The sequence below is a fragment of the Bos indicus genome, chromosome 19, assembly GCF_029378745.1.
Source record: "Bos indicus isolate NIAB-ARS_2022 breed Sahiwal x Tharparkar chromosome 19, NIAB-ARS_B.indTharparkar_mat_pri_1.0, whole genome shotgun sequence".
NCBI classification, from domain to species: Eukaryota; Metazoa; Chordata; class Mammalia; order Artiodactyla; family Bovidae; genus Bos; species Bos indicus.
The window spans coordinates 46,262,595-46,384,490 of record NC_091778.1 but is presented as its reverse complement, the minus strand read 5'-3'; the positions used below and the strand labels follow the sequence as shown (position 1 = coordinate 46,384,490).

Sequence of the window (121,896 nt, the reverse complement as noted above, 5' to 3'; positions counted from 1 at the left end):
TTTAGTTGATTGAAGTCCCAAAGTCAGAAAGGTCAACATCATTCCTTATTTTTCCTCCAGGCTGGTAACTAAGCATGCAGTTACCACCCGCCACCTGGTGGGAGGGAGGGTGGGGATGTGGGGGGTGAGGGGGGCAAGGGAGACTTAGTTCCTGTAAGAAAACTCAAAGATGTGTATCAGATTGTTATGTCCAGCCCTTGAGGAGGAACTAGGATTCTTGTTTCATAGCTGAATTATTGTTTCCTGATTGCAATCCTTTGTTCTTTTCAGATCATTAATTACTGAGAACTGTTCAAGGGCAAGCATTGTGGCCAGGCTTAGAGCACAAAACAGCTTAGGCCGAAAATGGCTTCTCTTATGTCAAAAAGCTATATTGAGTTCTTTTCCTCCTAGGACCTCCCCATCCCCCCATCCTATCTGCTTACACTGGGACCTCAACCTTCCCAGAGATATGAGGGACACCTTCCCTGAAGAGGTGGATGGAGCATAAGATTCCAGCAGGGATCAGTGGAGCTTCCTCCCAAGAACTGGTGTGTCCCCCATCCCCCAGTCCTGTGAAGCCACCCCAAAGTCCCACGGCCCTGCATGTAGTGGTACCTCTTCCACACGCAGGCCCTAGTCTCACTAGATCGATACCTGCGCGTGGTAAATGTCTCAAGTATGTCAGGACCCACCCCCCCCACCCCCACTTTTGACCTTTGGTTCTCAATACCCCCCTTTTTTAAAAATATTTGGCTGCGCCAGGTCTTCACTGGGTTGTGGGATCTAGTTCCCTGAGCAGGGATGGAACCTCCTTAATTGGCAGCATGGAGTCTTAACCACTGCACCACCAAGTAAGTCCCTATTCTGATTCCATTTGAAAGAGAAATATCGCTTCTACAACAGAAAGCAAACAACTACAAGGCTACGTGAGAATAACTGCTTGAGCGAGTGTGGCGCAGGCATGATGGTACGTTACTAGATAATGCCCAGGGGACCTCAAGGTGTTTCCTTGATACAAGCTGTGCTTAAAACACACTCTTTTCCTGAGAAACGCCAGGCGGGACAGAACCTCCAAGTTGGGCCTGGGCTCTGCCCATCTGGCTACACTGATGCCCTGGGGGAGGCAAAAATAGGGTAGGCGTTGGTCCCATTTTACAAACGGGGAACCTTCGCTGGAGGCCAAGTGACGGCCCCAGTTCTACGCAGATGAGGTCCGGAACTCAGAAGCCAGGATCTCGTCTGACACAGATCCAGCGGAAGGCGGGCAGTGAGGACGCATTCCGCCGGACGCCGGCGGCCTTGCTTCTCCGCGCCCCGCTAGGGTACGGTGACCATGAGCCTCCCAGACCACGTATCTACCTACACCCGGGCTGGGAATCCTCCGGCACCGGAGAGCGCTGGCCCCGCCCCGAGGCCCCTCCGGGCCCCACGATTGGCTCCACGGGCAGGGGCGGGACCGGACGCAGAGCTGACGTGACGGCGTCAGGCGCCGCGGGAGCCGCTTCCTGTTGTCAGTGGCCGGGAGGCCGCGGCGTCCCATCCGAGGCTTACGGGCTGCAGCGGCTGGCAGTGCCCCCGCCCCCTCGCTTCTCCCTTCGGTGAGTTGAGGATCCGGGGCGAGGCGGGCAGCAGAGGGGCGGCGAGGCCGGGACGCATATGGGCAAGGGGACACCAGCCCTCTCCGTGAGCCCAGACCCCTGGTTGCCTTGAGACTGCCCTGCTTCTGAGCCCTCACCCTTCCCAGCCCAAGCTCCGCGCCCCACTCCGACTGTAGCCTTCGGCCGCACTGCCGCTGCTGGCCTTTCCCCTCCATTTGCCACTCGTGACCTGACCCTAGGGCTTACCACCCCACCCCACCACCACCGGTCTTGCGTAAATGCAGCCTTATCCTTGACCTCACTGTAGCCCAGTTCCACCCCTGACCTTGACCACATGCCTCTGCTTACCCCCAACACATGTCGTCTTTACCTCTCAACCCCTTTGGCGATCCTCATACTGCACACTGGCCTCGATTCTGATTCGGTTCGCCCTTTTCCTGAGCAGCCTTCTTATCCTAATCTTCCACACCCTCTGCTCAGCTCCCCAAGGTATGCCCATCCTGAACACCCCATCTCTGTCCCACTGTCGTTTAAGACCCACCACCAAAGTAGATGCCCTGTTGAGCACACGCTTTTCTTTTTGATAACTCTGATCTCAGCCCTTTCTCAAATTTTACATGCCTCTTGTCTTCACAGACTCAACCCCTCACTTCTTAGCCCACCATAGACTTCCTATCCATCTCCAACCATCAGAGGACACTCCTGTCCCTAAGTCTTTGCTAAACTGCCCCCGACTCTTGGTGCTCAGTTCTTAGCATTCTCACCCAATCTTATTAAAAATGAGGTCTCCTGCTCTCTCACCTCTGCTGTCCCCATCTCAGTTCTACACCCATTTTTCCCTTAACCCAGTCCCCACTCAGTCTGAGAATTAGTGAAGAGTCCCCCCGCCAACCTCACTAGCTGCCCTTCAACAGCCAAATGTCACTGCTTGCCGGGAACCCAGCAGTTAGACACTGAGGGGCTTGATGGGTGCAGGCAGGGCCTCAGGTGGCAGGTAAGTGTGGAGAAGTAGAACTCCCTGCCTTGGGTCAGGGTCAGGGATTTTTTCCCAGATGTCTGGTCCCCTGGACTTGCCCCCTGAAATTGTATGTCTAACATTCATAGTAAATGACTTGTGCTGCCGCTGGAATGGTAGGTGTCACCAGATACCTGGAAGGTGAAGAATGGCCACTCACCTGGCTCCCACATAGCCTGGGGCAGTGGAAGCCATCACTTCCTGTTGGTTGGTTTTCTGGCCGGGAGTAAGCTCAGGGAGCACCACTGTGTGGCAGTGTTCACAGAGCCGTGTCCATGTGTGTGGTCACTTGTTATGCGCCCTCGCCTGGTGCTCCTGCCAGCTAGAGCTGAGAGCAGGCCTGTCCTGACACTGAACACAGGGCACGCAGTGGATGCCAGAGATGATGTAACACGTTGTGAAGAGCGTAGGTGAGAGGGCTCCCAGGAGGCTAAGGCTCAGGCGGGTATAGCGCTGTTGAATCACTTCCTCTTTCTGCAGGTGCTGGATCTTTGAGTTTGGGCCATTTGGTTACCCATGAACATGAGGAGCCCAGATATCTGAGTAGCTGAGGCAGAGGGACATTCCTGAGGCCCCACTTTCATCATTTATCGTTGCCTGGGCTTTGGGGATACACATTCTCTTCCAATTCTGATGACCTAGCTTTAGAGGCCATTTGGTAGCAATTTTAAAGGGTCCCCAGTAGGACCTGTTGTCTTTGTGTGCCATTCATGGTCTCTTTTTTTCATATTTATTTACCTGTTTGGCTGCACTGAGTTCTAGTTGTAGCACGCAAGATCTTTTTAATTGTGGCATGCAGGATCTAGTTCCCTGACCAGGGATCAAACCTAGGTCCCCTGCATTGGGAGCATGGAATGTTAGCCACTGGACCACCAGGGAAGCCCTCTTGCCATTTATAGTCTTGTTCCTTTGAAAAGTTGAATGCTCTTCTCCCTTCAGTGTCTACGCCCCACCCTATTAAGGTGGGATATATTGAAATAGTTTTAGCCAGCTGGCAGGGTGGTTTAATGGAAGGTGTTCCATCCTGGCTGAGAACTGTATACCTCAGCTTCCCTCAGCCTGTGAAATGGAGATTCCTGCCCTGAGCCTTATTTTTGTTTTATTCTTTGGTTCATCCAGTAGATACTTTTTGAGCACGACTGTGTGCTGTGTGTTGCTCTAGGCACCAGAAATGCAATGGTGAATGAGTCAGAGTTCCTGTTATCATTCATTCAGAGTTGGTCCTTGCTGGAATCCTAAGGATGGGACAAGAATATGGGGGAGATGGGTGTTATTGATGGAAGGAAGGAAGGAGGAAAGAAAACTGCTCTGTCTTCACTGACTTCACATTTCTGGCCTTACTCACTAGCCTTTGGTTTGGGAATCACAGGGCTAGAAATTTCTCTCCCTCTAGCTGGCATCTGGTGACTTCAAAGCCTGTTCCACTCCCTTCTCCTGCCTCAAGACACTTGTCCAGAAATTCAGCTGTCTTCAGGTGGAAAGAGGTATACTTTACTCACCCAGCACTCACATGTCTGAAAGATCAGCTGCCCTTCTGAATCAGAAGATAACTTTGTCCTTCTTTTCCAACTGTAAACCATGACTCATCAGTTCATACAGCAGCTGGATGGCTTAAATGCCAGACTGTTCTCAATAGCCCGGTACAGGGTTGGATTCAGGCCGTAGAGAGCAGGCTGTTGGGAATAGCTGAGAAGTCTCTAAGGAGAGGGGGCTGCTGTTTACTGATGGATGGAGTGTTTCAGAACTGAAGAAGCCCAGCAGTTCTTTTCTTCCTTTAGTGTAAGTCTCATCTAAGCCATTCTTTTCTTTTCTTTCTTCCTTGGTCTCTGGAGGAAGTGATATTGGACATACATAGAAGGCCAGGCAGCATAAGAAAGAAAAGCAACCAGAACAATTCCTTCCTGTGTGTTGGAACATTTAAGAAAAGACAACTGTGAAACCTGGGTACCATGGAAAGGACTTGGCCTCAGCTGGTTGGGACTACAGACTTGATGGGTAAGATTGTTTGAGTTTCTGAGTGCAAAGTTAATTATTACTTCGTTCGAAAGTAATAAGTTTTGCCTGAAGCTCTTGAAATCAAAGACCTGAAACACTTTGGTGAAAGACACAAGACTTAGAATGAGGAAACCAAAGAGTTCTATCCCTACTGAGCCTCTGTTTTCTCCTCTGTAAAATGGGGATAATCACCCTTCTCTCACAGGATTGATTTAAGAGTTACATGAGATTAGAGAAGCTTGAAGCGTTGAGTCTGGGTGAATTGATACTTAGCGGGGGACATAGACTTTTCAAGGTTAGGATTTGCCTAAGGGGCAGACAGAAGTCATCTGTTCTGCCAAACTCCACCAGTGGTGTTTGAAGAACCTTTTAGCAGTGTTCCCCACATTATCCCCTTACTCTTTTTAGCCTAGGTCTCTTTGCAGCCCCGCCCCCGCCCTTTGGTTTGGTTTTTGGTGTCAGTGAAGAGTGTTCTGAGGACAGGAAGTGAAACCCGTCCCACGGGAAGGTAGACTGGGGGGGCCTGGAGAATGATGGAGTGCTGACCCAGCAGTCAGGAGACCAAGCCCCATTCTGGTTCCATCAGCAAGTTCTCATGTCATCAACCATCACATTCCTGCCCCTGAGCTGATTCCTGCCTCCCTGAGGCATGCCGGGGCAGACCCACATAGGCGGGGTGCTGTGGCTTCTTGCAGAGAAAGGTGTGCCCTAAAGTGTGGCATGAACCCCATAGCCTCAGTCCTGTTTTGTGAATTGTCAAGTGGCCATTGCCTTCTGAACTCCTCTGCGCTGTCATTCTGTAGCTTTTCTGACAGTTGGTTTTAAAAGCGACAGGTACTTTGTCTGGCCCTGCTCTGACCTCAGCGTCAGTCTACTTGTGAAGAGACCCTTTCTGGCCTGGAGCACCTGCTTACTAACAAGGCTACCAGCCCCCCTCCCCGCCCATGAATATTATTTTCAGTTAATTCATTATGAGGTCTTAATGAACCCAGGCTATTGTTCGGGTTGCTGAGGCCTAAGCCTTTCCTTTCCCAACCTGTGGCTGGTTGAGGGAAGGGCAGCTGTGGGGCTTGAGGCTCCTTCCAGAAGAGGCAGGCCCGAGGGGAGGCCTGTGGCCTGAGGGGAGGCCTGTGGCCGCTGGAATTACTGAAGGGGATTGGAGCCCAGGGTCTTGGAGCCAGAACACCTGGATTTGGCCTCCTGAGCCACACAAGGTGTCCTGGAAGGAACGTTGTCCAGAGGGACTGTCTCTAACACCGGTCCTTCCGCCTGGGGTGCTGGTGGCCGGAGACTGGACGAGGGCCCGAGAATCCCTGTAGGTGGGAGGGGGAGTGAAGTGAGGGTGAGGTAGTAAGACAGTGCCTGAGGTCAAGGGTTGCATCCTGTGGTCCATCACGCCCTGACCAGGGCTGGCTCTGCAGGGGCCACCCTCCAAACACCCCCCTCACTCCGTGTGTCTTTACTGGGGGAGGTCAGCTCTGGGTCCTGTTTACCCTCTGCCAGCTCCAGGGACCAGGGTCTGAATCAGACCATCTCCCACTGTTAAGGCCACACTGCCTCTGTCACTTCCAAGTGTCGCGCTCCTGTCCTCCTGTAAACCTTTGCCACCAGGCTGACCTCAGTGTCCCACTGCAGCCCCTCACCTGGACCCCCAGGTCTCCCTGCCCCCTTGTCCCTCCCTGCCTCAGCCCTTGCCCACACCCACCTCTTCCAGAAGGGAGGTGATCACACTCCATCAGTCTGAGGGTTTCCCTTGAGCAGGGGTGACCCTTGTGCTGGCAGTGGGTGGTAGAGTTGGCCACTTACCCGCCTTGGAATCTTGGGAATTTCCTTGACCCACATCAGCTTCTGTTTCTTATCTGTCAGACTAAGATAATAAAACACTCCCAGGGTGGTTATGAGAAATGAATGAGGCGATAAATGTAAAAGGTACAAAACCCCATTGAGCGTGCCTTGGTTTTAGTAACGTCTTTGGGCCGTGAGTTTCCGTTGATTGTTTTTTTTGGCTGCGCCACAGGCATGTGGGATCTCAGTTTCCCAACCAGGGATTGAACTCACAGCCCCTGCAATGGAAACATGGAGTCTTAACCACTGGATTGCCATGGGACTCCCATGGGCCATGAGTTTTTGAGAGCAGAGACAGCAATAACCCTTTTTTCTTTTCTTTTTTTGGTGTCCCCTCATGCTCAGCTGTGTGGCCACTCGTTTAGATGTGAGTGTGCCTCTCCGGGCCCGGTCTGTACAAATTGCTGTGGTGGGACCAGACAGCAGCCCCCTCAGGTTCAGGCCAAAGTCCCCACCATCCCCCACCATGCCACCCTGGGCCTGGTTGCCTCAGGAGAAAGCCAGCTACCCCAAGAGATGTCTCTGTGTACTGACTTGAGCTGCCGTACATGCTTACTTAGGCAGTGGCATTCTTTGCCTGTAAATTTGGACGGCCACATCCACTAGGGTTAGAGATACCACTTACCCTTGGTAAATATCAGGCCCTGTGCTTGGCGCTATCCACACTCATAGTCTCCATCCGAGAGGTCTGATACATGCCCCAGTGTGCCAAGTTGGTTAGTGGCAAATTAGGACTAGAACCCATGTTGTTACCCTTTAGACATGTGCCTGTGCTGTTCAGGCTGGACCCTCATGGCCCGAAGGAGAAGCAGCAGCGTGGCAGGAGTGCCATTCCTTCTGAAGCCATGTCAGTTGTACTTTTCCCCGCTGAGCTGGCCGAGCCTGGGCTAGAAGAGGAGTCAGGGGACAGTTGCAAGGCCCAGGCCCTGAATGTGAATTGTAAGCTCCTGTTTCTCAGCCCCTGTGGGTTCTTGGCGCCTTCAGCCGCAGCAGTCCCCTTGCACCCTCAGCTCTGTATCAGATCTGCCTTTCGTCCCCTGCCTTTTTGTGCCAATGTTTGGTGTGGCATGAAGGGCCCTTTCTGGGCTTCCCTGGTAGCTCAGCTGGTAAAGAATCCACCTGCAGTACAGGAGACCCCGGTTCGATTCCTGGGTCGGGAAGATCCCCCAGAGAAGGAATAGGCTACCCACTTCAGTATTCTTGGGCTTCGATGGTGCTCAGACAGTAAAGAATCCACCTGCAGTGTGGGAGACCTGGGTTCAGTCCCTGGGTTGGGAAGATCCCCTGGAGGAGTGCAGGGCAACCCACTTCAGTATTCTTGCCTGGAGAATCCCCGTGGACAGAGGAACCTGGCGGGCAACAGTCCATGGGGTCACAAAGAGTCAGACATGACTGAGCAACTAAGCACAAAGGGCCCTCTGTACCCACCTTTTGGGACAGACCCACCCTTGGCACCCAGGGCTCCTCTCCTCACGAGGTCCAATCCATCAGCCTTTTTTTCCTTCCTTATTTCCTTCCTTAAAATCCACGCTCAGTTTTCACGTTTGTGTTCAGTCCTTTCAGTTGCAGTTTGCATAAGATGGGGGTGCGGTGTGGTGAAGAGGCGGGCTGGCGCAACGATTATTCCTATGGCCATGTCTTCTCTGCAGGTGTCATGTGATTCTCCTGGGGAGCTGCTGCTGGAGTGGAAATGCTCTCAGGGGTGGAGAATGGACTGGACCCCCGGGCTGCCATCCCGGTAGGCAACAAGGGAAGATCAGGGTGGGGGAAGGGGTGCCTGGGACAGCCATGTCTTTGTTTTTTCTCACTTTGAAATGAATTAGCACTGTTTAGAAAGAGAAGCCTCGGGTTGAGAAAAAGTTGCGCCCAAAAGATCCTGCCCAAAATCATCTTATTGATGATAAAATGGGGATTTACATAAAACAATGGGGATTGACTATAGGTTACCTGAAGACCAAGGATTTCTCCGAAGAAATGACCAATAAATACATGAAAATAGGCTCAATATCATTAGATGTTAGACAAAGACAAATCAAAACCATAATGAGGAAAAGAGAAGTAAAGTCACTAGTGTAGGAAACAAACTTATGGTTATCGGGGGATAAGGGTTGGGGAGGGATAAACTGGGAGATTGGGACTGATATACACACTGCTGCTGCTGCTACTGCTAAGTCGCTTCAGTCGTGTCCGACTCTGTGTGACCCCACAGACGGCAGCCCACCAGGCTCCCCCGTCCTGGAATTCTCCAGGCAAGAACACCAGAGTGGGTTGCCATTTCCTTCTCCAATGCATGAAAGTGAAAAGTGAAAGTGAAGCCGCTCAGTCGTGTCCGACTCTTAGCGACCCCATGGACTGCAGCCTACCAGGCTCCTCCATCCATGGGATTTTCCAGGCAAGAGTACTGGAGTGGGGTGCCATTGCCGCCTTCTTCTCTTCTCTTCTATATTTATCTATATATATATATAACTGATTCACTTTGCTGTGCCCCTGAAACTAACACAACATTATAAATCAACTATATTCCAACAAAAATTTTTAAAATAAAATAGGAAAAAAAAAGCCATAATGAAGGACTTCCCAGGTGGTCCGGTGGTTAAGACTCTGAGTTTCCACTGCAGGGGGTGTGGGTTAACTCTCTGGTAAGGAAACTAAAATCCCACATGCTGAGCAGTGTGGGGGTGCGGAAAAACCATACTGAGATACTTCTTTATACCTACCAGGATGGCTGTAATGAAAATGGCAGACAACAGTAAGTGTTGGTGAGGTTGTAGAGAAGTTGGGATCCGCATCCCTTGCTGGTGGGAGTGTAAAATGGTATAGCCGTTGTGGAAAACACTTTGATAGTTCCTCAAAAAGTGAAACAGTGTTAAATACAACCCAGCAATTCCATTCCTAGGTGTATACCCAAGAGAACTGAAAACATGTCTACACAAAAACTTGTACGTGAGTGTTCATAGGAACATCGCAGCCAAAAAAGTGGAAACAACCCAAATATCTATTAATTGACGAATGCATAAATAAAATGGATATATCCGTGCGATGAAATATTATTTAGCAATAAAAACGAATGAACTACTGATCTATGCTACAACACTGACAAACTTGAAAACATACTAAAGTGAAAGAAGTCAGACACAAAAGGCTGCATGTTGTATGATTCCATTTATATGAAATGTCCAGAAAATAGGCAAATCCATAGAGACAGAAAGTAGATCAGTGGTTGCCAGAGGTTAGGGGAAGAAGGGAATAGTGAGTGATTGCTAATGGGTACAGGGTTTCTTTTGAGGGCAATGAAATGTTCTAAAATTAGATAGTAGAAATGGTTGCACAGTTCTGTGAATGTACTAAAAACCACCGAGCTGTGTGTTTTAGTGAGCGGATTTTATGATATGTAAATTATGTCTCATTAAAGCTGTTCTAACAGAAGAACATTTAACTTTTCAAAGACCATTAACATGGATTGTGTTCTCTAAAATAAAAACCAGTGAGATATTTGTCCATAATCCTGTCACCTAATAATTCAAACCAGTTTTTCTGTAATCCCTTCCAGTCCTTTTCCAAACCCTTAGGTAATTTTGACATATGTACTTCTATTATGCTAGAACACTCTTAACTCTGTATTTCCAAAGGACTTTATGTATTTTAAAATATAGGCTTTCTCTAGTTGCAGCGTGCGTGGGCTTCTCTAGTCGTGGCTCAGAGGCTCTTTAGTTACAGTGTTCGGGCTTAGTTGCCCCAAGGCATGTGGGATCTTAATTCCCTGACCAGGGATCAAACCCTAGCTTCTTCCCCTGAATCCAAAGGTGGTTTCTTAACCACTGGACCACCAGCGAAGGCTCCTATGTATGTTTTATGATTTACTCATTTAGCAAACATTTACTAGTACACATGCTGAGAACCAGGACCATTGTTGAGGGCACGGAATGAATAAAAAGCTAGTCCTGCCCTCAAAGAGTACTCCCACTCCAGTGCTGTAAATCACAAGGTATTATTTCTGTATAACAGATAGGAAATTGAGGCTCAGAGAGGATAAGTGGAATATCTGAGATGACCCAGCTGGTGACTACCAGAACTGAGACTAAACGCAGGCTCTGACTGCCAGGTCTAGGATCTTTCTTCCTATAAACCACTCTTCTGTTTCTGGGTGTTTTTATTGTTCTAACACAGCGCTTTTTGCCTCTTAACTTATTGACTCTCTGTGGAATGTTGGTCATATGATTAAGATGGAAAAATCTCAGTCCTGCCCTAGATGAATTACTTCAGCTCCCATATCTGTAACTATGGTGGAGTCAGAACTTAAACACAAGTTTTATACGGCTCACTGAAGTTTGGTTTAAAAAACAAGCTAACAGGCAGTTCCCTGGCAGTCCAGTGGTTAGGACCTGGTGCTTTCCCTGCTATGGCCCAGGTTCAATCCCTGATTGGGGAACTAAGATCCTGTAAGCCTCGCAGCATGGCCAATAAATAAATAAATAAATTAAAAAACTGAAAACCAAGCAAGAAACCCCACAAATATCTTTGCAATAATAATAATAACAACAGTTCTCAGTGTGATTTTTTTTCTTTTTCTTCTTTCTCTTTTTTTTCTACCATTAGCCTGTACTAAATTTTTTCTTTTATTTTTAAATTAAAAATTTTTGATTTTCTTTTTAAAAAATTTTTTAAAAGAAAAAAATTTTAATTTATTTATTTGGCTGCACTGGGTCTTTGTTGCTGCATGCAGTATATTTAGTTGGGGCATGTGGGCTCTAGCTCCCTGACCAGGGACCCCTGCATTGAGAGCGCACACTCTTAGCCATTGGACCATCAGGGAAGTCCCGGCCTGTCCTAGTCTTGTTGCATAGATACACGGATTTGTGCTTGCATGGGGACCCACGTGTTTGGCGACAAGCAGAGTGACATTGCAGGGGTCGCCGCAGGAGCCTCTAAAGACCTGTGTTGTGTCTGGCACCACCCAGGTCATCAAGAAGAAGCTAGTGGGCTCCGTGAAGGCGCTGCAGAAGCAGTATGTGTCCTCAGACACGGTGGTCACGAGCGAAGATGGAGATGCCAACACCATGTGCAGCGCCCTGGAGGCCGTCTTCATCCACGGCCTGCACGCCAAGCACATCCGCGCCGAGGCCGGAGGGAAGAGGAAAAAAGGCGCCCACCAGAAGCCTCTGCCTCAGCCCGTCTTCTGGCCTCTCCTGAAAGCTGTCACCCACAAGTGAGAGCCGCTGGGTGGGGGCGGGGTTCACGTCGGGGTGGAGCTTCAGAATGTGGGGCTCCAGGTTCTTCCTTCCAGGGCTTTTCTGTGGAAAGCCACAGGGAGCCCCGTGTCGTGGAGAGGAGATGGCCAGAGGAGGGTGGTGTTAGACCAGGCCTCAGTGGGCCCCTCAGGCAGTGGCCCGGCACAGTGTTGAGCCCCTGGGCTGGGCACCCTGAGTGGAAGCAGGAGCCGGCTTTTTTCCATCCTCTGGCAAATTCTGTAGTTGCAACAGAAGCTGTGTGGTCTGCAAAGCCTAAAATCTTTACTGTCTGCCCCTTTCCAGAAATTTGCTGACCCTGCCTGAGGATGTTTGCGTATTTGTGTGCTAAGTATCATACTTGTAAGGAGGTAGGGCTTTTTTTTTTTTAATTTAAGAAGAGCAGCCTCTGGCCAGAGCATCTGAATGTGTGCCCTGAGACATTTGTCTTGTCTGCCCTGCCCTGAACCGCCTGGACTTTGGAGCAGGCAGCTGGCATGGAGCCTCTCTGGCCTATTAAATGCCCCTGGTGTCTTGTCAGTCCTGCCCCAAGGTGGCATGTCAGTCTCGAATCTTCCTTTTTGTGCCTACTGCCACTGCTCTGTCTCAGGCTCTTACCTTAATTCTGGGTGGAAGTGCCTTTCTAAGTGTCCCCCTTATCTCCTTCTGTCTTTTCTTCGGTCAGTCAGCCAGCCTTTAGTGAGCTTAAGCTGACCAGAGCTCCATCCCTGGGTTCTGCAGAGTATGGTCAGTGCTCCCGTGGAGGAGCCACGCACCGGGGATGGTGCAGTCAGAGGAGGGGCATTTACAGCAGACGGAAACATTTTAGGAGCTGAGTTTGGTACACATGGGGCCCGGATGGAACACCCTACCCTGAAGTCTGCATAGCTGTGGGCGTGTAGCTTTCCTGAGCAAAACCCTGTAGCCATAGGCTGCCATTTGTCAGGCTGGGGTCTGATTCACTTGCCTGGGGCCCCGGAACCTGTATCCTGGTCTCATTCTCTACAGAGTTCTAATGCACAGCCAGGTGTGGGTACCATTGCCCCACTCTGCTTCCCCCATTTGATACTCAAGACTGTGTTATTACCTTGCCTTGCAACCCGATCTTCCACTCCTCCTCCCCAAGCTGTAACCAGAGCACTCCCCACTCCTATTATAGTCTGTTGCTTTTCTCCCCTTTATGCCTTTTTCTCTATCAGTCTCTTATGCCTTGAAAGTTCTCCTTCCATCTTTGCCTCTTGAAATCCCTCAAGGCCCAGCGCAGAGACCCCCTTTCTATGGCATTTTTCTTACTCCAACCCAGAAATGATTGCCTGGCCCCCACCACAGTGCTGCTAACAATAGGGCTTACCTCAGTATGCCCTTGAAAAGTCATTACCTGGACCGAGGGTAGGGACCATGTCTTGACCCCGTGTCTTCACAGCTCCAAAGACCTTGCCCTGGGGGCTCAACAAACGTGTCCCAGATGAGCAGATGTTTTCGGGCCAGACAGATAGTTGTCATGAATGATCCTTCATGATACCAACCTAAGAACATTGGGGGTGATAGCTGAGTCTTTCTGAATTCCCCTTCAAATGCTGTTATCCAAGAATTCTTCATGCCTGTGTATACTTGCAGTCCTTGTTCTCGGCTCTTGCTAGCCAGTGGATAAAATGACATCTCGGTGACTGGCAGTCATTTCTTGAAACGTGTCTGTTCTCTATCTTCCCAGACACATCATCTCGGAGTTGGAGCACCTGATCTTTGTGAGCACGGACGTGGGCCGCTGCCGGGCCTGGCTGCGGCTGGCCCTCAACGACGGCCTGATGGAGTGCTACCTGAAGCTGCTGCTACACGAGAAGGCCCGCCTGTGCGAGTACTACCAGCCCACGGCCCTGCTCCGTGACGCCGAGGAGGGCGAGTTCCTCCTGAGCTTCCTTCAGGGCCTGACGTCCCTATCCTTTGAGCTCTCCTACAAGTCTGCCATCCTCAACGAGTGGACGCTCACCCCGCTGGCCCTCTCGGGGCTCTGCCCGCTCTCAGAGCTCGACCCCCTCACTATCCCTGGAGCTCAACTGCAGCGGAAGGAGTCTCTGGACTCCATCTCCCATTCCTCGGGCTCAGAGGACATCGAGGTCCAGCACTCAGGCCACAAGATCCGACGGAACCGGCAGCTCACCGCCTCCTCCCTCAGCCTGGACACGGCCAGTTCATCCCAGCTCTCCTGCAGCCTCAACTCTGACAGCTGCCTCCTCCAAGAGAATGGCTCCAAGAGTCCAGACCGTTCCGAGGAGCCCATGTCCTATGACTCAGACCTGGGGATGGCCAATGCCGACGACTCGGACATGTCTCTGCAAGAGTGAGTTCCCCTCCCCCACGCCTTCCCCTTCCTTCCTGCTTCTCTTCCTCTTGTCCTCCCGCCCTTCCTGGAGCACGTGATTGCGTCACTGAGCTCAGGACTCTGTTAGGGCAGAAAGACAGACAGAGGTCATAAACTCTCCCTCAGGGAGCAGAGTTCCTGGGAGCTGTACCTGGAGGCAGACTGGGGCTAGTGGGGAGAATGCATAGAATGCATTTTAAAAATATATTTATTTATTTATTTGGCTGTGCCAAGTTAGTTGCAACACTTGAGCTCTTCCATCTTCGTTGTGGTATGGAGGATCTTTAGTTGCGGCATGTCAGATCTAGTTCCCTGATCAGGGATCAAACCCCAGCCCCCTGCATTGGGAGCACGGAGTCTTAGTATGGTCCAGCAGGGAAATCCCTGGGATGCCTTTAGATGGGGCTTAGAGCTGGTTCCAGCCCCAGCTCTGTCCTAGGTGACCTGTGACAAGTTAGTTAGTCTCTCTTTCAGTGTCAGATATCATTGTCATCTTCATCTAGAGAGAAGGAAACCAATAGTTCAGAGCTCTGTGTACAACTTCCAAAAAATACAGTAAAACACAGTGCCCAGCGTGATCTTCTAGGACCTCACAGAAGGTCTTCTGGAGGACATAAAACCTGGGTGATGCCCGCACGGGAGTGGCAAGCAAATGGGGACGAGCAAGTGTGTGGAGGAGGAGGACATGGAGGGACAAACTTGACTGGAGACAGAAGCCTGGGCAGAGCCTTCCTTCCTTCAGGCTTTTTAACATTGATTTTTGATCATCTATTTTTATAGTTAAAAAAAATCTAAAATGTGTACAGTGAAAAATCTCTCCCACCCCTGTAACCATAAATATTAATTTCTTACATATTTTTCCAGTGTCTCTAAATCCAGCTATACCATGTGTGAATATATAGATTTGAACTTTTTCTTTCTTATTTTTTTTTAATCGAAGTATAGATGATTTACAGTGTTGTGTTAGCTTCAGATATATATATATATACACACACATATATATCGTTTTATAGATTCTTATCATCTTATTTCTTTTTTTGGCTACGCTAGTCTTCGTTGCTGCACATGGGCTTTCTCTAGCTGGGACACGCACAGCTTATCTGGTTGTGGCACATGTGGCTCAGGGGCTGTAGAGCGCAGGCTTAGTAGTTGGGGTACGCGGGCTTGGTTACCTCGTGGCATGTGGAATCCTAGGTCCCCAACTAGGGATTAAACCCACGTCCCCTACATTGAAGTCAGATTCTTTACCACTGGACCACAGGAGAAGTCCTTAATCTCTTCTTTCTTATTTTCCCACTTCTTTCCACAAAAGCTAGTACAAATTATAAATATACCATTCTATACCTTACCAGGGCTTCCCTGTGGCTCAGTGGTAAAGAATCTGCCCGCAATGTAGGAGACCCAGGTTCAATCCCTGGGTTGGGAAGATCCCCTGGAGAAGGAAATGGCAACCCACTCCAGTATTCTGGCCTGGAGAATTCCATGGACAGAGGAACCTGGTAGGCTACAGTTCATGGGATTACAAAGAGTCAGACACGACTGAGTGATTAACATACACACACATACCTTATTTGGAAGATCTTGTCATATCGGAGCTTCTTTTTCTATTACATATTTGTCCACTGTATGAATGTACCTTAGTTTATTGAACCATCCCTGAGTTTAATGGACATTGGAGTTCAGGGCTTCTGCAAATAACCTGTGAATGTGGTCCTTTAGCTCTATGCGAGTTCTCTCTGTTCAGTAAATTCCCAGAAGAAAAATTACTGAACCAAGGGGTAGATTAATTAACAGTTTTTATAGACGTTGCCTATCTACACTTCATCAGGGGTATGCCTGTGTCCTCTCAGCCTTGACAACAGAAGGTATCAGCAAACTTTTGGATGTTGGCTCATCTGATAGGTAAAAACGGTAGCTGTTTATGAAGCATTCCCTCCAGGTAGGACTCATTTTTCCATCAACTGTGTTAGGACCTTCTTTCCACAACTGCTGTCCCCACCCTCACCGCCACCTTGGTTCAGGTCTTTCCAGGGCTTGTGGGAATCCCACCAGGACTGGGTGTCTTGGACTGGCCCGGAAGCAGATCCAGTTTCAAGCCAGTTCCACCACTTACAAGCTCAGTGGTGTCCTGCATATTACTAACTCTTTTGGAGGTTCTGTATGTCTTTTTTTTTTTCCCAGAGTATAGCTGATTTATAATGTTGTGTTAGTTTCTGCCGTACAGCAAAGGGATTCAGTTGTACATATACATCCACCCACTCATTTTTATATTCTTTTCCCATATAGGTCATTAGAGTATTGAGTCGATTTTCCTGTGCTATACAGTAGGTCCTTATGGTTACTGTAGTTACTATTTCATTGTTTCTTTATCTTTAAAATGGAAATTCCCTCACAGGGCCGTTTAAAAGTCAAATGAGATGCCCATCAATCAGTTGCACACGTAAGAATGTGTGGTAGTTCCCAGAAACGGCTTCTGAACTTTGAGCACATCAGGTGGAATTTTCATGTGTCCAAATGGAAGGATTAGATATAATGTTCTGAGAAGGAGCAACCCCTGCCCCAGAGATGGCAGGGCCCGAGGCGTGCCTGACCGTCAGCCACCTGTCCTGGCCTTTGGTGCTTCTCCCCCCGCAGACCAGCCAGGCTTCTCTCTGTCATGTGTCTCGCCTTTATCTTTCATGTGTCTTGTGATTGGAAAATTCCAGCTTAAGGTTGTTGAATCAGTGACCGTCCGCCCTCCTTCAGGGGAAGTGTTGTCCTGGGTATTCTGGGGGAACGAAAGGGAAGATGAGGTCAGGAAGTATAGACCCAGGCTGGACAGTGATGTGGGGACCAGACACCGCACGCAGCCAGCACCAGTGTTCTCAGAGCATCCACAGAGACCAGCGTTTCTTGGAGTGTATGTTTTAAGGGAGATTCTCACCAACACTTAAAGAGTTTACTTAATGTGTTACTTAAATGTATGTAACTTAAAATTGGGCATAAACACATTGTGCTTAAACTCTTACAACTATAAAATCAGAACATCTGCAAACTGGGAATTCCCTGGTGGTCCAGCGATTAGACCTCCATGCTTTCACTGCTCTGGGCCCAGGGTTCAAGCCCTGGTAGGGGAACTAAGATCCAGCAAGCTGGGCTGTATAGGAAAAAACAAAACAAAACTACAAATCAGACATGAAACGCAAAGCCCATTTCAAATGAAATTTATTAATGTTTGGCAGAAACCAGTTTACAGTTTACCTTGTGCAGAGAGGATTAACTGGCTCTCACAGATTCTTTTGCATTCGTTAGCTCTGAGTTATAATTATCGCTGAGAAGCGCAGGTAGTCTAGTGGTAAAGAGTGTGGACTCAGGAGCCAGACTGCCTGAGTCCTGCATCAGCCAGCTTTGCCAACTCAGGCAAGTTAGTAAACCTTTCTGACCTTGATGTCCTCATCTGCTAAATGGGGGTGAGAATGCTTCAAAGGAATGCTGGGGCGGTGCAGCGAATAGAGATCTTCAAGCGCTTAGAACAGTGTCTGACTCAGCATGCGTGCTGGCCACATGGTGGTGTCATCTTACTTTGGGTACCTGTGACATCAGCTGTACTTGTCCCCATATCCACTGCTGAAAAACCTTGCTTAGTAATATTTGTCAGAGGTCACTGTCATGAGGCCTTCCCTTGGGAGAGAAATGATTCTTAGTATATGCAGCCCACCTCTGTGCTTTTATTAGTGGCTCTTGACTGCCAAATAGTACCGTGTATCACCACCACAGTTGGCATGTTCAAGAAAACCACAGGCTCAGAATTGCTTATCAGGGGTCCTTTATAAGGTGACCATTCAGATTCTTGAATCTTTTTTTCAGGCCATGCTTTTTATTTACTTTACACGTATAAGTGCTCATAAGACATATATTTTCCCACCAGATTGCTCTCTAAGTGAAAGCACAAAGTTAGAAACTTTTCAAATAGAAAGTTTTGGGTAAACAGGGCCTTGCACCAGACCCCAGTGGAAGGACTGTAGCATTTTCAGTTTCATTTCTTGGTTTTTCTTTTTTTCACTGTTTCATTTCTATGTTGTATTTTATAAATACAAATATAAAACTGTCAAAATGTTTGACAGTTTTCTTTCTTTGCCTTTGCTTCACGGTCTCCTCTCTATCCCTTTATCCCACTTGATGTACATGTCTCTTATTCTCACTGGGTCCTGAAGACTGGTACCAGTTCTGGTGAAGCTCTGTGAACTTCATTTCACCTTGCCTTTAGTTTTGATTTGACAGAACCTCTAATTGATCACACAGGCTTCTTGCCGTTTGGTGGCATTTCTCTAGGCATTAAATCACTAACTTATTCTAACACCCCATCCATTCTTGTCATTAAAATCTTTCTTCTAGATCAGGATTCATGTCTATTTGATAACCATTTTGGCAATGCTAGTGAGTGTTTCAGTAAATCTTCTCCTTTGCTTACATTTTTGCATTTGTGTACAGGGAGGCTAAGCAGCCTTATCAGTGATAATGAGGTTAGTGTTTATTGAGTACTTACTTTGTGCCAAACCCTGTACTAAGCACTTTACCTGTATTATCTCATTTAATCTTTGTCAGAGTCATAAAAGATGGATGCTGTTACCACATCTGTTTTTCAGATAAGGGAATTATGTCCATGAACTTCATGTTCATATTGTGGGGCCCACAGCCACATGCTGACCAAGGCCAGGTGAACTCAGGGGCCCTGCTCTTAATCACTCACCACACCACCTCCTGGGAGCCCACAAGGAGTCGAGACCTCACAGAGGACCTTGTCAAAAATCTGCCTCGCTAGTTCATTTCAGATGAGGTCCCATTCTGTCCCAGCGGTTTGGACACATACAATTGGTTAGCAAATGTTCCTTCTTCCTTTGCTGGTGGAAACTCCCCTCTTCTCTCCAGAACTCATCATTGCCTTCTCCCTACAAGCTGCACTCTTGGATTTCTCATGGGTCCGTTTTTAGAGTGCAGCTTTAGAGCAGGACTGAGCCCCCACCTGCCTCCCCCATAACTCTCCCACAAATACAGCTGTACCTTTCTCTGACAGGTCATCCATTTATTTGCTGTGCTGTGCTTAGTTGCTTAGTCATGTCCGACTCTTTGCGACCCCATGGATTTCTTTGTCCATCAGGATTCTTCTGGCACAAATACTGGAGTGGGTTGCCATGCCGTCCTCCAGAGGATCTTCCCAACCCAGGGATTGAATCCAGGTCTTCCACATTACTTATTGAGACAGAATTCACATAGCTTAAAATTCACCATTTTAAAGTGTAGTTTTCAGTGGTTTTCACTAGAGTCTCAAGGTTGTGAATTCAGCATCTATTCTATCTTTTTTAAAAAATATTTATTTGGCTGCATTAGGTATTAGTTGCGCCACACCGGATCTTGTATCTTTGTTGCAGCCTGTGTGATCTTTAGTTGCAGCATGTAGGATCTAGTTCCCTGACCAAGGACCGAACCCAATCTCCCTGCATTGAGAGCGCAGAGTCTTAGCCACTGGACCACCAGGAGAGTCCCCAGCATCTGCTGCCATCTAATTCAAGAATATTTTCATCCCTTACCCATTGGTTATAATTCCCCTATTCTGGACATTTAATATCAATCAAGTCATGCAATATGTGGCTTTTTGCAACTGTCTCCTTTCACCCAGTACCATGTTTTCAAGGTTCCTCCACGTTATAGCACCTGTCATGGCCAAATACTGTCCATTGTCCATTGTGTGGATACACTACAGTTTTTCTTTATCCATCAGTTAACGGGCATTTGTTTTCTTTCTTTTTAGCTATCATGTTGCTATGTGTGTTCATGTACAAGTGTTCTGTGTGGACATGGTTTTAATTCTCTTGAGTATGTACCTAAGCAGAGAACTGCTGAGTCCAGTAGTAACTCTATGTTTAATATCCTGAGGAACTATCAAATCATTTTCCACAGAAGCTAGACCATTTTACATTTCCAGCAACAACGTGTAAGAGTTCCAATTTCTCTGCATCTTTGCTGATGCTTGTTATTCTCTACCTTTTTTATTATAGCCATCCTACTGGGCATAGAGTAGTATCTCATTGTGGTTTTGATTTGTATTTCACTATTATCTAATGATTTTGAACACTTTTTCTTGTCTTTGTTGGCCATCTGTATGCTTTCTTTGGAGTTATATCTATTCAAACCCTTTGCCTATTTTTTAAGTGGCTTTAAATTGGGTTATTTATTATTAAGTTGTAAGAGCTCCATATTCTGGGTACTAGACCCTTAGATACTCATTGGAAAAGACTCTGATGCTGGGAGGGATTGGGGGCAGGAGGAGAAGGGGACAACAGAGGATGAGATGGGTGGATGGCATCACTGACTCAATGGACGTGAGTCTGAATGAACTCCAGGAGTTGGTGATGGACAGGGAGGCCTGGTGTGCTGCGATTCATGGGGTCGCAAAGAGTCGGACATGACTGAGCGACTGAACTGAACTGAACTGAGACCCTTAGATATATGGTAATATTTGCACATTTTGTATGCAAATATTTCTATTAGATATATTTTTTATTAGTTGCTTATGCATTAGATGTCATATCTAAGAAACCATTGCCTGATCCAAAGATATGAAGCTTTATGCTTGTTTCCTTCTAAGAGTTTTATAGTTTTAGTTCTTACCTTTAGGTCTTTGATCCATTTGGGGTTAAATTTTTCTTTTTTGGCTGTGCCACGCAGCTTGTGGGATCTTAGTTTCCAGACCAGGCATTGAACCCGGGCCAAGGCAACGAAAGGGCCAAATTCTAACCCCTGGATCACCAGGGAATTACCTGGGTTAATTTTTTTTTTTTTTTACTATTCATTCATTTATTTAGCTTCCTCAGGTCTTAGTTGTGGCATGTGGGATCTTCATTGCAACACACAGATTCTCTAGTTGTGGCCCATGGGCTCAGTAGTTGCGGTACACGGACTCTCAAGTTATGGTTTGTGGGCTTAGTTGCTCTGTGACATATGGGATCTTAGTTCCCCAGCCAAGGGTTGAACCCATGTTCCCTGCATTGCAAGGCGGATTCTTTACCACTGGACCAACAGGGAAATCCCCTGGGGTTAATTTTTTTTTTATGTGGTGTGAGATAGGGGTCCAACTTCATTCTTTTGCGTGGAACTATTCACTTATCCCAGCACCATTTGTTGAAAAGACTGTTCTTTCCCCTACTGAAATGTCTCAGCACCTATGCTGAAAATCAGTTGCCCAGAAATGTGTGGGTTGGTCACCTCTTCTTGACTAGAATGCTTTAAAATGTTGTTTGGGGTCATGATGGTATAAATAAGAGCAGAGCTCACCTAGAAGGCAGTCAGATGAAAACTTGAGATCTGAAATCCTTGTTTCCATGAGCCCACACACAGGGGAGCTTAATGTGTCTTCTGCACCCACTCTAAGCCTTTAAGGCAGATGTGTGCGATGTCTTGGGCTCCAGACAGCTCTTTTGACACGAGACCCTGCATTTGTCTATGGCATCCTCACTGGATTCATAAGCAGAGGTGGAGACAGCAAATAGGTTTACTTCAGAAATAGAACTCGAATTCTCTGAAGCCTCACGAGAGGGAGGGAGGGAGGAGCAGCCACTAGCCAGTGCACATTCCAGAAGGTATAGCAGTGTGTGTGTGTGTGTGTGTGTGTGTACACACAAAGGCAGTGACATTGGCCCCCTTGGCCCCAGATGTTGCCACTGAGAGGCAGGAAGCGCCAGTCCCATCAGGCACACCCCCGTGGACGTGGGCACGCATACCACATCGCTTGTGTGCACTGTTCTCCAGCAGCAGCTTCTGAAACTGTGAGGCTTCTCTGGCTCCACGCCCAGCCCATCACCCCAACCCTGCTGCCCAGTTACTGTTCCAGGGACAAAAAAGATCCTCACTTCACCCCACCCCACATCCCAGGGAGTAGAGTGCTGGAGCCCAGCCCGGAGACACCATTCACCAGGGCTCTGCCAAGGTCGGCGAGGGGCGGGACAGGCCACACGGCCATTTGGCTGAGCAGACTCGCCAGACCCACAGTTAGCCTGCTCAGAGGGTAAAAGACAGGCAGTTCCCATTCGCCTCGAGTCCTTTTCTCTGCTTTATGAGCTTTGTCACCTGACACCCTGGGCTGCACAACTCACCTGGCCAGCGAACCTGCCCAAGTCCCAGCTGGAGAAAAACTTTGGTGGGAGGGTCTGTGTGTGGGAGCTGGGAGCAGCGCCATGACTAAGGGGGTTATTTTGTTCAATCACAAAACGGCAGTTTTCCACTTAGCCTTGGGCATTCCAGCTGACAGCCCCATCACACGGGTTTCTTTGTTTAAAAACTTCTAGGGTGTTGTCGGAATTCAGCAAAGCCCAGGTAAACTCTGTGCCAGCCAATGGACCGATCCGAGAAACGGAGGTTCCCACGCTGCAGGCCCTGCTCCCCTTCCCTGGCCTCAACACCAGCACGTCCCTGCACTCAGAGGAAACAGCAGAGCCCCGCCATGCCCAGGCCTCCCCTGGAACTGGAGATGGGGACCACAAGCGGGAGCCGCTTGCCCAGGCGCCCGGCCCCCTGGGCTGGCCGCAGCCGGGCCCTGCCCAAGCTGTCCTTTCGGGGAGTGCTTCAGGCCAGCAGCCTCCTCGTCCCGTGAGAGACGCCACCAGAGCAGCCAGCCAGGAAAGCGGCCAGCAGAAGCCCCCGGAGGATAGCGGACCTCGGCTCAGTCTTGCGGTTCCCTCCCCCACCAGTCCGGTGAGTGGTATAAGCTGAGTCTGGGGGGAAGGGACGGGAGGAGAGGGGGTGTTGGTGCATGTCTCAGAGCCAGTGTAGGGTTCCCCCAGCTAGTGACCCAAGTGGCCTCTGCCTTCTCCGAGCCCCCCTCGCCTTGCATGGTTCGGTATTAACACAACATCGTGGTGATGGAGCTAACGTTCTGTGGGGTTGAGTAGTGGATGGGAGCTGGGCTCTTGGCCCATCACCTCCCACGGGTGTCTCCTATCACCAGCACACCCACGCCATGGAGAAGGTAGTTCTCTCCCGACCACAGGCTCTGCTCTTCACCACGGACACTCACCAGCTTATGCCTCACTGAGCTTTGGTTTCCTCCCTGGTGCTTGTTATTATTGATTTACTTAGCTGCGTCAGGGCTCAGTTGCGGCACACAGGATCTTTTGTTGTGGTGCAGGGATTCTCTAGTTTTGGCTCATGGGCTTACTTGCTCCACAGCATGTGGGATCTTAGTTCCCCAACCAGGGATCAAACCCGAGTTCCCTACATTGCAAGGCAGATTTTTTTTTTTTTTTGCTACCGTGTGTCTTTTTTTTTTTTGAACTTTTTATTTGGTATTGGGGTATAGCTGATTAACAGTGTTGTGATAGTTTCAGGTGAACAGCAGAGGGGTTCAACCATACATATACATGTGTTTATTCTCCCCCTAACTCCCCTCCCATACAGGCTGCCACATAACATTGAGTAGAGTTCCATGCGCTATATGTAGGTCCTTGTTGGTTATCCATTTTAAATATAGCATCCCAAACTCCCTATCTCTTCCCTTCCTCTTGGCAACCATAAGTGTGCTTATTGATCACATTAAAATGAAAGCATTTTAAATACGTATTTTAAATAAAATATAAAGTTCTAATTAACTTTAAAATTAAAGTTATTAAAATTAACTTCACCTTTTTTTTTTAACTTTCTTTAATGTGGGTCCTAGAGCATCTAAGATGACCTCTGTGACTTGCATTGTGTTTCTGTGGGACAACACTGTTCTAGAATAAGCTATTCCAGTGTGTTGATGACCCGAAGAAGCCAGCCCTGGGACTGTCCTGGAAACAGCCCTGAGAGTAGAGGCTGGAACTGGGGGGCCCAGCGAAGCAGTAGTCAAACTGTGAACTCGAGTTCTGGTGCCATTTCACATTTGTTCTTGGGTCATGAAAAGCAGAAGTAGGAACTGGAGTGCACAAAACCCAGAGCTCATCCCAGCTGTGTCTGGGGCTCATGTTGGGCATACAGTCTTACTCTTTCAGCTCCATCCACAAATGTCCCTTCTTTGGCCTGTAGCTTCCAGATTCTATAACTCAGGATGGGCCAGGGCCATGAAATAGACTACAGGAGGCACCCCCACCCCCTCTTTTAACAGCTTTATTGTGATATAATTCACATACCATACTATTCACCTAATTAAGTGTATAATTCAAGTTTTTTTTATTCACAGTTGTACATCCATCACCACAGTCTAAGTTTAAATATTTCCATCTTCCATAAAAGAATCCCCCTATCCATTAGCAATGACTCCTGTCCTTTCCTCCCACTCTCCTGCCTCTCCTCACCTTGCTCAACCCCAAGCAACCACTAATCTACTCTGTCTATGGATTTGCCTGTTCTGGACATGTTACATATATAGAACCGTATAATCACATTTGTGATTGGCTTAGTTTCAATTAGCAAAATGTTTTTAAAGTTCATCCATGTTGTGGCATGTATTAGCACTTTGTCTTTTTTTTTTAATATCCCATTGTAAATTCCGTCATATGGATGTATCACATTTTATTTATCCATTCATGAGTTAATAAACATTGGCATTTTTCCTACTTTTTGACTGTTGTGAATAATGCTACTATGAACATTCATGTATAATTTTTTGCTCGGACATATGTTTTTAACTTTTTTGGGTGCATAGCTTAAAGTACAATTTTGGGATCATATTGCATCTCTATATTTAATCTTTTGAGAAACTGCCAAACTATTTTCCAAAAGCAGTTGTCTTGTTTTATATTTCAACCAGCAGTATATTTCTCTACATCATCACCAACAGTTCTTACTGTTTTATTTTTTTTATTATACAAGTGGTATCTCATTATGGTTTTGATTTACATTTGCCTGATGACTAATGATGTTGAGCATCTTTTCATGTGCTCATTATCATTTGTGTTTTTCTTTGAAGAAATGCCTATTCAAAACATTTGCTCATTCTTGGGAATTCCCTGGTGGTCCAGTGGTTAAGACTCTGTGCTTCTAATGCTGGGGGCACAGGTTCAGCCCCTGGTCAGGGAACTAAGATTTCCATATGCCACATGCCATGGCCAAAAAAGATTGCCTAGACTTAAATAGGGCTATGTAATAAATTACAGTTTTTTTCTGTATTCTAGATGCTAGACCTTTCCTAGATAAATGATTTGCAGATTTTTCTCCCATTCTGTGCATTATCTTTTCACTTTCTTGATGGTATCATTTAAAGCATAAACGTTTTGAATTTTGATATAGTCTCTTTTTTGTTGTTTGTACTTTCGGTTTCATCTCTAAGTACTCCTTTTCTAATCCAAGGTCATGGAAAGTTACTCCCATGTGTTCTAAATGTTATGGTTTCATCTTTTACTTTTAAATCTATGATCCACTTAAGAGTTAATTTTTGTATTTGGTAAAAGAATGGTGCCTGACTTCATTTTTTTACGTGTGCTTATACAGTTATACGAGCACCATTTGTTGGAAAGACTTTTCCCACATTTTTATTTATTTATTGGCTGTGCTGGGTCTTCACTGTGGCTCAAGAGCTTCTCTAGTTGTAGCACACGAGCATGGTTGCCCAGCTGCATGTGGGATCTTGGTGCCCCAACCAGGGCTCAAACCCACATCCCTTGCATTAGGAGGCAGATTCTTTACCACTGGGCCACCAGGGAGGTCCCTGGTGAGATGACTGTTTGCCCGTTGAATTGTCCCACTTTCCCCTTTAAACATTTTTTTGAGGAATGATGTATTTAAAGCACCCAGATCCTCAATGTACACCTCAGTGGATACTTGCATATCACATACACTCTGTAACCACCATCCAGATTGAGATATAGAACATTTCCAGCCACCAGAAGTTTCGCTTCTGCCCTCTTCCACTCACTGCCACCCCCACTCCAAAGGAAACCACAGTTCTGACTTGTATCCCATAAAGTCTTTCCTGTTGTTGAACTTTAGAATCATATAGTATATGCTCTTTTAGTTCTTTCACTGAACGTTATATATGTGAGCCTCATCTACAGCCTGAGATTCTTTTCCATTGTTCTGTAGTACGCCACCATAAGAATACAGATTCTTTACCACTGGTGCCACCTGGGAAGCCCATAGAATATATCACAATGTCCCGTAGAGTCAATTCCTGTAATGTATTCACTGTCCCGTAATAGACGTTTGAGTTATTTTCAGGTTTGGGCTATTTTGAAGAAAGGAGATATGAGCATTCCTATACTTGCCTTTCAGTGAACCCATGTATTCGTTTCTGCTGCTGCTGCTGCTGCTAAGTAGCTTCAGTCGTGTCCGACTCTGTGTGACCCCATAGACAGCAGCCCACCAGGCTCCCCCCGTCCCTGGGATTCTCCAGGCAAGAATACTGGAGTGGGTTGCCATTTCCTTCTCCAGTGCATGAAAGTGAAAAGTGAAAGTGAAGTCGCTCAGTCATGCCTGACTCTTAGCGACCCCATGGACTGCAGCCTACCAGGCTCCTTCGTCCATGGGATTTTCCAGGCAAGAGTACTGGAGTGGGGTGCCATTGCCTTCTCCATTTGTTTCTGGGTGTGCATCTAAGAATGGAATTGCTAGGTCACTGGGTAGCTATGTGGTGAGCTCTAGACAGGGAAGCCTGGCGTGCTGCAGTCCATGGGGTCGCAAAGAGTCGGACGTGACTGAGAGACTGAACTGAACTGGACTGAACTGAGATACTGCCAAACAGTTTTCAAAGGGCTTGTACTAACTTATACTCACATTAGCAATGTGAGCATTTTCATTGTCCTTCGTCATAGTCAGTGGTATTGGCAATCTTTTACATTCTGGCTACTCTGGTAGGTGTATAGTGGGGTCTCGTGTGGTTTTAATTTGCATTTCCCTGATGACTAATGATACTGATGCCTTTTCATCTGCTTTTTGGAAGCATTCTTTAAAGTCATTGTCCCATTCTTGAATTGAGTTGTGTTTTCCTTATTGATTTGTAGCAGCTCTTTATATACTATGGATGTGTCTTTTATTGGAGAAAAAAATACATATATATATAATAGCAAATATGTTCATATAATCTATGGCTGGCCTTTCAGTTCAGTTCAGTTCAGTTGCTCAGTCGTATCCGACTCTTTGCAACCTCTCAATGGTATTATCTTTTTAGTATTAATTATTTAGCTATGCTGGGCTTTGACTGTGGCATGTGGAGTCTTTTTTTTTTTTTTTTTTTTTATAGTTTCAGCATGTGGGGTCTGGTTCCCTGGCCAGGATCAGACCTGGGACCCCCTGCATTGGGAGTGCAGAGTCTCAGCCACTGGGCCACCAGGGAAGTCCTATCAGTCTTTCTGTTTTTCAACCAATGTGTTTTGTGTCTATTTTTAAAATCTCTTTCTACCCCAAGGCTATGAAGGCTGTGGAAATCCCTGTATTTTCTTCTAGAAGCTTTCTTATTTTACCTTTTACAATTAGGTATATGATCCACCTGAGCTTATTTAGATCTGGTATGAGGTCGGTGTTTTCCACATGGATGTCAGGTTGACCTCGTGCCGTTTATTGAATACGACTATAAATCATGGAGCCGTGTATGTGTGGATCAGACTGTCCTTTTTTGCTATCCCAAAGGTGACTTCAAGCCCAGAATGTCACAAGGCCCTGAAGGCTGTGACTATGAAAACAGCAGCACGCACTGAGGTTGAAGAGAAAGGCTCTGTGGCCCCCACTAAAGGAGAGGGATGTCCCCTGGGGTCGGCGGCTGTGGGCCCCAAACAGGGTTCCCCAGAGTGGCCTTGACTGGGGTGCCTTCACTCCTGTCCAGGGCCAGCTTCTGCTTTGCAGGCTCAGACATCCTATCTTGCCAGGGTCCCAAAGCTGGTGGACGGGACAGCTTGTTTTGTCAACAAAAATCTTCCTCTGCTAACCAAGTTTTGACACCTCTCCCGACCCCACCCCAGCCTTCATGCAGCTGCTCACAAACCCAGCACCTTCCAGCCCTGGCTTTTACATTTTTAAAAATAAGGTTACTTATTTATTTTTGACTGTACTAGGTCTTCGTTGCTGTACACAGACTTTCTCTAGTTGCGGTGAGCGGGGGCTACTCTGTTGCAGTGCACGGGCCGCTCGTTGCGGTGGCTTCTCGTCGAACACGGGCCCTAGGCTGTCAGCCTTCAGTAGTTGTGGTTTGCAGGCTTAGTTGCCCTGTGGCATGTGGGATCTTACTTCCTGGACCAGAGATCGAACCTGTGTCCCATGCATTGGCAGGTGGATTCTTAACCAGTGGCCCACCAGGGAAGTCCCCGAAGCTTTTACACTTGCTGTTGCCTCTGTTTGAACTGTTTCCCATCTCGCTGCTTTTCCTCAGTGTCCATTCAGCCTTCCCTGACCACCCTGTTTCAAAAACACCCTCCCCAGTGACTCTCTTTCCTTCTCACCTGCTTCACTGTATGATACTCCTCACTTGGTTAGATTCTGTTATATCTTTGTCTACTTGTTTATTGCCTTATTTCTGTCTAGAATATTATCTGCGTGATACAAAAGACCATGCCTGCTCCCTTAGCTCTGAGCACTGTACCTGAGAGAGAGTAGGTATCAGTGAAGTTCTTCAGTTCTCCAAAGACTCTCAAGATGCCAGCCTGTAAGTTTACATGGAGGAATACTCCACTGGGTGCATGGGGCAGGCAGGCCAGTCCAGCCAGCTCACCCGCTGCCTCCTGGCCAGCCTCAGGGGAGTCTGGTTGCTGGAGGGTTGCTTGGGGAACATGGCATCAGGGCACCAGATGCCGAGCCCAGTGTAAGATGCTGGTCCCTCCTGGGGCCTGTCCCCAGGGGGCAGCTGTGTGCCCATCCATCCCCCTTGCCCAGGAGACAGTCCCTGTGCTGCCCCTGGGATTCGACTCTTGCTATGCTGCTGTCACTGAGTCATTGCTGTTTATCCGAGAGCCATTCAGCCTTGCTTTAAAACTTTGTTTTTAATTAATTTTATTCAGAACCCCAGCTATGGGCCCAGCACTACGCTTGGTAGAGTGATGGAGCAGAACAGAGGCCCTGCTCTCTGGAGACAGACACTGGGTTAGACAAAGGCCATCTGCATCACAGTTACACTTGTGTTAAGTGCTGGGAAGGACTGGAGTGACTCTGCGTATGTGGCATCTGGAAAGTCGTGAGTTGGTTTCTCAGTTTGAATCCCAGAGGACAGTCTGACTTCTGAGACTTGGCTCTAATCACTCCCTTCAGGGACCACTGACCTCTGGAATGTGGTCGCTCTGCCAAGTCAGGCCACAGGCAGTCCTTTCACCTGACGTGATGAGGACAGACTGAACAAAAGGGATGTTTTGAAAGTGGTCTAGAGACCTGACATCTCACCCCTCTGCCAGACGCCTCTCAGGGATTCAGCTGTTGTGCGTAGCATCCCGGTACCTGTAGTAACTCCACGTGGCATTCTTCCATCTTGGGTGCTGGTGGCAGGTGCTGCTCTGGCTTAGATCCTGGGTCAATGGTGATCTCCCCCCACAGGAACAGGCCAGGCGGGGGCCCCTGAGTGAGCAGGAGGCAGGAAGGTGGGGAGGGGGCACAGTGGTGTGCTTCCCCCTCCCTGTAATAACTCGGGATCCTGGAGTGGGGCACAGCTATAGAGCTCAGTCCAGGCTCATGTGCAGAAGCTCCAAGGACCCAGCGTTCCCACTGTTTTTCTCTATTGCTTAAGAGAACAAAAGGTTTTCCCCAGAGTCTTATTTCCTGGTGGGAGGCCTGTGGTCACTGGGCCATGTGTGGATACTTCCCAGCAGTCTCCCTCTCCTCCTTGGAGAGAGAAGCCCTCACCAGTGAGCATGTTGTTGTTCAGTCGCTAAGTCATGGACGTCAGCATGCCAGGCTCCTCTGTCCTCCACCGTCTCCGGGCATTTGCTCAGATTCAAGTCCATTGTGTCGTGATGCTCTCCAGCCACCTCATCCTCTGCTGCCCCCTTCTCCTTTTGCCTTTATTCTTGCCCAGCATCAGGATCTTTTCCAGTGAGTTGGCTTTTCACATCAGGTGGTCAAAGTACTGAAGCTTCAGGTTCAGCAGCAGTCCTTCCAATGAATGTTCAGGGCTGAATTCCTTTAGGATTGACTGGTTTGATTTCCGTGCAGTCCAAGGAAGTCTCAAGAATCTTCTCCAGCACCACTATTTGAAAGCATCAGTTCTTTGGCAGTCAGCCTTCTTTATGGTCCAGCTCTCACATCCATACATGACTACTGGAAAAACAGTAGCTTTGACTATACAGACCTTTGTCGGCAAAGTGATGTCTGTGTTTTTTAATATGCTGTCTAGGTTTGTCATAGCTTTCCTGCCAAGGAGCAAACGTCTTTTAATTTCATGGCTGCAGTCGCTGTCCAAAGTGATTTTGGAGCCCAAGAAAATAAAATCTGTCACTGCTTCCACTTTTTCCCCTTCTATTTGCCATGAAGTGATGGGACTCGGTGCCACGATCTTAGTTTTTTGAATGCTGAATTTCAAGCCAGCTCTTTTACTCTCCTCTTTCACCCTCTTCAAGAGGCTCTTTAGTTCCTCTTCACTTTCTTCAACTAGAGTGGTATTGTCTGCATATCTAAGGTTGTTGATATTTTCTCCTAGCAGTCTTGATTCCAATTTGTGATTCATCCAGTCCAGCGTTTCACATGATGTACTCTAAGTTAAATAAGCAGGGTGACAATATACAGCCTTGACTTACTCCTTTCCCAATTTTGAACCAGTCAGTTGTATATCCTGTTCTAACTGTTGCTTCCTGACCTGCATACAAGTTTCTTGGGAGGCAGGTAAGGTGGTCTCATACTCCAGTCTCTTTAAGAATTTTCCACAGTGTGCTGTGATCCACACATTCAAAAGCTTTAGCATAGTCGGTAAAGCAGAAGTAGATGTTTTTCGATCCAATAAGTGTTGGCAATTTGCTCTCTGGTTCCTCTGCCTCTTTGAAACCCAGCTTGTACATCCGGAAGTTCTCGGTTCATGTAGCTACGTTGAAAGATTTTGAACATAACCTTGCTAGCATGTGAAATAAGCACAGTTATATGGTACGGCAGCGTACAGCATCACAAAATCCACATGTGTCTCCTTCCTTGTTTCCTCACCCCACCTTTGTTATTTTACATTGAAAACATTTGGATAGTCAAGATTTATTCCCTCATCTTTTTGGGTTTTTGGGGGAACCATGCTATGCCTGTGACTTGTGGGATCTTAATTCCTCAACTAGGGACTAAACCCTGGGCCCTCAGCAGTGAAAAGCACCAAATCCCAACCACTGGACCACCAGGGAATTCCCACCGTATCTTTTTAAAAAATATATGTTTATTTATTTTTGTACTGTGTTGGGTCTTAGTTACTGCATCAGGTCTTAGTTTCAGCATGTGGGATCTTTCGTTGTGGCATGTGGAATCTAGTTCCCTGACCGAGGATCAAACCCAGGTCCCCTGCTTAGCGGGTGCAGAGGCTTAGCCACTGGACCACTAGGGAAGTACCCCCCTCATCTTTTATAACTCTGTGCCAGGCACAAAGAATGACCATTCCAAACAGCTTTGTAGGTGCTAGGATGGAGGTAAGCGTAAAATGCCATACGAGCGCAGAAGGGATCTCAAACCTACCTGGGGGTGGGTTGGAGGGGGTGTAGGCTGAGGATGAGTAAGGACAGCTTCCAGGAGGAGGTGATGAATGACCTCTGAGCTGAGTCTTAAGGAAAAGTGGTCTCTCCCATAAGGGTTTCCCAGGTTGTGTGCGCCAAGCTCCAGGAATTTCCCTGGATGGCCACAGGATTGCTCCTGCAGCCCAATTTCCTTAGGGAGTTCCCCTGGGTGTTGATGACTTAGACAGGCTTTGTTTGGGATCCTGAGTTGTGAGTGGTCCCTGGCAGTCACCCTGATTGACACATTGTCCTGTCACTGGCAGAAGGAAGCACCTGCTGGTTCTGAGGGTTTTGGAAGAAGCTTTGGAAGCCAAGTTCTGTGAGCCTCCCTGCCACCAAGCTCCTGACTCAGAACTCACCACTCTTGGCTTAAGGAACTTGACAGCATCTGAATGGACGAAGCTGTTCAAACCAATCCTTCTGACGTTCTGGGCAGCTCCAGCCCTGCTCCCCTTCCCTGTCTGTGGGAGTGGGGAGGGCAGTCTTAATTTAGGGGTTGGAAATAGCAACGTCAGAGTGAGGTTTTTGGCACTTAACACAACAGCTGGGCTGGTTGCAGCCCTTGGGTGACTCACTTCCTCTGTGTAGACAGCCACTGAGGGCATCCAGCCAGCTTCCCTGCCTCTGCTCTCCCATGACGCTTAGGCACAAAAAGACAGGGAGCACTTGAAATAGTGAAGAAAAAGAGCCAGAATTCATTCCCACGAGCCTCCTGACCCCCACCGCACTTCCGTCAGCCCAGTGAGCAACATCAGATTCAGGGAGATAGCAGAGAAGGAAGGGGCATGGCCTGGCTGCCTGGAGCCTTGGGGACCTGCTCAGAAATGGGAAGTAAATGCAGAGGAGCTAGTGATATATCTGGGTCTTGCCTGCCCATGCCTCCTCCATCTCAAACCCTACAAGCAGCGCTGAAAAATTCAACATCCCTTTAACAAATGGTGCTGGGACAACTGGTTATCCACGTGCATAAAGGTGGATCCTTTCCTCACACCATATACAAAAATTAACTCAAAACTGATCACAGATCTAGGCATAAAAGCTAAAACTGTAAACCTCTTTGCAGAAAACATAGGAGTAAATCTTTGTAACCTTGGCTTAGGCAATCATTTTTTTTTAATGTTTATGTATTTATGTATTTGGCTGCATCAAGTCCTAGCCACAGCACGGGGAACCCTTTCATTGCCACGTGCAGGCTGTTCACTGTGGCATGGGGGCTCTCTAGTTGTGGCATGTTGCCTTAGTTGCCCCGTGGCACATGAGATCTTAGTTCCCTGACCAAGGGTTGAACCCGCGTCACCTGCATTGGAAGGTGGATTCTTAACCACTGGTCCACCAGGGAAGGCCCCGGCAGTGGGTTCTTAAGTGTGATACCAAAAGCATAGAGACAAAAGAAAAAACAGATAAATTGGACTTCATCAAAATTTAAAAATTTTCTGCCTTAAAGAAAGTGAAAAGTGAAAGTGAAGTCGCTCAGTCATGTCTCTTTTCGACCCCATGGACTGTAGCCTACTAGGCTCCTCTGTCCATGGGATTCTCCAGGGAAGAATACTGGAGTGGGTTGCCTTTCTCTTCTCCAGGGGATCTTCCTGACCCAGGGATTGAACCCGGGTCTCCCACATTGCAGGCAGACGCTTTAACCTCTGAGTTGCCAGGGAAGCCTTAAAGGGCACTATCAAAAAAGTTAAAAGGTAACTCACAGAACTGGAGAAATTATTTGCAGATCATGTATCTGATATGGGCCTAGTACCCCGAACTTAGAAAGAAACCTTGCAACTTGTATTTACTTCCTAGGGCTTCTTGTGAGAATTAAATGAATTACTATATATCAAGCTTTTAGTCCAGTTCCTGGCTCCAAGCGTTAGCTTTCATCATCCTCCTCATCATTATTTTTTAAATAGACTTTTTAAAATATCTTAAAATTTTTTTTTCAACTTTATTGAGTATAATTTACAAAGTTGTAAGATATTTATAGTATTTTTGTGATGATTTGATATATGATTGATTATTCTGTGAACGGAGAAGGCAATGGCACCCCACTCCAGTACTCTTGCCTGGAAAATCCATGGACAGAGGAGCCTGGTAGGCTGCAGTCCATGGGGTCGCTAAGAGTCAGGCACGACTGAGCCACTTCACTTTCACTTTCATGCATTGGAGAAGGAAATGGCAACCCACTCCAGTGTTCTTGCCTGGAGAATCCCAGGGACGGGGGAGCCTGGTGGGCTGCCCGTCTATGGGGTCGCACAGAGTCAGACACGACTGAATCGACTTAGCAGCAGCAGCAGCTTCTGTAACAAAGGACTATACACTGGATGGCCTGCAAACACAGAAATGTATTATAGTGGTCACCCCTGATCCACAGGGATATGTGCTAAGATCCCCAGTGGATGCCTGAAACTGGATACTACCAAACCCTACATATACTATATTTTTTCCCATACACACATACCAATGATAAAGTTTCATTTATAAATTCGGCACAGTAAGGGCCATCCCTAGTGGTCCAGTGCTTAGGATTTCACCTTCCAACACAGCGGGTGCAGGTTCAATCCCTGGTTGGGAGGCTAAGGTCCCACATGCCTGGTGACCAAAAAATCAAAACAGAAAACAGAAGCAATATTGTAACAAACTCAATAAAAACTCTGAAAACGGTCCACATCAAAAAATCTATTAAAAAAATTAGGCACAGTAAAAGATGAACAATAATAAAATAGAGCAGGTATAACAGTGTTCTGTAATAAAAGTTACGTGAATGTGACCTCTCAGCCCCCCGAATATCTTACTGTACCAATGTAATGCCTTTTCCATCTTAACTTTAAGCACTTATTCATGTGCTGTGGGTATAACTTCTGTAGTTTGAGGTGCAGCAACAAAGCTGGCACAAATTTATTTTTCCTTCTTCATAATCTCACAGATAGAAGACCCTTTCTTACCGTACATCTTAACAACTTTTGAATATCCTTTATTTCTTTCCTTATTTAGTCAAGAACTTTTACTGTGTTACTTAAAGAAAGCACTTTACGGCTTCTCTGGCAGATCCGAATTGCCAGCATCACTCATCTTGTGCTTTGGGGCCCTTATTAAGTAAATCAGGGTTCCATGAACACAAGCAGTGTGATACCACGGTGGACGATCTGATAACCAAGAGGGCTACTAATGAAGTGACTGATAGTGGGATAAAGGGGTGATTCACGTCCCAGGCAGGATGGAGAAGGACGATGAGAGGTTTCATCACACTACTCAGAAGGGTCACAGTGCAAAACTTGTGAATGGTTTATTTCTGGAATTTGCCACTTAATGGCAAATTAAGTTGGCTGTGGGTAACTGAAACCATAGATAAGGGGCAACTGGTGTATCTGATGGTTCTGGAGGCCAGAAGTGCACGGTCCAGATGCTGGCAGGGTTGGTTCCTTCAGGAGATTCTGAGGAAGAATCTGTTCCACGCCTTTCTCTCAGCCTGTAGTGTCGCCAGTAGCCCTGGGAGCCCTGGGCACTCCCCGGCTTGTAGACACATCACTGCAGGCCCTGCCGCTGTCACCACACGGGGCTCTCCCTCTGGATCTCTGGCTTGGCTCGGTGTTCTCTGCGTGTTCTCTTTTCTCCTCTTATAAGTAGATCAGTCACATTGGGTGAAGGGCCCACTGTACCCCAGTATGACCTCATCTTAACACATTTGCAACAACTCTACTTTCCAGATAAGGTCACATTCTAAGGTACTGGGGGGTAGGATTCCAGCATATCTTTTGCAGGGTTGTCGGGGGGACACACACAGTTCAACCCATAACATGACAAAAGAACAAATAAACCAATTTGAAAATCGGCAAAGGATTTGAATAGACCTTTCTCCAGAGAAAATATACAAATGACCAATAAGCATATGAAAACATGCCCAGTGTTTTTAGACATCAGAGAAATGCAAATAAAAAGCATAAGTGTGCACTGCATATTATAGCCATACACTCATCTGACTATAATCAAAAATACAGATAATAATGATGGAGAGGATGTGGAAAAATTGGAACCCTCATACATTGCTGGTGGGAAGGTCAAATAGTACAGCCACTTAGGAAAACAGCTTGGAAATTCCTCAAATGTTAGACGTAGTTATCATCAGTTGAGTTCAGTTGCTTAGTTGTGTCCAGCTGTTTGTGACCCCATGGACTGCAGCATGCCAGGCTTCCCTGTCCATCACCAACTCCCAGAGTGTGCTCAAACTCATGTCCATTGAGTCTGTGATGCCATCCAACCATCCCATCCTCTGTCATCCCCTTCTCCTCCCGCCTTCAATCTTTCCTAGCATCAGGGTCTTTTCTAATGAGTCAGTTCTTCACATCAGCTGGCCAAAGTATTGGAGCTTCAGCATCAATCCTTCCAATGAATATTCAGGATTGATTTCCTTCAGGGTTGACTGGTTGGATCTCCTTGCAGTCCAAGGGACTCTCAAGAGTCTTCTCCAACACCACAGTTCAAAAGCATTAATTCTTCGGCACTCAGCTTTCTTGCTTTCTTTATGGTCCAACTCTCACATCCATACACGGCTACTGGAAAAACCATAGCTTTGACTAGACGGACCTTTGTTGGCAAAGTAATGTCTCTGCTTTTTAATATGCTGTCTAGGTTGGTCATAGCTTTTCTTTCAAGGAGCAAGCGTCTTTTTTATTTCATGGCTGCAGTCATCATCTGCAGTGATTTTGCAGCCCAAGAAAATAAAATCTCTCACTGTTTCCACTGTTTCCCCATCTATTTGCTAGAAAGTGATGGGACCAGGTGCCATGATCTTCATTTTTTGAATGCTGAGTTTTAAGTCAGCATTTTCACTGTCTTTCACTTTCAAAAAGAGGCTTTTTTAGTTCCTCTTAGCTTTCTGCCATAAGGGTGGTGTCATCTGCATATCTGAGGTTACTGATATTTCTCCCAGCAATCCTGATTCCAGTTTGTGCTTCACCCAGCCCAGCGTTTCTCATGATGTACTCTGCATATAAGTTAAATAAGCAGGGTGACAATATACAGCCTTGACGTACTCCTTTCCCGATTTGGAACCAGTCTATTGTTCCATGTCCGGTTCTAACTGTTGCTTCTTGACCTGTATACAGGTTTCTCAGGAGGCAGGTAAGATGGTCTGGTATTCCCGTGTCTTGAAGAATTTTTCACAGTTTGTTGTGATGCACACAGTCAAAGGCTTAGCATAATCAATGAAGCAGATGTTTTTCTGGAATTCTTTTGCTTTTTCTATGATCCAACAGATGTTGGCAATTTGATCTCTGGTTCCTCTGCCTTTTCTAAATCCAGCTTGAACACCTGGAAGTTCTCAGTTCACGTACTGTTGGAGCCTGGCTTGGAGAATTTTGAGCATTACTTTACTAGTGTGTGAGATGAGTGCAATTGTGCGGTAGTTTGAGCATTCTTTGGCATTGCCTTTCTTTGGGGTTGGAATGAAAACTGACCTTTTCCAGTCCTGTGGCCACTGCTGAGTTTTCCAAATTTGCCGGCATATTGAGTGCAGCACTTTCACACATCATCTTTTAGGATTTGAACTAACTCAGCTGGAATTCCATCACCTCCACTAGCTTTGTTTGTAGTGATGCTTCCTAAGGCCCAGTTGACTTCGTATTCCAGGATGTCTGGCTGTAGGTGAGTGATCACACCATCATGGTCATCTGGGTCATTGAGATCTTTTTTGTTATTATATTATCCATCAATTCCACTCCTAGGTGTGTACCAAGAGAATAGAAAACATGCATCCACAGAAAAACTTATACATCAAGGTTCTCTGCAGCATTATTCATAATTGCCAAAAAGCAGAAAACTACTCATATGTCCATCCTCTGAGGAGTGGATATATAAAACATGATAAATCCATAATTGGAATATTAATTGGTAATAAAAAGGAATGAAGTAATGATACATGCCAGGACATGGATAAACCTTGAAAACATCATGCTAAGGGAAAGAAACCAGTTTCAAAAGACCACATGTTGTTAAATTTCGTTTATACATATTCAAAATGGGCAAACCCAAGGAAACAGAGGGGGTTTCCCAGGTGGTGCAGGGGTAAAGAATCTGTCTGCAGTGCAGAGACACAAGAAAGGTGAGTTTGATCCCTGGGTTAGGAAGATTCCCTGGAGGAGGAAATGGCAAGCCACTGCAGTATTCTTGCCTGGAGAATCCCATGGACAGAGGAGCCTGGCAGGCTACAGTCCATGGGGTCACAAAGAGTTGGACACAACCGAGTCCTCACACATGGAAACAGAAAGTAGATTACTGACTGCCTAGAACTGGAGTGGTTGAGGGTAAACAGGGAGTGCCTGCTGATGGGGCTTCCTTATGGAACAATGAAAATGTTCTAAACATAGATTGTGCTGATGGTTGCACAACTCCATGAATATGCTGCTGCTGCTGCTAAGTCGCTTCAATCGTGTCCGACTCTGTGCGACCCCATAGATGGCAGCCCACCAGGCTCCCCTGTCCCTGGGATTCTCCAGGCAAGAACACTGGAGTGGGTTGCCATTTCCTTCTCCAATGCATGAAAGTGAAAAGTGAAAGTGAAGTCGCTCAGTTGTGTCCAACTCCTAGCGACCTCATGGACTGCAGCCCACCAGGGCCCTCCGTCCATGGGATTTTCCAGGCAAGAGAACTGGAGTGGGGTGCCGTTGCCTTCTCCGATGAATATGCTAAAACTACCGAATTACACACTTTTTTTTTTTTTTTGTCACATCATGCTAGATCTTAGTTCCCCAATCAGGGATGGAACCCACTCCCCCTGCAGTGGAAGGGCAGGGTCGTAACCACTGGACTTCCAGGGAAGTCCCTGAATTATACACTTTAAATGGTTTAATCTTATGGTGTGAATCGTGTCTCAATAAAGGTGTTTTTAAAAACAAACGAACCTGCCTTTCCTTCTTTCCCAATAGAAAAGCAAGAGCTGGATCTCAGAAGATGACTTCTACCGGCCTCCCCGGGAACAGCCCAGACAGAGTCCTTCTGATGCCGCCACAGCTTCTCCCAGAGAGATTCCTGAGTCAAGGCCTGGCCTCCTCGTGCAAGAACCAAGACGAAGCTGCTCCATGGAGGCCTTAGACAAAGCTTGCGCACCTTCCCCAGGAAGCGGGAGAAGCACGGCCGCCCTGCCGCCGCCGGAACACAGGAACTTCAGGGTGGTGCATCGACGGCAGATGGGTAGGCAGCTCTGCGGGCTTCCGGTGCCGCACTGCGCATGAGCAGTGCCTTTCGGAGAGCAGTTCTTTTGCGTTACTGATTGGGTGGTATCTTCTCCCAAGAAAAACCTCATCCCAAAATGTAATAAGGAGCACCCTTGCAGAGTAATTCAGGAAGGCATTTCGGGAAGAGTACTGTATTTTCTCATAAAATCTTTTTTTTAATTTTTATTGGAATATAGTTGATTTACTATGCCGTGTTAGTTTCAGGTGTACCGCAAAGTGAATCAGCCACACAGATACATCCACTCTCAAACTCTTAAGACAGTAATGCTCAAAACTGCCTGCAGAGTACATGAGTACTGTTTCATACACGAGAATGGAAAATAACTTCCCTGAAACTCTCCTGTAAATCTTAATGATTATCCATAGATTATATGTAAGATACATAAAATAATCTTAGGAGTATGACCCCAGAAGGAAAGCCCCGCCCGCCTCTTGAAGGCTCAGATGTTCCAGCTGCTCCTCCCTAAGGCCCTTCTCGCAGACGGTTTATTTAGCAGCTCTGGTGGGGTTTTCAGATCTGCCATTTGTTCAGTGTCCTCTGTGTGCAGTTCACAAGGAGGCCAGCTCGACCTCCACATCCTATGAAATTCCGTAAAGCATTGAACAACCATAACCTAATTTTTCTGTAACCCTCAGAAACAAACAAATGTGCAAGTGTGTGCTAGGGTCAGTCTGTTTGTCGCCTCATTCTCTGTTTGCAGTGACCCAGCAGCAATGGCACCCCACTCCAGTGCTCTTGCCTGGAAAATTCCACGGACGGAGGAGCCTGGTAGGCTGCGGTCCATGGGGTCGCTAGGAGTCAGACACTAAGAGTCGGACTGAGTGACTTCACTTTCATTTTTCACTTTCACGCATTGGAGAAAGAAATGGCAACCCACTCCAGTGTTCTTGCCTGGAGAATCCCAGGGACGGCGGAGCCTGGTGGTCTGCCGTCTTTGGGGTCGCACAGAGTCGGACATGACTGAAGCGACTTAGCAGCAGCAGCAGCAGCAGCAGCAGAGGATGCTGGCTGGGTTTCTGGGGCCCTGGTTCAGGGAGTCTGGGCACAGCCCTGGTTTCCATGCCACCTCCTCTTAGGTTTTTCTTTCAGCGCATGTGATGGTTACAACCATACCAGAGAAGGTGTGCTTTATGCCTGTATCATCAGGTACCCGGAAGGATAGGAAGACCCTACACAATGATTTGAAATCTCTAAGGCTAGTCCAAGCTGGGAGAGAGAATTGTGTGTCCTTTGGACCCCCTTGTTCAGGAAGATGGCTAGCCCCCAGGGATCAGGGAGCCTTGGGCTGTGTGTGGTACACACACTCCCTACTCAACAGATACTTATTGGGCATCTGCGATGTGCCAGGTGCTATTCTAGGTGCTGGGGACACAACAGGAAACCAGGCCAGGTCCTTATCTTCATGGGAGTTGTATTCTACACTTGATCTTAGCCAAAAGGCCGAGAAGCGATGGGAGTTGTATTCTAGTGTGAGAGACAGGAAATAAGCAGATGAACAAGTAAACATATAGTGGGGCGGGTGATCATTCCTGTGGGGAATAGTAAACTGGGAGGTGGGCAGGGTACTGTTTCATAAAGGATGGCCAGGGACTTCCCTCATGGTCCAATGGTTAAGACTCCACACTTTGACTGCTGGGGCCCACGTTCAATCCCTGTTCAGGGAATGAAGATCCTGCAAGCTGCACAGCACGGCCAGAAAGTGAATAAATAAATAAAGGCTGGCCAAGGGAGGCCTCACAAATTAGGTGACATTTGAGGAGACTGGAAAGGTGGGGAGAGAGGCACGAGGCGATCGTTGTATTTCAAGCAGGGAGAACGTGTGCAAAGGCCCTGCGACAGGAACATGCTTGATGTGTCCAGTAAGCAGCAGAGACCAGAGTAGCTGGAACAGAGGAGATGGGAAGGGGGTGGCTAGAGATGAGGTCAGAGTGATGGGGGGCCTCATGGGCCACAGTAAGGACGTTGGCTTTTGCTCTGAGAGAGACGTGATCTGACTCTGGGGACTCTCCAGGGGATTCATCCTGGCTCATTTCTTGAGGGGCTTCAGGGGGACATAGACCAGTCAGGAGGCCACAGCCATAAGCCCAGCCAGAAATGATGGTGGACCAAGCCCCTGTGAGAGTGGTGGAGGTGGCGAGAAGTGGAGAAAGGCTCTGGGTATACCAAGAGGATTTGCTGATAGATTAGATGTGGGGTGTGAAAGGAAAAAAAAAAAATCAAGGATAGCTCCCAAGTTTTTGGCCCAAGCATCTGGGAGGATGAAGTTTGCCATTTTACTAGACGAAGAACATCAGGAGAGAAGCGGGTTTGGAGTGGGAGAATCAGGAACACGTTTTTGGACGTGTCAACTTTGAGAAGCCTATTAGACATACACGGAGCAGATGGAGATTGGAATCTAAAGCTCAAGGGTGAGGTCCAGGCTGGAGATGAAAACTGAGGAGTTGTTGGCATAAAGCCCCAAGACCAGGGAAGACCAGCTTGGAAAAGTGGGTATTAGTAGAGAAGAGAACCAGGGCCAAGCCCAGGGCCTCCATGAAGAGGCCAGTGAGAGGAGGGAGCATCCGGGAGACAGGAGAGGGGGACCAGTGCTGGCAGAGAAGACCCCAGGAAAGCGGGGCTCTGCCGTGTGCCGCGATGCTGATGGGCCAGGCCAGATGGGGACCAACGACTAGCCTTAGGACTTGGCAACAAGGAGGGCCTGGTAGCCTTGCCAAGGGCAGATTCTGTGGACTCGGGACAGAAGGCTGCTCGGAGGACGTTCAAGAAAGAATAGAAGGAGGGAGTCCCAGAGACATTCCCACGCCTCCTCAGGGGGGTTTCTGTAAAGGGGACAGAGACCCAGGGTGGTAATTAGAGATGTGAGTAGAGTCGAGAGATATTTTTAATGCTGGGAGAAATAACAGCGAGTTTGTGGGCTGATGGGAATGATCCAGGAGAGAGGGAGAAGACAGTGACGCAGGAGGGGCAGAAAAGATTGCTGGAGAGACGTCCTTGTCCTTGAGTAGGCGGGGTGGTGGTGGGGGGACCCCCTGCACAATTGCACAGATGGGAGGGTGGCCTCAGACAGAAGCACAGTCAGTTCATCCCCAGCGACGGGACTCAGAGTGTGGGTGCAGATGCTGGAAGGGGTGTAGTGAAGCGCACATGGAGGTGATTGTTGAAGTGCTTTTCTTTTCTCAGTGAAATTCAAGAATGCAGTCATCAGCTGGGGTGAGGGTAGGAGGGAGGCTCTCAAAATACGTTCCCATCCAGCCGGCGGTGGCCTATGTTCTCCGGGTGGTCACAGAGTCCACACCCACGACAGGACTCGGGCCCCGGATATTATCCAGGGTGGCGAAGGGGCAGACCTATCATCTAAAGCGCCTCTTTCTGCCTGCAGGGCTGTCCAACCCATTCCGGGGGCTCCTGAAGCTGGGCACGGTGGAGCGGCGGGGGGCCATGGGAATCTGGAAGGAATTCTTCTGCGAGCTCTCCCCACTGGAGTTGCGCCTCTTCCTGAGCGGCAAGGAGCGCACCTGCGTGGAGACCTGCTCACTGCTGCGCTGCGAGTCCGTGGGGCCGGCCCACAGCGATGGCCGCTTCGAGCTGCTCTTCTCTGGCAAGAAGCTGACCCTGCGCGCCTCGTCCCGGGATGAAGCCGAGGACTGGCTGGACCGGGTGCGCGAGGTGCTGCAGAAGTGCCGGCCCCTACAGGAGGACGACTGGGTGACCATCCAGTACCCAGAGGAGCCCGAGGACCCCCCAGAGGTCCCCCAGGGTGGCCACCCCGCCCCCTCGGACCTGCACATAGAGGCTGAAACCCCCCAGGGCCCGCAGTTCAACTGGTCCTTCTCCCAGGTGCCTGAGCCCGACGCTATCAAAGAGTCCCTTCTCTACCTGTACACGGACCGCACGTGGACGCCCTACATCTTCTCCCTGTCCTTGGAGTCCCTCAAGTGCTTCCGCGTGAGAAACAACGAGAAGATGTTAAGTGACAGCCACGGAGTCGAGACCATCCGCGATATCCTGCCGGACACGAGCCTCGGGGGCCCAGCCTTCTTCAAAATCATTACGGCCAAGGCCATCCTGAAGCTGCAGGCCGGGAATGCCGAGGAGGCTGCCCTGTGGAGGGACATGCTACGCAAGGTCCTGGCGTCCTACCTGGAGACGGCCGAGGAGGCGGTGACCCTCGGTGGCAGTCTGGATGAAAGCTGTCAGGAGGTGCTGAAGTTTGCCACGCGGGAGAACGGCTTCCTGTTGCAGTACCTGGTGGCCATCCCCACAGAGAAAGGCCTCGACTCCCAGGGCTGCTTCTGTGCAGGTGCTGACTCCCTGTCCCCCACCTCCAGCCTGCCCGCACTGGGGTTCCTGCTCTAGGCTCTGCACTCCTTCCTGCTCCCCACAGGCGCCCCCATACTGCCTCGGGGATGTTGCAGCAAATTAGGCTGTTCCATGATCATATTATATTCTTCTGGAGCCAGGGCTTCAAATATTTTTGCAAGCTTTTACAAGTGTGCACAGGTATTTAATTACAAAAATAGGCTCCTACTACTTACTGGCCAACAGAACTTTCTGTGACGATGACAATGTTCTGGAATCTGTGCTATCCAGTAGCGTAGCTACAAGCCACGTGTGGCTACTGCATATTTCGTGTGGCTTCCTGGTGTGGAAGGAAGTGAATTTTCATTTGGCTTTAATAATGTGTGTGTGTGCATGCTCAGTCGTGTCTGACTCTTTGCAGTCCCGTGGACTGCAACCCGCCAGGGTCCTCTGTCCATGGAATTTTCCAGGCAAGAATACTGGAGTAGGGTGCCATTTCCTCCTCCAGGGGATCTTCTCGACCCAGGGGCTTCTTCGACCCCATGGCTCCTGGGTCTCCCGCACTGGCAGGCGGATTTTTTTACCACTGAGCCACCTGGGAAATCCTTTTTAATAATATATTTAAATGGGCACCTGTGGCTTGTGGCCACGATTTTAGACAGCTCAGCTATATCTATTGTTCTGCAGCTTGGCTTTAATCCAGTTAGGAATATGTTAGCACATTCTTCTGCGTCAGTACATCTGCTGTGTCATTAGCATCATCAGATCCAGTCCTCCCATGCCAGGCACTGGGCCAGATGCTTTCTTTGGATTGTCTCATTTAATCCTGACAACAACCCCGTTGGGATTTGTCTCTATTTATAGCTGAGGAAACTGAGTCACAGGACTGGTGAGTCCTGTCCCAGGTTCACACAGCGAGCGATGGTGGAGCCGGAAGAGGACTTAGTGGCCCCAGAACCTGTGCTCTTAGCCAGGCACCCACAGGGCCTCTCCACTCCCGTGCTTTCAAGGCTGCATGATACTCCCTTGCTCACATCCCATTTCTAGGTCTTCTCCTCAGTCCAGACACCCATTTCCTTCAGCCTGGGCCTTTCAGCTGAACTGTGAGGAGGTGGCCCTGCTGCACGGGGAGACGCAGCTGTGCGCCGTCTAGGAGCCGTCCCGTCAGGGTGGAGCATGTGGGACTGGAGGGGAAAGCCTGCTTCAAGCATCTGAAGGAAGTGGTCTGTGGTTGGTCCCCCTCCTCCTTCCACCCCCGGAGGATGGAGAAGCTATGCAGAGCAGAGCTTCTTGCAGAAAAAAGTCTTCAAGCCCCTGTTCACCCCTTGCCCTCCTCCCCCACCTGCCAGCCCTAACACTCACACTTTGCCCTTTAACCCACGGGCTCCAGGTTCAGAGAGGAGGCCAGGCCCCCAGGGCTAGGAGGAGGGCTTCCCCACTGGGGATGTGGATGCTAGCAGGCAGCTTTCCCCACACCTGCCACCATTATCCCTCCCACCCCCACCAGCCCCAAGCCAGCCAGACTGAAACTGGGGAGCTTGGGCCTTCTTTCTGCCCACAGAGCTCTGTGGCCAGGCCACCAGCCTCTGACATCTGGCTTATATCTCATAGTTTACTTTCAAAACCTCATTTAAACTTTGTAATAACCCCACAAAGTAGCAAATAGTAGCTGAATTGGAACCTTGCAAAAATTCAGTGAGGGTCAGAATGAGACAGCGCATACACCAAAGAACCAGCCCTTCTAGTCTCCAGGAGGCTGAAGGGACACCCCCTGGCCCTGTAGGAGGCAGGGCCTGCCCTGCCTCTGGTGCCGTGGGCACACCCTACTTTGATCCCTTCTGTCCCCTGCTTTGGGGGACTCCAGCAGAGGGACTGAAGCTGGGCCCTGTGCCCCATCCCGAGGTAACAGGCCCTGGCTTCAGGCCATGTCCACCACCTCTATGTCCAGCCCCATGTCCCCAGCTCCCTGCCGAGACTTTGACTCCCTGCTTCCATTTCTGGGCCCCAGTGGAGGGGTGAGCTTAGCGGAGGCTGGGATTGGAGGACAAGCCATGGAAACATTGAACAGAGGCAGTTAGGAATAAGAGAATGCGGGCTCTGCTCCAACCTGACCCAAACTTGACTCCAGCTGTGCACCCATTCGTGGTGTGAGTGAGCAGGTTTCCTAACCTCTCTGTGCATCAGTTTCTTCAGCTGGGAAACAGTGACAATAATTCTTACAGTGTTTTGTCATAAAGGTTAATTACCAGAGTTGATTCTCATTGGTGGGAATATGAATGGCGGTTGTTTTTATCTTCATGCTCTCCTTTCTAATCGGGCCGCGTTCCCTAGCTAGCAGGCCCTTTGCCTCGGCAGCTCCTGTGTTGCTCAGGAGCTGACTCTGGCCCCACTGCTGCTCACCCTCCCCCTGTTCCTCTCCGCAGGCTGCTCCCGGCAGATCGGCTTCTCATTTGTGCGACCCAAGCTCTGTGCCTTCTCTGGCCTCTATTACTGTGACATCTGCCATCAAGACGATGTCTCAGTGATCCCGGCCAGGATCATCCACAACTGGGACCTCACCAAGCGCCTGGTAAGTCTTGAGCCCAGCCTGTCATAGCCATACAGCGCTGCTGAGTGACAGAGAAGGGCTCGCTCCTCTCTGCTGCTGCCATTCATATGTTTGGGGGAGTTTGGCTCTAGAGAAGCCAGGGTCACTAGTTTAGGCTCCATGATGTGGGGGAGCTGACCAAGAAAGTAATTTGGTGCTGGTCTACAGCCCCTGGGCAGAGCTCTGTCCATCCCTGCCTTGGTCCTCAGGTAGGAATCAGGATGGTTCACTGTAGTTCCCCATGGGCACAGATAAAACTGCTTAGAGCACCAGCATAGATAGATAGGCAGAAATAATAGAATAGATTAGATATAGAGGATGGATGGATGGGTTAGGTGGGTAGTTGCATGCATGGGTTGAAGGGTGGCTTGGTGGATGGATATGAATGGATGGATGGTAGATATGTGGATGGATGTATAGATGGGTGGATGGATGAACGTAGTTGGGTAGATAATGGATGGATGGATGGATGGATGATGGATGGATGAATGGGCCAGCCAGCTGCTACACTTCCCCTGGGAGCAGTCAACCTTTTCCAGGCATACAGGCGTCTACTTTTTTTTACATTTGGAATCATTCTGGGCTTATACTGCTTTATAACATGTTTGTTCAGTTAGTATTACATCTTAGATACTTTTTGATGTTCACCAAATGCTTTTAAATATGATGCATTCTGCAGTCTTTCAGATTTTCCTCTTCTTCAGCTGAGCTTATCTACTTACATAGCTGTGTTACCCTGAGCAAACTCTTCTGCTTCCCGTTTCCTTGTCCATGCTGCTGCTGCTGCTGCTAAGTCGCCTCAGTCGTGTCTGACTCTGTGCGACCCCGTAGACGGCAGCCCACCAGGCTCCTTGTCCGTGAAGGGGGGTTAATTACAGTGTCTGTCTCCGGGCAGTGAGGACTAAAGGAAACAGAACCCACCAGTCACTTAGATGGTGCCCCTTCCCTTTCCTAAGGCCTCACCTTCTGCCCCTAATTCATTCGGTCAGGGTCTGCCTCAAGAGGTGTGGACTCGGCTTTCTCCCAAAGGCACAGATTTCTGTTAAGACACAGAAACAGAGGAAACTTCTCTCAAGACCCAGGCCTGCCAGCCATGCTGTCTCTTCATATGTCCCCATCAGAGCCCAGAGAACATAATTCTCGGAACCTGTACCACCCTGGCCTCCACCCGCTGGGGATGGAAAACACCTGTTACCTTCACTTTGGTTCTCTTTCTCTTTTTTTGGCCGTGTTGCATATGGGATCTTAGTTTCCCCACCAGGGATCGAACCGGCACCCCCTGCATTGGAAGCACAGAATCTTCACCACTGGATCACATTAGCTTAGAGAAGTCCCAACATTAGCTTCACTTTGGCTTTTTATTGGTTACCTCATCCTCACCCCTGCCCTCGGTGTTACGTATTTAACTAACTACATGGAGAAAATTAAACCTCAAGATGACCACAAGTACAAAGAACCCTCTGGTCATAAAACACCCTCAGCGTTTACAACATCCAGATGCCTCTGTTGAGCCGTCTCCCTATTCACTGCGGTAATTTTGGTGCCACTTCCTTTTTCCAACTAGAAAATTCTAACAATTCCCTTGGCATACCTAAGGTCAGGAAGCATCCAACTCTCAAAGATGCTAGACCTGGGAAAGACAGGAAGGTTCAGAATAGAAAGTGGCAGGCTGGCAGGGTAGGGGCCCCTTGTCCACTGTCTGGCTGACCCACTTGTGCAAGGCCTGGCTGGCACTTGGCAGGATGTCAGCCCAAGCCTGGGGCTTCTCCCTTTGTCTGTCTCCTCCACAGCCGTGGGGGAGGAACAGTCCCAGGAGAGCTCAAAGCTCATGCCTGTCTGTGTACTTGGCAGTTTCCAGCGCGCATTCCTGCGTGTTATTTCATCTGGGCCTCACCCTAAGCCTGGGGCTGAGTTGTGGGACAGGCTGGGCAACAGCAGTCTGACCTGAGTCACTGACTCACCAGGCCTTTGCCAGTGGGATGCCTGTCGGCTGGGGGCTGGTTCCTCGGGGCTCTGGGAAATGGGGAAAGGTGGAGATACCAGTGAGGTGAGAAATGCTGGTTGAAGCCGGAAGAGCAGCCTTGGCCTAACAGTCTCCTCTGGCCCTGGCCCATCCCCCGGGGCCAGCAGACAGACGCTTGGACCACACAGGCACCCACAGAATCTGATGGCAACTCCCATTCACTGAGAAGCTGCTTACCTGGATTTTCTTTTAATTGAAACTCAATCCCATGCAGTAGGTGCTTGTATTTCCCCCATTTTACAGATGAGGAAACTGAATCACAGAGAGGTTAAGTAAGTTTCTTGAGGTCATACAGTTGAGAAGGGGTGGAGCCAGGATCCAAAGTCAGACTAAGCACTGCAGGGTGGTTGATGGTGGAGAACACCTCAGCTCCTCCATCCTTATCCTCCCCAAAGAGACTGCAGGGGAAGGGGCTTCTCTTTGTAAGTGAGGCGGCCAAGGATGCAGAGACAGCACTCAGTTCACACCTGGGCTCTGCTTTCTTTCTGTTGGCTTGGATCAGTCACTTTAGCTCCTCTGAGTCTCAGTTTCCATATCTGTAAAATGGGGATGATGACACCTTCCCCTCTGGGTTGTTGTGAGGATGAAGAAAGGATGTGGTCAAGGTCCTTAGCCCAGTGTCTGGCAAATAATAGGTGCTCAGTAGTTGGTGTTAGGGTCAGGGCTGAGAGTAGAACCTTCCACGTCTATCAAGTGGGAGAAACCCAGATCGATCACTCAGCTCCACGTGGAGACTTGGAGGGAGGCCCTGCCCTGGTTGGTGCTGTTAGTGAGGACGGAAGAAGCTCGGGAAACCTCTGGTTAAGCTGTATCTGATCCATGGTTTCCTGTGGTTGGAGCCTGACTCAGATCGGTCACCTGGTTCCTGAGTCGGCCCAGGGTAGTGTCTGTTTCCTTTCGGCAGAAAAGTGGGGGCAGGGGCGGGGAGGCCAGGAAATAGTGGGAAGGATCTGTGAGGCCCAGGGGGAGAGGCGTGTGGACCCTCCTTCCCGTCCCCGCGTGGTCAGGGAGGGGCAGCCGCTGGTGCCAAAGGGGGAAGAGCAGGTTTGGAAGCCAGATCAACTGGGTTCAAATCCTGACTTATCTGAGCTGTGGGCCTTGGCCAAGTCACTTCCTCTCTCTGAACCTCAGTTTCCTTGTCTGTAAAATGAAGATGGTGCCGCTTCCCTCGGCAGGTGGCTGGAGGGGTGAGCGAGGGAGTAGGTGGCCCAGCGTCTGGCGACCTCAGGCGCTTACAAAATGGCCCTCCTGTCTCACCCTCACTGCCCGGTGGTGTCCTCAGGTCTGCAGGCAGGCCCTGAAGTTCCTGACACAGATCCGGGCCCAGCCCCTCATCAACCTGCAGCTGGTGAATGCGTCGCTGTACGAGCACGTGGAGCAGATGCGCCTCATCGGGAGGAGCCGGGAGCAGCTGAAGCTGCTGGGGGACTATCTGGGCCTGTGCCGGAGCGGAGCCCTGAAGGAGCTGAGCAAGAGGTGAGCGCCCAGACCTGGGGACACAGACACACAGACACACAGAGACACACAGACACAAAGAGACACACACATACACAGACAGAGACAGAGACACACACACACAGACACAAAGAGACACACAGAGACACACACATACACAGAGAGAGACAGAAACACACACACACAGACACACACACAGACACAAAGAGACACACAGACACACACATACACAGAGACACACACATACACTGACAGAGAGAGAGAGACACACACACACATACACAGAGACACACACACACAGAGAAAGAGACACACAGACACAGGGACACACACAGATACAGACACACACACAGAGACACAGACACACAGACACAGAGAGAGAGACACACACACACACAGACACACACAGAGAGACAGACACCCAGAGACACACACACACACAGAGACACACTGACACACACAGAGACACACACACACAGACACACACAGACAGAGAGAGACACACAGAGACAGAGAGAAACAGGCACACACAGAGACACACACAGACACACACACACACAGATAGACATACACAGAGAGACACACACACAGAGATAGAGAGAGACACACACACAGAGATAGAGAGAGACACATACACAAAGACAGACACACACACAGACACAGAGACAGAGAGAGATACACACATACACAAAGAGACACACACACCACAGACAGACACACACACACACATACAAAGAGACACAGAGAGAAACACACAGACACACAGAGACACACAGACACACATACAGATACAGACACACACATAAACACAGGCACACACACACAGGGACACACACACAGAGACAGAGAGAGAAACACACACACACAGACACACAGAGACACACACACAAAGAGACACACATACACAGATACAGACACACACAGAGATACAGATATACGCACACACACACAGGGACACAGAGACACAGACACATACACACATCTAAGAGTGGCTTGCTCAGTGCCTGGACACGGGGACACACACACACACACACACACACACACATATACTACACACAGGGTCAGTGCACAAGCAACTTCTTGGGAGAAATGCCAGGGCTGGGTGGAGGACTCCCTCTCTGCATTTAGGAGTGGCTTTTATTTGTGCATGTAATGCCTTCATTCATTTGACAAGTGCTTATTGAGAATGCGCTCAGTGCCCGGCGAGGGATGTGGGGCCTGGGGCTGAGCACAGTGGACTTGGATCCAGCCCTCTAGAGGGCACGGCAGGGAGCAGGGCAGCGGCTACCCCCAGGAGTGAGGGCGGAGGAGAGAGCAGGATGCCCTGGAAGTACAGCGGAGTCGGGGGACTGACGCATATTGGAGGGCACTGATGGGGGAGGGGGCTTCCTAGAGGAACTGACCTCCAGTGTGAGATCTGCAAAATGAGTGGGAAAGAGGGGATTTGCAGGAAAGAGTGTTCCAGACAGAAGTAGTGATGTGCATGGGCTGTGGATTAAGGCCCCATGTGTGGACAGAATAGGGAGAAATTTCCGGTGAGAAGGAAAGTGGGGATGTGTGAGAGGAGACCCGAGACGCGAGAGGGGCTGGTCTCCTGGCTCCCCGGGGCCCCACCAGCCCTCCGCCCCACATCGGCTTGACTCTGCCACCCTGGCAGCAGCCCTTCCCAAATCCTTGCAAGAGGACAAGGTTGGGCCAGGACCCTCAGGATGCCCTGCACAGAGCTTCTTGGTGCCCAGTGCCTGGGGGACTTTCAGTGCTCAGCTAGGGGTAGGGGGTGACACCTTCTGTGGGACTACGCTGTCCTGGGGCCCCGGGAGGACAGACCTTGGGTGGACGAGCCTGTGCCTGCTGCCCAGTTAGGCTTCCTTGCTGGTTTCTGGGGACTTGGAGCAGCTCACAAGCCCCTCCATGTTTCCCATGCAGCCACTCCTCCCGACAGGACTGGCGCAGACATCCTGTCTGCTGGGCTCCCCTGCTCAGCCCTGGTCCCTGCCCTTCCAGGGCTGCTCTGCACTGGAGAGATGCTGTGGGGAGCCCTCTCTTAGGCAAAGCACAGAGGCTGGCCCCTCACAGGCTCTCAGAGCAGCTGGCTGATTCCTGGTCTCTGCAGGGCCTGGAAGAGCAGAAAGCCTTCTGGGGGCCACCATGAGGGACCCAGATGGCTGCTTCTGGGGAGGCTATTGCTGTCTCCATCATCAGTGGGTCCTCACTCCCATGCTTTCTGAGATTCCAGGACCCAGGGCCCCAGAGTCTGCCCCCCTGCCCCCCTGTCCAGGGTGGTGAAATCTCAGGTCAGGTGGGACCCTGTGACCCTCTCCAGTTCAGGGATGTCTGCAGACCTGGGTAGACCAGCTGCCTGTAGGGCAGGTCCTGAGTGCCAGCCTCGCTTGCCCATCCCTACCCTGCTGAGATCGGTCAGCAGCCTTACTGGCCTGTCCAGGTTGCCCTGTCTGGAAGCTGGGGGCAGTCTTGCCTCTTTCTCTCTGGTTGCTGTTTCCAGCCTTCATGAAAGCAGGGCCAGGCCTGCAGAAGTCCCAGTTCAGAAGCAGCATAGGGTGAAGAAAGAGCTCAGGAGCAGCCTTCACCTGCCCCCAGACTTGCTGTGTGACTCAAGGAAGCGGCTTCACTTCTCGGAGCCTCGGTTTTCTTGTCTATAAAATGGGCCAGTGATCCCCATGTTCATGTGGCCTGCCAGAGTTGTGGTGAGGGCCACATGAGGGGCCCAGTGTCTAGGGAGGGACAGAGACAGGGGAACAGATGGCCCTGGGTCAGGGAGGCGTGTGCTGTGAGGAAGGAGGCAGGGTGCAGAGGTCCAGGGAGCTTCTTGGAGGAGGTAGCATCAGCTGAAGGTTTGTGGAGTTTTCTTTCTCCTTTTAAAAAGAAAAAAAATGCTTTTCTTCCTCACAAAGATAGTATTCAAATAGTATTAAAGGGAACCAAGCAGAAATCTGGGGTCACCCTTCTCCAGTCTGGCCACCATCTGTACTGTAAGAGCTTCCAGATCCCACTCTGTCCTCACTCACCGGAAAGCAGAGTTGCCCCAACACAAATGGCATCGCCCATGTGGTGAACCAGGGTTTAGTGAAAGAACCAAAGGAAGCCTGGACTGGATTTTCTGCAGGGAACCCATGGCTGTGGGGGGGTTGGGGAGTAGAGGGGAAGCGTGGCTTGCCAGGACCTTTGCAGGGCTCAGCGCAGCCAGACTGGGTACAGGGGCTAGACCTCGAAGACCCTCTGTGCCGCCACAAAGGCCTAGGATTTTATTCTGCTGCAGCCGAAGCTGCTGAGGAGTTTTGAGCATAGGATGGTCACACTCCCTGAAGACCAGTTTGGCAGCACAGCAGTGGGGCGTCGGGGCTGGTGTGGTAACTGGCACAGGAGGTGAGGAGGCCTGGACTCAGGTGGTTGGGGTGGAGGCTGAGAGGACAGGAAGGGTTGAGGAGAAATCGGCAGATCTTGGAATCTTTCTCTCAGGGGGCTGAGCTGACCTCCCCTCCACAGCAACTGAGGGCCTCACTGAGGACCTCACAAGCCCAGGGTAGGTGGCCTGGCTGGCTCCTTGAGCTTCCATGACTCTGAGCAGAGGGCAGATGACAGAGAAGACTCTCCATCCAAACAGGCCCCACCCTTCCTGCTGGCTCAGGAACAGCCTGTGCACCCCCTCTGCCCCTCCCCCTGCATTTTCCTGGTGATAAACGGCAGTTTCCTGTTCCCAGAAAGCTGGACGTTTACCGGGGAGACCGGCACGTTGCACTGAGTGGCCACTTGGCAGCACAGCGTGGGCTGCCTGGTGGAGCTTGTCATCTCGGCCCTGGGTGGGGTTCCTCCTAGAACCGGGGCCGTGCCCTGGGGTGGGCACAGTCAAGCACCCACTCCAGATGCCGTGGGCCTGGGCACCTTCCTGCCTCCAGATGTCCAGAGCACCCTGGGGCAGGCTCCCGCGCATCCTCAGACCGGGGAATTCTCCCCCCAGCCCCACTACCGCACAGACACACAGCAAGGCCAGGCAGGAATTTTTTGCAGGTGTTTCCTGTCCATCTCTCAGGATGTAACCTTTGGGATCTCTGCCATTGGTGAGGTGGAAACTAGAGCCAGGCTGGTGGCAGCTGAGCCCTTGTCCTCTGCCCCCCACCCCCACCTCTGAAATGGGATCTGTGCACTCAGGACACCTCAGCTCCTCTCCCAGAGCGCCAAAACCAGATGCTTAAATGTCTGTCCCTAAGCTAGACCAGGGGCTACAATAGGAAGGCAGAAGCCACGTCTGGTGCATTTCTGTCCCCAGCACTGTCCCTGGTACGTGATGGTGGCAGTAATGACAATAGCTATAAATAACAGCCTCTAGGCATTCACCTGGGAGATAAGGATGCAGGCTCTGGAGCCAGACTGCTGCTTTCAGACTCCAGCTGTGCCTTTTACTAGCTGTGTGACCACAGGCAAGTTCTTTAACTTCTCTGTGCCTCCATTTCCTCTTCTCAAAATGAGGGTTATAATAGTGTCAACCTCACAGGATTCTTGTGAGAATTAAATGAATTAATATATATCAAGCTTTTAGTCCAGTTCCTGGCTCCAAGCGTTAGCTTTCATCATCCTCCTCTTCATTATTTTTTAAATAGACTTTTTAAAATATCTTAAAATTTTTTTTCAACTTTATTGAGTATAATTCACAAAGTTGTAAGATATTTATAGTATTTTTGTGATGATTTGATATATGATTGATTATTCTGTGAACGGAGAAGGCAATGGCACCCCACTCCAGTACTCTTGCCTGGAAAATCCCATGGATGGAGGAGCCTGGAAGGCTGCAGTCCATGGGGTCGCTGGGGTCGGACACAACTGAGCGACTTCACTTTCACTTTTCACTTTCATGCATTGGAGAAGGAAATGGCAACCCACTCCAGTGTTCTTGCCTGGAGAATCCCAAGGACGGGGAAGACTGGTGGGCTGCCGTCTGTGGGGTCACACAGAGTTGGACACGACTGAAGTGACTTAGCAATAGCAATTCTGTGAAAGACTTCCTCCCATCTTATTAATTCACACATCCATCATCCTCACATATTTTATATGTATTATATATATATATGTATATATGAACAGTGAAAGTGTTAGTCACTCAGTCGTGCCCAACTCTTTGTGTCCTTAAGGACTGTAACCCGCCAGACTCCTCTGTCCATGGAATTCTCCAGGCAGGAATACTGGAGTGGGTTGCCATTTCCTCCTCCCGGGGTTCTTCCCGACCCAGGGATTGAACTTGCATCTCCTGCATTGCAGGCAGATTCTGTACCATCTGAGCAACCTGTATAGTGTGTGTGTGTGAGAGAGAGAAAACATTTGAGTTCTGCTCTTAAATTTCAATTATACGATACAATGCTATCAACTATGGTTAATAATTATTCATTTACTATGTACAAGGCACTGTGTTAAATGCTTTAAATAAATTATTTCATCCCGAAAAGAGCTCTCTTGCTCAGGTGAGGAAACCTGAGGTTCAGAGGTTAAGGAACTTGCCCAAGGTCCTGGCAGCTGGGCACCTGGAGTCCAGGTCCCGAGCCCAGGCTGGAGCTATTTCTCCCTGCTTAGCGGTGCTGAGGGAATGAACGCAAACACAGGTGGGCCCAAATTCCTTCTGAGGAGCCTCTTGTCTTTTCTTTGAAGGCTCAACCACAGGAATTATCTCTTGGAGTCGCCTCACAAGTACAGTGTCGCCGACCTCCAGCAGGTGAGAATGCCACCCCTGAGGTGTGTGTTAGTCGCTCAGTCAGGTCCGACTCTTTGCGACCCTATGGACTGTAGCCTGCCAGGCTCTCTGTCCATAGGGTAGCAAAGAGTCCAGGCAAGAATATGAGAGTGGGTTGCCATTCCCTTCTCCAGGGGATCTTCCCAACACAGGGATGGGACCCGTGTCTCCTACATTGCAAGCAGATTCTTTACTATCTGAGTCACCAGGGAAGCCCAGAGGAACCTAATTCCTAGAAACTTATTCCTGGAGAAATCAGAAAGGGAGATGTTGGGGCAGGGGCTGCTGGCTGCAGTTTACTGAGGCAAGACGTCCCATCTTCAGCCTTTCAGCAGCTCAGAATGGGTGTCCAGCCATCCACGCTTCCTGGGGCAGTGACTGAGCCCTCGGTCCCACTGGGACAGGCAGGCACCACAGCCAAGCCCAGGATCACAGGGCTCAGCTGCCTTCCAGGTTGCGAGGGCGTAGGGAGGGTGAGGGTTTGGGACATTCCCTTCCTCGAGGGAGGGGACAGTGGATTCCTCTGTGCATAGGGACCGCACACCTGCATGGCTCGGCCTCACTCGGGGAGGTTTGCTTGCCCAAGTGGAAGGAAACTCCTCTTGGGGTAGGAATGCTCCAGGCAGGGCGCCAGGAGGAGCAGCAGGCCACGTTCTGCAGACGGCCTCGGGCATAGCACGGCCTCTCAGAAGGCCTGGCGGCCGGCACTTGCCCTCCACAGATCGCGGACGGGGTGTACGAAGGCTTCCTCAAGGCCCTGATCGAGTTTGCCTCCCAGCACGTCTACCACTGTGACCTGTGCACCCAGCGCGGCTTCATTTGCCAGATCTGCCACCACCATGACATCATCTTTCCCTTTGAGTTTGACACCACAGTCAGGTATGCGGACGCCATGCCGGCCACCCTGCCCCACCACTCCCACCCCTGGGTGGGGGGCAAGTCCCAGGTGCCACTGCGAGGGGGACAGGCCAAGCCCTCACAGGACTCCCTGCCTCCCCCGAGCCACCCGTCTTCCTAGGGAAGAGGTAGCTGCTGCCCTTTGAGTTGCGTGGGGAGGACCTCACTTTTGTCCTCTGCAAACAGGTGGAGGAGGGGCTGGGTGAGTTACTGGCCTGGAGTGCTGGCACAAGGCCGGACACAAAGTGGGCACCTGGTGGGCAGTACCTGCCACTGCCTCTGCCCCGTAACGATTGTCCCCAGTCATCACTCATTATCAGAAGCCTCTAAATGGAAAGAGGCCTCCATCAAACTTCCATTCCAACCCATGTGGGAGTGGAAAACTGAGCCGGTGGGAGCATCCGTTCATTTTCAGCAGATGTCCCCAGACCCAAACTCGACCCCCCCGAACAGACCTGGGGCTGAGTTTTTTAAATCGTAGAGTGTTTGGAACACAGGCAAGGAAATCAGTGAGTCTCGGTAGTATTTATAAGGGAAATACAATAGAGGGCATCGGTGTGCATCGTGGGGCTTAGAGATCAGCACTGCGGCGAGAACCTTTTGTCCCAGGATGGAGAGGCAGTGCCTTGGGTGGCCGGCTCTGGTCAGGAGCACCGACCAGCCTCGAGCCCCGGAGGCTCGAGGTCCCAGCAACGCTTGCGGCTTTCTCCCAGGTGCAGCGAATGCAAGACCGTCTTCCACCAGACCTGCCAGGCCGTGGTCCAGAAGGGCTGCCCCCGCTGTGCCCGCCGGCGCAAATACCAGGAGCAGAACAGTCTCACCTAATCCCACCTCTTGTCCCCACCCGGGACCCGGGGCTCAGCCATCCCAGCCGGGTTGGCCACCAGCCTGGCCACACTCTCAAGGTGTCACAGAGCCAGGAAGACTCTCAGATGAGACCAGAGGACTGGCCTATGAGAGGGAGCCCCAGGAGCCCCTGATGACACCTCCTATCCCCCAACTATCTGCTCCAGGAGGCGCGGACACCAGCAGGTGCCCCCTGTCCGACGGTGTGGGAGGAGGGGGCCTTTGCACTAATCAGCCCAGCACCCCTCACTGACACCCCATCCCCATGAGGGCTGTTCAACACTGTGGAAACAAGACTTGGGGAGCATTTTCAATTCCACATTCCTGATTAAAAGGTCTAGTTTTTTTAAGGTGGATTTTTTTCCCTTCATATTTCGACAGAAAATATTTTTTTATTCTTGACCCAAGAAATCCAGGCATTCTCACCCTGAGCAAATGTGTAGAAACCGCTCAGGCCCAGCCTGGAGGTGGGTGGTGGCTGGGTGGACAGGCCCCCCAGGACAGAGCCCACCAGCTGGCGGGTGCCTTTCCTTCGCCCTCACCGGGCGCTTGCTGCTGACAGCTCCTGTACAACGTGCCAAACTGCCGTGGGCCAGGCAGGCTCAGTCCTGAGGACCACGTTCTTTCCCTTCCTCTGCCCCCACCTGCTCCCTGGTCCCCCCTCCACCTGAAAAGCCCTTCAATTTCTCTGTGTCAAAACCCACCCCCCACCCCTGCTGCGGCTCTCCTATGGCCTGGGATCTTGGGCCCGAAGGAGGAGGGCTATGACTCGGAACCAGCACTGTCAGCACTTTGAGCCTTCCTTGGTCCAGGGAAGGGTCGTCATCTAGCCCACCCCTCAGCCCTCTGCCCTCCTCACTCCTACCCCTGACTGGCAGCCAGATGGGCAGGGGGCTGCTGCAGACGCATTTCAGGAACACACCCCCGCCTGCCGGGCCTGCCGGGACCGAGGTAGGCTGGCTCCACACTGCCCCCAGCATCTTTCCACGAAGAGTGCCAGCCCTGCTGCGGAGATGCACAAGGACACGCAGGAGAAGCCACCTGTGGAAGGGTGCTCAGCCAGTCCATGAAGCCACGAGTTCACAGAGTTTTGCTGGACTAGCCCAGGAGGGCCGCTGCCAAGAGATTGGAACATTTCACTGGAACACGACTGCCTTTGGAGGGGATCTTCAGGTGGAGCCTGAAATTGTTTTCAAAGCGATATTTAGACCCTGGGGCTTCGGGGGGCATGATTTCTCTGTTGCCTCCCCACTTCTCCTGGACCCAGCAGGCCCCCCTCAGCCCTGGGACCCCCCTGACCATCTTCTCTGTGCTTAGCTGAGATAGGAGGCCTCAGGTAGATATCCACCTTCACTGTCAAGAGACAAACCCACTGCCACCTCTCCCTTGGGGTGATTCGGCTGCTGAGTCACCTGCCTAGCCCTGTGGAGCTGGATAAATTGTGCAATAGAGTGGAGGAGGTGGTGGGCGGGTCAGGGAAGGGGCTGTCACACAGCTTCTTTGTCCCCATCACAGAAGATGGTGCACACCTGTACCAAAGCCTCCTAAACCAGGAAGTGGGTCCTTAGCCCCACCCCCGCCCCCAGCCAGCATTAACGCTCCACCAGAAACACAGCCTGATCAGAGCCAGAATTGGTGGTCCTGGGGTGGGCAGCACTGCTTGAGCCCAGCCCTGTGAGTGTATTCTGTATCCCAGAAGATCCCTAGGCGGCAGCAGGAGTGAGGCCCTGGAGAAGCCCACTTTGGTTCAGCGGGGCCTGGCACACCACACTCCCCACCTTCTCCGAGACCAGTAGCATTAAAGCTGACCGCCTCCCTCCCCACCACCAAAAAGCTGCTGATGCTTTCAGATGAGTTGATTCACCTTCCTCACCTCCAGTGGGAAGCTGGTATGAACCTCAGTAGTGCCCACACTATTTTTAAAATTTTGTTTTATGCAATAAACTGTTTCTAGTGCAGGGCCCTGGCCCTGAGAAGTGCTTTGCCATGTACTGAAGGAACTGCGGCCATGTGACTTTTGAGTGATTTTGCAGTAAAGACCTGCTGTTTCTAATCTGTGGTCTGGTTTCTGAATCTGAAAGCTTCCACTGACTGGGGGAGACCACAGGCCCTCAGATACTGTCTGATAGCCTCCACTGTTCTCAGTCAGTCCCTGGGCACAGGGGAGGGCTGGAGGGGGGTGGTTATAAGTAAACATTGCAAGCAGGGGGCTTGTGTGCCAGGAGTGAGCATGGAGAATAGTAGAAGTAATTCTTCAGTCTGTCCCCCACCCTTGCCTCTCCTCTGAGTCAGCCTCCCCAATCACCACCCCCCACCCCCCACCCCTGGCCTTGGGGTAGGATTTCAGGGCCTTTGGGAAGGTTTATTCACATACACTCATGTAACTGAAGCTAATGCCTGGAATCCCACTGTGATGGCTTCTTTCCTGTTCCTTAAATGTCAAAGCACAGACCCCTGACACTGGAACATGTGAAACCATTTCCCACTGGTCATCCAAGGTGAGAAAGAGGCTCAGGAAGGAAAGGCTTGTGAGCAGGGCCAGATTCAGGGCTCATGGTTTTAGGGCTCCAGCTGGCCTTGGCTGCCAGCTTTCCTCTGAAGTTCCAGCAGAAGTCTGGGGGGTGGGGAGGGCCTGCAGGAGGAAGCCCACTGCTGCTCTTGTAAAGACAGAAGAAGGAAACAGGCTAATTCCCAGGGAAATCAGGGTGCAGGAACTTGGGACTGAAAGATTCATGTCTGCAGTTTCCTGTCCTTGAAGCAGCCTTTCGGCCTTTGAGGGAGCACCCTCTGCCCATCGCATGAGCCCCAGCTTCCCTTGAGGGCAGGAGGTGGTGGGCTCGGAGGAGCCTTGAGGGACCTGGTGTGGAGAGGCAGGACCCAGAAGAGCACATGGCCAATGTGCTGCCTTTGGATTCAGTCATCCATCCTTAGCAAGGTGTTTCTGAGAATACTTGTTTCTCCCTTCCCCCTCCTGCCTAAAGGAGGATAGCAGATGGGGGGTTTGAGGACCCCAATTCAACCCCAAAGAGGAGGGCTCATCTCATAATAAAATTAGTGATAATAATAATTCATCAGATGTGTGTTCTTAACAATGTGATGATAACAATACGTTAGCCTGACCTGCTGCAGTCCATGAGGTCACAGAGAGTCACAACTTAGTGACTGAACAACAACAATCCTATGAAGTAGGTGTTACTGTCCCCAGTTTACAGGAAAGCAAACTGAGATGCAGAGATAAGGTGAACATCTTGAGTTCAACCCCAGGAGGTTGCTCTGAGCTTTGACGGATTGGCTGGGGGTCGGGGAGGGGGGGCTCCTCCCCCACAAGGATCCAGGCCAGGAGGTAGGGGAAAGGGGATGGAGTAGAGCAGCGGTGGAGGGAAATCTGGCCCGCCTTCCTCCCCGCTCATCCCACCGTCCTGGCTCTGCTGCCTTCCTCCAGGAGACAGCCAGGTGTGGCCCAGGATCCCCGGGAGGTGCAGGGGAAGGGGGTGGCGTCTGCGCTCCTCGGGCGCTGGCCCGTCCCAGAGAGGACAGGAAGCCAGGACACCGGGGATTGTCTCTCGCAGCCACAGCCCCAGCCCCGGGAGGAAGTTCTGCCGGGTGCTCTCCGCCGGTGCCTCCCTCACTATATTGTTGAACAGGAAACAGGGCAGCGCGGGAGCTGGGCGGTGGAGGAGGAAGCACCGGACGCCGAGCCCCCCGCGCGCCTGCCAGGACAAGTGGAGGCGAGGCCAGCGAGCGGACACCGAGGTGCCAGGGCCGGGCCGGACTGGGCGGGGGTGCTGATCTGGGGTGGGGAGGGGGACTGCAGGTGGCGGGGTCCTCACCCGGCAGCACCAAGCACCCTTCGCGCAAGGCGCAGGAGCCGGAGCTGAGCGGTCTTGGGAGGAGCGCGGCTCGGGACGGATCTTGCCCTCGCTCAGGAGGAGGTGGGAGGCGAAGGACTGCTCGCCGTCCTGGGGCAGGAGGGGCCCAGGTCCAGGTTCCCTGCGTCGACCCAGGCGTGGGCGCCGCTGTGACTCTTGTCTGTCTCCCAAGCCGTGGACGCAGGGCACCTCCTGGTGAAGGGTCGGTCTTCGCGCTCCAAGGACCCTCCCCGCTCCCCTGATCCCTCTCCTCTTCGCTCCCCCCAGGATCGGGGAAGGAGACGAGAACTGGGTCCCCTCCCCACCCAACCAGTGACCCCGCGCTCCGGGGAGCGTCTCTGCAGTGGGAACCCCACTCCAAGTTTTTCGAGGCCTGGCCGAGCTGAGTTCGAAAAGGGCCTGGGGAGGACGAGGATGGGACCGGAGCGGCAGTGCCTGCAATCCGGATGGTTCAGGATGCAAATAGCCTTGCTAGGACTGGGGACGCTCGGGCTAGATGTCAAGCCGGGTCGAGCAGTCCCGAAGCATCGCGTCCGCGGGACGCAGAGCCTCTTGGAAGCCGTATCCCGAGCGTGGGGGTGGGGCGCGGCAGGGGCCGGACCCTACCCTCCCTTGGCTCCACTCGTGAACCTTCCGTGCCCCTTCGGCCGCAGCCCTCCCTGCCCTTGCCCCTCCCTCAGGCCTTCTGCTTGGGTCCCGCCTCCAAGGCCCCACCGGCCTAGGCGGATTTCTTCAGGCTCCGCCCCGCCCCTCCCAGACACCGCCGCTTCGGGAATTGAAGGCGGTGCTTCCAAGCGTCCCTCACCTTCTTTGCTCTCCTTGCCAGCTCCAGCTCCCTAAAGTCTCTCCAGCCAAGCCGTCTGAAGCCCCGCCCAAGGAGATGGCAGGGCCCTAACCTGCATCCATCCTCCGGCTCCACCCAGCCCGCCCATGGGCTCCGCGAGGCCCGCCCTGCCGACGTAAGTGAGAGGCAGGGGGTCCGGGGGAAGGTGGAGAGAAGGTTGTCCTCCTTAAGTTTGGTTGGCTTAGCTGCAGTCAGCTTAAGGACCCCGCGTCCAGGGCCCAGTGTGCTCAGTGGCTCAGTTTACACTCTTTCCCCGTCGAGGAAAGTTTGAGAAAGTAGAGAAGGAGCGCTAGGCGCCCCGCGGCCAGACCCTGTGCCTTGGGTCGCTCAGACTCAACCAGAGACCGAGCTTCCACCTGCACCTGCTTGGTCCCAGGTCACCATCGTGGGGCAGTCCATGTGGCCGATGTAAAGGCTTGGAGGGACCAGCCTCACAGACGGGCTTCCAGTTGGGCTGTGACGCCGCTCCCCCGACACACCAGGGTCCAGGCTGAGCCTGCGAGAGGGAGAGTGGGTTGTGGTGTTCACTCCGGGATAACTTTGGGGGTCCCTTGGGTACACCGCACGGATAGTCACTATCAAAGAGTGCATTCTCTAGGGGCCACTCTCGTGGGGCAATATAGAGACCGCAGGGCAGAGGGCAGGCCGCAAGGGCCAAGCCTCTCTCTGGACGTGGAGGTGGGAGCCGGAGCGCAGGGGGAGGTGCTGGTCGGTCTGGGCGGGCGGGGCTCCGGGGTCACGTCTGTGGCTAAGCCGCTGGGAAAGGAAAGAGAAAATCCAAGAGAACCGGTTTCCCCGGCCTTGGCAGTCGCGGCCCCTTATGCCAAGGCCCTTGGACTAAGCAGGGCAGGGACACTCCCAGAGTAGAGCGAAGCGGGGGCCGCTCCCAGAACCTGCGCCCCAACTCTGTCCCCCTCGGGCCTGGGGCTCACACGCCTTGGTGGGTGGCTGGGGCGATAGGAGCTGCCAAGGACGCGATTCCCTGAGGGCTCCTGGAAGTGTCGGGACAGGGCGGGATGGAGGTATGGGCTATTTTTCCCACTTTACAAATGCGGAAACTGAGGCCCAATTTTTATACACACGTGATGTCCCCCCCAACCAGCCTTAAAGCTTCCTTGGCTTTAAAGCCGGACCGGTGTTAACCACCATCTCCCCACCGAGGGATAGAATTTTATACTCCAGGCCGCAGAATGAAAGGGCTGTCTTAATTCCATCGCTGCGTGTAAGAATTAAAACCGTGGAGATTATTTCGTCCAAGCCCCGCGTTTTCGAGATAGGAAAACCGAGGCCCGAACGTACACGATCGTAGCTTCGGGACTCGAAGTCTTCGGGCTCCCCTGTGCGGAGCGCGGCCCTCTCGGCGGCCCTGACCTCCGCGCCCCTCCTCCTCGTCGCCCACAGGGACACGCGGCGGCCGCGATGGCGGCGGACGTCGAGGGGGACGTCTACGTGCTGGTGGAGCATCCCTTTGAGTATACGGGCAAGGACGGGCGCCGCGTCGCCATCCAGCCCAACGAGCGCTACCGACTGTTGCGCCGCAGCACGGAGCACTGGTGGCACGTGCGGAGCGAGCCGGGCGGCCGCCCCTTCTACCTGCCGGCGCAGTATGTGCGCGAGCTGCCGGCCCTCGGCCACCCCGCGCCCGCCCCGCCGCCGCCCGCGCCCCTCCAGGGCCCCGCAGCTCCCGAACCGCTCGCCTATGACTACCGCTTCATGAGCGCGTCGGCGCCCTCCGGACCCGACGGCGCCCCCGCCGAGCCCCGGGGCCGCGCGGGCTCCCTGTGCGGCCGAGCTCGACCGGGCGCGGCCACTCAGCGTCGAAGCCTGGCGCCTGGCTCTCCCGCCTGCCTGTACACGCGGCCCGCGGCGCCCGTGCGGCCCGCGCAGTCCTTGGACGACCTGGCCCGCACCGCCGCGCCCCCTGTCGGCCTCCTCGGGAGCGGAGGCGGCTTCAAGGCCTGCAGCGTGGCCGGCTCATGGGTGTGCCCGCGGCCCCTGGCGCGCAGCGACTCCGAGAACGTCTACGAGGCCATCCAGGACGTGCGCGACCCGCCGACGGAGCAGCGGCCGGAGCAGGTACGCTACCGGGAGCCGGGAGCGGGGAGACCGGGGCGGGGGTTGCTCCCATCCTCCAAGAGCCCGGACGCTGGGAGACCCCCTGAGCCTTAAGTCCCGGCTCGACGGAGCAGCTGTGTCTGCCGGCTTTAGACCAACTCGCTCACGCCGAGCCTATCTTGCTCAACCACGAAACCAGAGGGGTACAGGCTTACTCAAGATTTCTTATCTGCAGTTCCCAAATGCCAAAGCTCCCTGGAGCTCAAAAGGCTTCTGTAACTCAGTTAACGGTAGAATTTAACTTGAGCCCATGTGCGGCCGTGGGCAGCCTTAATAGTGTGAATATTCAAGTTTTGCTGTAGAAGAGCAAGTAAACCCGATCATACGGTGCCGCTCAAGCCTTGCTGCGAGCGTTATGTCCCCTGTAGCAGGTGCGGGCCCGTTACCTTTCTAAAATCCAAACCATTCCAAAACACATCTGGAATGAAATAAGGGATGGTAGCAGAATGCCGCCGCCGGCTCTACCTGCCTCGCGTTTCTCACATGAGCTTGGGCTTCGGAGGAGATAATGGATGTGAAAGTCAGGGGTCTGCTTCCTTTTTTGTCTGGTTCCAACATTTTAGTTCCTCTTTTTTTTTTTTTTTAAATTTCGATGGGTTTGTTTCAGAAATAAGTCCAGTTATAGTGAGGATGTTCTTTTTTGCCTCAGAATCTGGTTATGTAAATTTGGGGGTTTCTGAAATAATATTTAAATATTATTTTTAAAATAGGGGACGTTTTAAAAACTCTTACAACCTCAAAATCCTTTGCTGGCCCGGACTTCTTCAAGTTTAGGGACTTTTCCGGGAAAGATGTGGGGGGGGGGCGGGGCAGTGCACAGGCCCCCTTCTGACATCTGCCGCAGCTGTGTACTTATGGGCAATCCACTTCCTCACTCAGAGTCTCAGTTTGCGTTTAGACCAAGAGGCTAGGGGACGGTGGAGAGATGACTCCTGAAACTTGTGAGTCTCTGATTTCCTTTTTTGGACCCAATATGATTATAATAAATATTGATGCCTGCCACGTGCGGAGACTGAGTCTGGGATGCCCAGAGAAAGGATGCACCGTCCCCATCTGCAAGGCCCCGGGTCTTCCCTCCTCCTGGTCTTATGGTGCAGTGTTCAGGATTTGAGGCTACACAGACTCGAATTTGACTCTGCTGGATCACCTGCCAGCTGCTAAACGAGTCACTTCACTCCCCCCGCCACGATGCCCTCTTGTGTACACGCAGAACAATATCAAAGGATTCGAGTTGTTGAGAGCCTTAAAAGAGGTGAAGCGTGGAAGTGCTTGACACGTAGTAGGCGGTCTGCCAAGACTGGCTGAGGTCCCACTGGGTATCTTTTCCTCCGGGCCGGCTCCACCTTTGCTACAGTTTTTGCAAGGGGCAGCCCGCCCTCTGGTGGCCAGAATGGGGAACAACGTGCGGCGTGCAAGGAAAGAGATCAAGGACCCTGAGGGGAGAGAGCTGAGGAGGTGGAGGGTGACGGAGCCAAACCCTTGCGCCAAACGCCTCTGCCAGCCCACCATCTATCTGTTCCATCTGCTCTGGAATATATGGCTGCACGCCTGCTCTCTTTGCCCCCGGCGCCGCTCCGTTTCTTCCGCAGGCTCTCGCGCCTCTCCACACTCTCTGTCCTTGTGATGGTGGGAATATCTATTTGGCTCTTGGAGGTGCACTCCTCCCTTCTGGAGGTGGGGGACTGGCCTCGCTCTCTGAACCCCAGCTCCTGGCATCGAGCCTGGGCCAGAGCCTTACGGAATGTGCTGAGGAGGGACAAGGAGAGGCAGCTCCCTTAACCATGAACCTGGGCTCTGCAAGTCTGCCCAAGGGGCATCACAGCAGAGCCCAGGACCACAGTGGTAGAAGACCTCCCGCCCAGATCCCAGTACCTCCTGAGCTCAAAGGAAAATCATCCCAGCAGCCAGCGTCTCCGCCTCGAGCCTCCAGCACCTCCAGCTGCAGTGGTGTGTTAGGAGTAGGTGGACATATAGATGATCAGGGTAAGGGGTAGGGCTTGTACAGGGAGGATCTGAGGTGTCTGCCGGAGACCTGGGTTTACCACCCAGATGCTCTGCTCAGTCTCAGCTCTGGCCCTAATTCACTGTGTGACCTGAACAAATCACTTAGCATCTCTGGTCCTGTTTCCTCCCCGGTGTAATGGGAATAAGACCACGGTCCCCGTGGCCATGTTTCATTTGAGTGTCAGCTGTCGGCCTCCCTTGACACTCCATCCAGGACAAACTCCAGAGCAGGGGAGTTGGTTCCTTCCTGGGAAGGAAGTCCCACCCTGCTGTCTGTTCACAGCAGCACTTAGAGAAGGAGTTTCCTGAAATGTGAGCCTGCTTGTAATCTCCTTGGAGGAGAAAGTTCCCAGCTTTCCCCTCCATTCACTAAGTGAATTGACGGAACACCTGCCAAGCACCAGGTGAGCCTTTGGATTTAAAGGCGGCCGAGGCACAGCTCCAGCTCTGGGGGCTCATTGTTTGGGTTGGGAGACTGGCAAGAGGGGACAGATCTTCAGTGTGGGGCACAGGCCGTCTGTGATGGAGCTACACTCGAGGTGCTGAGGTGCGTGGGCAGAGGTGAGGTGCGAGAAGATGTGGCACCTTTGGGACCTTACAGGTGGGGCTCAGGGATGAGAGTGTGGGGTCGGGAGTGGATGGTGTCTTGCTGAGCAGGGACTCATGGGCTCTCGGCAGGAATTTGGGCTCTATTCTGCAGCCATTGGAAGGCTCTCAGCAGAGAGGAGAAGGGGATTGAGGGAAGACCCCTGCGGCTGGGCCTTGAGGAACGGTGAGGACCTTTGCGGTCTCCCAGGCATGCAGTGGTGGCGGGAGATTTGGGAGGTAGGCTGGGTGGGACCTGGTGGCCAATGGGCTGAGAGGGGTGAGCAGGATATCAGGAGGAGCTCCAGTCTCCCAGTGTGCACTCTGGCACTGGCAGCGGTGCTGTTTGCGGCCTGGATAACCGGGGACGAGGTGGTGGAGGAAACAGGCGATGCTCACTCTGTCCTTGCCTGGCTCCAGTGCGGGACAGCTAGGACTGCTGCCCAGGAGGAGGCCCTCAGCGTGTGATAGTGGAGCGATAGGGGTGGACAAGAGCGCCTGAGACAGTCCTGGGGCCACCGCATTCGAGACAGCCCTGGGGCCACAGTGTTTGGGCAATAGAGGGAGGAGAGAAGAGCGAAAGAGGAAAGAACAGTCAGGGAACAAGAAGGGAAAGCAGCAGAGCACTGGCCCAAAAGCCAAGGAGCGTCCAGAAGAAAAGAGAAAGTGAGATAAAGGTCATTGGGCTTTATTGGAAGTGGCCACCAGAAGGTCAGCGGCTATCTTATCAGGAGCTGGTCCAGGGGTTGCTGAAGGCAGAGAGCAAAGGGTCAGAGGAATGAAGGTTGAGGACACAGGTGCAGAGTATAGACAATTCTCAGAAGCTAGGCAGAGAGGGGAGATGCTATGTGGCCAGGTGTGGGTGTAAATCTTGGGTGGAGGCTCCCCAGAATCTCCTGAGAGGGGCAGGAAGACAGGGAGGCAGAGGATGGCGAGGAGGTAGTTGAAGAGATTCCACCCCAGGAGAAAGGAGTGAGGAGCAGAGGCTGGGAGCAAGGGGGGAGGAGGGGGGGAGGAGGGGGGGGAAGAGAGGGGAGGAGGAGGGGGAGGGGAGGAAGAGGAGGGGGAGGAGGAAGGGAGGAAGGAGAGAAGAGAGAGAGGGAGGGGAGGAGGGGGAGGAGGAGGGGGAGGAGAGGAGGGAGAGGCATGTGTGGGTGGAGGTGACGTGGGGTCATCAGAGCAGGTGGGGACAGTGTCCAGTGGGTGGACCATCGGACAAGGGGAGAGGGTGGTGAGGAGGGCAGGATGATCGGCAGAGGCAGGGACTGGCGCCCCTAGAAGCGAGAAGCCTCTACCACATGGGGCATTTCACCAGTCACCCAGCTAGGCTAGCATGTAGTGAACGCGTGCTGTGGGTTGGCCACTGGGACACACAGCCTGGGAAGACGTGACAGCCCCTGTCTCAAAGGGGCTAACAGTTCCATGAGCTCTCACTCATCCTGTGAGCTCTCACCCTCCCAATGCTCACTTTGGCAGCGCATAAATTCAAATTGGAACAATACAGAGGAGATTAGCATGGCCCCTGAGCAAAGATGACACGGAAGTTCGTGAAGTGTTCCATATTTTTAAAAAAACTCATATTCCCAGTGGCTCGGAAGGCAGGCCTGGGCACACCCCACATTTGCCCAGAGTACAGACAGACAGAGGTTCAAAGGGGTTTAGTGACTGACCAAAGGTCACACAGCCAGGAGGAGGCAGCTTCAAGACCAGATGCATTCCTCCGGGCCCCAAACCCCACTCTGACCCCTAGGCTGAGTCTCGGCCAGGCGGCTTTCAGGCTTGGCCGCCCCATTCCTCTCAGCAAGGACAGTACAAGCCCAAGGCAAACAGGTATTCACCTTTCAGAGTGCCCGGTATGTGCCCAGCCATGTTGTGGGCACTGAGTCAGGGAGGAGGCAGGAATTCTCTGTGCCTGATGGTGAGGTGGGAGAATGAGATGTCCCAGGAGAGGGTAGAGGGCCTTCCCTGGTGGCTCAGTGATAAGGGACCCGCCTGCCAATGCAGGAGACACTATCAATCCCTGGTCCAGGAAGATTCCCTGGAGAAGGAAATGGCAACCTGCTCCAGTGTTCTTGCCTGGGAAATCCCATGGACAGAGGAGCCTGGCAGGCTACAGTCCATGGGGTCGGACACAATCGGTAACTAAACAGTAATAACAGGAGAGAAGTAGAAGCACCCCTTCCGAGGAGGGAGAGAGGGAGGAGGGGGAGGAAAGTGGAGGACCACCGGTCCTCCCGGCCCCCCACACACATACATGCTGCCAGGAGGCAGTCTGGGAACCCAGGAAGGGGCCTCTGTGACTCCTCCCCAGAGACTGCGGGGCCCACCCCTGGGCCAGGGGCCGTTCTGCCCCGGGGATTTCAGGGTGTGGTCACCACCGCGCCCTAGAACAACTCAGAGGTGGGAAGGGCCAGGCCGGCCACCTGGACTGGGGCCCGCCCCTGCCGCCGGGCATTGGCCACTGGGAGGAAGGGGTCACAGCCCCAGCCTCCGCAGCGTCTTAGGCAAACGGCCCAGGAGGCGCCGCACCTAAGCAGCTTCCAGATGGCTAGGAGCCCCAGGGCTCTCCTTCCTCCTCCTTGGCCAGACCGGTGAGTGACCAGGAAATGTGCCCTGGAGTCGGGACCCTGGGGGAGGAGGGGCGCGCCACGGCGGTTTTCCCACACCCTCCTGCGTCCCCTCCTGATCATTCTGTGAGCCCACTCCAGAAGAGAACCCACCCAGTGACCCCTGCTGCCACGTGCCCTGCCCTCCTCTCCAGATCCCGGCCCCGCACTCCGTGGGACAGACTCCAAGGGCAGCCCCAGGGAGCTGTGACCGGGATGAGGGAACTGGCCTTGGGCAGACCCAGCTGGATCCCCCTTTGGGACCAGCTGGCGGGAGGGGGGCTTCTGAAAAGGAAGGGGTGGTCAGAACAGAGGAGCAGAGGCCAAGTGGAGGGACTCATGCGTCCACTTGTCCGCCCTCCCTTCTAACAGCTCTCCCCACTGCCCAGTTAGGATAGCTGTCCTAGAGTGGCCCAGCTGGTTTCTTTACACCTGGCCTGAACTCACCCTCCCCGTGACTCACCTGCAGCCCCAAGCTAACCTGAGAGCCCCACTGCCCAGCCTATGACCTGGTTTGTGAAAGAGTAGGTCCTAGGGACCACCCCCTCCATGCTTACCAACATTGCTGGCCACTGAGAGCCCTCCCTGCCCACTGTTCCCAAGGTGGAAAGGCATAGCCTCCAGCCCTGCAGGCTGTTGTCGCTGGGTGGTCCCCCCACCCCCAGCCCGGGTCTCACCTGGCTCCCTTCAGCTCCCAGGCCTCCTGAGACAATCTCCTGGCAAGCCCACCTGCCTCCCCACTTCCTCCCTGAGCTCTGCAGCTTGCTTCACCCTATTTCTATTTGCTCTGTTCTTCCTGGAGCTGTTGATCCAATAGTGGGAGAGGATGGGCAGTTGGTACCGAATGCCAGCCCTGATGGCTGGTCACTGTCACGTCCTGGGCACAGGAAAGCCCATGATCATGACTGGGGGTACCTGATGATCAGAACACAGTCACTGTTCCATAGCAGAGTGTTGGAGTGATTTGGAGCTGGATCTAGGTGGGGCTTCCCTGATGGCTCAGATGGTAAAGAATCTGCCTGCAATGCAGGAGACCTGGGTTCCATCCCTGGGTTGGGAGGATCCCCTGGAGAAGGGAAAGGCTATCCACTCCAGTATTCTGGCCTGGAGAATGCCATAGTCCATGGGGTCACAAAGAGTCGGACACGACTGAGCGACTTTCACTTTCCCTTCACATTCTGCCTGGAGAATCCCATGGACGGAGGACCCTGGAGGGCTACAGTCCATGGGATTGCAGAGTCAGACATGACTGAAGCGAGTGAGCATGCACGTTCCCCCTATAAAGATAATTTGTGTGTGTGTGTTTAGTTGCTCAGTCATGTCCAACTCTTTCTGACCCATGGACTATAGCCCACCAGGCTCCTCTGTCCGTGCAGTTTCTCTAGGCAAGAATACTGGGGTGGGTTGCCATAACCCCCTCCAGGGGATCTTCCCCACCCAGGGATAGAACCCAGGTCTCCCGAATTGTAGGTGGATTCTTTACCATCTGAGCCACCAGGAAAGCCCATAAAGATAGTTTGCTGCTGCTGCTGCTAAGTCGCTTCAGTCGTGTCTGACTCTGTGCGACCCCATAGATGGCAGCCCACCAGGCTCCCCCATCCCTGGGATTCTCCAGGCAAGAATACTGGAGTGGGTTGCCATTTCCTTCTCCAAAGCATGAAAGTGAAAAGTGAAAGTGAAGTTGCTCAGCCGTGTCCAACTCTTAGCGACCCCATGGACTGCAGCCTACCAGGCTCCTCCGTCCATGGGATTTTCCAGGCAAGAGTACTGGAGTGGGGTGAAAGATAGTTTAACCCCATTACAAATATTTGGATAATGGGGGGGGATTTCAATCTAATGATTCAGGGTTTTGGTTTCTCTCCATCCATTCTGCTTTCCTAGGCTTACATGTTGGGGAGTTTTATAGACATAGGGTTGTGCCAGCGTATGCTGACATTTATGATGCACTTTTTCGCTTCCACATCTCTTGATTCAGTAAAAAGCAGGTAATGCTACCAGGCACTGGAGACGATGAAAAATCAGAGGTGGTCCCTGCCTGAAGGTAGCTTCCATTCCAGAAGGAGCGACTGACAAGTAAATGACAGTTACACTATTCTGTGGTGAATTCCAATGCAGGGTTCTATGGGGGACATGTCCAAGGAGCACCCCCCGCCTCCATCCCACATCTCTCAGGCGAGAGGGAAATCTACAATGCTGTCCAAGGAGGTGATCTCAGAGGTGAATTCTAACGGCATCTGCAATTCAGCCTCCTGAGAAACCTTCTGGACCTGGTGCTCTGTCCGTGGCAGATTTTATTTATTAATTTTGCTCATCAATGGTAATTAGTCTTTTTAGGTTTTCCACTGGTTCGCTAGTTAATTTTGGCCATGTCGTTTTTTATTTTATTTATTTTTGGCAGTTTTTTATTTTACCGGGGAAGTATTCCTTTTTTCTAGATTTGTAAAAGCTCCACTTTTGTCATGGATTTCCTTCTGGCCTAGTAAATAATTTTTTTTTTTTAAGTTTTCAAAGACAGAGAAAACCTGTACATTTTCTTTCTTTCTTTGGTTGCATCAGATCTTCATTGCGTCCTGTAGGATCTTGGCGGCACACAGACTCTCTAGTTGTGCCTTGCGGGCTTAGTTGCTCACTGCCTGTGGGATCTTCCCGGACCAGGGATCAAACCTGTGTCCCCTCCATTGACAGATGGATTCTTAACCATTGGGCCACCAGGGAAGTCCCTGTATGTTTTCTATACAAATGTTTTTGTATACTTAAGGGATGTAAGGTTCCATATGTACCAAATCAAGTTTATTGATTATTCAAATACATTTTCTTTATATGCTTCTTTTGTTCTGATTCTGATAGAGGTGTATTAAATCTCCATCTCAAATTCTCTCTATACAGTGCTTCATGTACTTTTGAAAAAAAGATTTATTTATTCATTTATTTTTATTTTTGGTTGTACTGGGTCTTCATTGCTGTGCACAGGCTTTCTCTAGCAGTGATGAGTGGAGGCTACTCTTCATTGAGGTCCACTGGCTTCTCACAGTGGGGGCTTCTCTTGTTTGGGGCACATGGGCCATAGAGAGTGGGCTCAGTAGTTATGGGGCACATGAGAGTGGGCTCAGTAGTTATGGCGCGTGGGCTTGGTTGCTCCGCGGCATGTGGGATCTTCCCAGACCAGGGATCAAACGCATGTCCCCTGCATTGGCAGGTGGATTCTTAACCACTGGACCACGAGGGAAGCCCTTTTCTCGTACTTGTAATAGTTTTTTGCTTTTTCTATTTAACTATAATGCTATTGGGAGCATACAGATTTTGACTGTCCTGTCATCACAGATTGTGCCTTTGTATCAGTTTGTCATATCCCTGTTTATCCTGCTTAGTGCCTGTTGCTCAGTAGCTCAGCTGTGTCTGACTCTTTGCAGCCCCATGGACGCAGCACACCAGTCTTGCCAGTCCATCACCATCTCCCAGAGCTTGCTCAAACTCATGCCCACTGAGTCGGTGATGCCATCCAAACATCTCATCCTCTGTCATCCCCTTCTCCTCCTGTCTTCAGTCTTTCCCAGCATCAGGCTCTTTTCTAATGAGTCAGATCTTCGCATCAGCTGGCCAAAGTATTTGAACTTCAGCTTCAGCATCAGTCCTTCCAATGAATATTCAGGATTTATTTCCTTTAAGATTGACTGATTTGATCTCCTTGCAGTCCAAGGGACTCTCAAGAGTCTTCTCTAATACCACAGTTCAAAAGAATCAATTCTTCAACACTCAACCTTCTTTAAAATAATAATAATAATAATGGTTGAAAATAAAAGGACACAGAGAGATACCAGCAAGTGAAAAGGTTAAAATAAAATGAAATAAAAAGGAAGCATGACCATATTAATAACAGAAAGGTAGAATTTCAGGTTGTATATTTCAGATACTTGCTTGTATCTCTCTGTGTCCTTTTATTTTCAACCATTATCATTTTTTTATTAAAAAAAAAAAGCATATTTCTTGTGTGTATCATATCACTAATTTTTAAACCCAAGCTGTGTCTTAATGGGATAATTCAGTCTGTTCACATTTCATTTAACAATTGGTACACTGTCCTTGATTTTATTACCAGTGGTTTGTGTTACATTTATTAGTTTACCTTGTGGTATTCTTTTCCCCTTCGATGAGGTTGCTATTGATTCCCTTTTTTCTTCTTCTGTTAATCTCTTGTCCTTCTGTACTTTCTTCGTCATTAGTGGCTTCTGCTTTTCCTTCCGGTTCCTAATCCAGTGTGTTCTAGCATGTGTGTGATGAGGATTCTTTTTCTCAGCGACCCATCTGGAACTCACAGAGCCCTGCCAGTCTGTAGACTTGGGTCTGCTTTCCAGCTTAGGGAAATCTGCTTGTTCACATGACTATTGTTTCTTTTCCTTTTTCTGTTGCCTGTTGGCTCTCCTGGCTGGATCTCCCAGTTTCTTATCTTTTCCCCCTTTACTTCCATCTCTGTGTGCTTTTGCTCTGAGGTTTGAGGTATTTTTTTTCTGCTTGATCTCCCAGGCCACACATTTGAATATCAAGAGGAACTATCTTCTCCTCCAATTAGTAGTACAACAATATATTTTAAAGTTCTAAAGCAGTCCCTTTCTTCTTCTTTTGTGCCTTACTTGAATCTCAGAGAGTTTTTTCTTCTTGTTGTTCACATTATAATTATATTTTCTGGCCCTCTGCCTTGCGAATAGCCTCAAGGTATGTGTTTTTTCTTTTAAACTAGGTTATATACTTATGTGTGTTTTTTTAATCAAAGCATTAAAAAGTATATAACAATAATTCTCATACATATCATTTTCCTTGCCCTGTTCTTTATCAGCTTAAAAGTTACCATTTTAATCAATTATTTCTCTATTCTCCCAGAGTTGCTTTCTGCAAACACAGACTAGTATGAATATATTGATTATTTTCTGTCTGTCTGACACAAAGATAGCATGCAGGACATCTTGTTTTTTATTTATTTATTTTTTTGCCTTTTTGATTTAACCATGTGCCTTGGAGCTTGTACATAGAAAGTATCCTTCCTTATAGCTACATGCTTTCCCGTTGTAGGGATGTAGCATAAATCATTTAACCAGTCCACTGTTGATGGATACTTGGATTGTGTCCTATCCTTTGCTATTACAAACAACATTATAATAAATAATCTTGTAAACCTGTACAGAGAAATCGCAGTGAAATCCCAAAAGTACAATTGCTGGGGCAAAGGGTAAACAGTAGGTATTTTTTAGATGTTGACAAATTGCTGCACTCAGGGCTTGTATCAATTTGCTCTCCCACCAACACAAATGAACACACCTTTCTCCCCTCAGCCTTGCCAACTGAGTGTCATCAAAATTTTGTTTTCTGCCAATCTGATCCTAAAATACATTATCTTAAGGTAGCTTGAGTTTGCATTTCTCTTTCCAGTGAGAATGAGCATCTTTTTATGTATCTGAGGACTATTTGTTTCTATTTTTCTGTGAATGGTCTGTTCCTGTCCTTGGCCCATTTACATATGAAGTTATTGGTCTTTCTTTAAAATTGATGTCTAGGTGGTCCTTCTATAGGGAAAATAGCCCTTTGTCTATTCATGAGTTGTAATCTTGTCAAAGTTCATCTTTTGGCTTTGCTAATGAAACTTTCTCGCCACTCAAGTTTTCTTGAAATGCGTTTGTGTAGCCAAGTGTATAAACCACTTATCTTATGGCGTTTAGATTTAGAGCCTTTGTTACAAAGGCGCTTTTTTTTTTTTTAAGTAGAGAATTTTGCTCATATTTTCCTCCCTGAGTATTGTTATGTCTTCACTTTTAACCTCTGAATCTTTGATACTTTGGGGGTATGTCTGAGTGGACAGAGTAAGTCCACTTTAACTCATCTTTAATTATCTTTTTTTTTTTCTGGATGGTCACCCAGTTGTCCCATCCCCCTTTACTACTGACAAGTTCTTCCCACCATGATTTAGTGTGTCCTGAGTCCTAGTCATGCTGGGGTCTGATAGCAGTGGCCTGTTTGGTAGCTCTGTTTGCTCCACCTCTCTCCAGCCCCATCAGAGGAGTGATGTTGATTATATATCTTTGCTCATCAGGACTGGAGGTGAGATGCTAGAATGCCCCACTTCGTGGGGGTCCCTAGAGCAGTAGTGGTCTCTTGCCTCCTTAGCAAGACCAGCCTTAAGCACAGAGGCTACTTGGCCCACCTACTTGGCTCCCCATCAGCTCCTGGGGGCAAGGGGTCTGGACAAGGCTCACCCTGCCTTCACTCCAGGGTCCCATGGCAGGCACAGTTTGCCCCAGGATTTCCCAGGTCCCAGCCTGTCTCAGGGCCTCTCGCCTGTGCCAGCCAGGTCCTGCCCATTCATCTTCCCCAGCCCCCACTTGGTTTGGGCAGTAGAGGGTAGCAGTTAGGAGGGGAAGAGAAGCAGGGCATGTTTAAGCTGCCATATTTCCAGAATCCTTGGCCCCAGAACTGTATCTTAAAGGGAGAGAACTTCCTTTGTCTGTGATAGATTGGGAGTAGGGGGGAGCTGGAAGGGCTGGTCTGTTTTCAGATAAGAAATAATGAATACCTCGCGGAGTAGTAACACTGAGGATGCAGAAGAGTTAAAAAAGAAATTTGAAGGTTTTTTCCTTGCCTTTTATTATGAAATTTTTCAATCATATGAAAAAGTAAAAAAGAATACTGACATGAATATAATTATACCTATTACCTAGATTCAACGATGACTATTTTGTCATTGTTGTTCTGTCTTTTTGTTCTATCTTTTTTTGTTCTATCTTTTTTGCCAAGAATAAAATTATAAAAGTTGTAAATTCCAGGCTTCATTATATTTCACCCTTGAAAACTTCCCTGATATCAGGGCTTCCCTGATAGCTCAGTTGGGTAAATAATCCGCCTGCAATGCAGGAGCCCATGGTTTGATTCCTGGGTTGGGAAGATCCCCTGGAGAAGGGATAGGCTACCCACTCCAGTATTCTTGGGCTTCTCTTGTGGCTCAGCTGGTAAAGAATCCACCTGCAATGAGGGAGACCTGGGTTCTATCCCTGGGTTGGGAAGATCCCCTGGAGAAGGGAATGGCTCCCCAACTCCAGTATTCTGGCCTGGAGAATTCCATGGACTCGCAAAGAATCGGACACGACTGAGTGACTTTCACTTCACTTCACTTGAAAACTTCAGCATGCATCTCCTAAAAATGATCTTTTTCTCTGTAACCATGATACCATTACGTTAATGCCTTAATGTAGTCTAAGATTCAGGCCATAGTCAAATTTTCCCCATTATCCTAAGACAAGTCTCTCATAGCCCATTCAAACCAGAATCCAATCCTATGCATTCATTGCATTTGGTTGAACTCTCCCTAGACAACCCCTTCCTTTTCCTTCTGCTCTGACACGGACAAAGAGACAGACCAGTTGTCGTGTAGAATGTCTGTTTTATTTATTCTTAAAATATTTATTTATTTGGCTGCTCCAGTAGTAGTGGGTACATGGCATCTTCAATCTGCCTTGCCACATTCGAGATCTTTTTTAGTTGTGGCATGTGGAATATTTAGCTGAAGCACATGAAATCTTTAGTTGCAGCACGTGAACTCTTAGTTGTGGCATGTGGAATCTAGTTTCCTGACCAGGGATCGAACTCAGGCCCCCTGCATCGAGAATTCGAAGTTTCAGCCACTGGACCACCAGAGACATCCCAGAATGTCTGTTTTAGATTTGAATGTTGGCTTCTGTGGTGATGTTCCCATGTTCCTCTAACCCTGGTGTTACCTGGGGACTGGTGAGTCTGAAAGGTTTCCCTAAGTAGGGTCGCCAGGACTCTGAGACAGATGAGACAAGAGAAGCAGGTGATTCCTCCTCAGCACCAGAGGTGATGCTGAGATGGGGAGGAGGAGGAAGATGAACTCAGTTTGTGTATCTTTTCAGTGTATCAAGGACTTCCCCGGGTAGTTGGATTGCTTAACCTGGAGATACAGTTGAAAGCTGTTAACCCAATAAAGTGGGTTGAGCTTTCCCAGGACAGTCGGGTGAGAAGCAGAGATGAGATAGCAAGCACCCAGGAAACGGGCAGAGGAAGGAAGCAGACCAAGAGGCCATAGCCTGAGGCATCCAGGAGTGGGAGGATGATAAAGACTACATGCGAGAGGAGCCAGGCCAGACCAGGACCAAACTTGCCCTTGAGGAGGTTGTAGGAGACCTGAGGGAGGGGTTGGAGGTCTGAGAGAGCAGATGGTGAGATGCTAGGTGAACAGACTCCTTTGAGAAGTTGGCTCTGAACAGAAGGAGGGGAGGGCTGGTTCCAGTGTTGTAGCCACGCATTCCGGGAAACAAACTCACTCAGAAGGACAATGCAGATAGTGGAGGGGAAATAAACTCACTCAGAAGGACAATGCAGATAGTGGAGTGCAGTTTATCACACTGGCAGGCCCAAGGCAGAGTCTTCTCTTAGCCAAGGATCCCGACCAGTTTTTGTGAAAACCTTATATACCCTAAGCATATGTGCCCAAACCCACCTCCTCAAATTCCCTGAACCTAATCTGAACAAAGGAAAAAGAAAGATACAATCAAAGTTAACCTGTGATTTATATGTCTTAAACCTAGGTAGTTAATAGTGGACAATTATCAATAGGCTGTGGTCATACCCCAATAAGCTTAATAGAATGTATGATTCTATTCGGTTACACAAATAATTAGGATATTCTTTTAGGCGATGGAGAGCCCTGAGGTTCTTCCTTTTGGGGGGCCTGGTTTTCCAGTTGGTATGTTGTTTCCATAGATACTGGGCATACCATAGAGACTGTGGCTCAAAGTCCACAGTCTGGCCCAAGATGGAGTCCTGCTTTCAAGATAGAGCCTGTTCTGTTTCCTCCTTCACCAGGGGCACACTTTTTTATTTCCCAAGGTAGAGAGACCTTGAGTTTGTTGAAATGCCAAAGGGACAAAGGCAGTCAGGTGGATGGGACTGGAGATTTGAGATGAGGCAACTCCTGAGCAGATGAGAGTCACTTGGGTTCCCAGGGCTCAGGTTGGGGAGGTCGGCTTGGACAGGCGGACCCTGAGCCCCCATCGGGGAGGGAGAAGGACAGGCGAGCACAGGGGCAGGTTGGCTGGAGGGGGCGGCAGAAGATGACCACCCTGTCACATTGTCCCGCCTCCTGAGGTTGGCTCAGGAGGGTCCTTGACAGACCGTTTCTTTTTAACTCATCAGTTGTTCAGGCTGCACTGGGTCTTCACTGCTGAGCGCAGGCTTGCTTCAGTTGCGGTGACTGGGGTCCACTCTCTAATCCCCGTGCTCGGGCTTCTCTTTGTGGTGGCTTCTCTCACAGGCTACAGTAGTTGTGGCACGTGGGCTTAGTTGCCCCGTGGCACATGGAATCTTCCCAGACCAGGGATCAAGCCTATGTCCTCTGCACTGGCAGGTGGATTCTTAGCCGCCGGACCACCAGGGAAGTCCGACAGACCCCTTCTGATTCCTCCCGGCCCAGCAGCAGGAGACCTCCTGGGTGTCTGCCAGCCTTACTCAGAGCCCAGGGGGTGGTGAGTGGTGAAGGGGCTCCACCCCAGGCCTCACCCGGGAGGAGCAGGCCAACCAGACAGCTTCCCGAGGTCACCAAGAGGCTAGGGGCAGAGTCTAAAACCAAGGGCACTCACTCAAAACCCGAAGTCAAGAAAAGCAGAAATGTAACCCAGCTCTCTTCCCCAAGACTGCAAGTGGGTGTGGGAACTAGGGCATCAGCTTGGCTCCTTCACACCAACCAACCCTATGAGAGAGGTGAGAATGACAACCTATTGAATAAAGAGACTGAGGCCCAGAGATCCCAGGGGTCTCCCAGAGAGAAACTGAGGCAGAGTCTACACAAGACTGGAGTCCATTCTGGACTCCAGCTCTATTCTTTTTTCCTTTTAATTGAATGGAGCTTCTGCCCCAATTCCAGGAGAAGAACCTCACCCCAGGTCATTTACGATCGGAATCTCATCACACTAGATGCCTCTGGGGGGGGGCGGAGCCAGGCATGGCTACGGTTTGAGAACCCCTGCTGGCTGAGCCCCAGCCTCCCCACAGCACGTTGGTGACAGCGTGGCTCTGGGTTAGGGGTGGGTACGGAGTGAGACCTGGACTCTGTCCTGGAGAAGGTGTGCTCAGAGGAGGGGCAGACGCCAGACCTCGGGCGGTTCGGTACTTGGCTAAGTCCCTGGGGGCAAAGATCACCATTCATTTCCGCCCCACCCCGCCCACCCCAGCTGGATGGCAGAAAGCAGGCTCTCAGGCCCAGAGTCAGCCAAGGAGGACCTGTCCCCCCTCCTCCATCCAGCCCTTCTCGCCAGTCCCTGGGCTAAGTCACTGGTCTGCAGGCATTTCCCTTGCTTCTGGCTCCAGAGAGCAGAAGGGATTTTCTGGTGGCACCTGCTCCTGACACTTCAGTGAGGGTTTTGGGAAGTTGGGTGAGGTGCTGCTGGCTTCTTCTGTTCCTCCCCCAGCGTGTGCCTCTGGAGGCATGAGGGTGTGGTGAGCGAGGAGGACCCTGCGGGGGAGCTGCCGTGGTCCCCACCTCCTCTCACTGGGGGAGGGGCAGCCTCCTCGGTAACCCAGACTGGCCGGATCTGTGTGGGGTTGGCTCCATCCCTGAAGGGTGGGGCCAGAGCCCAGGGGGAGAGCTCAGGTGTGGGAGCCAGGCCTCTTACAGAGGAGGGGCAGCGGGCGGGGTGCTGGCTGCCTTTCCTGTGGTCCCAGTCCCCTCCGGCCACTGTCACTCCTGGCCTCTGCCTCGGGGAGACCCTGTCGCTCCTGGTTTCTGCTGCAAGCAGACGCTGCTCCCCAGTTGCACCTGCAGGGCAGTGCCGAGGGCCTGGGTTCCCACCCCAGTCCTCCTCTGTCCCTTCCCCACCCCAGCTCCTCCCTAGTAGCTCAGCTGCCTTGGAATTTACAGTGGCTCTTCCCATCTGTCTTCCGGCTTGACTGCACCTCTCTAGGTGGCTGTGTGTGTGTGTGTGTGTGTGTGTGTGTCCCCTGGCCCTCCAGGTGGAGACAAAGTGACGTGTCATATGTGTTATAAGTGTGAGAACTCCAGGTCTCTCGGGGGGGATTAGTGTGTCTCTGGGCCACTGGCTTCTAGGTTGGGGCACAGGGGATGGTAGAGAGATGGTACTGGAACTCTGAGGGCAGAGTAGGGCACAGGCCCCAGACTTGCTCTGGATGGGGTCTCCCCAAGTGTCCCACACCCTGAATCCATGCCAGGCCTGGCTCTACTTGGGTGTCCCCATGCTGAGCCCACAGTGGGTGCAGGGGAGGACAGCCCGGGGGATGTGGGCCAGGGAGGAAGGAGAGTCAGGGCTCTGGGCTAGAGGATGACTGGTACGTGAGATGAGGGCCCTGGGATCCTGGTGGAAGGGTAAAGGTCAGAGCTTCCTGTTTAGCCACTGCCGGAGTGCCTTCGGGCTGGCGGGTGGTGGGCACTTGGGGCTGAGGAGGGAACACCTCTGAGGGGGTTAATGAAGAAAGATGGACCCAAGGGCTTGGAGGACAGACCACAGTTGCTCACCCAGGACAGGGTGTGTCCTCTGTGAGCACCCACCTGCTGAGGGGTGAAGAAGGAAGCTCTCATGGTAGGATGGGAGAGCTAGTCCATGCCCCCTTTCTCTGGTCCATGGAGAGTGGGGAAGGGGCCTGGGCATACTTGTGCACGTGTGTGGGCACACCGGTGGGGGTGGACACATGCGTCTGGTGACCAAGGTTGCAGGAGGCAGACCCAGGCGGTCAGGCGAGTAGATGGCGATGTGGTCAGAACCCCTCTGGTCTTCCACGTGGCTGGAGGGATCTGGACCCAGCTCCCTCTGAGACCATATCTGCCCAAACCCCTTCCTCTTTGAGATTATCCCCCCCACCCCCCCCGCCCCTCCACATACAAGCTTCCTCTTTTCCATCACATCCTCCCTGGGCGTTAGGGGAGTCGATGGCCATTCATTGTCCAGTCTCCTGCAGCTCAGGCTCCAGCTGCCCCCTCTAGCAGCCCCCATCTGTGCAGCCCACCCTTCCCCCACCAGCGGGCCTAATGCCATCCTCCATGAAGCCTGCCCCATGCCTGTGTCTGGGCCTGGGATTCAAAACTCACTGGTAATCAGAGCGCTGAGTGGGGTGGTCTGTGGTTTCCCTGGACATAAAAATACCCCTGACCGGAGGCACCCCCACCCTGTCTCAGGCAGCCTCTGTCTCAGGCAGCACTTCCGCAGCCCTGACAGGAAATGGGCTGGAGGCTCAGCCTCCCGCCATCTCAAGGCAACTTCTTGTTTCCCTGTTGCCCTGTGCCAATCCTGGGGTTGTGCCCCTTAACTCCACCCACAAAGCCTTCCCAGGGCTGCATCCCAGCAGCTCAGAGGGGACAGGATGGTGGACATCACCGCCAAACTGACCAAGAGGCAGAGTCGGGACCTGCGGGGACAGGTAGGGGACCCTGGCACTGGGGGTGAGCTCAGCCTCTGATGGGGATGGCAGAGGGGCCTGTGTGGTCCAGGGGCTGCCTGTCGAGCTCAGGGAGCAGAGTCAGGAGCTGGGAGCCTCACGGAGGTTGGGACTCCTCCCTTCTCTCCTCTTTCCTTCTCCGAGGCCCCACTTGTCTCCCCAGGGGTGGCATAGGGATGCTGAGAGGCAGTGATCCGCTTGGGGATGGTGAACGGGGTCGGGGGCGTGGAGAAAGGGGCAAGCCTGTCACCTGCTTGTGGGCAAAGGGAGGAGACTGGTGATGAGAGCAGCTGGAGGGCTGGGGGAACTGGGTAGCTGGATGCGGTGATAGCCGGGCCCTCTTGGCTCTGTTCTTGGTTCTGAGGTGGGAGACCACTTCTTCTTTTCCATTCAGCGTCCCCTGTGTCTCTCACCTGCCTGGGGTGTGGGCCCCCAGAGCCCCTGGTGCCCCAGGCAGGCCCTGTGGACGGGCTGTGTCTGTATCTGGCCTGGGCCTCCAGGAGTTGGGGGTGGGGAGGCAGCCCTGCTCCAGTCTGGCCGAGCTCCCCCTGGAAGGCCTGAGGGCCTGGAGAGCTTGGTTCTGCCTGGCTTCCAAGAGCCAGTCTGCACCTGGCTGAGACTGTGCCAGGAGAGGAAGCCACCTCTGTTTTATTAGTAGCACTGTGGGCGCTGTACAGAGAGTTCTAGAGTTTGAAGGGGCCTCAGGGCTACTTCAGTCCAGCTCTTTCTGCAGGGCTGCGGCAACCCTAGCAGGGGTTGAACTCCACTCACCTACCTCACAAGAAGGCCCCTCATAACCTGCCCAGGCAGCCTGTGTCTCTGGGGCAGCGCCAATCCTTAGACTGCACTTCCCTCTAAGGGGCATTGCCTGGCCCCCGTTTGGCCTCTGATTGTAGTCTGGAGCCCCACGGTGTAATTCTGTGTCTTCTCTTCCTACTGACAGCCCTGTCACATGGGTGGGGGTGGGGGGCGGGGCAGGGGCTAAGTGTCTACCTCCCAAATCTCCTCTGTACCAGCTGGGGATGTTCCTTGTACAAGATTCCCATCAGCCCAACCAGCCTGGGACTCCCCATGGACTCAGCCAAGGCCAGCAGCCTGGCCATGTGGAAATCCCCATGTCCAAAAGCCTGTCTCCTTCATTGGTTCCCTTCCAGCTCCTGTCCCAGGGACAAGCAAGGTCACTGCCTCAGTGGGTCCAGCTGGGGTGGGTAGGAGGTGTGTCTGATTATCCACCTGCCTCCACCTACTGCCTCCATCCTGCCCTCCCCAGGATTTTCCTGGTTTCTGTGCCTGAATGCTCATTTTCAGGAAGTTCTTGCTCAGAGCTAAACCCAGTCTCTCCTGTAGTGTCAGGTGTGTTTGGGTTTCTTTTTTTTTTTTTTTTTTAATATTTATTTAGCTGTGTCAGGTCTTAGTTGAAGCATGCAGGATCTTTCGTTGCAGCTCACAGACTCTCTAGTTTCGGCACGTAAGTTCTAGGTATGCTTGGTTTTTGTTTGTTGCTAAGTTTGGCATGGAATTGACTTGCATTTCCTGGTGGCTTAGACTGTAAAGAATCTGCCTGTAATGCAGGAGACCTAGGTTCAATCCTTGGGTCGGGAAATATCCCCTGGAGAAGGGAATGGCAACCCATTCCAGTATGCTTGCCTGGGGAATCGCATAGTCAGAGGAGCCCGGTGGGCTACAGTCCATGGGATCACAAAGAGCGACTATCACTTTCACTCAAGCAGTGAGTGTTTCTGGTGGATTGGCTGTGTGCCTCGGGGCATTGGACTGTCTGCTGGGTGGTCAGCTGTGGTCAGTTACATCATCCTGGGTCTAGATCTCAAGAATCTCTTGCCTTTGAGGGGACAGAGAAGGTAGACAGATGGGTGGACGATGAACGGACCACCAAGGCAGAATGCCATTGGGCCCAACAGAATGACTAACCAGAGTGCCAGCTGGTTAGACTTCTCACCCGAGGGAACACACTTCCCCCAGGTGAGACTTGTGAGCTGAGCACCAGCAGAGGATCAGGACTTGGACAGACAGGGAATTGAGATGCGGGGGTGAGAGTGGGGTGGGGGCGGGGGGCAGGTTCCAGAGTGTGGGAACATCTGGAGCAAAGGCACAGGTCAGGGGTGGCGGGGGGAGCACTGGTTAAGAAGATGCCTTTTGTGTCTGGGGGAGGGTCAGCAGGCTGGTGTGGTTGGAATACAGGATGCCACAGGAGAGCTGTTGTGGACAGAGAAAAAAGAAGTGGTTTGGAAGGTCCCATTTCAGCCAGACAGGAGTTCGTGGGGCGAGGGAGCAGAGTGGACTGGGAGGAATGCTCAAGTCTTCTTGCCACCTCCAGGCCTGGGGCCCGTCACACCATCTAAACTGGTAACACCCCCTTCTATTTTTGCTTTCTTGTCAGCAGCAGTCATCACCGAGGTGCAGTGCATTTCCTCACCACTCTGCTGGGTTCCTTCCCCACCCCACACACCATTCACACGCGTGTGCACTAGTGTAGCAGCCCCACCAGGGCAGATTTGTGTCTGATTGTCCACGGCTGCATTCCCAGTGCCCAGACCTGTGCCTGGCACAGAGCAGGCAGATCTTTGCTGGCCAAATGGATGCTTTTGCAGGCCCAGTGAGGTTGCATTGAGCAGGACGCACTTCCCCTCTTGAGTAGTTTATAGCTGAATGAAGGTGTTACAGAAATGGAGGAACTTCTATGATTTGTTGTTTTAAAGAGATTTATTGTCCAAAAAAAAAAAATTGTTGCTGCAAAAAAGAAAAAATGAAACAAAACCAAACCCAGTTCCTATAATTACACAACCCAGAGATAACCTCTGTTAACATTTTGGAGAGTTACTTTAAAAATACAAAATGGAAATTGTGCTAAGTTTACTATTAAAAAAAATTTTTTTTTTAATTTGTCTGCATCGGGTCTTAGTTGCAGCAAGGACACAGCATCTCCATTATGGCATGTGGGTGCACAGGCTTCTCTCTAGTTGGGGCTCATGGGCTTTAAAGCCCTTGAGCACAGTAGTTGTGGCACATGGGCTTAGTTGCCCCTTGGCATGCGGGATCTTAGTTCCCTGAACAGGGTTCAAATCTTTGTTCCCTGCGTGAGAAGGTGGATTCTTCTAGACCACCAGGGAAGTCCCCGAGTTTACCATTTTGAAATATGCTTTTCCCTTATAACATTAGGCATTCTTAGAACACAGTATTAATCTCATGCTATTCTGCTGTCTGGAGTTTGATAGTGTCATTATTTTTCTTTCTAATGGGTACTAGGCTGGGTGTGGTGGTCACACAGGAGAAATCTCAGGAAAGATCTTAAACCTGACACCTGACCTGAGTCCTAAAGGAGGAATAGGAGTCAGCCAGGTGAGAAAGGGGGTAGGGAGAGGTTCAGGGTGTGAATGAGCTGAGGTCTGTAGCAGACACAGCAGAGAGGGTGGGGGCCTCTAGCAACTGGGTGCTGCTGGAGCTTAAAGTTCAAGGTAAGGGCCAGGAGTGGCAGGAAATATAGGGGGGAAGACAGTCCGGTGATGGACGGCTTCTAGTGCCCTGGTAAGGGCCTAGACTTTGCCCAGCAGGCAGCAGGGCGCCCTGAAGCCGTCAAGCATGACCAGGTTTATACTCTGTGTAACTGGACCCTGCAGAGGGTAAGGGTTGCCGGGCGAGGTGGGCGCGGGGGGGCGTGCCTAGCCAAAGTGGGCGGATCTGGCTCTTGACCCCGCCTGTCTCTCCCACTTCACTTTGCTTTGGTGGGGTGGGGAGAGACGCATACCCTTTTTTTTGGCCCTTCCTTCTCTTTCTCTCGTCTGGAATGGATTCTGAGGTCTGCAGTTCCTGTACTGGGGAAGTGTCAGCTCCAAATCCAAAACCAGAGGCAGTGTGGGTTCCAGTTCCGGAGCTTTTTTGGAGAAGGAGGAGGGAGGGCTGGGTGTTCTTGGTGGGGGTTGTAGAAGGCAGCAGGGCCCCGCCCTCAAGTATCCTGAGGCCATTTCTCTGTTCCTGCGCAGTCTTTGACTCACACCTGTGACTGTGCAGCTGGCAGAATTTAGCTGTTAGTATTTTACTATTGTTAATAATTAATGTAGCTGCCCCACGCTTCTGGGGCACTTCATATTTTACAAAGCACTTTCCAGAACAAGTCCTTATTCTCTCTTCACTACGATTTCCGGAGCGAGGGCAAGGCACACATTTTGCATTTGGGGGAACCGAGGCCGAGAGGTGCTGAGACTTGCTGAAAGTTGCCGAGTGGCGAGTGTGCGAGTGGGGACAATGTGACCGCTGAGCAGCCCCGAAGGTCACGTCTCCTTCCTCCTCGAGCAGGTGGACGAGCCCCCGGAGCCCGTGTACGTGAACGTAGAGAGGCAGCCTCCGGCCACATTGCCCCGCGCTTCCGCGGCCCCTCGCGGTGCGGGAGACTCGGTGTGGGAGACACACACGGACGCGGGCACCGGACGCCCCTACTACTACAACCCGGACACGGGCGTGACCACCTGGGAGTCGCCCTTCGAGGCTACTGAGGGCGCCGCCAGCCCGGCCACGTCCCCGGCCTCGGTGGGCAGCCACGAGAGCCTCGAGACCGAGTGGGGCCAGTACTGGGATGAGGAGAGCCACAGGGTGTTCTTCTACAACTCGCTGACGGGAGAGACGGCTTGGGAGGACGAGTTAGAGGACCAGCTGGAGGACGAGCAGGAGATGCAGCCGGGCCTGGGCCCCAGCAACCAGAGGGTGAGGGGCGGGGCCTCGCTCGAAGTGGGCGGGACCTTGTCAGGATGGGCGGGGCTGACTTTCAGGGCCTCTGACCCCGCCTCCTGCCCCCGCACAGCCCTGGGGACTGAGAGGGAGGGGCCTTGGTGGGTGGGGCTATCACTGAGCGCCTTTGACCCCGTCCCTCTCAGCTCTGGAGAACTAGGGTGGGGGGCGTGGCCTGGGCCGAAAGGGCGGGGCGCCAGAAATTCTGGCTCTGAGAATTTCTGGCTCTTCTGCTCCCTGCAGCCCCCCACCCCTGAGACGGACTACCCTGATTTGCTGACCAGTTACCCAGAGGAAGACTATTCCCCCGTGGGCTCCTTCAGTGAGCCTGGCCCCGCCTCTCCCTTTGTCACACCCCCAGGCTGGTCTTGCCATGTGAGCCCAGATGGGCAGACGGTATACACCAACAACATCACCGAAGAACAGGTAGGGGCAGCGGGCAGATGGGTGCAGACTGTCGTGGGGTCGCTTCCCTTACCACTCTATACTGAAGTTCCCGCATGGGTTCCATGCCAGCCCAAGACTCCTTGGGGCGGTGTTGGGCTCTGGAGGGAAACTTTTGTTCCCCTATCCTGTGAACTAAGCGGCCTGACCATCCCTTTCCCCACAGTGGGTGAGGCTGGAGAACCAACATGGGAAGACTTACTTCTACAATCCAGATGACGCCTCCGTTCAGTGGGCCCTGCCCCAGGTAACCAACTGGGGAAAGGAGAGTGCCTGGGAGAGAGGAGGGGGCTCAATATGACAGTGTCTTTCTTTCCAGGTCCCAGTCCCTGTCCCTGCCCCTCGAAACAGCCACAAATCCAACCAGAACAGTGAGACCCCAGCCCAGGCCACCCCCCCAGAGGAGAAGGTAAGGGAGGGGGCATGTAGGACCTGGCAGGACCCCACAGAAAAATTGGGGTGTTTCTGGAGGTTCTGCGATTAGGTCTGGAGGCACATCACCATAGGCCCAAGCACTACCCTGGGCTAAAGGAACCTGGGTTCTGGGTTATCCCAGACTCAGAGCTGGACAGGCTGGGGGCTGGTAGGATGTCTCTCCTGCTGCTGCGGCTTCTGTGGAAGCAGGCACCCCACCACCACTGGCCAGGTGCCAGCAAAGAGGGTTCAGTGGAGACTCAGACCCAACCTGTGAGGAGCTGCTGGCTGAGAGGGAGGGTGGCTCCTCCCCTTAATTACCTCCTCCTTCGCCCTCTTTCTCTTAAGATCAAGACTCTGGACAAGGCAGGCGTGCTCCATCGCACCAAGATAGTGGACAAAGGAAAGCGGCTCCGGTGAGAGCTCAGCTGCCTCCAGACCCCGCGGTGGGCCTTAATGATGATGTTCACTGAGCACCTCCTATATGCCAAACTCTTATTAACCCTTTATGAGGTCCTGCGAGGACCCTGAGGCACAGAGAGATGACTTGCCCAAGGCCCCTTGACTGCCAGGTGTTAGCCCTGGGAGTCCACCTCTCATGACTGGGTGCCCCAAGCTGTGTTCTTAAACTCTGTGCCCTGATCCTGAGGGTGGAGGGGGGGCGCCTCAACCCAGGACCAACCCAAGCCCTGCCACCACTGCCCCTACCCAGGAAGAAGCATTGGAGTGCCTCCTGGACAGTGCTGGAGGGTGGAATCCTGACTTTCTTCAAAGATTCGAAAAACTCAGCTGCCGGTGGCTTGGTAAGGCCCGGACCTCCAGGGCAGGGGCCACCCCATCTGCTCTGACTCCCGAGGGGCTTTGCTTAATCAAGTTTGCCGAAGGCTAGGTCTGAGACCATGGAATGTGAGGGTCCAGGGAGCTGGGCCTTGGCAGGGGCAATAAGAGCAGATCACCCCAGGACAAGCATGTCCAGTCACGTCGGGTGTGGGAACCAGTCCTTGAGGATGGACAGCTCCAGCCTGGTGGGCAGGGAGACTGGAAACCAGATACACCTGCTCGCAGAGATGGGACTACACTCCTTTTTCCTTTCCTCTCCTAGGTGGGCAGATAGCAAACAACCAGCCAGCCCCCAGGCTCCATGGTTCTAGGAACTCTTGGGTCTCTTGCCTCCAGAGCCATGACCCTCATTGTGCCTAGAGCCAAGGGAGCCTGGTGGATTGGAGCCAGGATGCTGAGACAGGCCGGAGCTGAGCTGCAGGCGTCCTGAAACCCAACCCTTTTTCCCTTCGCAGAGGCAGCCTTCCAAGCTCTCCACCCCTGAATTCACAGTGGACCTGAAGGGGGCCTCTCTCACCTGGGCCCCCAAAGACAAATCCAGCAAGAAGAATGTGCTGGAGGTGAGTGGTGGGGGTGAGGAGGAGGAGAGGGAGCCTACTGATGGCTTAGGGTCCTCACTAAGCAGGTCCCCCCTGAGCAGGGGGACCCTGGCAGAGCTAAGGCTGGAATTCTCAGGGCTCAAAACCAAAGCTGTCCCCACCTTGGGAATCTGTCCACAGTGTTTTCTGGCATCAGGATTCTGCAGCTCCTTCTCCAGGAGCAGAGCTCCCTGGAGCCCTTTGTCCCCGAGTAGAGGTCCCTGGGGAATAACACTGTCATGTCTGGAAGGGCAGTCCTCATCCCACTGCTTTGGCCTGAGACAGACAGGAGATGCTGGGTCCCCCCTACTCAAACTGATAGGCTGAGACACCTCTTCTGGCTGGTTAGAGCCCAGCTTCCAATCGGAAGTGAATAAACCAGGGCAGGGCAGTGGACACATTTCTCAGGCTCCCCCTCAGGAAGAGAGGCCAGATGGGGCCCAGGCAATTGCCTCTCAGGCCACACCCTTCACTGTCCATGTGTTGTCTTGTTTTTAAACTACTCTTATCCTCACCTGGGCTTCTCCAGGTGGCACAGTGGTAAAGAATCTGCCTGCCAATGCAGAAGACGTAAGAAATGTGGATTCGATCCCTGGATTGGGAAGATCCCCTAGAACAGGAAGTGGCAACCCACTCCAGTATTCTTGCCTGGAAAATTCCAGGGACAGAGGAGCCTGGTGGGCTACAGTCCATGGGGAGGCAAAGAGTCAGACATGACTGAGAAATTAAATAGGCAAGCACTCTCACCTCACTCTCCAAGTGTTTTGAGGCAGCTCACAATGAAAATGCATATAGGTGAGGTGGTAAAAGCTACTGAAAAGCCAGGAGCAGGAAAAACAAGTTAGAGGAAGAGGGCAGTGTGGAGTGGGATTAGGAAACAGGGGATGTACAGATACTAAGGTTACTGTTGCTGAAATAAGTCAGCTCCTGGTTTCCTGGCAGCCAAAGTGAAACATGGCTCTCATTATTGGGTCAGGGGAGTGAGGGGAAAACCATTCTAGATTTTGAGGGAAATCAAAGCATTTTCCTAACCCTTGGCTCTAGAAGAAATTTTTAGTGTGCAGCTCTTCTAGTTTAGTAAGGGACTCTTCGGGTTGCTTCAGGTAACATTTGCTGAAAGCCAAAAAATGCATGACCTTCCATTTCAGCTCAGAAAAAGCAATTCTGCAAGGAGCTTGAGTATGTTGTTTAATGATGGTTCACCCACCTTCACTCAGTTTTAGAACCAGAGTATCCACAGAGCAGGGGCTTCCCTGATGGCTCAGTGGCAAAGAATCTGCCTGCCAATGCGGGAGGCGTGGGTTCGATCCCTGAGTCAGGAAGATCCCCTGGAGGAGGGCATGGCTACCCACTCCAGTATTCTTGCCTGGAGAATTCCATGGACAGAGGATCCTGGCAGACTACAGTCCATGGGGTATGACATGACTTAGGAACTAAACAACAACAATCCACAGAGCAGAGCTGGAAACCAGTTGTATCTCCTGAGCTCTGATCAGTAGGTCTGGAGGCTTCCCCAGGCTCCACCGAGTAGAGCTCTATGATCGACTAGCTTTGTCTGTTGTGAACATCAGATTGAGGAGGGACATCATATTTGAACTGGAGGGAAAGTCTTCAAACAGTACTCTCTGAATGTCACCTCTCTGACTGGGTTTTTGATGAAAGTTTCAGAGTAGACACTTCTGAGTTGTCTTTTCTGGCAAAGACCAGAAGGCAGATGGTGCTGTTGGAAGCGCCTCAAGCTGACAGGAAGGCTGACAGTCTGGAATGGAAATCCTGGAGTCCCCCGCTTCCCACTGGCTGGCAGTCATCTTCCCTCCACTGGGGTGGAAAAAAAGTGAAAGTGAAAGTCATTCAGTCGTGTCTGACTCTTTGTGACCCCATGGGTATACAGTCCATGGAATTCTCTAGGCCAGAATACTGGAGTGGGTAGCCTTTCCCTTCTCCAGGGGATCTTCCCAACCCAGGGATCGAACCCAGGTCTCCCTTATTGCAGATGGATTCTTTACAGCTGAGCCACAAGGGAAGCCCAAGAATACTGGAGTGGGTAGCCTAACCCTTCTCCAGGGGAATCTTCCCAATCCAGGAATTGAACCAGGGTCTCCTGCATTGCAGGCAGATTCTTTACCAACTGAGCTATCAGGGAAGCCTGCCACCTGTAGGCAACTTCAGATTTTTCTCAAGTATGCATGCGTGCTAAGTCACTTCAGTCGTGCCCAACTCTTTTCAATCCTATGGACTGTAGCCTATCAGGCTTCTCTGTCCATGGGATTCTTCAGGCAAGAATACTGGGCTGGGTTCCCGTGTCTTCCTCCACGGGATCTTCCCGACCCAGATATCGAACTCTTTCATCTCATTTGCATTAACAGGCAGATTCTTTACCACTAGTGCCTCCTGGGAAGCCCTTTTTTAGGAGACCGCCCTAAATACTGTATCATCGAGGATGGCCAGTCTTCCTAGTTGTCCTGGTGGCCCCTGACAATAGCTGGCTTGTGTTCTGCCTGCCTGTGCAGTCAGCAGAATGCATGTCTTGTACAATATATAGATACATAACTAGACAGATTTGCCTTCCGTGTGAAACTCGAATGTGAACTGATTACCGCTTTTGAGACAGCTGCCGAAAAGAATGGCAATTGTTTTAGAAGCATTGTTAGGCCATTTGTTCTCTGAAATAACAGATAGGGCCCCTCTCAGTTTAGATTAGAATGAGGTTGCGCTCTCTGCCCACTGAAGGTTCTCTGGTCTTTGCAGGGAGGAGGATGGAGTAGAACATGCAGGTTTGTTTTGTTTTGCCTTTGAAAGCATTTTAAATTCCATTAAAGTCTGCTGCTGCTGCTGCTGCTGCTGCTAAGTCGCTTCAGTCGTGTCCGACTCTGTGCGACCCAATAGACGGCAGCCCACCAGGCTCCCCTGTCCCTGGGATTCTCCAGGCAAGAACATTGGAGTGGATTGCCATTGCCTTCTCCTCATTCAAGTCTAAGTTAAATAATTAGACAGCCAAAGCACTGCGCTAAGTCTGGAAGCTACAACCTGTCTGAGACAGTTTTATCTATTTATTTATTTATTCAGTTGTGTCGAGTCTTAGTTACAGCACACAGGTTCTTCGTTGTGTCATATCAGATCTTTCATTGAGGAGCATGGACTCTCTACTTGGGGTGCATGGGCTTAGTTGCTCTGCTGCATGGGGGATCTTAGTACCCAGACCAGGGATCCAACTAGTGTCTGCTGCATTGCAAGGCAGATTCTTAGCTGGACCACCAGGGAAGACCCTCAGACAGTTTTTGCTGACTCTGACTCTCTCACAGGACCCAAAGGCAGGGCTGGTATGAGCTGCAGCCACCAACCATTCCCATCCACCTTGAAGGCTTGGTTCTCAGAGCCAGAGGCCGAGGAGAGATCCATCCAAGTTAGCCTTGTTTTTTGTAGACTTCGTTATAGAAACAGCAGTCAACTGATAAAGAACCCAGGCTGTTAATATCTGCTTGCAACTCAGTAGTGTAGAATAGTGGCTTTGGGGCCTCCCACATGGAGTTCCTTTCATTGATTTTTTGCTGGCTGGTGCTCTGGGTAGGCCTCCCATGGGGAGGCAGGATGGGGAAAGGGAAGGCACACCAGATGGCTAAGCCATGCAGTTCTGCTGCACACAGATCCTCGCTCCATCAGTCACTAGCTGTGTGTCCTCAAGGAAGTTGCTTAAACTCACTGAGCCTCAGTTTGCCCATCTGTAACACAGAGATGCTGTTACCTACTTCTTTAAAGAGGTGGAATACCTTGGCTTGGGGAGAGGCCCTGGCTCTATTAGTCTTTGAGTTCCTGGAGACAGCAATAGATCACCTCTACCCCTGTATCCCCCTTGGGGCTTAGCCCTGGGGCAGACCCAGAGAACCAGAGATGACTGAGTGACTTGTGTCCCACCAGCTTCGGAGCCGAGATGGCTCAGAATACCTGATCCAGCATGACTCGGAGGCCATCATCAGCACCTGGCACAGTGCCATCACCCAGGGCATCCAGGAGATGGTATGCAGAGCTGGGGGCTGCCAGGGCTGGTGGGGAGGGGTTGGCCAGCCATTATGCAGGGCAGCTGTGCCCACTGTGGGTGAGGCCCTCCACTTGGGTACTGGGAGCTCCATGACACTGGTAGGTAAGTAGTCCTCTCTGCAGATGCAGATGGGCTGCTGAAGAAACAGCTTTTCTTAAGTAAGTGAATCCAGCCCCTGGGGTTGGCCCTACGGGACACCTGTCCAGGTGAACATATCCTAGAGTAGTGACCCATTCCACACTGAGACAGGAGAAAAGTAAATACTCTGGTAAACAACCTCAGGCTGGAAAGAAAGGCTGAAACCACAAGATATCATTTAAAAGGACTGAATTGATGGGTCTACCATTTTTTTAAGTTCAATATATCAATTGCATAAGTAGAGATGGGGCAGGCCCACTCTGACAGTTCTTCACCTGGAAACAGCCTGGGGCTTTTTGATCCTTAATTCCCTATTAAGGAAATAGGCAACACTGGATGCCCTGCTTGGCTGTATTAATAATGGTAGGAATCCAGATCCAGAAAGGTGATACTGGTGAGGTGGTTGGCAGTGCTCTGGTCCCAGCTCACACTGCAAAATTGAACTGGGAGCCATGTATTGCGAAATGCTGACCTAGTGGAGTGTGTACAGAAGAGCTAAGGAAAATGGTGGTGAAAGGGGACCAGGAACCAGGAGGTGGGTAGGGGCAGTCAGGATGAGAAAAGGTGGGGGAGAACAGGATGCCTGTCCAACACCTGGAGGGCTCCATGTAGCTAAGAGGGGGCGTGAATGGGGTTCCCTGATGGAAGTAAAGCTGAGTTGACCTGGGTAAGGGAACAGAGAATTCTCTGCCAAGGGGTCTTCAGTCCAGGCCTGCTGGGAGGGCATTTCAGTCCCTTACCCCATCCCAGAAGAATCCCCCCACCCCACCCCCCGGCCCCGGCCAGTTGGCCCCAAGCTCTGCCTCTCTGAGATTGTGTGATTCTAGTCCGCAGACCTGCCTCCCGAGGAGGAAAGTGAGAACAGCGGCGTGGACTTTAGGTCCAGTGAGCGCCTAGGAAGCTGGCAGGAGGATGAGCCACGGCCTGGTGCAGGTGTGCTTGGGTCGGGGTGAGGCGGGTGGAGGCGGATGGCAGACATCCTTAAGGGGAGTGGTGACCACCGGGCTGGGGCCGCAGGGCCGCTCAACCATGGTGCCAACGACTGACCCAGCCCTCGTGTTCCCATTGGCGTTGGGCAGCACCGTCCACCCCGGGGCCCGGAGGCCTGGAGGGTGACGTCAGCAAGGTCCGGCAGAAGCTCCTCAGGTTCCTGCTGAGGCGGCCCACGCTGCAGTCGCTGCGGGAGAAGGGCTACATCAAAGGTACCCGAGGGACCCGAAGAGCGGGGCGCCAGTGGCCCAGGGCCGAGGCGGCGCTGACGAGCCTCTCCCCCAGACCAGGTGTTCGGCTGTCCGCTGGCCGAGCTGTGTGAGCGCGAGAAGAGCTCAGTGCCGCGCTTTGTGCAGCAGAGCATCCGCGCCGTCGAGGCCCGGGGTATGTAACCGCGCCGGGCCAGGCATTCCCGGAGCCTGAAGGCCTCCTTCCAGAACCCCAGACGGAGACCTCCAGGGAGGGGGTGGGGCTCTGGGTCGAGGGGGAAAGAAGGAGAGCTTCCGAGCAGGAATCAGAGCAAGGGCTTTAGCGCCAGCCCACTGAACCCGGGGTCAGCGCCTCCCTCCGCTCCAGGGCTGGACATCGACGGTCTGTACCGCATCAGTGGAAACCTGGCCACCATCCAGAAGCTGCGCTATAAGGTGGACCACGGTGAGGCCCGCCCCGTGGCCCTGCCCCAGGCCTGCAGGCGCTTGAAGGAACGAGCTGACCACCTCTTCTTCCTTCCCCGAACCCCCCCCCCCCCGCCCCCCGCCCCGCCTCCCGACCTCCCGCCGCAGATGAACGTCTGGACCTGGAAGACGGGCACTGGGAGGACGTTCATGTTATCACCGGCGCCCTGAAGCTCTTCTTTCGAGAGCTGCCAGAGCCCCTCTTCCCCTTCTCACACTTCCGCCAGTTCCTCGCGGCCATCAGTGAGCGCCTGGGGGAGGTGGGGTGGATAGGGTACAGGTGGGGCTGGGCTGCCTCACGCACTCTCCTGTGGTGACCAGACCCCCGAAATACCGAAGTCAGCCCCCTCTGTTTCCCCTCTCTCCTCCCTCTGACCCGACCCTTACCCAGAGCTACAGGATCCGGCCACGCGTTTCCGCTGTGTGCGGGACCTGGTGCGCTCGCTGCCCGCCCCTAATCACGACACGCTGCGGGTGCTCTTCCAGCACCTGTGCCGGTGAGCGCGGGGAGCTGCGCGGGAATGGGGAGGCGGGCCTGAGGGGACCCGACCCCTTTCCCCTCAGCTCTGGGCATTGATTCCAACCCTCCACCCCCGCTGCAGGGTGATTGAGCACGGAGAACGGAACCGCATGTCAGTGCAGAACGTGGCCATAGTCTTCGGGCCCACGCTGCTGCGGCCCGAGACCGAGGAAGCCAGCATGCCCATGACCATGGTGTTCCAGAATCAGGTGGTGGAGCTCATCCTACAGCAGTGCTCGGACATCTTCCCGCCGCACTGACCGCGGGCCCCCAGCCCCACCCCAGCTGCTGGACCTGGGAGTGGGGGCGGCGACTGGTCCTGCATGGGCAGCTGGAGGCCACGCAGCTAGACTGTTTATCTCTGGCTAGACTGTTTATCTCTGAGACCTCCCCTCCCTTCAGACCGTAGGCGGCTGCGAGTTCTGCACCCCTTCGGTTCTGAGGGTATGGTGACCCCTTGTGGGCAGTTCTCAAACTGTGGGGGTTCCTACCCCCCCCACCCCCCCCACCCCCCCCCCCCCCGGCCCCGCGCCCGTTCGGAGGTTAATTGGGGTCTGTCTTTACCACAGCGCTACCTACTGGGCACGTGCGAGGATGCAGGGTGGGGGCGAGTTTTTTGGGACAGCCGCTGATGCCCCGGGGACGTGGCCGAGGGCATTCCTGGTTTCGTCAGGCCTGCACCTGGTGGAGGCCTTCACGGAGACCCTGAGGGTCCCCGGCCCTGTGCGTGGCACTGTGCCATCATGAAGCAGCAAGTGACAGCTTCCCTGCTGCGGAAACAGGACTGATTGATCCAGTGGGCAGCTGAACTTGCTTTTCCCCAGGCCTCTGGGCTGAAGCTCCTGCCAGGCTTAGCCACTGGCTGGCTGTGCACCATTTTCATCCACTTTCCCAGTTGGAGTTCTGGGTCTCTGCCCTCCCTTGATCCATTTTGTGCTCTGTGCGAGGGTTCTTCCTGGTCACTAAATGTGTACCCTGCACCTGCCACTTGACACACACCATTTCTACTCACAATCCCATTTGACAGATGGGGAAACTGAGGCTTACAGAGGCAAAGTGACTTCAGGGTCTGGTGGGTGATTGGACTCCCCAGCTCAGCCTTCTGTCACACCAGAGCACAGCTTCCTGTGAAGGTGCCATCAGTCCTTTCAGCTACCCCCGCTCAACAGCACTGCCTTATGGGTAAGGCAGTGAAACTAAGCTGGTGGGTTCTGTCTGAGAACGTCCCTGAGGGCAAAGAGGGAGTCTGCCGCAGCTGTTCTTCTCTGGGGGGAGGAATAACAGCACTGGCAGGAGCCTTCTCAGTGCCCTTGCTGTCCCGTGTACCTCCCTAGTGCCCACCTTGCTGTGAAGAACTGGGAAAGACTGCAGGGTAGGGGGAAGGCAGGCTTGACCTCAGGAAAGGAAGTGCGAACCCGACCCCGGCGTCATCGGCCCCCCTTCCCTTCTGACACAAACCACCTCAGTTTATGGGCCTCAGCCTCCTTCCCCCACCCACCCGTTCATGTGTTCAAACAACAGAAGCTAATATTTATTGACATTTGCACCACGCCAAGCATCTTACTTGGATTATCTCACTCATTTCTCGCAGCCAATATTTATTATCTGCTTTTCTGTGCCCGGCACTGTGCTCTGGGGCAGGGGTACCGCACACTGCCTCCCTGGTGGAGCTTCTGGCCTGGTGGGTGGGACTGACCCAAGCCCACCCCTGATGCCAGCAGGCCTGGGGCAAGAGTACAAATGAAGGTTTCATACCATACATACATCAACATCTTGTAAAGTTACCAATCAAGCTGAATTGATAGAATGTGTTCTATTCTCCTACTTTGTTGTCTAACTTTAAAAAAAAATATTCTCCTGTTTGTTATTGTTATTATTTAATTATTTATTTTGGCCGTTCTGGATCTTCATTGCTGTGCTCGGGCTTTCTCTAGTTGCGGAGAGCGGGGCCTACTCTAGTTGCGGTACACAGGCTTCTCATTGCATTGTCTGCTCTTGTGGCCGAGCACAGGCTGTACAGCACGCAGACTCAGTAGTTGTGGCCCCCAGGCTTAGTTGCCCGATGGCATCTTCCCAGACCTGGGATGGAACCCACGTCCCTGCATTGGCAGGCTGTCTCTTAACCACTGGCCCACCAGGGATGTTGTAATTCTCCTACTCTGACAAATATGCTTTTACAATGACCTGGAAAGCCAGGTTCTAACATTAACTTCTTTGGCTCTGCTCTCAACCCAGCCCCACCCCTAATCTTCCCACCCTCAGGGCATCCTGGCCCAAGGAGAGGGACACATGTGGACATTCCAACCATGAGTGCAAACTGCTGTCCCTGGTCACCCCACACAGTCCACACTCTGAGGGAAGGGACATGGGGTCCCACATGTCAGGAGCATGGTCTAAAGGGATGGGCCTGGGCTCTAAGGGGACCCCACAGAGTCCTCATTCTGGGGGGAGAGGCACAGAGAATGTCCAGAGTTGTTCAGTCACAAAGTCGTGTCCAACTCTGCAACCCCATGGACTGCAGCATGCCAGTCTTCCCTGTCCCTCACTATCTCCCAGAGTCTGTCCAAGTTCATGTCCATTGAATCTGTGATGCCATCCCACCATCTCGTCTTTTCTTACCCCTTTCTCCTCCTACCCTTTGTCCTTCCCAGCATCAGTATCTTTTCCAGCGAGTTGGCTATTTGCATCAGGTAACCAAAGTATTGGAACGTCAGCTTCAGCATTAGTCCTTCCAATGAGTATTCAGGGTTGATTTCCTTTAATATTGACTGGTTGATCTTGCTGTCCAAGGGACTCTCAGGAGTCTTTTCCAATACCACAGTAGAACCTTCTAAAGTGAGACCCATGGCAGGTCAGGGGCCCCTCTCACAGGCCTATGGGCAGAACTAGATGGATATTAAACAGCCAACTACTTGACTAACCATGTTTGTATGGGAGCTGGGAAAAGTGCAGGGTGCTCTGAAGGTGTGTCACTGGGGTGTAACTGTCCCCCAGGGGCCCAAGATGCCTCTGCGTAAGTCACATTTGAGCCAAGCACTAGAGAACGAAGAGGAGTCAACAGGGTGAGGAAGTAAGGGAAGGGGTGTCTAGTCAGAGGGAACAGCATGAGCAAAGGCTCTGAGGCAGGGAGGCTTGTGGGGAGAACAAAATCTGAGCGATGACCATGGTGACCAAAGCCCACAAAGCCAGTGGGCATGGGTGGGAGGTGAGGCTGGAGAGGCCGGCAGAGGGCAGAATGCTCAGGGCCTTGGGACCACGATGAAGGGGGGCCCATGGCAGGACAGTGGCAGGAGGATCCTGGGGCAGGAAGGTCTTGGGAAGTGTCAGCTCCCCATCCCAGCCCACCCCAGGTTTTTGACCCTGCCAAGAGTTTGGCGGGTGTTCAGTAATGTAGTCACAGACACGGAAGTCCCAAAATCATCACATTCTATCACCAGGCGGAGCTTCAGAAAGCACCTACTGTGGGGATTTCCCTGGTGGTCCAGTGGTTAAGACTTTGAGCTCCCAATGCAGGAGGCCCGGGTTCCATCCTTAGTCAGGGAACTAGGTCCTGCGTACTTCAACTAAAAGATCCTGCATGCTGCAACTAAGACTCGGTGCCAAATAAATTAGTATTTTTTAAAAGAGAAACCAGGAAAGAAATTACCTCCTACCAATGAGCAAGCTCCTGGAAAGATGTCATAACTCACCTGAAGTCACAGGGCAGGTTGGTGGCAGAGCTTATTGTATGCGGTCTGAGCATCTACTGTGAGCCCACCAGAAATCTGAAGAAGTGAAGTCGCTCAGTCGTGTCCGACTCTTTGCGACCCCATGGACTGTGGCCTACCAGGCTCCTCTCCCAGGCTCCTCCATCTATGGGATTTTCCAGGCAAAAATACTGGAGTGGTTTGCCATTTCCTTCTCCAGGGGAACTTCCCGACCCAGGGATCGAACCCGGGTGTCCCACATTGCAGGCAGACGCTTTACGGTCTGAGCCACAAGGGAAGCCCTTGCTCAGTCATAAACCCTCCACTGCAAGCCAGAAGGTGTACAGTGAATACATTTGAGATGAGTTGGATTTTGTCTGAAGACACAAAGATACATAGAAATAGTATCTGCTGTCTTGAAGTGCCATCTGGTTGGGGGGCAGACAAAAATAAGTGGGGGTAGCACAGCTGATAAGGGCTGTCACAGGGGGCCCCCTCCCCATCTGTCTCCCTCTCAGCAGAAGCCCCAGGTCCTCGAGAGCTGGGTGTCTGCCCTGATGTTGCCCTAGAAACAGCCTCTGGTGCCCCTCTGGATGCTAAGTCCGGTGGTCACGCCCAGCCCTCATGTGAGCGGACTTCTGAACTGCCTGTCATCCTAGAGACACACCATCCTTCGCTCGCAGCAACAAGAGTCTTTGCCCAGCCTGTAAATGTCCATGGCCCACTGCTCTCTCCCTCCACCCTCCCTGACGAGCCTCATCCAATCCACTCTGGGGACTCAGTCACCAAGCCAGCATATGCGTCACCCAGATCTCTGTCAGCAGCCCAAACGGCTCTTTTCGGAGCTCCAAGTGCAAATGTCCACCCACACGGGGGGCCGCCAGGCACCCCAAGTGCAGCCTGCCTGCAACAAAACTGAAACCAGCCCCTCCCCCTTTTCAGGGCACAGCACCTCCAAGCACCCGAGGCACCTCTCCCTCCGCAACCAGTCAGCCACCAAGTCCCTATCTTCTTCCTCCTAAATATTTCCCAGCTCGGCCTCTCCCACCTCCACTCAGACTCTCATCTGGATCGGCTTCTTCCTTCCCTGTTCCATCCTCCCCTTAGCAGCCATTTGACCAGACCCCCGAGGCCCTTCCCAGCCACACCTTCCATCTCTGCACACCTCTGTGCCCATGGGTGTGGCTCCCAGCCCACTCCAGAATGTTCCTTGCCTCCCTGCCTTTGGGCCCACAGTCTCCCAACTTCCTCCCCTTCCCCTGGCCTCCTCTTCCTCCTCCCAGCCTCACCTCAACACCTGCCCCCAGATCTCAGATCTCTTCTCATAGCAGACAGGCCTTTCTCTCTCATCACACTTGCCTCCCTGTGATGTAACTGTGCCTCCACGTCCTTGTTGTCACCACTAGTCTACGGGCTACATGTCTTCAAGATTCATCCATGTACATCATTCACTCTTATGGCCAAATAACATTCCACTGTACGATTTTGTTGTTGTTCGGTTGCTAGGTCACGTCCAACTCTTTGAGACCCTATGGACTGCAGCACTCCAGGCTTCCCTGTCCTTCACCATCTCCTGGAGTTTGCTCAAACTCACATCCATTGAATTGATGATGCTATCCAACCATCTCATCCTCTGTTGTCCTTCCCACCATCAGGGTCTTTTCCAATGAATTGGCTTTCACATCAGGTGGCCAAAGTGTTGGAGTTTCAGCAACAGTCCTTCCAATGAATATTCAGGGTTTATTTCTTTTAGGATTGACTGGTTTGATCTCTTTGCAGTCCAAGGGACTCTCAAGAGTCTTCTCCAATATCACAGTTTGAAAGCATCAATTCTTTGGTGCTCAGCCTTCTTTATGGTCCAACTCTCACATCCGTACATGACTACTGAAAAAAACATATACGTAACATCTTTTTTTCATCCATTCACTAATTGATGGACATTTGGATTGTTTCCATTTGGGGGCTGTTATGAATAATACTGCTGTGAACATTCAGGCATGAGTTTCTAACGTGGAAATACCGTCTTAGTCAGCTTGGGCTTCTATAACAAAATAACATAGACTAGGTAGCTTCGAAAACAGAAATCATTTCTCTCAGTTTTGGAGACCGGAATTCTGAGATCAGGGTGCCAGCACAGTGGGGTTGTGGTGAGGGCTCTCTTTCTGGCTTGCAGATGGCCGCCTTCTTGCTGTGTCCTTATACAGCAGAGAGAGGGAGAGGGAGGCAGGGAGAGAGAAAGTTTATCTCTTCCTCTTTGCTTTTTTTGAGTCAAAAAATTTAAAAATCAAAAGTAAAAAATATTCATTAATTTATCAAATATTTTGAGGGGTAAACTTAACAATAGCCAAGCACTGACTACCATTGGCCAGTTTCATTTTCAAGGGAAAGTGAATACGAAGTCTTGAGAATTCATTCTGGTTATCTTCTGCTGCACTTTAAAATGGGAACCAGCCAACTCACTATAATGCCTCACTCAATATCCTTAAAAACTTACATTGCATTGTCTGAAAACATAATTTATTTCAGCTTCAGTTTTATGAATTTATCTATAATAGGAATCAACCAATTAATTATAGTACATGTGATTCAATTTAAAAGTTATAATCAAGCTTTTTGTGGCATAGTTCATAGTAAAGAAAATTAATGCATTTTAGGGCCAAATTTGGCTTCCCAGGTAGCTCAGTTGGTAAAGAATCTGCCTGCAATGCAGGAGACCCTGGTTCTATTCCTAAGTTAGGAAGTTCCACTGGAGAAGGGATAGGCTACCCACTCCAGTATTCTTGGGCTTCCCTGGTGGCTCAGATGGTTAAAAAATCCACCTGCAATGTGGGAGACCTGGATTCAATCCATAGGTTAGGAAGATCCCCTGGAGGAGGGCATGGCAACCCACTCCACTGTTCTTGCCTGGAGACTCCCCATGGACAGAGGAGCCCAGTGTGCTACAGTCCATAGGGTCACAGAGAGTGGGACACAGCTGAGCACAGCACAGGGCCAAATTTACCAGTTTGTTTATTTTAAAAATGATTCTGGTAATGGTTTTCTTTTTTTAATTATTTTATATTGGATTCTAGTTGATTTACGATGTTGGGTTAGTTTCAAGTGTGCTCATCTCTTCCTCTTCTTATAAAGACACTAATCCCACCCTGAGGCCCCACCCTCATGATCCATCTAACCTAATTACCTCTCAAAGGCCCCGCCTCCAAACACCATCACATTGGGAGTTAGAACTTCAACACATGACTTAGGGAGGGACACAGTCAGTTCATAGGAATATGTCTCACTCTCTTCCATATATACTTAGGAGTGGAATTGCTAATTCATACAGTAACTATGTTTAGCTTTTTGAGGAACTGTCAAACTACAGTTTTGGTCAAACTCTGGTTTTCTCCACTGATTGCATCATTGTACATTCCCAGCCTGCAACGTGTGAGGTTTCTGTTCTCTATTGCCTGCTGTGACATCTGTTTGAGGCCTTCGTTCTCCCCAGGCCCCTCCCCCACTCTCTCTCTCTCTCTCAACAGGTGACCTCACTACGTCACAGAAAATATGGGAACCCTTGTACATCCCACCATCAGGCTCGGAGCTCCCTCACCACAGCCCCCCTCACCTCCTTGTCCCTGATACCTCAGAGCAGACCTCTCTCCAGGGCACAGCTCACCTCTTGCCTTTGTTTCAGAAAGTATCCCCGATCACAGGCCATTTCCTGTCTTCTGCTTTTAATTGCTGTCTCGGGTTGAGTTCTGCAGGATACGGAGAGAAGCCTGTAGGCAGTTAGCTGGGGGGCGTTCAAGGATTGTTGGCATAAAGGCAGTGGCAGGGTTGGACCAAGGGAAAAGCTGAACCGTGATGCAGGCCCATCTCAGGCCTCAGCCAGCCCCGCAGGAAACTCAGGCTGGGACACGCTCAGTATGGCCCCACATTGCGGCAACGAGGCCAGGACTGTAAAAGGCCTTAACTACCAGTCGTTGAATCATGGCTGCTTTGGACAATTGGGGGAGGTGGGGCTGGCGGCGGGGTGCATGAATTTGAGCAAAGAGACTCTCTATAGCCCAGGGCTCTTCCAGGAGAGAGGCTCAGATGAGAGCTCTCAGCTGCCAACCTTCCCGAAGCTGGGGCAATTAGTGCTTCAGTCCTGGAGGGGTACCTGGGTGGTACCCAGGGCGACCACCACAACATCCAGGTGGCTCCTTCCTCTCACCATTTTCAGCCCTTGCTCACTCTTCCAGGCTTCCCTGGTGGCTCAGAAGGTAAAGAATCTGCCTGCAAGGCCAGAGACCCGGGTTCGATCCCTGGGTCAAGGAAGATCCCCTGGAGAAGGGAATGGTAATCCACTCCAGTATTCTTGCCTGGAGAATCCCATTGACAGAGGAGCCTGGCGGTACATGGGGTCACGAGGAGTCGGAGTCGTCTGAGTGCAGTTCTGTTCTCCCCTTCCTCAGTCATCTTTTCATATTCCGCTTAGGCAGCCCTTCCTCAGGCAGCCCCTCTCCATGCCCAGCTCAGTCAGTTTTCTTGGTTATATACCATTGGAGACCCACGTGCCTCTCTTATCTCAGCTTGGCATTTTACAATCATATATCATGATTATTTATTGTTATCTACGCCCAGTAGCACTAGTGGTAAAGAACCCGCCTACCAGTACAGGAGATAAAAAGAGAGGCAGCTTCAGTCCCTGGGTTGGGAAGATCCCCTGGATGAGGGCATGGCAACCCCCTCCAGTACTTTTGCCTGGAGAATCCCCTGGACCGAGGAGCCTTGTAGGGCTACAGTCCATAGGGTCACATAAGAGTTGGACATGACTTAGCGACTTTACACACACCCATCGCCATGATACTGTAAGCCCCAGGAGGGTGAGAACTCTGTTATTGCTCACCCGAGTATGCCTGGCAGGTAGCACAGTGCCTGGCACGTGATAGGTATTCGTTAGATACTCATTAATGAACCAACGCATGAAAAGGTAGAGAGTCAGAGTTTAAGACCCAGCTCTGCCTTTTCCCATCAAGGGATCTTGGCCAGGTTTTACAGCTCAATGTGCTCATATGGATGGTCAGGACATTCACACTGATCTTGGAGAGTTCTTATGATTATAAAATGAGGCAACATGCATGGCCCAGAAACTGATGCAGAAACATTGTGAAGTCCTGCTAATCTTTCTTCCTCGGACCCAAGGATAGTCCTGGGTCCTGGGGCAAGACAGTCTCTATGATGGGACCCGTAGAAGCGTCCTGGAGGAGCCCCCAGGGTGCAGCCACGGGGTAGAACAGCACACTGGGATATGGCTTTTTTGTTTCCCGGCAGTCCAGAGCAGCTTTTTCTCTAAGACTGAGCCCCAGGAATGTATTCGTGATACCCAAGAGGACACCAGCATTCTGCAGAAACATTTTCATCAGTTCAGTTCAGTTGCTCAGTAGTGTCTGACTCTTTGCGACCCCATGAATCGCAGCACACCACGCCTCCCTGTCCATCACCAACTACCGGAGTTCACCCAAACTCATGTCCATCGAGTTGGTAATGCCATCCAGCCATCTCATCCTCTGTCGTCCCCTTCTCCTCCTGCCCACAATTCCTCCCAGCATCAGAGTCTTTTCCAATGAGTCAACTCTTTGCATGAGGTGGCCAATGTACTGGAGTTTCAGCATCAGCATCAGTCCTTCCAAAGAACACCCAGGACTGATCTCCTTTAGAATGGACTGGTTGGGTCTCCTTGCAGTCCAAGGAACTCTCAGGAGTCTTCTCCAACAGCACAGTTCAAAAGCATTAATTCTTCGGCACTCAGCTTTCTTCACGGTCCAACTCTCGCATCCATACATGACCACTGGAAAAACCATAGCCTTGACTAGACGGACCTTTGTTGGCAAAGTACAGTCTCTGCTTTTTAATATGCTATCTAGGTTGGTCATAACTTTCCTTCCAAGGAGTAAGCGTCTTTTAATTTCATGGCCGCAACATTTTCATAGAGGCTTATTATTGGGTTACACATGTAAGCAGCTTCTGTCAATGGATAGTTCTACCACTCTCAGGCTGTATTCTTGTGAAATTTTATTAACATATTTAAATAAAATGTCTTACTGAAATAAGACTAAATATTTAGCTGGTGAAATGTTTGCCTTTCGATACTTAATTAGCCTTCTAACATCATATAGAGGAAAACAGCCATTGAAATGATTTAGCGTGATATAGAAAAGTACTCGGAGAAGGCAATGGCACCCCACTCCAGTACTCTTGCCTGGAAAATCCCATGGGCAGAGGAGCCTGGTAGGCTGCAGTTCATGGGGTAGCTAAGAGTCAGACACGACTGAGCGACTTCACTTTCACTTTTCACTTTCATGCATTGGAGAAGGAAATGGCAACCCACTCCAGTGTTCTTGCCTGGAGAATCCCAGGGACAGGGGAGCCTGGTGGGGTGCTGTCTATGGGGTCGCACAGAGTTGGAAACGACTGAAGTGACTTAGCAGAGAAGTGCTAAGGACTTCCCTGGTGGTCCAGCGGTTAAGAATCTACCTGTGAATGCAGGGCACACGGTTTCAATCCCTGGTACTGGAAGATTCCACATGCCGAGGAGCAACCAAGCCCATGAGCCCCATCTACTAGCCTGCACTCTAGAGTCTGTGTGCCGCAAACTCCTGAGCCTGTGCACTTACAGTCTGTGCTCTGCAACAAGAGAAACCTGCACACTCCAACTGGAGAGTGGCCCCCGCTCGCTGCAACTAGAGAAAGCCCAAGCACAGCAACAAAGGCCCAGCACAGCCAAAAATAAATAAAAGCAAATCAATTAACTTTTTAAAAAGTGCTCAGATATGATTTTCATACACGACTGTATCTAGATATGAAGCTTGAGGTGTCTCCAAATTTTTTAACTTAAAAAAAATTTGTTTCCAGACTACAAAATTTATGTCATCATTTAAAAATTTTGAGAGAAAAACTTTTTTTAAAAAAAGACTGAGCCCCCAGTGTTAGGAGAAGGGCATTTTGTCCACTTGAGGACCAGAGCATCAGAGATGAGAGAGTGCTCCCTTAGGCCAGTACAGGACAGGACCCACTGGAATTAACAAGCAAGTCTCCCCAGGCAGAAAGTGAAAAGGAACTAAAGAGCCTCTTGATGAAGACAAAAGAGGAGAGTGAAAAAGCTAGCTTAAAACTCAACATTCAAAAAACGAAGATCATGGCATCCGGCATCTTTAGGATTTAAAGGAAATCAACACTGAATATTCATTGGAAGGACTGATGCTAAAGCTGAAGTTCCAATACTTTGGCCATCTGATTCAAAGAGCTGACTCACTGGAATAGACCCTGATGCTGCGAAACACTGAGGGCAGGAGGAGAAGGAGGCAGCAGAGGATGGGATGATTGGATGGACATGAGTTTAAGCAAACACCAGGAGATAGTGAAGGACAGGGAAGACTGGTGTGCTGGAGTCCATGGGGTCACAAAGAGTTGAACATGACTAAGCAAGTGAACAACAACAATCCCCCAGGTTGTGGGGCTCAGCCCCCTGTGCCCACCAAGAGGGAGTATTCTTCTATTGCCAGCCTCAGAGGAGAGCTTGGTTTATTGAAGGAGGTAGCACTTTTCATTCAACGGACTTCATCCTCTGTAGCCCACCAGTGACACAAGATAGAGATAAACAGGTAGCTGATATGGCCAGCTGTGCTTTTTTTCCCCTTTGCATAAGCTATTTATTTTGAAAGAATTATTGACTCAAAAGAAGTCACATGAATAGTACAACGAAGTCACATGTACACATCACCCAGCTTCCCCCAGCAATGACAATTTACATAATTGTCGCTTGTTACAACGGAGAAGGCAATGCCACCCCACTCCAGTACTCTTGCCTGGAAAATCCCATGGACGGAGGAGCCTGGTAGGCTGTAGTCCATGGGGTCACTAAGAGTCGGACATGACTGAGCGACTTCACTTTCACTTTTCACTTTCACGCATTGGAGAAGGAAATGGCAACCCACTCCAGTGTTCTTGCCTGGAGAATCCCAGGGATGGGGGAGCCTGGCGGGCTGCTGTCTCTGGGGTCACACAGAGTCGGACACGACTGAATTGACTTAGCAGCAGCAGCAGCAGCTTGTTACAAAAGCCAGAGAAGTGATTGACATTAGACACAACTAGACTACAGACCTCTCTCAATTTCACCATTTTGGGCATGCACTTATTTCTTGTGTTTCTTTGTGTATAATTCCATAGCATTTTGTTACATGTCTAGATTCATCTAACCACCGCCACAAACAAGATACAGAATTGTTCTATCACCTTAAAAGAAATGGCTTCTGATGCCCTTTTACAGGCTTGCCCTCCCTCCCCTTCCTGGATGACTGGCAACCTGGCAACAGTTGTGTCATTTCGAGAATGTTATATAATGGAGTCATAAAGTATGTAGCCTTTTGAGGTTGGCTTTTTGCTCTCAGCTTAATTGGAGAAGGCAATGGCACTCCACTCCAGTACTCTTGCCTGGAAAACCCCATGGACGGAGGAGCCTGGTAGGCTGCAATCCATGGGGTCGATAAGAGTCTGATACGACTGAGTGACTTCACTTTCACTTTTCATTTTCATGCATTGGAGAAGGAAATGGCAACACACTCCAATGTTCTTGCCTGGAGAATCCCAGGGACGAGGCAGCCTGGTGGGCTGCCGTCTATGGGGTCACACAGAGTCGGACACGACTGAAGTGACTTAGCTTAATGTCCTTAAGAGCCATTTAAGTTGTTGCCTATTGGATAGTTCACTACTTGTTATCAAGAAGCAACAGTTAGAACTGGACATGGAACAATAGACTGGTTCCAAATCGGGAAAGGAGTACGTCAAGGCTGTATGTTGTCACTCTGCTTATTTAACTTATATGCAGAGTACATCATGAGAAATACTGGACTAGATGAAGCACAAGCTGGAATCAAGATTGCCAGGAGAAATATCAATAACCTCAGATATGCAGATGACACCACACTTATGGCAGAAAATGAAGAACTCAAGAGCCTCTTTATGAAAGTGAAAGAGGAGAGTGAAAAAATTGCCTTAAAACTCAGCATACTGAAAACTAAGATCATGGCATCTGGTCCCATCACTTCATGGCAAATAGATGGGGCAACAGTGGAAACAATGACAAACTTTATTTTGGGGGGCTCCAAAATCACTGCAGATGGTGACTGCAGCCATGAAATTAAAAGACGCTTGTTCCTTGGAAGAAAAGTTATGACCAACCTAGACAACATATTAAAAAGCAGAAATATCACTTTGCCAACAAAGGTCCATTTAGTCAAAGTTATAGTTTTTCCAGTAGTCATGTATGGATGTGAGAGTTGGACTATAAAGAAAGCTGAGCACCGAAGAATTGATGCTTTTGAACTGTGGTGTTGGAGAAGACTCTTGAGAGTCCCTTGGACTGCAAGGAGATCCAACCATTCCATCCTAAAGGAAATCAGTCCTGAATATTCATTGGAAGGACTGATGCTGAAGCTGAAACTCCAATATTTGGCCACCTGATACGAAGAACTGACTCATTTGAAAAGACTCTGATGCTGGGAAAGATTGAAGGCAGGAGAAGGGGACGACAGAGGATGAGATGGTTGGATGGCATCACCGACTCAATGGACATGAGTTTGAGGAAGCTCTGGGAGTTGGTGATGGACAGGGAGGCCTGGAGCGCTGCAGTCCGTGGTGTCGAAAGGAGTCGAACATGACTGAGTGACTGAACTGAACTGATTTCACAGTTATGCTTTTAAAGAGATTCTCTTTAATCTGTGAGTGGAGGAAGGAGGGAGGGAGATCAATTAGGAAGCTGCCAGAGTCCAGGTAAACATCACAAGCCAGACCTGGGTCCCCGTGAGGTTCCACATTACTTCCTGCCACTGAAACTGGCCCTCAGTGTGTTCTGGCCTCAGGGGTCAGGGTGGGCTGGGAGAGATAGGATTGGGATTGCTGAAGCTGAGATGGCAGTAGGGGGCGCCAGAGGTCTTTTCCCCAAAGGGTGAGTCCCAACCCTGAATACCCGGGACGGTTTGCCCAGAGCTTTAGGCCTCTGTGGGCGTTGGCCAAGAGAACCTATGAGTCTTGTCCCCTACAGCCCCCAACCCCCAAGTTTCAGCGCAGCCCCAAATTGCAAGGCTGGGAGATGAGGCTGATGATGTGTAGAAGGGGAGGAGGCATGTGTGTGTTAGTCGCCCTTCTGTCCATAGAATTCTCCAGCCAAGAATACTGCAGTGGGTAGCCATTCTCTTCTCCAGGGGATCTTCCTAACCCAGGGATCGAACCCGGGTCTCCTGCATTGCAGGCAGATTCTCTACTGTCTGAGCGTCCAGGGAAGCCCTGGGGGAGGATGTAAGGTGAGACGTGGACCAAGAGGAGATGCAGAGGGAGCAGGCTCTGACTCTTCATCAGCCCAGGGCTCCCGCTCAAGGGGTGGCTCGGAGCTCAGGCCGCCAGGCTGGACCCTGACACCTTCCGCCCCATCCACACTTCTCTGTTCCTGACAGATGCCCTCAGTTCTCGGCCCACTCTTTCAAGAACGCTCCCAAGACGCTGGAGTGCCGCATTCTCTACCCGGCTCTCACATGCCTCTCTGAAAGATGCCTTTTAGCATGAGCCCACCCCCTCTCCCGGGGCTCATCCAGGGTGCTCTGGGCTCTGTGGGGCTTGCAGAGTGGGCCCTGGCTTCACTCTGTGCTGCGCCTCCTAACTGCTGGTGGAGGGGAGGTGGGAAGAGAAGGGCGTCTCCAGGGGCTCCGGCTCCTGTGGGCTTGGTGGAATGGTGCCGAGTGGCAGGCACTGTCTTCCAAACCTGCAGCGGCTCCACCATCTTCTGAATTCAGCCCGCTCTCCTGGCATGAGGTCCTCTGGCTTGCTCCACCCTTCTGGTACCTGTGGATGCCCGGCTGCCAGAACTCACCAAGCAGCTTTCCACCTTCCACCCTTGCTCAAGCTGGTCCTTCTCTGTCAATGCCCTTGCCTCCCCTCCCCTCATTCTCTTAACTCCGTGCCCACTCCTCTAGGAAGCCCAGCACTTAGTAGGTTCAAAAAGTGGGAGTTCCCAGCCTCTGTGCTCTCAGGCCATACATTGTGTGTATTCCATAATAGAAATTTTCTCTTGTAGCCTAATCATTGGTAGTTTACACGACTGCCTCCCCCAGAGACTTCACATCCATCTCTGGTTCCCCAGAGCCTGGTACTCAGAGGCGATAAGTAAAGTCTGATCGAATAAATGAATGAATGCATCCATTGAAAGATCTTTGAGACCCTCTTCCTGTGATCCACTTCTGCCCTCCTCCCCTTCTGATTATTCCTCTGTGGTTTACTTAAAGGGTGTTCCTTCCCCCGCTGCCCCTGAACACTGGCATTCCACCCTCCACTCTGGTTTGCTCTGCCCTTCTCCCTAGGCAAGCTCACTCACACCAACAGCTTTAACTGCTGTGCTTACTCCATCAGGGCCCCAGTTCACCCCACGGCCCTGAGCCCTGTGCATCCTTTGCTTGTTCTTATCTATCTTTCCCACCACCCATCTTTCTCATGAATGTTAAGGTCCATCAGAGCAGAAATCTTATTCATTGGATTCACTGCTACACCTCTGGCACCCATATGTGCTCAGTGAGTATTTGTGAAATGAATAAAGAAATGGGAGACTCTCCCTGTGAGGTCCTGCAAACAGTTCAGATTCCACACATCACAGATTGATTTCACCATCTCCTCCCTCACACAATTTGCTTCTCCAATCTCTGCTACCTCCCTCCTCCTAGTCCTCCAACTTAAAAACCCCACAGTCACCCTAGACATCTCCTTTTACTCTCTTAACACACCAACAGCCACTGCATTGTCCTGATTCTACCTCTTCCCAGTCCCCACATTCACCCCAGTCCCTGGCTCACCCCTGCTTTAGACCCTTGACACTTACCACCTGGACTTCTTCACCTCCTCCTAACTGGGGTCCCTCACTTCTATCTCTGCTTTTTATTCACATTTTCATCTAAACAATTTTTCTAAAACATTAACTTCAATATGTCAAACCCTTAGTTTAAAAAAAAAAAAAAACCACCTCACTGGGGCTTTCCGGGCAGTTCAGTGGTAAAGAATCCACCTGCCAATGCAGGTGATGTGGGTTCGGTCCCTGATCTGGGAAGCTCCCACACGCTGCGGAGCAACTAAGCCCATGCACCACCACTACTGAGCCTGTGCCTTGAGTCAGCAAGCCACAGCCAAAGCCCAAGTGTCCTAGAGCTGGTGCTCTGCAACAAGAGAAGCCACATCAATGAGAAGCCCGCACACCACAGCTAGAGTAGCCCCTGTTCACTGCAACTAGACAGAAGCCTGTACAACAATAAAGACCCAGCACAGCCAAAAAAATAATTAATTTAATCAAAATTTTTTTAAATCCTCATTGCATCCACCTCTCCTAACAGTTGTGCCCACCTCACACAGTGGGTGGTATAACTATAGGAGACTCAGGACAAAGGGTAGACTGAGGTGATAACTAACAAGGAGCTGCAAAATGAGAAAGTTATTTCTTTTCTAATTCTTTCCAACCTTCTCTTTTTTGGGGTAGGGTGTACCGTGCAACGTGTAGGATCGTCCCTAAATGGGGAACCAAACAAGAATACTGGAATGGGTTACCATTTCCTACCCCAAAGGATCTTCCTGACTCAGTGATTAAACCCCCTGGAGGGATGGAACCCGAGTCTCTTGCATCTCCTGCATTGGCAGGTGGATTCTTTACCACTGCGCCACCTAGGAAGCCACGAGGGAAGACCTCTAATTCTTTCCAGCCTTCTGCAGATATCCAGGGGAAAGTCTCCACGTGCTGCTAGAATGTCATTAACACCTCTTTTTCACTTGCTAATCTCTTAACAGGATTCTAGCCATGCTGCCAGCTGTGTGATATTTAGCTAGAATATAGTAACATTGTCTTCTTTTTATTTTCTGTATTTTGCAATTACCTACCACCCATGAGATCTGATATTGATTTTTTATTCATAGTAATCATGATCAATAAAATTAATAAATCATATATTCATCAAAGGAATAACATCCAGAATTAAATAAAGAACTCTTGTCAATAAGGAAAATGAATAGAAGTGAAAAATCAAATAGAAAAATGAGCAAAAGGCTTAAACATTTCAAAGAAAGATGATATATAAGGGACCAATGAACAGATGAAAAATGCTCAACCACATTAGTCATCAGAGAAATGTGAATTAAAACTACAATTTGATATCCCTGTACACCCACTAGGACTAAAAAGAAAAAAAGACTTTTGGTATCAAATGTTGACAGGACTGTGGAGTAATTGGAGCTCTGACTCATTGGTAGTGAGGATGTAATTTATAACAACTACTTTGGGAAACTGGCCATATCCACTGAACCTGGGCATTGCCATACTGCTCTCTGACCTAGGAATTCAACCCCTGGTATAAACCCAGCAGAAATGAGTATGTGTGTTCACCAAGAATCATGCATAAGGATGCTCATGGCAGCTCTACTCATAATAGCCAAAAACTGAAAACAAGTTACATGTCAGCAGTAGAATGGAGAAATACATCCTGTTATATTCGCATAATGGAATACTGTATAAAAGTGAGAATGAATAAATTAAACTACACAAATGTTGAGCCAGACATATTAAAAAGAACAGTCTTTACAGTTCCATTTATGAGAAGTTCAAATGCAAACGAAACTAATCTGGGCTGTTACAACTCAGAGAGTGGTAACCTGACAGTGTGTGTCTAGCAGGCGGTACCAGGCCAGCGGCTGAGGGCTCATAATGTTATTGACCCGGGCAAAGAGTTGCTTTTTCTTACTTGAGTGAAAGTTAGTTGATTTGTGTACTTCTTCATATGTGTTGTATGTCAAGAAGAAATGACTTAAATTTGAGTTTTTAAAAGTGAAACATATAAAGACAAGCATTTCAGGAGGGATAAATGAGGAGTTTGGGATTAACATACACACACTACTATATATAAACTAGATAACCAACAAGAACCTACTGAATAGGTTTGTGAATCACTTTGTGAATCACTTTGCTGTATACCTGAAACTCACACAACATCATAAGTCACCTTTACTTTAATTTAAAAACGTAAAGAAAAAAATTTTTTCTTTTTATTTTTTATTGAAAGATAATAGCTTTACAGAATTTTGTTGTTTTCTGTCAAACCTCAGCATGAATCTGCCATAGGTATACATTTATCCCCTCCCTTTTGAACCTCCCTCCCACCTGCCTCCCCATTCCACTCCTTTAGGTTGATACAGAGCCCCTGTTTGAGTTTCCTGAGCCATACAGCAAATTCTCATTGGCTATCTACTTTACATATGGTGATGTAAGTTTCCATGTTACTCTTTTCATACATCTCACTCTCTCCTCCCCTCTCCCCATGTCCATAAGTATAAAGAAAAAATATTTTAAATAAAGATAAGCATTTAGACGATGAAAATGTGAAGATATGACAGGTCTCCTGAAGACGGAGCTCAAATGGCTGGTGTTCAGGGAATTCTGACCTTGGTCCTCACGTCTGAATGGTTCTCCCTGGCTTCTCAGGTCCTGTATCAAGTCATGGGGCAGTTCAGTGTGGTGGTTAGGAGCACAGGTTTGGGAACCTGACGAGTCTGAATTTGAACCTGAGCTTTGCCACTGGCTATATAGGACTTCAGACAAATTACCAAGCCTCTCTGGGCACCAGCTTATTCATCTATAAATCACCTTTGAGTTGGGCTTGATTAGTGAGACAGTGTGGTCCAGCGCTGGGCACACAGGATGGCCATGATAAATGGAACCACACCCAGAGCTGCCTGATGCTCACTGCATAAGACCTGCTGTTTCACACCCTCTTTGCATCCCTAAGTGTCTGTTCTTCTGGAACACCCTTCTACCTGGTGGTCATACAGCCCATCCTTCAATGCCCATCTCAAGCACCTCCTCCTGTGTGATACCACACCCTCCAGGAGGCTTACAAAAAGATTAGGACTCTGAAGGCTCAGATGAGTTAGCGTTTTTAACAATAAAGTATTTTTAAATTAAGGTAAACTTAAACTGGGGCTTCCCAGGTGACTCAGTGGGTGTGAAATCCACTTGCAAGGCAGGAGACTCCAGGGTCGGGAAGATCCCCTGGAGGAGGGCATAGCAACCCATTCCAGTATTCTTTCCTGGAGAATCCCATGGACAGTGAAGCCTGGTGGGCTACAGTCCATGGGGTCACAGAGAGCTGGATATGATTGAGCACAAATTGATGTACATTGTTTTTTTAGAGATAATGCTACTGCACACTTAATAGACTACAATATAGGGTAAATATGAATTTTATAGGCACTGGGAAACCAAAAATTTTGTGTGACCCCTTCTATTGAGATATTTGCTTTATTGTGCTGATCTGGAGCTGAATCTGTAATATCTCCAAGGTACCTATGTATGGTTTATTGCTCCTTTAGGAGAAGACTCTGGAAAATACTTGCCAAATAAAAGAATGAAGAGCTTTTCAAATGATTCTAGCATCTCTGCATTTCCTGGTGGGGTGGGGCGGAGGCTGGTTCCCTTTGCGTGCCCGTAAGAGCAACAGACACACAGCCCCGTGTGAGGGACCTCATTCACCTCGGTGGGGCATGGGCACCACGAGATGTGTTGTGGGTGAGTGGTTATCACCATGACGTCAGCCTCAAAGGTTAGGGATGTCCCCAAGTCATCCCAGTTCCCTTTACCACCCTATATGGATAGGTCACTCATGAGAGTGACTCCAACTTCTACTTAACCTCTTGGTCACCTAACAGGTTCCCTAAGCCAGGCACTCGCTGACTGAGACTGTGATGCTGAGTTTTCCACTTCTACAAGTCAGGGAAGAGACAGGGAAGAGAGTAGGGCAACTTACTCAGATGTGACCTCACAGGTGACTAAGCCCATCTCAGTGCTTTAGTAAAACATAGTTTACTAAAACATGTTTTAGTAAAATATGTAAAAAAATATTCCCTTTGCAAAGCAAGGGCTAGAGAACCCCATCTGAAACCTGAGCAGCCCTCCATGACAATGGTCATGCCGCCTTCACCCCGCCCCTCACCTGCACCCCATCCTCCCCCCAAACATGCAGGCACTGGCACAGTGCCCTGGCCCTGCCCCTCCGCCCAGAACATCACACCTCAACTTTTCAGCCTCTGAAATTCAACTCAAAGCTCCAGTTATCACCAGTGCCAGGTCTGTCGGGATAAGAGATGGAAAAGGCGGGAATTTCAGCCGTCCTATCTCCTAAGTGGAGACGGAGACAGACAGAAATCAAGTGCAGGTGGGGGAGGGGCACCAGGGTCAGAGAAGAAGCCCCAGGTGTGAGGAGGGGAGGCTGAGGAGAGGGAAGGCTTCCTGGAGGAGGCTGATGTTTTGGTTGCTGATCAGTTTGCTCTCTGTCTCACCCTCTAGAATGTAAGCTCCGTGAGGGCAAGAGACCTCACGCCTTGTCCTCAGCGGTCTTTGCAATACCTGAAAGTCAGGTATAGTAAGAGGCATAGTGCAGGGTTTAAGGAGCATCAGTGAAGGAATTGGGGAAGGGCTGAGCTAAGATGTGGCGGATGAGTGGAAGTCAGCCTCTCTGCAGGCTTTTTAGGAGGGAGGTACATTGTGAACAAAGGGCTGGAGGTGGGAAAGGGCAAGAGTGGAAGGAGATGCCATCGTGGGGGTGGGGCGGGGCAGAGATTGGCGAGGGACGAGGCTGGAGAGACAGGCAGGGCAGGAGGGCCAGCCAGAGCCCCCCACCTCCCCCACCTTCTTCCTCTGATGAGGTGCCTCTGCCCCCTGGCACTTTATCTGCACTTTCTTTACATCCTAAATCCTGCCTTGTGTTGCATGAGCTCATTCATCAGCACTTACTAAACACCTACTATGTGCCAGGTGTGGGGCTGGAGCAAAACACCCACCACGTGTGGCATAAGCCAGTCTCCAGAGTGATTGCCCACCCAGTATCACAGCTCATCCTCACAGCAATGCCAGAGAAAAAGACCCCTCCCTTCCTCCTCCCTTTCATCCATTCATATATTTAACAAATATATACTGACAGCTTAGTATGTGTCACAGACCAGGAACGTATCACAAGGAAGACCCCTCATTGCGGTGTGGGGGAGAGCAAACTCAAACAAACCAGCAAGGTAATCTTAGGTGATGATAAGTTCTGTGAAAGACATGGCAAACAGGGTGATGTGACCAGGAGTGACTGGTGGGATGTGCTGGACGCATGGTACAGAATGCTCCCTGAGAAGGTGACGTCTAAGTCACCAGCCATGGGAGGAGTGCAACAGACTCAGTGCACAGCACATGCAAAGGTATTGGGGTGGGACAGTCCCCAGGGCATTGGAGGAGCAAAAGGAAGGAGTTCTGCCTAGCTGGAGAACTGGAATATTCGATGTGGGTGAAGTGGAGAGTGGAAGGGATGAGACAGAAGAGGAAGCCAGCAGCCAGATTAGGAAAAGTTTGTAGGGGCTTCCCTGGTGGCACAGTGGATGAGAATCTGCTTTGCAATGCAGGGGACACTGGTTTGATCCCCGCTTCAGGAAGATTCCATATGCTGCGGAGCAACTAAACCCATGCGCCACAACCACATTGAATCCATGCTCTAGAGCTCGCGACCCACAGCTACTAAAGTCCACACGCCTAGAGCCCGTGCTCCACAAGAGAAGCCACTGCAATGAGATGAGAAGCCCAAGCACTGCAATGAACAGTAGCCCCCGGCTGCTGCAACCAGAGAAAGCCCACACAAAGCAATGAAAGCCCAGCATAGCCATAAATAAATAAAACCTCCTGCTGATACGGATGTTGGAGATTTCTTTAAAAAAAGGGGGGGGGCGGTTTGCAGACACTGGGTTAATTCTGCAGTGAGATATGAGTCCGTTGAAAGGTTTCAAGGGAGCTAGCTGATGTATTCTGTGTGATGCTTTAATAAGACCATGGGGCTAAGCTGGAACGAAGCAGAAGACCAGCAGTGGCAGACGGTGGGTGTGGGAGGTAAACCAGGCAGAATCCGCTGCAGGAAGCCTGGGTTTCTCTTCCAAACCTGCTTCTCCCCATCTGTCCCATCTCAGAAAATGGCCCCACAGCACACCTGACTGCTCCCTCCAGCCAAAAACTCCCAAGTCCTTCTGGCACATCCTTCCTCCCTTTCACCCTCCACACCCCTTCAGTTCTGTCCATGTTCGCATCCGGAAAAGGGGACCATCTCCAGGCCAGGCCAGCGCCCAGCTCAGGGGGTGCACGCTGGCAGCCGGGCTGTGGGACTGTTTCAGCAACTTCCTGCTTCTCTGGGGAGAAAGTGGAGAATAGGTTTCAGCCACAGGGAGGCTCCGCCAACAGGCGAGGACGATGAAGGGAGCAGGGAGCAAGAGGTGGGCGTGTTGCAAGACAGTGGTGGTGGTGGTGGTGGTTTAGTCACTAAGTCATGTCCGATTCTTACAGCCCCATGGACTGTAGCCTGCCAGGCTCCCCCGTCCATGGGATTCTCCAGGCAAGAATACTGGAATGGGTTGCCACTTCCTTCTCCAGCAGATCTTCCTGATCCAGGAATCAAACCTGGGTCTCCTATATTGCAGGCATATTCTTTACCAACTGAGCTACAAGGGAAAGACAATAATCAGATCCAAATGGTAGACCACGGACTCCAAGGTGGGAGAGGCAGACGGGAAAATGGGAGGGGTGATGGCCAATGGGGGAGTCCCTGAGTGGGGGTTTTAGACAAAGCACTCATGGAAGAAAATGTGAGCTGGGAGGATGAGAGCAGTGATCAGGGTGGAGACACAGGGAGTGACCCTGGGAGTGGGCGGCTGGCGGAGTGGAGAAAGCAATGTCAGGAGGTCTGGGTGCTGCAGAGCATCTGTGTGGATGTGGGAGTCATGGAGAGCCAGGCCAGGGTGGATGATAGGCAGCAGGCCCCCAGAGTGTTGGGGGTGGCAGAGAGGTGATGGACACCAGCACTAACAGATTCGTGGCTGCTACAGCTGGTTGACATGTGTTCAGAAGGGCCAGGGGGTTGAAGGAGGAATGATGTGGAAACTGTACAGGGAATGAGAAGGTCACCCCCGCCACCACCGCCCCCCACCATCCCCCTCCCCCCTGCCCTGAGATTCCTCCTTTTGAAAGGGCTGCTGTGGGTCCCCATCCCCTTCAGAAGGTTGGGGGACACACTGAGAAGCCCAAGGCCCCCAGGAAGGGCTGCAAAGGAGTTGAGAGAGGAGCCTGGACAGGGAGGTGGGCCAAGCTGAGGCCACACTTGGCCAATTTCCCAAGTAGCTGAAGTGGAAGAACAAATGGGCCAACCCAGCAGGCCTCGTGGGGCAAGAGAAGGTGGTGGCCATGGGTGAAGGCAGAAGAGGGAGCTGTGGAGGAAGAAGGTCCCCAAGACAGTGAGAAGTTAATTAGCTTGTAACTCTGGTGGCTCAGTGGTAAAGAACCCACCTGCCAATGCAGGAGACAAAGGAAACATGGGTTCAATCCCTGAGTCAGGAAGATCCTCTACAGAAGGAAATGACAACCCACTCCAGTATCCTTGCCTGGAAAATCCCATGGACAGAGGAGACTGGCGGGCTACAGTCCATGGGGTCAAAAAGAGTCAGACACGACCAAGCTACTGAGCATACACACACAACGTAGGTTAACAATCCAGTCTTAATTTTTACTTGTCTGTTTTTGGCTGTGCTGGATCTTCATTGCTTTGCTTGGGCTTTCTCCAGACGCGATGTACAGGGTCCTCATTGCAGTGGCTTCTCTTGTTGCAGAGCACAGGCCCTAGGGCACAAGGGCTCAGCTTAGATGCCATGCGGCACATGGATTTTTCCCGGAGCAGGGATCGAACCTGTGTCCCCTGCCTTGGCAAGTGGATTCTTAGCACTGGATCACCAAGGAAGTCCATGATCCATTCTTTTCTAGAATCGCCTTGAACCCCGCCCCCCAAACGGCCAGTACTGTGGCTTCTACCCCTGGTCTTCCAGGCCATCAGCACTGGTCTTCCCCAGCCCTCTTCCTCCTGCCCTCATTCTGGGGGAGGGGCCCCCTCTTGGCCTGGGGCCCTGAGGTAGCCGAGGGACGTAGGGAGGGCAGGCCCCTCCCCTCACCCCTGCTCCTTGGCAGATCATCTCCCTGAGAAGCACTGCCTCACAGCACAGACACTCTCTTCAACCACCAGGTCTCCCTGCTGTGTTTGCTGTAAAGAAAGCAGGTGGCTCTCAGAGGTCACGGCCACCTCATCCATGTAGGTGCGACTTCTCTGACACTACCACTGCCTTTGTCTTGTCTGGTGGCTCAGAGGGTAAAGAACCTGTCTGCAATGCAGGAGCCCCAGATTTAGTCCCTGGGTCGGGAAGATCCCCTGGAGAAGAGAATGGCTATGCACTCCAGTATTCTTGCCTGGAGAGCCCATGGACAGAGGAGCCTGGTGGGCTATGGTCCATGGAGCCAGAAAGAGTCGGACATGACTGAGTGACTCTTTCACACTTTATCTTGACAAGCCCACATGGAACTCATGCTCTAGGAGGGAAATGAGAAGAAACTAGCCCGGTGGGCCACCATCTTGGCTGCTATAAGATAATAATCCTGTGTTGACAGAGTGAGGCTAAAGTGTTTCAGGTCAGATTTGAGGAATGGGAGGGTATCAAGCAATCTCAGAAAAAAATCTCTGACCAACTCAGTTCAGTTCGGTTCAGTTCAGTCGTTCAGTCATGTCTGACTCTTTGCAACCCCATGGACTGCAGCACACCAGGCCTCCCTGTCCATCACCAATTCCCAGAGTTTACTCAAACTCATGTCCATTGAGTCGGTGATGCCATCCAACCATCTCATCCTCTGTCGTCCCCTTCTCCTCCTGCTTTCAATCTTTCCCAGCATCAGGGTCTTTTCCAATGAGTCAGTTCTTCGCATCAGGTAGCCAAAGTTTTGGAGTTTCAGCTTCAACATCAGTCCTTCCAGTGAATATTCAGGACTGATTTCCTTTAGAATGGAATGGTTGGATCTCCTTGCAGTCCAAGGGATTCTCAAGAGTCTTCTCCAACACCACAGTTCAAAAGCATCAATTCTTCGGTGCTCAGCTTTCTTTATAGTCCAACTCTCACATCCATACATGACTACTGGAAAAACCATAGCTTTGACTAGATGGACCTTTGCTGGCAAAGTAATGTCTCTGCTTTTTAATATGTTGTCTAGGTTGGTCATAACTTTTCTACCAAGGAGCAAGTGTCTTTTAATTTCATGGCTGCAATCACCATCTGCAGTGATTTTGGAGCCCCCCAAAATAAAGTCTGTCACTGTTTCCACTGTTTCTCCATTTATTTGCCATGAAGTGATGGGACCAGATGCCATGATTTTAGTTTTCTGAATGTTGAGTTTTAAGGCAACTTTTTCACTCTCCTCTTTCACTTTCATCAAGAGGCTCTTTAGTTCTTCATTTTCTGCCACAAGGGTGGTGTCATCTGCATATCTGAGGTTATTGATATTTCTCCTGGCAATTTTGATTCCAGCTTGTGCTTCATCCAAGGCTAATAGGATTTTGCCAAGAGAAAGCACTGATCATAGCAAACACCCTCTTCCATCAACACAAGAGACGACTCTACACATGGACATCACCAGATGGTCAATACTGAAATCAGATTGATTATATTCTTTGCAGCTAAAGATGGAGAAGCTCTATACAGTCAGCAAAAACAAGACTGGGAGCTGCCTGTGACTCAGATCATGAACTCCTTATTGCCAAATTCAGGCTTAAATCGAAGAAAGTAGGGAAAACCACTAGACCATTCAGGTATGACCTAAATCAAATCCCTTATGATTATACAGTGGAAGTGACAAATAGATTCAAGGGATTAGATCCTATAGACAGAGTGCCTGAAGAACTATGGACAGAGGTTTGTGACATTATACAGGAGGCAGTGATCAAGACCGTCCCCAAGAAAAAGAAATGCAAAAAGGCAAAATGGTTGTCTGAGGAGGCCTTACAAATAGCTGAGAAAAGAAGAGAAGCAAAAGGCAAAGGAGAAAAGGAAAGATATACCAATTTGAATGCAGAGTTCCAAAGAATAACAAGGAGAGATAAGAAAGCCTTCCTCAGTGATCAGTGCAAAGAATTAGAGGAAAACAATAGAATGGGAAAGATTAGAGATCTCTTCAAGAAAATTAGAGATACCAAGGGAACATTTCAAAGATGTTCTGTGCAAAGATGGGCACAATAAAGGACAGAAATGGTGTGGACCTAACAGAAGCAGAAGATATTAAGCAGATGTGACCAACTCAATCCCCTCATTATCCATTCGCCAGCCCTGGGCAGCAGTGTTGCTAGACCTGGGCTTTAGGGGTGGCACCCCGTCCCCAAACCCTGGGATTTCACAGACCAACAGATTTCCAGAGCTAAGACTGAGATACAAGTGGGGCTCGGGGAGCCCCAAGAAGGTGCCTCATCCAATTGGAGTGTCAGAAGCCCAAGTACGCTCAGCAGTTGGGTGGCTTCGTGGAGTCTAGGCCAATGGCATCAGAAAATCTGAATTTGCCTTTTTGGTCAGAGGGAATGCAACCAGTGTCCTGGTGACAACTGATAATGATAACAGACCCAGCAATCATCCCTCGAGCATTAGTGACACACCAGGCAAGGGCACTAGTCCATCCTCTCAAGTCACCCAACACCCCGGATGGGTAGGTCATGGTGCCCATTTCACAGACAAGCAAGCAGGACCTAGTCTGCCACTGATCTGGCCTCACAGTGACAGACACACCATTGATCCGTCCACTCATTTACTTACTCAGAGAATGTTGATGGAGCACCTACTATATCCCAGGCATTGTTGTAAGGGATGCAGATTATAATACAGACAAACTCTTGTGAGCTCCTGCCTTCATGGAGAGAGAGCTAAGTAAGAAACCAAGAAACGAAGGAAACATAAGTTAGAGAGCTGGTGTGGTTGAGACGCCCAGATCACTGATCCCTCCCAACTTGCTCACCAGGAGAGCATTTTGCCTGGGCTGGAGCCCATGGGGAGGAGGGTGCTGGCTTAAGAGCTAGGAGCAGGACCCAGAGACAGTATCTCTCACTGTGAGTCCAACAGAGTGGGACAGAGGTCTGGCCCCTTGAGCCCATCCATCTCTGGAGACCCTGGACATTGAGTCCCTGAGCTTAAGCCAGGTTCGTGGCCAATGTTCTGCCAATTAGTTGGTCCTGATTGAGAAGCTCCCAGCATCCCTGGCAGGCACCTCTGGCTCATCCATTTTTCTCTAAGTGCAGCTCCCATTACTGTGTGCAGTTGATGCTGGTCAGCACAGACTTTCCTTGGCTGTGACTGGAGGCAGACACCTGTACGTGGTCTGGGCTTCCTCACAACAGGGTGGCCTTGCACTGTTTATATGGCACCTATGGGCTCCAAACCTGAGTATCCCTGGAGAACTTGGTGGAAACGGAATTGTCCTTTAGACCCAGCCTGGGCAGTCACATCATATCACTTCTGCCATTCTCTATTGTCACCATACTCTCTAAGTTTGTCTCAACTCCAAGAGGAGGAGACATAGACCCCACTTCTGGACGGGCCGAGGGTCAAAGAATAGATGGACATATTTTAGAACTGCCCTGCACAGCTAGGAATGGTAACATCAGAAGGTGAATTTGGGATGTCTGAGAGCAGACTCTACACAAGAGGCCGTAGGACCTCGCATGACATCAAGCTGCCAAGAAAGAAAGAAAAAGTAGGATCTTGGGACTTCCCTGGTGG

General features: G+C 50.9%; 2 protein-coding genes and 1 non-coding gene across 11 annotated transcripts; all 3 read left to right on the top strand.

The window, feature by feature from the left end:
* Window positions 1–1,439: 1,439 nt before the first annotated feature.
* On the top strand, window positions 1,440–58,734 carry PLEKHM1 (pleckstrin homology and RUN domain containing M1). Of its 3 annotated transcripts, XM_070773654.1 has the most exons (13): window positions 1,441–1,580; window positions 4,428–4,590; window positions 8,085–8,173; window positions 11,394–11,641; window positions 13,372–13,998; window positions 22,341–22,746; window positions 38,528–38,792; window positions 42,217–43,137; window positions 45,560–45,705; window positions 49,029–49,222; window positions 54,857–54,920; window positions 55,660–55,817; window positions 56,549–58,734. In XM_070773654.1, exons 3-13 carry the CDS (start codon window positions 8,126–8,128, stop codon window positions 56,658–56,660), a joined length of 3,189 nt encoding a protein of 1,062 aa, XP_070629755.1. In that variant the 5' UTR covers window positions 1,441–1,580; window positions 4,428–4,590; window positions 8,085–8,125; the 3' UTR covers window positions 56,661–58,734. The 3 variants fall into 3 exon arrangements, 2 of the variants coding, with proteins under 2 accessions (XP_070629755.1, XP_070629757.1); XR_011562100.1 differs by lacking the exon at window positions 54,857–54,920 and having other exon boundaries at window positions 1,440–1,580; XM_070773656.1 differs by lacking the exon at window positions 4,428–4,590 and having other exon boundaries at window positions 1,467–1,580.
* Window positions 58,735–60,237: 1,503 nt separating this feature from the next.
* Window positions 60,238–96,384, top strand: ARHGAP27 (Rho GTPase activating protein 27). 7 transcript variants are annotated; one of them, XM_070773657.1, is made up of 18 exons: window positions 60,240–60,434; window positions 61,377–61,509; window positions 62,796–63,470; window positions 85,457–85,864; window positions 86,132–86,314; window positions 86,499–86,579; window positions 86,652–86,741; window positions 87,095–87,162; window positions 87,459–87,549; window positions 88,042–88,146; window positions 92,080–92,178; window positions 93,166–93,271; window positions 93,418–93,540; window positions 93,614–93,712; window positions 93,905–93,982; window positions 94,111–94,245; window positions 94,394–94,499; window positions 94,605–96,384. In XM_070773657.1, exons 3-18 carry the CDS (start codon window positions 62,814–62,816, stop codon window positions 94,780–94,782), a joined length of 2,607 nt encoding a protein of 868 aa, XP_070629758.1. In that variant the 5' UTR covers window positions 60,240–60,434; window positions 61,377–61,509; window positions 62,796–62,813; the 3' UTR covers window positions 94,783–96,384. The 7 variants fall into 7 exon arrangements, with proteins under 7 accessions (XP_070629760.1, XP_070629758.1, XP_070629759.1 ...); XM_070773658.1 differs by having other exon boundaries at window positions 60,241–60,434; window positions 85,460–85,864; XM_070773659.1 differs by lacking the exon at window positions 93,905–93,982 and having other exon boundaries at window positions 60,238–60,434.
* LOC139177805 (U6 spliceosomal RNA) lies at window positions 67,561–67,665 on the top strand. Its single transcript, XR_011562273.1, has one exon. It is a non-coding gene; the product is annotated as a U6 spliceosomal RNA (small nuclear RNA).
* Window positions 96,385–121,896: the final 25,512 nt, after the last annotated feature.

Excerpts from the sequence above, each read along its gene's own strand:
- PLEKHM1 (XM_070773654.1), top strand. The coding sequence starts at position 8,126 with ATGCTCTCAGGGGTGGAGAATGGACTGGACCCCCGGGCTGCCATCCCG. Across the intron at positions 43,138-45,559 it reads CCAGGGCTGCTTCTGTGCAG|GCTGCTCCCGGCAGATCGGC; the intron begins GTGCTGACTCCC and ends TCCTCTCCGCAG. Across the intron at positions 54,921-55,659 it reads GTGTCGCCGACCTCCAGCAG|ATCGCGGACGGGGTGTACGA; the intron begins GTGAGAATGCCA and ends TGCCCTCCACAG.
- ARHGAP27 (XM_070773657.1), top strand. The coding sequence starts at position 62,814 with ATGGCGGCGGACGTCGAGGGGGACGTCTACGTGCTGGTGGAGCATCCC. Across the intron at positions 88,147-92,079 it reads GCAAGAAGAATGTGCTGGAG|CTTCGGAGCCGAGATGGCTC; the intron begins GTGAGTGGTGGG and ends GTGTCCCACCAG. Across the intron at positions 93,983-94,110 it reads GCGCTATAAGGTGGACCACG|ATGAACGTCTGGACCTGGAA; the intron begins GTGAGGCCCGCC and ends CTCCCGCCGCAG.